We start from the raw sequence: 144,179 nt of genomic DNA, 5'->3' as shown, positions 1-144,179 counted from the left end.
GTTTCAGTCCATTAACCCGCTAAGTATTATCTGATATTCACGTTGGTTTGTACGCTTCTTCTTCATCATAAACTTAAACTTTGTTTATTTTGCGGGTTATTATTTTGACCTACAGAGCCGCTACAAAATTGGTTAAAATTTTGTTTTTGGTCCATTTCATCCCGTGAACATTTCACGATCATCACCAAAAACTAATCATTTCTGTTCTGGCCCGAACCCAATCTCATTAAAAAAATTGTTACAATCGGTTCATAATTGCGGCCTTAAAAGCTTGTTTACAATTTTTAATGGACGGACACACATCACTAAATCGCTTTATCTCGTCGAGATATGAATTTTGGCATACCAAATAAGGGGTCTAGGACGAATATTTCGTGGTGTTACATAAACTTTTGGAGAGACAATATGTAGCATGGTATAAAAATGTGGTTCTCTACACAGAACCCATTATATATTAGGCAGTAGGCCCGTTATTTAGCAAACATTTTATTGCAATTTACATCAGAGGATAGGTCAGTAGTTTTTTCCCATATGTAGGCTATTTTGCGAAATATATATATCCTCAAGGAATTAAAATATCGACCAAAAAAAAAATTTATATTTTTCATACAAAAGTAATGGTCCATTTCACCCGCTAAAGAATATCAGATCATCATTCAAAATTGTAGGCATCTTTTTCGACCTATACTATTACCCGGTGCAAAATTTCGTGACTATTGATGTATAATTGCGACTTCTAGCGAGTTTATTATTACACTACAAACAAATAACGGGATATATTAGGCTGTAACTCTGTTATCTAATCATGCACACCAACATAATTGGCATCAATTGAAAGGTCAAGCGTTCCACTTTCAAGTATATCTCACTTGTCCGGAATGTCACTTCCAGGAATTAAGATATAAGCTGTATATTAAAATTTTTCACAATTTTCACACAAAAGTTTTGGTCCATTTAACCCTCTAAATATTATCCGATCGCCATCTCAAATTGCAAGCTTCTCCTTAGTGATATACTCTTACCTTATTTAAAATTACGCGTTGATCGGACTATTATTGAGACCTACAGAGCCGCAACAAAATTAGATAAATATTATGTTTTTGGTCCATTTCACCCGCTAAATATTTCACGATCATCACCAATAAGAATAGGGATCTATTCTGATCTGAACCCGACCTCCATACAAAATTTCGTGACGATCGGTCCATAATTGCGGCCTGGAGCGTGTTTACAATTTATAATGGACAGACGGACGGACGGACGGACGGACACACATCTCAAAATCGCTTTATCTCGTCGAGATATGAAGAATGGTATACCACATTGGGGGTCTCCGACGAATATTTCGCTGTGTTACATGAATTTTTACCAAAACAAACTTATAATACCCTTTTCCATATTGTGGTATAGGGTATAATAAATATTTTGTGTACCCTACACCACTATGTGGGGAAGGTATTAATTGAAAGATGCGTTTGGGTTAAACGTGTGAAACAAATAGAAATAATAAGGACGAAATAATACAGGGCCCGAAATACGGATAGGCTCACACACAAATTTCTAATTTTTTAATAATTCAGATCATTTTAATAAATATTTTTTTTTGACAACCTAAGGTTGGACACGCCAAAACTTTGAGATTTCCCGCACTGAGAACCAAAAATACATTATTACAGGTAATTCTGCAGAAAAATATTTGGTTAAAATCTGACGAAATATACCGAGATATAAGTTTTACCAATACGGAAACATTTTCGCGTGGAGGTTTATTATGCAATAAGAACTACTGGTACAGGGTTACAGCAAATTCGGTTGAACAATGTGTTGGTAACAGTAAAATACTTCAATTTAGGAGGATTCGTTACATGGGAACCGCGCGAAAACTTGGACCTAGGACTGCAATATTTTTCTTGGGGTGTTTATAGGTCACTAGGACCAGATAAGTGTCCCAAAAGTTTCTATATTTTTTCTGCAAAAGGCCACTTTGATTTTGTTACCGGTCACTGTCCATTATTGAAAGTGTGATATCATGGTTAAATGCATTAGTTTCGATTTAGCATTAGAGCATTAGAGTCGATTTACCAATATTAGTCCGCCGGACTATCTGGCTGTTATATGGGGCGCACAATAACTCTCGAACGTATGAACCGATTTAATCAAAAATTTGGCTTTGTCCAAAATTAGATCAAGTTCGAATTTGGGCTATATCGGACCCCTCCCTCAAGTATCTTCCCCAAAAAAGTTCAACAATTTTCGATAAAATTAAGCGCGCGATATCTTTCGAAGGGAGTAACAGATTAGACTCATACTTTGCACATCGTAATGTTTCTACCATGGTACAATTCAAAAAGGTAACATCATTTCAAAACAAGTAAAAAAGTGTCAGTCGGCTTTGCCGACAGATACGTACCCTCAGCCAATATGAAGTGAAACTTTCACCTACGGACAGATCGAATGTATTTAAGGACTCTTCAGAATTTTGTGACCTTTATTGGACATTTGAACTTGCCGACAAAAATGTGCATTAGGAATTAACTGCACTAAGACACAAATGTTGATCTTTTGTAGGACAGGTACACTTAGGGAGGACCGATATGGGCCATTTTAGAAGTTAAACTAAATTTTGATAAACTATTAGGAGATCCAAAGTTTGGACCAAATTGGTTGCCTCATTCAAGTGATATCGTCCTAGCATTTTAGTGACATTTTTTAAATATTTGGGAGAAGTACCGAATGTTGTGGATACAATATGACGAAGACCAAATGTTGGACCAAATCGGTTGAACATTTCGAGAGTTATCGTGCTCTCCGACCGCCACATATGGTGACATAGGGGTTTTTTACACCTTTCGGGCTGTTTTGCCAAGAAATATGGACTTGCCCCTGAAAAAACTTTTACCGTCGTAATGGAGGTAGCGAATGTAAATCGCTTCAACAAAAATCAAAGTGATTCGAGAGCAGGTCTTAAAGTGAACTTATTCGAAATTTTGTGTGAGAGGTACCACAAGGAGTAGACAAATATAGTTCATATTCGAACCTGATTTATATCTGGTAGATATATTAGGATGTGCAAAGAAGTTATCGTGCGCAAAATGTTTCCGAAAATTTTTGAAGTTTTGTGGGGGAGGTACCGGAAGGAGTGGACCGATATAGCTCATCTTTAAACTTAAACTAAGTTTGGACAAAGTATTACGAAAGCCAACATTTGAACCGAATCGGTTCATCCGTTAGAGAGTTATCGTGCGCACCAGCCAGCCAGACACACGGACAGACAGACAGACAGACAGACAGACGGACGGACATTGCTAAATCAACTCTAAAACCATTATTTCGATGAGGCACATTTTGTCCGTATGAAAGTGTATATACCCTTTCTAGCCTAAAGGCTGAGGGTATAAAAAACGAAGATACATCTCTGTATTCCTCTGTAATTGAAACTATCCAACCAGCGGACATTAGGATGTCTATGCCGTCTGGATGGTGTGGAATTTCAGAAAGGTAGAGGTTAAACAGTTCCAGAGATATTACCCCTCCCTGCTTCCCACTACGGGTTTAGGACTTTTTGTTTTTGAATTCCACAAACGACTGTCGTCTGCACATATACATAGTTTATTAACCAACGTTTCGTCCTGACCAAACAAAATGTAAAGTTCTTTGGGGGGAAGTCCAAACTTCTCAAAATTAGGCTTTTGAAGTTCCGAAATTTCCATTGTTTATAACTTTGCCATTTGTGAACGGATAACGATAATATAGATACCATTCTAAAGCTTACGGAGTACAATATCAAATATAATCCAATGTATCTCTAAATAGACGGCCTTCGGCGGGGAAATTAAAAACATTTATTAAGAATTTGTCATCATATATGTGTGTTTACATACACAAAACACATACATACTAGGTGTGTCAAAATCGTTTTGACAACGAAGTTACGTCAAGGCGAATACAATGCTGTGTGCTGTGAGCGTAACTGCTACGTACACCAATATTTCACCAACCTACCAAAATAACGCTCTCTGAGCGTCCGTATTACCCAAATACGTTGAGTCCCAAATCACATTTAAAACGCAAAATCCGCGACCAAAACTTACTTAAATGTTTTCATTCGTAAAACATTTCCTTTTCAATTAATTAGATAATAATTTTCCTTTTCAATTAATTGGATTTCATGTTTTGTCGGGCTTTTGTTTTTAAAATACAAAACACACACACACACATACAAACAATAACGTTCTGTCAAAGTTAATCTTTTTTAACTTACAAAAAGTATACGCTCGACGTAGTTCTCATAAGAATACATTTGTTCTACTTTTTTCACCACACACGCCCTGGGTATACGTCCGTATATAGGTATGGGCCTCAGGTAACCTTTTATTATTCTACCATGTGTTTCTACCAGGTACCATGTGTTTCTACCAGGTAAAGTTTTGGAGGAAAAGAATTTTGGTTGTGTGGCCGGTATTCGATCTGCCCGTGGATGGAAGTTTCAATTTACTCAGAATGAGGGTGTATCTCCGTCGGCAAAGCTGAATGGTACTTTATCTAATTGTTTAGTGTTATTTGCCATTTCCATTTGGCTTTTAACATGGTGATGTCAAAAAGTTATTTCAATAAAAACAAGTGAAAACGTGTTAAGTTCGGCCGGGCCGAACTTTTCATACCCTCCACCATAAAATACTCTGAAGTAAAACGGAATAATTATTTTCTTTTCTGTCCACAATTTTAGGAGGAGATATTCAGTGACCACTTATACCTAAATAAGGTAAAAATAGCATAAAAAGTGCATTCAATCGGTTGGGAACCTTATATGGGGCTTAATCAAAGTATGGGCCTATGTTTTTGGTGGAGAAGTTTTGTGACCACTCGGAAACTCAAATGTCGAATTACAGATACTTGGATCCGAAATTTGTAGCTAAATCCAAAAAAAACCGAAAATCGGGAGATATCGTTAAAAATCTACCAACACATGTATGTATCTATCTGGACAGTTTTTTGAATTACAGATAGTTGGGTCAACAATACTGAAAATGGGGAGGCACCGTTATATACAAAATCATGGACCTATGCTGACAGTTTTAGGCTAAGATGTTGTGTGACCACTGGGAACCTCAAATGCCGACTTACAAATAGCTAGGTCGAAACTTGTAGCTAAAATCTTCAAAATACCGAAAATCGGGAGGTACCGTTCCATGGGGACTATACCAAAACATGGACCTATATTGACAGTTTTTGGTTGGGAACCTCAAACGGCAAATTACAGGTAGTTCGATCGCAAAATGTAGCTACAATCCTCAAAATACCGAAAATCGGGAGGTAACGTTATATGGGGGCTATTTAAAAAAACGTATACCTCTGTTCACAGTTTTTGAAGGTGATATTTTGTTATCACTAGGCACCTCAACTGTCAAATTACAGGTAGTTCGGTGAAAAATTTTAGCTAAAATCCTCAAAATACCAAAAATCTGCAGATACCGTTATATAGGGGCTATACCAAAACATGGATCTATGTTGACAGTTTTAGGTGGAAATGTTTTGTGATTACTAGGATTCTCAACTCTCAAATTACAGGTAGTTCGGTCAAAAATTGTAGCTAAAATCCTCAAAATACCGAAAATCGAGAGATACCAAAACATGGACCTATGTTGACGGTTTTTAGTGGAGATATTTTGTGACCACTGGGAACCCCAAACGTGAAATTTCAGGTAGTTCGGTCATAAAATGTAGCTAAAATCCTCAAAATACCGAAAATCCTGAGGTACCGTTATATGGGGGCTATACCAAAACATGGACCTATGTTGACGGTTTTTAGTGGAGATATTTTGTGATTACTAGGAACTTAAACTGTCAAATTACAGGTAGTTTGTTCAAAAATTGTAGTTAAAATCTTCAAAATACCGAAAATCGGTAGGTACCGTTGTATGGGGCTATACCAAAACATAGACCAATGTTGACGGTGTTTAGTGGAGATATTTTGTGACCACTGGAAACCCCAAACGTAAAATTACAGGTAGTTTGGTCAAAAAATGTAGCTGAAATTCGCAAAATACCGAAAATCGGGAGGTACCGTTATATGGGGGTTATACCAAAAAGTGGTCCAATATAGTACATCTTCGAACTTGACCTGCTTACAGAAAAAATACACTCGTGTGCAAAAATGTAGTGCTCTAGCACAATTAATGCGAACGCTAGAGTGATAATAACAGACGGACAGACGGACATAGCTAGATCGTCTTAGAATTTTATACTGATCAAGAATATATGTATATACTTTATATGGTCGTAAATGATTAGTTCGATGTGTTGCAAACAGAAAAACAAACTTAATATACCATCCATACTATGGTGGAGGGTATAAAAAAAGTTTTTTTAATTAATTTAATTAATCGAGCGATATGACCTAGGGAGATTCTATTGAAAAAAAAGTAAAAAAGTATCAGTCGTAAAGTAAAAAAGTCTTTCCAGAAATGTGTGGCCCTTTTTGGACATTTGAACTTGACGACAAACATTAGGGTTAAAGTTAAAAACTGGTTAGGTTTACATCAGCGGGCAAATTAGATGTTGTTGCTAGACAATCATATTACAAACGATAGCTTTTATCCATAGTAGATTGGAATATGTCCTTCACATCGAAAGATTTTTTAAGTGGATTGTGGCTTAGAACGCTAAGACGTCAGCAACTTATTCTGCTGGTCTCAAATCCCAGCCGGGTTCCAGTTTTTGCCTTTTAGTTTTTTTTTTGCACAAATTAGATAATAAGATATATGCCTTAAGTTCAATGTTTTGCTCCTTGGGTTGTTAGGCTCTAAAAAATTTTAGCGGTAATTATTGAAAGCCTAACGACCTAACTTATTACAAAACCCACCACTAACCCATTATTTTATAAGTGGTTATTTTTTGACCACCAGAATAAGCAGTCAAACAAGAATTCACGACTTTTAGTAACTACTTATTTAAGTGGCCAGAAAATAACCACTTACCACACGCGAAACGCTCTGTTAAAATAATGGGTTAATAGAGGGTTTTGTAATGAGTATTTTTGCTGGGAGAGAATCCATACAAGTGAAGATTAAACGTAGAACATAAAGAAAAATGTTCAACGGATTGCAGAATCAAGGTCGATCAAGAAACGTCTGACAACAAAGAATAACCCAAAAACTAAGGGTAAAGAATCTTCAACGAACGAATAATTTTAGATCTTGCCCCCAAAGAATTTTTATCCATAAAAACGTAAGTCATCTGCAATATAAGCCATACAATTTAGAGTCGATTTAGCAATGTCCATTCTCCTTAGCTAGTCAGATGGATCGACTATCCAATGACGATATCTCTTAATGAACGTTCATCCGATTACGTTAAAACGTTACACATCGTAATATTTTTCCCGAACTTAGATCGCGTTCTTTTGACACCTTTCACGCAAACTCTCAATATTTTTGGCTTAGATTTTGTTTAAGTAAGTTTAATTCCTTAAAGTAGCTTCGATTGCCTGCTTACCATTTCGTACTCGTACTCCTTCGCGGGTATCACCCAATATTGCTGAAACACTAAATTTTAAAATCGGTTTACTGTTGTTATCCTTTAACAGGGTTGTTGTATTCGGAATTGGAGAAATATTCTCAACTTTAGGTATACGTGGTGTCAACAGCTCGTCATCTTCATCCTCATGGACTAAATCGACGTCATCATCTTCTTCGTCGTCATGATCCATGTCATCCATTTCAATGTCATCATCGATGCCAATATCAGCATCTTCATCTAAATCATCATTTTCATTGTCCAAGTCATTGTCTTCATGATTCTTTATATCCGCAGCACAAAATTCATCATTATCCTCGTCATTATTATCATGGTTGTTGCCTTTATCGCGATCACTATTCCCGTTTATATTTTCACTATTTACACTTTGACTTTTATTTGATTTCATAATTGATTTTCGAGCTTTGCGATTCGAACTTTTACACTTTTCACATTTTATGTTAACGATTTTTAAGTTGTTGTATTTGTTTTGTTTTAAATTTGTCATTTGAATGAAATTTCCACACTCGTGACAACACACTTGAGATTGGTGATGCTGCTGCTGTTGTTGTTGTTGGCGTGCCGCTAAAGTCAAGTGGTGATGATGATTTAAATGATGATGCTGTTGCTGCTGCATTTGTTGCGAGGGATTATTACTGTAGGTCAGTTGCTGATCATTTTCATTGGCGGCATTTGCAGCCATTTGGGTTGCCGATGCAAAAGCACTGCCAGCATCTTCATGTGAAGATACCGAGGATGAATTACGACTCACAAGCATTTTTTATTCATAGATTTATGCGGTTTATTTTTGTTTTAATTTATTTGGGAGTTTAAAAAAATCACAGTTTTGAGATTTGCGTTTTTTATTATTATCAATTTTTTGTTTGTTTATTAATTAATAACTATTATTTATTAGGGTTTCCGTTGCACGCAGTTCGCAATATATCCTTATGTCATCAAGTCTGCGTAGTGCGAGACTTGTAAACGCGTTTCGTTCAAAAATCGAACTGAACCTTGTAAACCCCGTGAGCCAACAGACGACGATGTCCTGTGCGAATATTATTTTTCTCGCACATTGCTTGTGTGTTTGTGTGTAACAACATTTCAGTATTGGAGGATTGCGCATTTGTCGTTGTGTGTGCCCGTGTGTGTGCGGCTGTGTTTGGGATTTTAAGGGTTGCTTGGCGGTGGTTGGTCTGTTTCTCCTGCCCACATTTCACAGGGATATGTTGGCGGCCATGGTTTTCCACTAACTTCAATGGTATTGGTGTGAGTAGAAATCACCGTATATGTGTATTTGTGTGAATATACATGTATACACGGCACGTGATGCTCCTTTTTCCCCATATAGCAGTGCCAATATTATTATCCTGCCGCCACAACCCATCCTCACCATCTGTGCCAGTATTAATTTAAGTATGTTGGTAATGCATTCATTGTTTTCTATTATTTCCTTTATCGTATTTTCCTTTCGTTTTTTTGACAACATAATATTTTTCTTCGTCGTTTTGTTTTTGTTGTTGTTCTTTGGCGGCCATGAACCCCTCATTTCGTTTTTCTCAATTATTTTATTTGATTTTATTTACATATTTTTCTTTGTTGGCTGCTTTTGTGTGTTGAAACAATAAAATTTTAATTTTCGTGTTCCTTTCACCGGTCTGGATTTTATCATTTTTTTTTGTTTGGAGTTTTTTTTTTCATTTTACTGCCAGAAATTGCTAACATGCCACCATACAAACTGAATTTATTTGTGAATATCCTTGACTTGATTAAATTGTTAGTAGCTGTGTGTGTGTTTATTTGTATGTATGACTTGGTGCTATCTTTGTTAAGTGAAGCGTTGATGGTTGAATAACACACAGACTGTTTTTATTCTTATTGGATTAAAAATAAATCTTTCACATACAGTGGGATGAAAATTTAAAAGCAAAAAAAAAAAAAAAATCTTATCGGAATAAAAATTTAAAATAAAAGAGTCACCCTGTGTGCTAATGATTTATGAACATGCAAGTACGAGTAAATTTCCATTCATCGGGTGTCGACTTTTTGCATCGGATTTATTGGATACACATGAGGATCAAAAAACACCAAATGTTATGATTGTTTTTCCGTTGGAAATTTATGAAAAATCGTATATCAATCGTTAACCTTCATTTTCCACATCACATTACACCCATTTTAATGACACTAACTGATTGGTTTGCTAGTTATATACAATAATCTCGATAAATTTCCAATATTACAATCACAAACTACTATCGCATATTATTAATATAATTATCGATAATGAAAATGACCACAGCAATTACAATTGTAAATACTTACTTACTTAGCTGGCCCATTACAGAACATTTGTTCCATAGGCCGAACTAAGAAAAGATCTCCATTTCTCTCTACGTATTTGTTGCTTCGCACTCTGGAATACCGCGCCTTTTCATCTCATCATCCACTTGTTTGCGCCAAGCACTGCCATGTCTGCTTGCGCAAGTACCCAGGCTTCGGAACCATACATCAGCACGGGTAGTATCAGTGTTTTGTAGAGCGTTATTTTTGTTTGACGAGATGTGGCTTTGTTTTTAAACTGCTTACTTAAACCAAAGTAGCATCTGTTGGCCAATTCAATTCTTCTTTTTATTTCAAAACTGATGTCGTTTGTTGTGTTTACGGAGGTGCCGAGGTAGACGAAGTCTTTTACTACCTCAATATTATAGGAACCAACCTCTACAGTCGGTCCGAGCTCAATGGACGCATTGCGCGTCGACACCATCAACTTGGTCTTCTCACCGTTTACCGCCAGACCCACTTTAGCAGATTCTCCTTCGACCTTCATAAAGGTATCGGTTACTTCTTTTACTGATCGGCCCATGATGTCTATATCATCAGCATAAGCCAGTAACATGTGGCTATTGGTGTAGATTGTGCCACTTCTTTTCACGTTTGCCTCTCGTATAACCTTTTCCAGCAGGATGTTGAAAAGATCACATGAAAGGCTGTCTCCTTGTCTGAAACCTCTTTTGGTACTAAACTCATCGGAGAGGTTCTTTCCTATTTTAACTGAAGATCTTGTGTCAGTTAAAGTCATTTTACAAAGCCGGATGAGCTTTGCGGGGATACCAAATTCAGACATGGCTTGGAATACCTTTGAACGCAGCGGACTGTCGAAGGCTGCTTTATAATCGACAAAAAGGTGGTAGGTTTCGATCTGCATCTCTTGGGTCTTCTCCAGGATTTGCCGCAGGGTAAATATCTGGTCAATGGTGAACTTGTCAGGTCTAAAGCCGCATTGGTATGGTCCAATTATCTCGTTGACCATAGGCTTTAGTCGTTCGCACAATATCCCTGACACGATCTTGTAGGCAATAGGGAGTAGACTTATGCCCCTATAGTTAGAGCATACAGTCTTATCTCCCTTCTTGTGGACTGGGCACAGATTCAATACCATCTTCTGGGATGGGATCTGTGGTATCTTCGTCGTCTTCGCTACTATTGGATACCAACAGTTTTGAAAAATGTTCTTTCCATATCCTGAGCACACTATCTGTGTCATTTACCAAATTACCTTGCTGGTCTCTACAGGAGAATGTTCCTGTACCAAAGCCATCAGTTTGATACTTCACTCTTTGGTAGAATTTTCGGACTTCATTCTGGTTTCTGTACATCTCGTTTTTCTCACCTCCCGCTTTACCATCTCTCTCTTTTTCCTGCGGAAAAGACGTTTCTCCTCTCTCCTTTTCTCCCGATATCTCTCTCGTGCGCTACGCGTTGCTACGGATTGTAAAGTAGCCCTATATGCCGCATTTTTCTCTTCGGTGGCAGCACGACACTCCTCATCATACCATGGATTCCTTGGTGGAGGTCTCTGGTATCCAAGTATGGATTTTGCGGCTGTTTGCATGAAATGGGCAATGTTTTGCCATTGCGCTGATATGTTATCGGGATGAGGAGTGCTTTGATTAAGCAATTGGGCTAGTTGAGTGGAATATGCTGTGGCTATCTGTTGTGATTGCAGCTAGCCGATGTCTAACTTTCGTGTTGTGTCTGTTCGTACTTTGTTTGCTACGTTTAAGCGGGTGCGTACCTTTGCTGCAACAAGGTAGTGGTCCGAATCAATGTTTGCGCCTCGGAACGATCGTACATCCAACACGGTCGATTTTAATGTCATGGGCAGGGCAACGGTCATATATTTCCTCTAAGCGCTCGTAAAATATATCTTTGGTCTGTTCGTCCTTTTCTTCTGTGGGTGTATGAGCGCAAATAAAGCTGATGTTGAAGAATTTAGCTTTTATTCGAATTGCAGCAAGTCTTTCATTCGCTGGGGTGAAGCTGGATACCAGATGTTTTAGTCTCCGACTAACTACGAATCCGCAACTAAACTCATGCTTTACGTCATGGCAGCTATAATACAGTGCGTCACCCCTAGGTGTTGTTGTGACGCCTTTCCCAATCCATCGTATTTCCTGTATGGCAGTAATATCGGCCTTGTACTTTTCAAGTACGTCTGCCAATGCGAAGACTGCACCTTCTCTATAAAGAGTGCGAACATTCCAGGTGCAGATTCGCAGATCATGGTCCTTAAAACGTTTGCAGGATTCGTCAACTTTAGAGGGGTTTGTTTTTCTTTTCTATCGTTTTTTCATTGTAGGCTGTTTTTTTCTAGGGGAGGGTTACTAACCCGACGACCAAACCCAAGTTTTTAACGTTCTTATGGGTGAACGCGCGGCACATGTTAGCTCACTACCTTTAACGGGTGTTAAAGGCTGTTCCCACAATTGTAAATACTCTTTTTAATTATAAATTAAATCCTAAATATTGCAAAGGCACTGTAAAACATGGAGTCAGAAGATAATGATCTGGAATTTTTTCTTAGGTCGAAGGATTGGGCAAATTCATAAAATTAACGGAATTATGGATCGTTTCAAGTATCGTAACGTTACAAAAGACGTGATGTTGCCTTATGTTGAAGAAGAGATGTCATTTAAATGGGCATTCCAGGATGATAACGAGCCAAAAAATTTACGGAAAGTGATTAAGGAGTGATTCTAAAATAATTCGACAGAAATTCTCCATTGTTCTGCCAAATCCCCTGATCTTAGCTATCGATTAGGACTTGTCGTAGATCGTTAACTCAAAATCAACTGAAATAAGTAAAAAAGTATACCCTCAGACTGTGTATATTGAAACACTTAAAAAAAAAATTATGTACTTAGGGGGTTTAAATGTTGGGCGTATGAACCGACAAAAATGAAGAAATACATTTCAACGGCCAAAAATCCGTTAATCTATAAAAACACATTTGCATTTGAAAAACGAAAAGTTCTACGACAGAGAAGCCATTCCACAGTCGATTCGTCTGAAGAGCTGCTCAACTAACAGCGAAACCAGGTCACGTAATTTGGTGGCTGTGTGGGTTCGTTGTTGTTACTCTCTTTGACAGAAATCCTCTCCACCAATAAAAAACATATAAAAACAAGTAAGCAAAGGCTATAGTCGGACGGGGCCGACCATGTGATACCCTTCACCACAACCTGTAGGAATTAGCTATGTGCAACCGCCTTGCACACTGAATGTCCGGGTTCGATTCCCATCAAATTGTCAACGGTGGCAAAATACCCCTTAGTAATGCTGGCGATATTTCCTGAGTATTTAAGCCATGAAAAACGTCTCTACAAGTGGCAACTTAAGACACGCCGTTCGGACTCGGCGATAAAAACTAGTTGACATATCAATAACTTAATATGAATCCATTGATATAAGAAAAGCCTCCCTTGTCCTTACTGGGATGTTTGTGGAAAATATATAAATTATACATTTCTAAAAAATATTCGAAAATTGGAAAATTCACATTGATTAGCCCCTCATGTTCAATTACACACCAAAGAAGATAGTAGAAGTCAGCTGCGCTAACGGTGATATACCTTCAGCCTCTAAAAAAATATTTATTTTGTAACACGAGTTTGTTTCAAAATACGTGGAATCTGTAGGTATCGTAATATGGGGCTATATCAAATCAATTTTAGTAAGTTAACTTCTGAGTTTTAGAAATATTTGAGAACTATTTTTTCAGATTTGTAATTTTAGTTGGAGCCGGCAGGGGTTTTTGGAACTTCTGGACTATTATCTCAGGAAGTATGACTTACCCCGGGAAAGGGACGAGAATACGGACCGTAAAAAGAACCTTCTTCAAAAAAAAAGAAAAGAAAATAATATTCAAATAGATCCGATACGGGTCCTCAAACTGCACTTTTCCCAAATTTTGTGTTGGAGGTACTCGAAGGACGGACCGATATAGTCCATATTCCGACCTGGCACATGACTGGATGAAATAATACGATGTGTAAAGTTTCGACCAATCAGAAAATCCCCTTGAGAGTTAACTTGCGGATTTGCAGCGCAAGTACAATTTGCAGAAAAAAATCAAAACGATTCTAGAGGACTCCTAAGGACCGATATAGTCTTATCCGATATCTGGAAGGAATAATAATATATGGAAAGTTTGGAGCAAATCGATTGCTCTCTTCGCCAGTTATCGTTCACACAATTTTTCGAAAACAATTTTGAACTTTTTTGGGGGAGGTGTGGACCGACATAGCCTACATTTGAACTTAAACAAAGTTTAGTCAAAATGTTACGTTGTATAAAATTTGTTTCTAATCGTGCGCACCAACCAGCTAGACATTAAGAGAGACAGATGAACGGACAGCGCTAAATAGACTCCAAATTGTCTGAAACGAATTTCGATAAAATATCTGTGGTCTAAAACCAATATTGCGATGAGACACATCTTTGGTCGTATTTTGTTTGTATCCCCTTTACACTAAATCCTGAGGCATAAAATAGGTGGCGAGGCGATCCCATGTTGCAATATTTGTATAAAAATCCAATTTGACAACTGAACTCAAAATTTCTCTGTCATGATAGAGACAATTTGTAGCATGGGAGGAAATTGTGGTTCTCTACAGAAAGCACATTATATATCAGGCAGTAGGTGCGTTATCTAGCAGACACATTATTGCAATTTGCATCAGGGGAATGATCAGTAGTTATTTTTCCATATGTAGGCTACTTTGCCGGTATATGCCCTCCAGGACCAAATATAAAATTTGTATATTTTTCATACAAAAGTAATGGCCTTAGTCAACTGCTAAATAATATCAGATAATCATGTAAAATTATAGGCATTTTCTTCAACCTAAACTCTTACTTCGTGCAAAATTTCGTGACTATTGAGCTAAAATTGCTACCTCAAGCGGGTTTATAATTACACTACAAACAAAAACTCTGTTATCTGATCACGTACATCAACATAATTGACATCAATTAAAAGGTCAAGAGATAGTCTTCAAAATATAACTCACGAGTGGGGAATGTGTCTTTCAGGAACAAAGATATAAGCTGTTTATTAAAAAATTTCACAATTTTTACACAAAAGTTATGGTCCATTTAACCCTTTAAATATTATCTGATCGCCATCTCAAATTGCAAGATTCCTCTTTGTCATATACTCTTACCTTATTTAAAATTTCGAGGCGATCGGAATATTATTGCGACCTACAGAGCAGCTGCAAAATCGGATAAAAATTATGTTTTTGGTCCATTTAATCCGCTAAATATTTCACGATCATCACCAATTAAAATAGCGATCTATTCTGATGTGAAACCGACCTCCATACCAAATTTCGTGACGATCGGTCCATAATTGCGGCCTGGAGTTTGATTACAATTTATAATGGACAGACGGACACACGGACGGACGGACACACATCACAAAATCGCTTTATCTCGCCGAGATATGAAGTTTGGTATACCACATTGGGGGTCTCCGACGAATATTTCGCGGTATTACATGAATTTTCCCAAACAAACTTATAATACCCTTTTAGTGGATATGTTACAAAATGTTGCAAACATACAGTGGTGGCCAATACATTTGCAACAAAATTGCATGTTTTAGAAAATTTGCTGTAAAATACATATGTTTTTGAAAAATAATTTAGGTATTTTTTGCATTTATTTACAGTTCAATGCTTGAAGTATAAGAAAATAAAAAGTTTTGACACGGTACCCAACAAAAATTTAAAATACATAAAACACCTTAAAATTGGATGGTCAAAACATATGCTATATGTAAAATATCATTTTTAATATTTGTTTTTGTGTGTTTTAGAAGTTTAAAAATGAGTAAACTTTTAAAACTAATATCAGTCATACGACGTTCATCGGGGGAGTGGCGGGTCTAGGGGAGGGGCATGAGCATAGGTGCAAGAGTCAGAAACTTAGGAAATAATGGAAATTTCTTGGCATTTAAGTTTTGAGTTTACTAAAATTCAGAGTCCAGAGTGCAATTATATCGTTTATTAGTGAAAGTCAGAAGTCTGGGTCTTGAAAAACATATGAGCGTAGGGATCGGGCCCGTATCAGAGTTAGTTAGGTCAGTAGTACTAACTCTGATATGGGCCCGATCCCTACGCTCAAATGTTTTGCGTTATAACGGGCGATATCATTTGAAATTTGGGATTATATAAAGGCAAAAAGTTTTAGAAAGTCCGTCAGATGATAATTTACGGCACACATTTTGTGTATAGACATTTCCGGAAGAGCACAGGCTTCCCAAAAAAGAAAAGGTTTCAACACATTTAGTGCTCGCTAGAATGCTTAAAGCATATCCCAAAAATTTACTAAAAAAATGCGTTTATTATGGATTTACATGTCAAAAAAGATTATTTATTGTTGAAAAAACAGGAATAGTATCAAAAATTCACTCAGAGGACTAAAAAGACGGTAGTTATAATATAATGTAATGGGCTTTAGCGAGTACTTAATGTGTTGCAAGCTTTTTCTTTTCTTGGAAGTCCTGTGTTCTTCGCGGAAATGTTTATACACAAAATGTGTGCGGTCAATTATAATCTGATGGGCTTTCTAAAACTTTTTACCTTTATAGAATCCCGAATTTCCAATGATGTCGCCTGATATAACGTCAATAGGTCAGTAGTACTCACTCTGATAAGGGTACGGTCCCTACGTTCATATTTTTTTCGAGACCCAGACTTCTGACATTTGCTAATAAACGATATAACTGCACTCTGGACTCTGAATTTTATTAAATCCAAAACTTAAATGTCAAGAAATGATCATTATTTTCTACGTTTCTGATTCTTGCACGCATGCTCAAGCCTCTCCTCTAGACCCGCCACTCCCCCAATGAACTGCGTATGATATTATTGTTATTAGTTTTAAAATTTTACCCACTTTTAAACTTCCCAAAATATAAAAAGAAATAATTTAAATCATATTAAAAACGATATTTTGCAAAATATTGAAGATTTTTGCATGCGATTTGGTTCAGTTGCATATGCTTTGACCATTAAAATTTAAGGCGTTTTATGTATTTTCAAATTTTTTCATGATTCTTGTTTGGATATAGTGTCAAAACTTTTTATTTTCTTATACTTGACACGGTGTGCCTTAACCAAATTTAAATGGACGGTGCTTACACCTGGGAAGTTTTTGCAAATTCTGAAACTACATTGCTCATAGATGAGAAATATCAAAAAATAAAACAATCGCCGGAGGGATTTTCAAATAAATCGCGATTTAAGTTCACATTTTTAGGGGTTCTTTAGGTTCTCACGGTTTTGCTTGGAAACCGCGAATCCTATGTAAATGGGCCTAAAGAAAATGTTATAGCTGTGAAAATTCTCAACAAGATTGCCTTTCACGATATTTTCGTAAGTTTTACCGTTTTTGAGATATAGAAGTTCAAATTGAGACAATGCACTGACTGTATCGCCTCCTTAAAAAATCATATCATGCTCAGTGCGCCTTAACTAAGTTTTGATGAAAACCGCTTACACATGGGAAGATTTCGCGGATTCTGAAACAGCAATATTCATAGATAAGAAAAATAAAAAAACAGAAAAAATAGCCGGAGGGATTTTTAAATAAATTCACAATTTTATGGTTTTTTTAGGTTTTCACGATTTTGCTTGGAAACCGCAAGTTGTATCGAAATGAGTCTAAAAAAAAGTTGTAGCTGTGAAAATTCTCTACAAGACTGACGTTTAGGTTTTTTCGTAGGTTTTTTTGAGATATAAAGGTTCAGTTCAAATGTTTAGGTTTTTATCTTAAGTCTTCAAGATTTTGCTTGGAAACCGCAAGTCATATCAAAATTGGACGTAAGAAAATGTTGAAGCTGTGAAAATTCTCTACAAGATAGGGTGATTTATTTTCTCCTAGGTTGTACCATTTTCAAGATATATAAGTTTAATTTGGGAAATTACAGTAATGGCATTGTTTTATAAGGAGGCGATACAGTCAGTGCATTGTCTCAATTTGAACTTCTATATCTCAAAAAGGGCAAAACTTACGAAAATATCATAAAGGTCAATCTTGTTGAGAATTTTACAGCTACAACATTTTCTTTACGCCCATTTACATAGTGTTCGCGGTTTCCAAGCAACATCGTGAAAACCTAAAGAACCTCTAAAGATGCGAAATTAAATAGCGATTTATTTGAAAATCCCTCCGGCGATTTTTTTGTTTCTTGATATTTCTCATCTATGAGCATTGTAGTTTCAGTATCTGCAAAAATTTCCCAGGTGTAAGCACCTTCCATTTAAAATTAGTTAAGGCTCACCGTGTTGAAGCATTGAACTATAAATAATTGCAAAGAAATACCTAAATTATCTTTCAACAAAATATTTTACAGAAAATTTTCTAAAACGTGCAATTTTGTTGCAAATGTATTGGGTACCACTGCATATTTTAGGCACCACTGTATATTTGTTTGGATCCAAACATATTTCTAACATATATTTTTCTGCGTGTACACATGGTGCCATAGTTGTTATTAAACATTTCGGACTATTATCTCGGGAAGTATGGACTTGCCCCTGATGAAACTTATACCGTCGTATGGGGGCAGTGAATACAAGTTGTTACAATAAAAATCAAAGCGATTCGAGAGCAGGTCCCAAATCGGTCACCCCCTCAAAAGTTATCCATTAGTCCATAATTTGGTATACTCCCATGTGATTTATAAGATTTAAGTACCTTTTCTGCAGAATTATTTGTAATAATGTATTTTTGATTCCCAGTGCGGGGAAAATGTCTACGTTTTGGAGTGTTGCTACATTAGGGTATTACAAAAAATATTTATTTAAGTGTATACCCTCAAAAGCTTTAATTTTTTTTTCACGAGTTACCATGATAAAAGAAATCACTAATAGCACAAAAACATTATATTGAACATAAATGTAAAAAAAGATAATAAAATTACTTAAAAATATTCCAAAAAAATTTAAATTCATCACATAAAAGCCGGGCTAAATGTTTGGTCATAACTGCTAAAACCGCAAATGTCCGCAAAAAGTCTAAACAGTTTTGAAATCTACAGACCCTTGGCTTTATTTTGGTACTAGTGGCTATTCTTGCATATGCTAGGAAATTATCTAAAACTTTAAAGAAATCAATACATCTATTTTTAATATTTTCATTTTGACCATTATTATAACTAAAATATTTGGTAACCCTTGCAAATTAGAGGAATTGTTATAAGTGGGAAAACGAAGCTTAGGAGATCTAGTAAATCATTCAACTTTAGTTAAAATATACCCATTTTTTCTCATTTTAAAATATTTTTTCTTCGAAATTAGTCATGTTTGTAAGCCTTTTTCTTCTTAAGAACCGCGATATGTTTACAAGCTGTTGATCCTTAAGTTTTTAGAATGGTAGCATGAATTTGTTGATTTTTGTCGTTGGGTGCATCCACTGTGAGACGGACGGACATGGCTAAATGAACTCCAAATTGTTTGAAACGGATTTCGTCCAAACATACTTTGGGGTCTAAAACCATTATTTCGATGAGGCACATTTTGCCCGTATGAAAGTGTATATACCCTCCTTAGCATAAATGCTAAGAGTATAAACAAAGTATATATATTATTTCAAAACTGGCCCACTGTGCCCGTCACACTTAAACAAATAATTGAAATAATTTCTATGAGAAGAAATCTCAAACAATAAACATATTATGACAATACTCGTATTATTAACTTTTATTATGACCACAAATTAGTTGTAGTTACTGTCATCATGATGCTTTGTTGAATCTCTAAGGTCCCGCCTACTTCCCATTCTATGGTTGTTGTCATCATCACCATTAGCAGTGGCAGCATCCAAATCAGCAGTAGCAGTGATGAAAGTATACTATCACAAATATTTACTCAGAAGTTTCAATTACACGATGACGTACTTAAAGCCAACAATAAAACGTTGCCATGTTAGTAAATATTATGTTGTAGGTATATAGAAAAGTCAAGTATATAAGATGAACAAATAAACGGATGATGATACACACATTCACATTGGCATTTAATTTGATTGAATGTGTAATAAAAAACAGAAATACACCAACACACACAAGTTTCAGACCCCAAATGACTTTTTATTACACCATCAAATAGTACTCCACTCAACTTGTAAGGATGACGAAAAGAGAAAAAATCAGGTCCTTTGAAAGAAAACAAACGTATAAATGACTAGAGAACAGTTATCACATCACTCTCGCATACATTTGCAGATAGTGTATCACATGTTAAGTGAAGGATATGTTCTCATAATAGGCATGTCCTTTTGACTTTTGGTATGTTTTTTTATGTTTTGGTTTTCGTTTTCATTTGTTCGTAGTTGAGAAAAATAGAAAATTCTTGTTATTCACAAGTGTTGCATAGTTGGGGTTCAAACCTAGTAACAGATTCCATCTATTAGTGACCGCCTGTATTAGTTTTACTATTGGAGAGTCAATTCAACTTTCGGTTTAAAGTAACTACCCTTGTATGCTTTGTGTGTGAGTGCGGCAAGGCAAGAACAGTCAACACAAAGGATAAGTGGATGAAACTCTTATTTGCCTGTTATTGTGCGTGTGTTAGTTTGTTTGTGTGGCTGCATTTTATAGAAGGCGTGGTTTATGAGCAAAAACAGGACAAGTATAATACTCTCAGCCATTGTATGTGGCTAAGAATAAGGAAGGATAATAACATTTCGCACACACACAATACCATTACAAATGCTCCGATATGTTCCGTAGTTCACATTGAATTGTCATGGAATTGACTCTATCCATTGTTATTACCACTTACTGTTAATAGGACATTCTCTCACATGCTCGTTAGATTTATTGAGACAGAAACCATAAGACTTCTAACATAGTGCAGAGTTTGTTTAGGGATAAAATAGATAAAAATTGCTGTAATCAGATCAAAAACTAAGAAACTAAATTCAACTCTGGCGGATAGGGAAGGTGAATGGTCATACTACTCTGTTCATAACGAAGAAAATCACTTTGTGATACGACCTGCCTGCAGTAGAGTTCGATCACCGGACAAAATATTGACTACGGGTTGCTCCTCTAAAACAAAAAAACAAAGACTGAAGAAGAAAATAAATAAGTACCTAATAACACGGTACCGGCGGGAACAGTGATCTGCCTGCGAGCCAAACCTCGTCGGTATGAAGCGATCGTGAGCAGCCATTTCCCACAGATGTGGGTGCCTACACATCTGTGGTCCAACGTACTGCTACAGGCACACAACTTAAAACGAAAAGAAGGGGACAGGGAAGCTTGGGGGAGAGATTCAACTTTAGCCTGCCGTAGAGTGACCCCGACTGTAAATTCGACAACAAAATATATACCACCGTTGTGGTATGTCACAAATCGAACAAAGAAAAGTGTGCAGTTGTTAGCCGCTCAAAGACGTAGGTTTTAGAAGAACCAGACACGACTAAATAGAGATCAGCGGGATGCTTCCTCCGCGGCGAATGTGATAAGATCTCCTGAAGAAGGGGAAGCATCCCGCTGATCTCTATTTAGTCGTGTCTGGTTAAGCGGCTAAGCTTTCAAGAAGAATAAGAACTTCTCACATTTAAAAGTTTCGATTAAACCTCGTCAAGACCCACGTAGAGGATACTGACCCGAGTATCCTTTGGCAGAGGGCGACAAAGTTAGCCACAGAATCCCGGACTTTCCAGAACAGAAAAATGGTCGCGAAAACAGGAACGGATTCGCTTTCCACTTATCCCAAGTTAACCAAAAAACATACCGGCAAGAGCTAGTTTATGCGGTAATTGACACTAAAAGAGGGTATAGTTTAGTCTAGTCTAGATTATCAGGAATCAGTAATTTAGTAGTAAACTTAAAGAGGACCACCTTATGTACCCATTGGGCTCGAACGCGAACTCTGGAGCTCTCGGGGAAGTTTGTCAGCAGTGTAGCGGACGCGGGTTCTTTGTTGACCCGGAACCACACAACACCCGTGTTCCTCCCAGCGGCTGCTACATCAGTGTACACGTGTTTGTATTTGTTTCGTTTTTCTGTGTTGGGAGCAGCATATGGTCGAGCCAGGACGGAGGACCAATATATTTGTGCTCGGTTTGCCACATCCGCATCTTCACCCATATCTAAACTTGGGTGAGATGCAATAGATGTTAGGAGTGGGTGCATCTAAGGGGTTGCTCTGGATTTGTCCATGCGAGGGACTACGACAGAGACTATGTTGCTGCATGCTGCGCGAACACAGCCCCCAGTGAGTCGTCGTCAGATTACGAAACTCCTCCGCAGTCCCCTCAACAGCAACCGCACTAGCAATATTTAACATCATGTTGTTGTTCCAATCCCAAAAAAATGCATCCTTTTTGCAATGGACTCCGAGGTAAGATCGAAGAAATAGTGGAATTTATGAATCGGAAGAAGATCAAGGTGGCGGCGGTGCAGGAAACTAAGCTCAACAACAACTGCAGCTTACAGCGTTGTGATGGTTACAAAGTATTAAGGAAGGATCGCACCAGAAGTGGAGGTGGGACTAGCTTTCCTTTTGCACCAGTCTGTACAATACAGACCTATCTCGTTTGAGCCTGACTCTAATGACCCGTACATGGAATGTATGGGGGTAGCAGTCAGGTGTGGAACTGCCCAGATAGAGTTGCTGAACGTATACCTTCCACCCAGAAATAGCTGTATCTCAGATTACAAGCCTAACATTAGCAAGGTTTTGGAAGGTCATTATCGTATGGTCTTGGAGGACTTTAATGCGCATCATGAGATGTGGCATTCGGCCATCGGAAACGACCAGAGGGGTACAGCGCTGGTATGTTTGTATTTCAGTGTTGGGACCAGCATATCCCGTAATTCGTGCTCCGTACTCTTTTGGTCCTTGGCGGGACAGAGGAAACCCCAGGACCAATATGGATGTGTTCAGTTTGTCAAGTTTTTAGCCGGCAGCACTTGGGTGCAGATAAAAACCTTGTTAATCACATATAACGCGATCAGTCAGTCTGCGGTAAAATATACGGCGCACAGTGGTTCAGAATCCTTTTTTCCTGATCAAAACTCTGTAACTTTTAAACGGATATTTTTATAAGTTTTTTGTTCGACAGATAACACAATCAGTTTTCCGCATATATTTTTTAATTTATTTTTTGAGGGTTTGTTTGTACGGTCTCTGGGACAGAATAATTTGGATTTACTGCAAAATTTTTTTATTATTTGTTGATTTTTCGCGAAAATAATAATAAAGTTAATAAGTATTTAAGCATATATGAATAGATATGGAATGCTGTTAACGATTTATGCATAAATTTTCTCATAACAACAAATAAGATATTTTTAAATATATAAACTGCAATAACTTTTGTGCGCATCGTGCAATCTTGCGAACGCGAACAGATTTGAAACCAGAATTTGTTCCTTAATCTATATATCAAAAATCGAAGATGTGCTAGCAAAAATTTGTTAAATTTTTCAATTGGAATTGCAAAGGGATTTTGGTTTTTACCATATGTATATAGTCCATCACATATTGCGGACGCTAGAGTGATTACAACAGACAGACATGGCTAGATCGTTTTAGAATTTTATCTTGATCAAGAAGTATTTATAGGGTCGCAAATGATTAGTTCGATGTGTTACAAACAGAAAAACAAACATAATATACCCTCCACACTATGGTGGAGGGTATAAAGATGGTACGGCAAATTACTTTGCATCTTTGTAAAGGTGAACTTTTCTTCTTCCATTCACAGGCTTTGCTTTTGGAATAGCTCTACTAGAAAAACGGATATATTTTCATATTTTCCCATTCCGACGCCTGCACGCAGAGAAAAAATATTTTTCGCTTTTGTTGGAACAAAAATATCTGTTTTGGTTCCAAAAATGTATTTGTTTTGTTCAAACATTGTAATGCAAATCCAAAAATACCATCTTTTGTTCCAAACATAGAAAACAAAAACAACTTTCGAATTTCCGCAATATTGTAAAAATCGTTAACAATACCAATTGTAGGAACTATCATAATCTAATTTTGTTTACAAAAAGTATTGTCAACCCAGAAAACCAGCCCAGAACTTTTTGATTTGAGTGTATATACTTCTCATATACACTTTTCACATAACTTGGATATAAATGTCGCGTATAATATTGCAATCATTGATGAACACAATACATGGTTTGCTGCATTTGCTGACAACAAAGACAAACAAAAGCCACAAGCACCCACCACAACATAAGGAATAATTAAACACCATAACAAACTCCGGTATAACACCAAACCTCAAGCACAATGAAGATAGAAGAATGAAACAAAACAGAAACAAATAAAAACAAGAGTCTCATTGTTGGTATACATACACACAAAAACAAAGATAAAGGCATCATGTCATACAAACAAAACTCACCATAATTGTTTTTTCTATTGTCCAGTTGACAAAAACAATTTTTTGAATTTAACAAAACCCAATTGTTGGAATCACAATACTACATTTGGAATTTAACAATATCTTTACAATACATATTTTACTCTTCGAATATTGTTGGATCAATCATATTTTTTTCTCTGCGTGTGTATATTATCTGACCATCACCAAAATCAATAGCCTTCTTCCTGTATGGGACCTCATCTTGTAGCGTGACTACAAAAATTTTGCATCTTTGAAAAGGTGAACGTTTCTTCCTCTATTGACAGGCTTAGCTTGGAAAAGCGGAGATTTTTTGCATAGAACAAAATGTTGAAATAGTGGTGAAAGGCATAAAATGGAAAAGTGGGATGTACACCAACCTATCATCCATTACTGTACAGGTGAATTTTTTTCCTTTCATTGGCATGCTTTCCTTTTGGAATACCGCTACTAGCAGCGAAGACAATAAATGGGAAAATGTGATGTATTAGCGGCTATTGCGATATCTCCGTTGTTCGGCCACCTACGTCAACCTATTCATTCATTGTCAGGATTTGCTTTTGGAAGGTCCCCAACCAAAGCTATGATATTCGTCATTAATTAAAATCACAAAAAATGAAAAATTGGGTTAGATTAGCGACTACTCCTATATCTCCATTTTTTCACGTCTTACGCGAACCTACTTTACATCGTTGTAAAGGTGATCTTTTCTTTGAAGTACTCGTAATAGAAGCAGAGATATTCGCACTAGAATAAAACCTTGTATTTTTCTGCATATAAGTGTTTTGCCCATTCCGAACCCTGAATATGATCCGACCATTACCAAAATAGCCTATTAATAGGCTTCTTCCCCTCCAGGACCCCCATAAATCCCCAAAATTTCGAAACAATCCGATCAAAATTGCGACCTGTAGCGTGATTACATGGTTTGGATGAACAGACGGATAGACGGACGGACAATTATAGCAGATCGATTCAGATCGTCGAGACATGAATTTTGGTATATATAAGTATAGGTCCACGACCATTATTTCGATGCGTTAAAAACTTTTTGACCAAAGCCAACTTATAATACCCTCCCCACACCACTAACAATAACAATTTTGAATTTTCCTCATACATATATCCTTCGATGAGCCAAAGAATGAGTTTCATTGAAGCAATGGATTTAAAACCCACATACACTGACGCTCAGTTTTTTCGTGTACATCTGACACTGATATTCCTGTGCTGTTCCCAAGAGTCGGTTCCAGCGTATGTTGTTAGGACATATGGTCTTCAAATTTCGTCTATTCTTTCTTATTTTTACTAATCCGAATAACATACAGTAAAGAAGTACCTAGACAAATGCCCTACATTGTAAACACGTATTTTGCTGAGAAGTTACTACTTTCTGTCCACGCTTTGTTTCTACATTGCTGAGTAAATATTTTCCTATGTAGAATTGAATACTTTTAGTTAGCTTGACAAATCATTTGTGGTTATATTATGCTCCCATTTTTTTTGGTAGGACTCTTTGTTGGCATTGTCTTAATGTGATTTTATTTGTTTTCTTGTTTTTTGCTCCAAACGAAGGAGCGAGAATAATGTAATGATATCTACTCTCTTTGTCCTTCTCGTCTCTGTGTATTGGTTAACAACAGTTGTATGGCGTTTATGATTTTTCATATTCTTTTGAGGACTTTTATAAAGGGTGGGCTGGGCTGTGTGGGGCCGTAAGGCCTAAAGGACACACATGGAACATTTCATGAGAATAAAATCAAAGTTGACGATTATTATTCCTGCAATGATGTTGCGGATGATAATGACGACAATGCCATTGTGGATAACTTTGAGTACATAAAACATGCTCATATAAGCGTATAAATATGTGATAATAATGATTCAAATTTATCCACCCACAAGTTGTGTTATTGCAGGCAGCAGTAATGAAAATCATTTTTTCGTGTGCGTTTGTGGTTGGTTGAGTTGTGGGTGGGAGTTGTTCTCTTTGTGTGATCTGTGTGTTATAAACATTATTAAGTTATTCAAAAGGTATTAATTAAAGCCATGCTGTGCCAACAACTTTCTTCGTCATTTGTTTTGTGGGTTATATTAAATGCATCTTTATTGGTGACGACAGTTTTTGATTATTATTTCATATTCACACCAAAACATTGTTGTTGTTATTTATAGTACAACTACAACTCCAGAAAGGAGATGCAACGTTTTCCAGATATTTATATTACATTTCATATTCATATTTATATTACATTTTAAAAATGATAAGAACATGGGCTCAGGTCTTTCGGATTAGTATCTCACAATTGGAACAGTACATACTTTACTATGAAACGAATAAACAACCATGTCTAAACATGGCAATATCTCTGAAACCAATTCTAATCATGTTTAAACCTCTGAAGAAAACTTGTAGATAAGAGAATGACAAAAATATATAGAGAAATAAAATAAGCTCGAAAAACTACAAAAGTCCTAAAGGTGCTAAATATGGTACCATTTGTATTTGGCGAACCGGTAGAGTTAGAATTCTGAAATTTTGAACGGTTTTCAAAAATTCGAACTACAATTGTACGAAATGCACTAAAATGTACAAAATTTGGTACCATTTGGTATGATCCGAACGAATAGAGCTAGAAGCTTGAATGGAGCTGGAATCCTGAAATTTGGAGTTAAGATTACTGTTGGAGTGGAGGATTGAGGTAGGTTTCGAAATTCGTACTTATGAGTATGAAGATTACTAAATGGTACTAAATTTGGTAGAAATTTTATTTGGCGAACGGATAGCGCTAAAATCCTGAAATTTGGAATGAAGATTACTGTTGTAGTTTAGGAATAAGGTAGTTTCGGAAGTTCGTACTTATGGGTACGAAAAGGTAATAAACTTGGTACAATTTCGATTTGGGTGAACGGATAAATTTGGAATCCTGAAACTTGTTATTAAGATTACTGTTGGGGTTTAGGATTGAGGTAGCTTCCGAAATTTGTAGTTATGGGTACGAAAAGTATTTAATGGTACTAAATTTTGTATACTTTGGATTGCACAGAGGGGAAATGTGCGTTAAAAGTTGATCAAAAGCCCTAGAAAGCTCATTTACAGTCGGATTGATGTAAAATTTTGCACAAAGCATATCTTCTGTACCAGGATTAATTCTAAAGAAAATAATGAAAATCGGTCCAGATTTGGATGCAGCTTCCATATATATTCGCATCTGATATGAGATAAAAATTCACCAAAATCACTGAAATTTGACACATGCAACCTGAACTAGCCTAAAAAAACATTGAGCCAATTTTCAAACAAATCGGTACAGATGTATATATAGTCCCATATACATATATTTCATTCAAATTTTATTTTTTGAAACTTACTTAAATTAAATTTTTCTCAATTCACATGAGAAAAGCCGCAAATGTTTCTGAATAATGCAAACATATTTGATAGGTGTTGGTTTAGTCAGATAAGTAAGAGCCCCGGTTATAAGGCGGAACAAAATTTAGTGTGAGTAAACCTTGCAATTCCATAAAAAAATATTTCCTATTTTAGTTAAGAAAAATTAAATTTTTTCGGAATGGCGCAAATATGCGCAATTTTTTATGATTGAATCTGATATTTGAGAATCAAGCGCATAAAACATTAGAAGAAACTATGGTCGGGAAACGACGGGGAAATAGACTTTTTCACTATTGAAATTGTAGTAATCTTAAAAATTATCATAAAAAATTTTCATAAAGAGGATATGTATCACCATTATTAAAGAACAAAGATGTAAAATCAATCTGAAAATTTTAAATGCTAATCTTGTTCGGAGACTGTACAAAGACAATAAATCTTGAAAAATGTAAATTTTCGCGAAAATAATGTAATTTTAATGTTCACCTAATTTCTTAGTTTTCGGAAATTTACTTTTTGTTTTCAGTATGGCTGAGTTCAATCGACTGCTGCATTGGATTGGTTAATCTTACAAAGTCGAGGATGGTTATAGCAAATGTAGAAAAGAGTCTGGTTGCCGTTTATCAACATTTTTTTCATAAAAAACGATTTTCATATTTTGAGTTTTGAGCAACTTTAGGCCTATGTTTCCCCTCTGTGGATTGGGGCGAACGGATAGAGTTTAAATTTGGAATAAGGATCAATGTAGGGATGTAGGATACAGACATGGAAGTCGTTTTGGAATATCGTAGTTTTGTGTACGAAACATACTACAAGGTACTAAATTTGGTACAATGTGGATTTGGGTGAACGGATTGAGCTGAAATCTTGAAATTTGGAATAAGGAGTGTAGGATTGAGATATGGAGATAGTATTGGAAATTCGAACTTATGGGTTCGAAAAGTATTAAATGGTACTACATTTCGTATAATATGGGTTTGGGTGTATGCACAACAAGACAAATTCCCTATAAATAGACATCGGATTTTGCATATTTGCATATTTTTTAATATTAAAGATACGAAGATTCTGATTGGACCAAAATTCGTTTCAAAGAAATCTAAATTCAATGGCAGGGTCATATTTCGTATTTATTTTGCATATTTGCATATTTTGCATATGCACAAAATATGCAAAAAATATGCAAAATATGCAAAAAATATGCAAAATATGCAAAAAATATGCAAAATATGCAAAAAATATGCAAAATATGCAAAAAATATGCAAAATATGCAAAAAATATGCAGAATATGCAAAAAATATGCAAAATATGCAAACAGATTTTGACCGAAAATCGTCATAAAAGTCGTGAAATTGTCATTTAAAGTTGGAAGAACCATAAAAAAGTACATAATAGTGTTCTAAACTAAGACTGTTGACCGTTTAACGTCGATTTTTTCGGCAGATTATTATGTTATTGTGACCATTTAAGACAGTGTGGAGTAGGGTATAAAAATATGGTATCGTAATACCAATTTTTATTATTAAACTATGTAAAAATATAAAATTTAAAAAATATCAAACGTTTTATGTAAAATTCAATATTTTCTTTGTCCTAATTTGTAGCATTGGGCTGGTTTTAACCCAAAGAACCAAATCGACCTCGGATTTTTTAGCCGGAGAGTCGCCTACACCTTTTAGTATTGTTAGATTTTAAGATTGCTAAATTTTGAGCACAATTCGAATATATTAACACGTGGGGCCTCGAAGTTATGAAAATCTAGATATTTTGCTATTTGGCGACTTCGACGACCCATATATGTGGAACGGTTAAAGCTATTTGCCTGTATTATGCATTAAATTAAAGACCATTCTGTTCTTAACATTTCTTGCTGAACAACAAAGTACGTAAGTGTAACTGAATTCGAGATAATAAAGCCAATGTCTTTTTCGGGACACCTTAGGGAAAAAATGGAGTCTATTTAAAAAAAAGCTTTTTTCTTCCTATATTATCAATTTTTGGGAATGAACACGAATATATTTTACTTTATTTGAAAATGTTGCCTATTAGGGCGAAGATCTATTTTAATATTAATTTTAATTAATTTCTCGTTGGAGTCGAGCTTAATGGCCGATGATGTTTTCAAGTGAAAAAGGAAAGCCGAAGATTCGAACCCACACAACCACCATTATGTGACATGTTTCGCCTTTTGCAGAGACTCATCAGACATATCGGCCGTGGAATCGCTTCGCTATCCATCAAACATATCCTTTTTCAAATGTAATTTTGTTTTTACAAAGATGGACATTTGTACATTCATTGTATGGCTTCAATGGCAAACGCTTACATTTAGTTAATACATATTTAAATTTACATAAGGGACTGACAAAATGTGGTTTTGGAGCCATCCGGGTACAGATGACAACTTGTTGATGAACTCGACTCCTTGCTATGTCGCTAACAATTTTCAAATTGTTTACCATCCTTTACCCCTCCTGGTAATTGATGATCAATTGCAGGATCTTTTTCAAGAAATTCGGAGTTAACGTTTAATCTCTTGAACAACAATTAAGTCTCACTTGTAATTATGCCTGGTAAAACTTTTTCTAGGAATTTTGGCAGTTGATTTTTGTAAGTCTGGATCGAATATTTCTGGAGAAATTTTTATTTTTGCTTTGTTAAGATTTTTGTCGTCTTTTGGATCTTTACGGTGTTTTGCACTATTAGATCAAACAATGCGTGATTTATCATTTTATTATTTCCTATATCTGATATTTGTTTGTGAATGCCTTTCGTATTAAGTAAATCTTCAATCCGGTTTAGGTCTTGTTTTGGAGCTAAAAAATATTTCTGATTATCGTTTTCAATATTTTTTCTATTAAACTCAATCTATTGTCTCTATTTCTTTTCAACCTATTGATAGTGTTTACCAAATATATCCTATATTATATCTATATAAACATTATCTTGTTCATTATACGTTTTGTAAAATCAATAACCCAAACTCTCACTTATAACACTCAGTTGTTGTGGTGTGGGATACCAAATAAATAAATAAAATAGAAAAAAAATTCTGGGGACGTTAAACCAGTCTCGAACGATTTAAACGCAAGGTGCTTCTACGGACTCTTGTTCTTGGAAAGTGAGCTGGGCAGTAGTTTTAAAACACTCTCGCCTACTTGGATTTGAACTTGGATTTGTCAATCGCAGACTATTCTTATAGAAATCGCTTGAATATGTTTGGTTGATGTCCGGATGTGCTTCCAAACTTGCAGTCAAAAATCCCTTTCAACAATTTTTCTAACAAGTTTGTACAGTGGTACAGAAGCTCTCGACCTAATATCTGCTTGAGCTGTTGAGACCCTATTATTCTAGGCATCTGTACAATGCTAGTTCTTGTTTCTCCCATGATCTACTGTCAGTTTCAGGAACGCCTAGGAGTTGCTCTTTACCTCCATGTGATACCAGAACAGCAACCCGTTTTTTTCTATTTTTTTTAAACATCTGGTAATAGATTTCCATGCCAGTGCACGCAAATAGCCTCGTTCCTTGAAGCTGTTGTGTGTATTTTTCACGGTTTATTCTTCGCTGTTCACGGATAAAGCTTCTAGAGATCTTATATTTGTAGGGATCCTCTCCGATAGCTTCTACTGTAGCCAAAATGATACTAGTAACGTTCCTATACACCTTACAGGGGTCCAGCACCATGACAATTTTATAGTTACGATTTTCTTGAAGCCACGCTTCATTGTTTTCTGGCAGATGGTTCTTCAGATTCTACCATACGTTTAGAATCAAAACAAGACCTAGATCTCATTGAAAATGTATTGAAATATGAAAACATTGACGCACAAACTTCAGAAAAAGGAAATAACAACATGATTAATAATGTGTGGTATCCTACTCCTGAACTTGCTGACCTGGCATTGTTTGATCCAACGGTGCAAAACGCAGTAAAGAGCCAAAAGGCGACAAAAATCTTAACAAAGCAAAGATTTCTAATTTCTTCTGAAATATTCGATCCAAACTTCCAAAAGAGCAACTACCGAAATTCCTAGAAAAAGGTGTGGCATAATTCTTGTTGTTCAAGAGATTAAACATGAAGTCCGAATTTTCAGGAGGCGCAAAGGATGGTAAACTACTTGAAAGTTGCAAACTACATAGCAGAGCGTTCTACAAGTAGTCAGCTGTACCCAGATAGCTCCAAAACCACATGATGTCTGACTCTTGAATAAATTTAAATTATAACAAAATGTAAAAGACATTTGCTTTCATTCCAAAAATTTATAAAAAGGAAGATGTTTTTTTAAAAAGACTCCATTTTCTCGCAAAGGCGTACATAGTCACGTTTTTCGGGACATTGGCTTTATTATATCGAATTCAGTAACACTTACCTAGTTTGTTGTTCAGCAAGAAATGCTAAGAACAGAATGGCCTTAAATTGAATGCATAATACGGGCAAATAGCATTAACCGTTCCACATATATGGGTCGTCGAAGTCGCCAAATAGCAAAAAAATCTAGATTTTCATAACTTCGAGGCCCCAGTGGCACGTGTTAACATATTCCAATTGTGCTCAAACTGTGAGTCTTAAAATCTGACCAAATTAAAAACTTTATGCGGGTGCCGCCTTAAAAAATCCGACATCGATTTGTTCCTTTTGAACAATTACCAGCGCAATGCTACAAATTATGACAAAGAAAATATTGAATTTTACATAGAACGTTTGATATTTTATCAAATATGCCACTTTTACATAGTTTAATAATAAAAAAATGGTATTACGATACCATATTTTTATACCCTACACCACACTGTCGTAAATGGTCTCAATAACGTAATAATCTTCTGAAAAAATCGACATTAAACGGTCAACAGTCTTAGTTTAGAACACTGTTATGTATTTTTTGATGGTTTTTCCAACTTTAAATGATAATTTTACGACATTTATGACGATTTTCGGCCAAAATCTGTTTGCATATTTTGCATATTTTTTGCATATTCTGCATATTTTTTTGCATATTTTGCATATTTTTTGCATATTTTGCATATTTTTTGCATATTTTGCATATTTTGCATATTTTTTTGCATATTTTTTGCATGTTTTTGATATGACCCCATATATCGAAAAATTGACCCTTAAAACGCCTAGATCCAAAATTTGAGTCCAATCGGATGAGAAATAAAAAACATGCAAAAATCCGATGTCTACCTATAAATATACCGACAAGTCTGGTAGACATTTCACGATTTGCAAGGTATGGACCAAATCGGTTACTCCCTTCAAGAGTTATCGTACGCACAAATTTTTCGAATATTTTCGAACTCCTGTGGGGGAGGTACCGGAAGGACTGGACCTATATAACCCATCTATGAACTTAAACTAAGTTTGGACAAAATATAACGAAAGCCAAATTTTGAACCAAATCGGCTCATGCCTTCGAGAGTTATCGTGCGCACCACCCAGCCAGACAGATAGCCAGCCAGACACAAATTTTGGGGCAGAGATAATTCCTTTCGGAGGTGAAAGCCCTTGGTGAGTATATTAAGAATCCAAAGGACAGATCCGCCGTGAGTCGAAATTCCGCGTTATGGCGTGATGAAGTTTTTGCTAGAGACCCTGTAAGGCATCAGGAATTAGCGTTATATCTTTGTTAACTGTTGTTTTAGCTTATTTGTGAACAAAAACAGGGTAGATGCATAAAACGACAACGAAAACGCGACAAAATCGATTAGTTGTCAATGAGAGCCGTTCCTAAAATTTTCTGAGCGACATGTTTGCAGAACATTTCGAAGCTGAAAAACGCCATCTTGTGGTTCTTTTATAGCGGCTCTTAAAATAAAGGACGAAAAGGACATTGAAGGAAGCGAGTTAGAAGGTGGAAGAGCTCAACGAAAATAATCCTCATTCGATTCGACTGAAGACATGTCATCTCAGAAATAAGCTAAAGCAACAGTGAACAAAGATATACCGCTAATTCCTGACGGCTTACAGGGTCTCTAGCAAAAATTTCATCACGCCATTACGCGGAAGTTCGACTCACGGCGGATCTGTTCTTCGGGGTTTTTAATATACTCACCAAGGCCTTTCTTCCCCAAGAGGAATTTTCCGTGCCCCAGACTTTCACCTCCATTTTGTTGCACAGTGTAGACGTGCGGACATTGCTAAATCGACTCCAAATTGTCTGATACACATTTCGTCCAAACATACTTGGGGTATAAAACCGTTATTTCAATGAGGAACATTTTGCCCGTATGAAAGTGTATATACCCCCGTTAGCATAAATGCTGAGGGTATAAAAAAATTAAACTTTTGTGGGTATAAAAAATTGGAGTTTTGTGTGTTATGGGCAATTTTGAAACAAAATTTGGACCAAATATTAGGCGATCGAGAGCAGCATTGCACCATTTCGAAACGTTGGTTGGGAGGAATCCGAAGAAGTTGACATATATGATCCATATTCGAAACTGATCTACATATCGTCGGTGTCATGCTTAAGTGTTCCATACGCCATTTGTCCGTTTTGATGTTTTGCTTCGCAACAGCTTAGAGCTGACTAAAGAAAATATTTATATTTTTGAATAGAAATATTATTAATAGTATATAGAACATATTTGCAAAAATATGGAGGAATATGCATTGGAATATAAAAGGTATAGCGATTTTTTAAAAAAGAATTTTTGTCGATTTGTTCCATATCCACACGTATGACACAAATGTGAAATATTGTAAATCACATGGAACAAATTGACAAAATAATTTTCCTTCTTTGCCTCAATAAATAAAATACTTCTAAATCGAAAATTAAAGTTCTGATTTTTCAAATGTGTTTTTAACGTTGCAGGTTTTTAAAAAAATTAATTTCATAACTGAAAAAAGTTCAAGCTTTCGTGTAGATGCGTGGATATCTCGGAAACTAGAGCAGATAGGAGAAAGCCGACTAGACATTCAGAAAGAACATACCCAAAAACCCTAGAAACCACCCGTACCTCAAAAAGTCAAAAATGGCGTATGGAACACTTAAGCATGCCACCGACGATATGTTTCGTAGAAAAGTTGCGATGTGTAAAGTATGGACTAAATCGGTTACTGCCGTCGAGAGTTATGGTGCGCAGCATTTTAGCGAAAAGTTTTAAACTTTTGTGGGGAAGGTTCCTGAAGAAAAGGACCGATTGGGCCTTCTTTGAACTTAAACTAAGTTTGGATAAACTATTACGAATGCCAAATTTTGGATCGAATACGTTTATCCGTTCGATGGTTTTTGTGGGAGTATCGACTTGCCCCTGAAAAAAACCATGTACCGTCGTGTAAGGGGCAGCGAATTCAAGTTGTGGCAAAGAAATCAAAGCGATTCGAGAGCAGGTGTTAAACTGCAATTTTCCGAATTTTTGTGTGTTAGGTACCCTAAGGAATGGACCGATATAGTCCATATTCGAACTTGATTTATGTCAGGTAGAAATATTAGTCCTTTCGAAAGTTGTCGTGAGCGTAATTATTGCGAAAAAAATTAACTTTTGTGGGGCAGGTACCCGAGGCAGTGTGCTGATATGGCCCATCTTCGAACTTAAACTAAGTTTGGACAAAATATTACAAATTCCACGGAATTTTTTTTATCGAATTGGTTGATCCGTTCGAGAGATATCGTGTGCTTCAGCCAGCCAGACGGACGGACAGTGCTAAGTCGATTACAAATTCTCTGAAACGGATTTCGTCCAAACAGGTATTCCAATTTGTGGAATTTTCCATGACGGGTATCTCTACTTTTGTTGGGCATATTCCAAGTGGAGAGCTTGATAATGAAACTTGACCATATGACCCTTAAATTAATGCTAAATGTGTTGGTATTCAGGGGGAAATAACAGAGTTATTGCAAAAATCTCTCTCTAACATATCCCAACTTTAACATTTCGAAGTTTTTAATCAGTACCAAGTAGTTATTAATTATTTTGGTTCAGGCATAACTTTAGTATCTCCTAGTTTATTAAATTCTGGAATTTAGAAATTATTCCAGCGAATGAGCTATTACAGGCTGAAGTTTTAAGAAAAGCTATTATTGAGCTGACATTTGTTAAGTAAATGATCGATAGCGAACAAATGTTCTATTTCAATCCGCCTATGGAAGCCGTAATAAACATTGTGAACACACTGACATCAGTTGACGACATAAACTCCTTCAAAATTCCTGCTAGTCACTGTGTGTCTTGTGCAAACATTCTTTTTTTTTTAAGCAGAATGTTACAACAAATACAACATTCAATAGGAAATAAATGTACAGTGTATATTGTACATAGAGATGGACAGTGGGTAAATACCCAATGGGTAAATACCCGGTAAATTGGGTAAATACCGGGAAATACCCATTTGTGGGTATTTATTTGGGTATTTACTATATTGAATCGCTAATACAACATCTTAGACCCTATTTCTGGGTTTAGGTTATGAAATCGATTCAAAATGGATAGTTTTACAATACTTTAAACAAGTGGGTAAATACTTGGGTAAATACCCGAGTATTTACCCAAGTGTTGGGTAAAAACTCATTAACTGCCGAACCACTTGACGTAGGCTGACAAAATTTGGCTCAAATCTTACTTATGTCAAGAGAATATCTAGCATTGAAAATGGGGTCTCTGGGTCCATGTTTTGATATAGCCCCCATATAACCGTACTTCCCGATTTAAGGTATTTTTTGTCTATTTGCCTCATTGTACAATCATAGTGGCTGAAATTTGGCACAGAGAGTTCTCAATATGTAGAAAATATTCTTGCAAAAATTTGTCAACATAGATCCACGTTTTCTAATAGCCCCCATATAAAGTACCCCGATTTCGAGTATTTACCCAAATGTTGGGTAAAAACTCTTTAACTACCGAACCACTTGACGTAGGCTGACAAAACTATACATAAATCTTACTTATGTCAAAAGAACTTTTGGTACTGAACATGGGGTCTCTGTGTCCATGTTTTGATATAGCACCCATATATCCGTACCTCCCGATTTAAGATATTTTTTACCTATTAGCCTCATTGTACAATCATATTGGCTGAAATTTGGCATAGTGAGTTCTCAATATGTAGAAAATACCCTTGCAAAAACTTGTCAACATAGGTCCACGTTTTCTAATAGCCCCCATATAAGGGTACCCCGATTTCGAGTAAATTTTGGGTAAAAACTCTTTAACTGCCGAACCACTTGACGTAGGCTGACAAAACTTGGCACAAATCTTACTTATGTCAAAAGAATTTTGGTACTGAACGTGGGGTCTATGGGTCCATGTTTTGATATAGCTCCCATATATCCGTACCTCCCGATTTAAGATATTTTTTAACTATTAGCCTCATTGTACAATCATATTGGCTGAAATTTGGCATAGTGAGTTCTCAATATGTAGAAAATACCCTTGCAAAAGCTTGTCAACATAGGTCCACGTTTTCTAATAGCCCCCATATAAGGGTACCCGATTTCGAGTATTTACCCAAATTTTGGGTAAAAACTCTTTAACTGCCGAACCACTTGACGTAGGCTGACAAAACATGGCATAAATCTTACTTATGTCAAAAGAACTGCTGGTACTGAACATGGGGTCTCTGGGTCCATGTTTTGATATAGCCCCCATATAGCCGTACCTCCCGATTTAAGGTATTTTTCATTTATTAGCCACATTTTACAACCAAATTGACTGTAATTTGGCACCGTGAGTCCACAATGAGTATAAAATAACCTTGCAAACATTTGTCAACGTAGGTCCACGCTTTCTTGTAGCCGCCATATAAGGGTACCCCGATTTCGAGTATTTACCAAAAAGTGGGTAAAAACTCTTTAACTGTCGAACCACTTGACGTTGGCTGCCAAACTTTGGCTCAAAACTTTCTTATATTAATAGTATTAATGGTATACCTCCCGATTTCAGAAACCCATATTGGGGCTACAAGAAAACGTGGACCTACGTCGACAATTTTTTGCAAGGATATTTTATACATATTGGGAACTCACTGTACCAAATTACAGTCAGTATGATTGTAAAATGTGGCTAATAGGTATAAATACCTTAAATCGGGAGGTACGGCTATATGGGGGCTATATCAAAACATGAACCCAGGGACTCCATTTTTAATACCTTTATTACTATTGATATAAGAAAGTTTTGAGCCAAATTTTGTCAGCCAACGTCAAGTGGTTCGACAGTTAATGAGTTTTTACTCGAAATACCCTTATATGGGGGCTACAGGAAAACGTGGACCTACGTTGACAAATATGTGCAAGGATATATTATACTCCTTGAGGACTCACTGTGCCAAATTACAGTCAATTTGGTTGTAAAATGTGGCTAATATATGAAAAAACCTTAAATCGGGAGGTACGGCTATATGGGGGCTATATCAAAACATGGACCCAGGGACTCCATTTTCAATACCTTAATTACTATTGATATAAGAAAGTTTTGGGCCAAATTTTGTCAGCCAACGTCAAGTGGTTCGACAGTTAATGAGTTTTTACCCACTTTTGGGTAAATACTCGAAATCGGGGTACCCTTATATGGGGGCTACAGGAAAACGTGGACCTACGTTGACAAATATGTGCAAGGATATATTATACTCCTTGAGGACTCACTGTGCCAAATTACAGGCAATTTGGTTGTAAAATGTGGCTAATAGATGAAAAATACCTTAAATCGGGATGTACGGCTATATGGGGGCTATATCAAAACATGGACCCAGAGACCCCATGTTCAGTACCAGCAGTTCTTTTGACATAAGAAAGATTTATGCCAAGTTTTGTCAGCCTACGTCAAGTGGTTCGGCAGTTAAAGAGTTTTTACCCAAAATTTCTGTAAATACTCGAAATCGGGGTACCCTTATATGGGGGCTATTAGAAAACGTGGACCTATGTTGACAAGTTTTTGCAAGGGTATTTTCTACATATAGAGAACTCACTGTGCCAAGCTACAGCCAATATTATTGTAAAATGTGGCTAATAGACAAAAATACCTTAAATCGGGAGGTACGGTTATATGGGGGCTATATCAAAACATGGACCCAGAGACCCCATGTTCAGTACCAGAAGTTCTGTTGACATAAGAAAGATGAAAGCGAAATTTTGTCAGCCTACGTCAAGTGGTTCGGCAGTTAATGAGTTTTTACCCAACACTTGGGTAAATACTCGGGTATTTACCCAAGTATTTACCCACTAGTTTCAAGTATTGTAAAACTATCCATTTTGAAACGAATTTACAACCTAAACCCTGGAATAGGGTGTAAAATGTTGTATTTGCCATTCAATATAGTAAATACCCAAATAAATACCCACAAATGGGTATTTACCCGGTATTTACCCACCGTTTGGGTATTTACCGGGTAAATACCCGGTAAATACCATCTCTAATTGTACACTCATCTCTATCGTTTGACGAAATTGCTAAGCACTGCCAGTGACAGTTAATCATATCGATATGTTATGATTTTGAATGATTTGTTCTTCCAGATGACGCAGTTGTTGATATTCGAAATCACATAAAATTGGTATTTATTTCCACATATGTACAACACCATAGGTAGTAGTAACATTTTCCAGGTTAAGATTATAATGGGATATGTCGTTTTATTTGTAGATAAATATGTATGTATATAAAAATTATATTCAATTGTAAACGTGGATTTTGACTTATTCATATTTTCTTATTTCACTCATACATACATATCGTCGGTGTCATGCTTAAGTGTTCCATACGCCATTTTTGACGTTTTGAGATAAAGGTACCTTACAAGGTTTTGAACCATGCTCTTTCAGATTTTTTGGTCGGTTTTTCTTTATCTCTTATAGTTTCTGAGATATTCAGATACCAGTATGTTCCATATCCGCTTTGTGACACAAAAAATCTTGTCGTTTTGTTCTATATCCATAAAGCCTGGCGTATGGAACAAAACAACTTTGAACTTTTTAGTTCCATATCCATGTCGTTTGGCGTATGGAACAAAAAGAGACAAAAACTAATTGTTCCGCACCAAAAATGATGGCGTTTGGAACAAAAAATTGCCCATTTTTGCCAAGTTACGAATAATGTGGCGTATGGAACAAATTGTTTTAAAGGATATGGTTTAAAAACTGAAGAATAATAATTTCTAAATCCAAATATGTTTGAATATTGTATTGTTATATGAAAACGAAAATGTATCAATCGTTTAAACAAAAAATCCCTAGTTTAAAAACAACATTTTGATGTAAGTCCACAAAAATATACTTAAAAACGTCCATTCGGCCTGAAGCTAGTATGGACACCGACTATAAAAATGGTATTATAAGAAAAACGCGTTTAAATGTTTTATGTTACCTTAGAATTGCAAAATATCAATCCGTTTTGTCCGATCGTAATTTTTACCACAAAAAAATAGTGATAAGTGGAGGCAATCCCTTAAATAAACGTTAAGGAAACCTATAATAATGGTCCTATTGTATTTATATGAGAAAAATAAATATTTCATTTAAAGTCCTGATTTTTTAACTCCACAGTAGCACTTCATATAAGGGAGGTGGAACACGATTAATAAAAAGTGTTTTGGTTCAAATGTGACAAAACGTGTTCCATGTGACACAAACTGCCAAAAACATGAAAAAAGATTCCATGGAACAATTCAGCAACCTTTTACAATTATAAAAATTGGCCATAACTACTAGACTATCACAGATATCTGACTAAAATAAACTACTGATATATTCTATGAGTTTAGTTAAGTAGAACTGAGATTTTAAAGTATTGGATTATTACACCATTTTTATCCTGTATGACCTTAAACATTAACTTGAGTTTTTCTCGAATCAGGCAAATGGCGTATGGAACACTTAAGCATGACATCGACGATATGTAGGCGATAATTAAACATTTTTAGGATATTCACCAAGCTCCATACCACGCCGGCCGATGAGTCTAGTATTGTAAAATTAGTCTTATTGTCTGTCCTGAAATAGACCTTAAATTCGGTTTTAAGCCTTTCATACTTGGCTCGGCTTCATCCGCCGGCTCGGCTTCATGCTTTTAATAACAATTTCCTTTTGAGAAAAATATTTTTTTATGAATCGCCCGATTTTGTTTCAACCCAATGTCTGCTACATGGAACTGAATGAAGTAATCTAATAACACCAAATTCTTTTGCCAGATTGACTTTAATATTTCCCTTCATGATACACACAGGTTGAGAAAAGTAAACGTTCTACCCCACAAGCTGTCGATTCTGCAATACAATACCAATAAACGAATAAAAGTTAAAAATATATATTTTGCCATGTTGATACATATGAACTAAGGGTATAGAATTTTGCATTTATGTATATTATGTATATCCCTGTAGGAAATGTCAATAGTGAATCTATACTGACTTACTACTGACATTGTCAACCGTACTACTGACAAACTGTAGACAACTCATGTAATTTCATATAGGCATTTTGTATGAACGTGTCATTCGAAAGTCAATAGTGACATTGGAACTATGTAATATGTCAGTAGTAAGTCAGTAGTTGCTGATGGACCATGTGTTGACATTGGAGGTAGTGAGTCAATAGAGACATTGGAAGTAGTGAGTCGATAGAGACATTGGCGGTAGTGAGTCAATAGTTCGTAAAGGGTCATATGGAGACATCGGTACCAGATTTTCACTACTAAGTTTTTTGGCCTATTGGGAACTTTTTATAGATTAAAAAGTTATATAGTACGTTTAATATGACGATGAACATACACTTTTGTTTAAATAGTACATATATTTTATTAAACAAAATAAGTAAAAACGTGTTAAGTTTGGCCGGCCGAACTTTTTATACCCTCCACCATAAAATATTCTGAAGTTAAACGGAATAATTATTTTCTTTCCTGTCCACAATATTAGGAGGAGATATTCCGTGACCACTTATATCTAAATAAGGTAAAAAAATCATAAAAAATGTATTCAATCGGTCGGGAACATTATGTGGGGCTAAATCAAAGTATGGACCTATGTTTTTGGTGGAGAAGTTTTGTGACCACTGGGAAATTCAAATGTCGAATTGTAGATACTTGGATCAAAAATTGTAGCTAAAATCCAAAAAACCGAAAATCGGGAGATACCGTTATAGGTATCTATGTGGACAGTTTTTCGAATTACAGATAGTTGGGTCAAAAATACCGAAAATGGGGAGGCACCGTTATATCGGGTCTATACCAAAACATGGACCTATGCTGACAGTTTTAGGTGGAGATGTTGTGTGACCACTGGGAACCTCAAACGTCGACTTACAAATACTTCAAATTTTCAAAATACCGAAAATCGGGAGGTACCGTTTCATGGGGGCTATACCAAAACATGGACCTATATTGACTGTTTTTATACCCTACACCACAATGTGGGGAGGGTATTATAAGTTGGTTTTGGCCAAAAAGTTTGTAACGCATCGAAATAATGGTCGTAGACCCATACTTATATATACCAAAATGAATGTCTCGACGAGCTGAGCCGATCTGCCTATGTGTGTATCTACTTATGTGGATAAAAAGACAACGTTTTTTCCAAAGCGAATATCTCAGCTGACAATGAAAGTTGAAAACATAACCTTTGTAATGATGTAAAGTAGGTTCTCGTAGGTGATCGAACAACGAAGATATCACAATAGTCGCAAATAAAACCCAAATATTCATTTTTGCGATTTTAATTATAATGACGAACATCACAGCTTTGGTTGGGGACTTTCCAAAAGCAGAGCCTGCCTATGAAAATAGAAGATTCTACCTTTACAATGATGCAAACTTGGTCGGCGTAGGTGACCAAATAACGGAGATATCGCAATAGTCGGTAGTACATCCCATTTATCCATTTTTTTGGAAATTTTTTGGAAATCACGCTAAGGTCGCAATTTGGATCAGATCGTCACGAAATTTTGAGGGTTAATGGAGGTCTCACAGAGGAAGAAGCCTATTGATTTTGGTCCTATTGATTTAGGGGTCGGAATGAGGAAAAAAAAATATTTGGAGAGAAAGTCTAAATTTTTTTCCAAAGCAAATATCTCAGCGTCTATAAGGGGTATATAAAAAGCAAAACCTGGCAAGGAAAGTAGAAAATATCACCTATACAACGATGTAATGTAGGTTGTCGTAGGTGGTCAAACAACGAAGATATAGCAATAGTCGCTAATAGAACCCAAGTTTTCATTTTTGCGATTTTAATAATAATGACGAATATCACACCTTTGGTTGGGGACCATCTAAAAGCAAAGCCTGACTAAGAAAGTGGAAAATCCCACCCTTGAAATTATGCGAAGTAGGTTGGCGTAGGTGGTCAAATAATAGAGATATCGCAATAGTCGGTAATACATCCCTTTTTTCCACTTTTTCTGCAATCACACTACAGGTCGGAATTTTGATCGGATCATCACGAAATTTTCTCACAGAGATGAGAAATGATAATTTTTTTATGAAAACTAAATTATAAATTTATTTTTTATTTTTCTTTTTATTTATTTATATCTTTATAATTGAAAAATACAAAAATAAGGAGATCAGAATCTAATAAACAAAAGTTAAAATTCAAAAAACATTTTAGGTCGCAAATATAAGCGGACAAAACTAAAGCACCCCCCCCCCCCCCCATTTGACGTACAGCAAAAACTATTGAAATCAATATTTCGTTGCTTATCCTCTATTCTGGATGACACAATCACATCTTTTAGGCATAAAGGACACTAAATTATTAACTACTTCAGGCAAAATAATTAATTTTCGGAAAATTTTGCTTAAATCTTCAAAATACTGAAAATCGGAAGGTACCGTTATATGGAGGGTATACCCAAACGTGGACCCAGGTCCACGATTTTTGGTGGATATGTTTTGTGACCACTAAGAACCCTAAGTACCAAATTACAGCTAATTTAGTAGGAAAATGTGGCTTAAATATCCGAAATACCGAAGATCGGAAGGTACCGCTATAAAGGGGCTATACCAAAACATTAGCCGATATTGTTCATATTCATCCAAAAATGATGCTACATCCACTAGTCAAGCACAATACGCTAACGTTTAAAAATTAGCAAAAAATAACGAATTGCAGAAGAACGATAGACGCCGGCTTATTCAGTCGACGACCAGCAAAAAAACCCTTTCATATCGACTAAAAATGAAGTACCCAGACTGGCATTCGCCAATACCCATTTGAACTGTTTTCCGATGAATCTATGTTTAATTTAAAGTATTCAGATGGTAAAAGGCTTGGACCAAATGGGCAACCGTTAAATCCAGCAGGTCGTCGACTGAATAAGCCGGCGTCTACCGTTCTTTTGCAATTCGTTCTTTTGCTAATTTTTAAACCTAAGGGATTTAGTATTTGATCAGAGAATGCTGTAGCATCATTTTTTGATAAATATAAACAATATCGGCTAATGTTTTGGGATAGCCCCCTTATAGCGGTACCTTCCGATCTTCGGTATTTCGGATATTTAAGCCACATTTTCCTACTAAATTAGCTGTAATTTGGTACTTAGGGTTCTTAGTGGTCACAAAACATATCCACCAAAAATCGTGGACCTGGGTCCACGTTTGGGTATAGCCTCCATATAACGGTACCTTCCGATTTTCAGTATTTTGAGGATTTAAGCTAAAATTTCCGAAAATTAATTATTTTGCCTGAAGTAGTTAATAATTTAGTATCTTCTATACCAAAAAGATGTGATTGTGTCATTCAGAATAGAGGATACGCAACGAAATATTGATTTCAATAGTTTTTGTTGTACCTCAAATTGGGGGGTGCTTTAGTTTTGTCCACTTATATTTGCGACTTAAAATATTTTTTTAATTTTAACTTTTGTTTATTAAATTCTGAATTCCTTATTTTTGTATTTTCCAATTATAAAGATATAAATAAATAAAAAGAAAAATAAAATATAAATTTATAATTTAGTTTTCATAAAAAATTATCATTTCAAAAAAATTTACTGAGGGGGTGCTTTAGTTTTGGCCGATACTGTATATAAAATTAAATATTAATTATTTTGGTTCAGTTCGCCTTAAGTAAATTGGTATAAAAGCCAGATAGGTGAAAACTTTCGTATCTCCCTAAAATATATGTTTTCGAGTGAAAAGATTATACACAGAGGTAGTGGTGTAGGGTATCACATAGTCGGCCCCGTACCGACTATAGCCTTTTCTCACTTGTTTCACTTGTCACTTGTCCTTTATAATTTATTTTGCTCATACTTGTTGTTATTAAAATTATTTACCTTAAGTTTAATCACTCGTTAACTTCACGACATTTTATTGATTTTTCACAAAAAAAATTTTTTCACGAACTGCCAAAATTATTTTATACCAAACAATTAGGAATATCAAGAAAAAATAAGAAGATGCTTAGTTGGGCTATCAGCTGTCAGTATAAACAATGCTTCTTCTTATTAAAGTAAAAGTATCAATTGTTGACAACATGTAGACAAAGTGTTGTGTTTGTCAGTAGACAAAGTGGTGACATGTCGACACATGACCCCATGCTTCCTACAGGGATGTTACACATATCCTTGTATATTATATTTAATATAGTCTTGATGAGTAACTTTTTAACATAAATATAACTTACTTAGTTATCTGTAAAAACTTATAGGGTTAATGTTATATAGAATTTAAAATAGATTTCGAACCAAGTCAATAATTTAGTAATTTTTAATTCCAAGGCGATTATGATATCTCAAAACATATATTATCTTCGACGTGGTATTTCCCTTAGATTTTGTAGGTCTCAGATTAGAGAAATGACTTTTTTCCACTACTGTGAACCCCAATTTGATCAGAATATGTATCTTAATATGAATGTCTATAAAGCAAAATCCGTGTATTTTATTGGGAGATTTGAGCGAAATGAAGGAATTATTCCTATAGATTTTTCCAATATTTTCTACTACACCGTAATATTTTTTGGATATGGGATATCATAAATCTCGAAAATGGCAAAGCAAATATGGAGTATATTCATTACGGAACTCCGTGTTCGTTTATTATTTGATATTGGGACGGTAATTCCGATTTTACTTGCAATTTTCTAAAAAACAAACATTTTTTTTAAATTTCAAACAATAAAGTTGAAAATTTGAAAAAAAAAAATTAAAATATTTCTTACAAAACTTGTAAATGAAGCAGATAAACTTCACAACAATATGCAACTTAAAATCTTCAAAAATAAAATATTATTTATGGGCTACAAAAAGTAATATTTTTTTTTAAAGTAGCTCAACAAATCTTGTTCGACCAAACCAATTCGTACGTTCCTGGCTATACCCAAACGTGGAACAATATGGACGATTTTTTGCGTTTTGTATGGATTTTCTAATAATGCTTGTAAGCTCCTTATGTCTTATCTAACGAACAGAAAGCAGGTTGTATGTGCTGGTGGGAGGTATAGTGGCATTCTTCCGGTTAAAAGTGGAGTACCCCAAGGATCGGTGTTGGGTCCACTTTTGTTTATACTGTTCATTAATGACCTATTTCCCAAGCTGCAGAGTTGGTGCATGCCGTTTGCATATGCGGACGATATTAACTTGCTTTTTGTTGGTGAGGTCAGATTTTTACCAGTTCTTCAATCAAAAATTGATCTGGTTATGTCAGTTTTGTACTCTTGGATGTCAGATAACAATTTGAACATCAATCCGTCAAAGACTAAAGCCCTGTGTTTCTCCACTGTTCCGGTTCATGATCTGACATTGAAATATAGCAACACAATTATTGAGTTTGTACATGAAGTGAGCATTCTAGGCATCTTGTTGGATGATAAACTTAGCTTTAACCGTCATGTTGATATGGTAGTCTCAAGAATAAATTTTTCTTTAAGATGTCTTTATGCCGCAGATCTATATTTGCCCATGAGTGTTAGATATCGTCTGGCTCATAGTCTAGTTCTGCCTACTGTTTTGTACTGCTTGGAGGTTTACACTGGTGCAGGTCAGGGAATTACTGACTTGATTACGCTCGCAATTAATAGAGTAGTTCGCTATGTTTACGGCGTTAATAGGCGTGATCACATTACGCCATATACCATTAAATTACTAGGGACCTCTTTTCCAAATTTTATAAAACTTCGATTACTGGTGTTTTTCTATAAGTTGGTTCGTAACCAATGTCCTACTTTTTTAATGTCTTTGTTCAACTTCTCCACTTTTACAAGAAGGAGCCAATTGAATATTTCTAGTGCTATTTTTTTAATGGATAGTTCATTCGAAGTAAGAGTAGCGCGGCTATATAATATTTTGCCCAACAATTTAAAAGTATTTAATATTTCACCAGCTTCTTTCTCAAGACATCTTCTGCAACACCTACTCTGACGCTCAGATACTTTCTCTTTCCATCGTTTGATGAACGCCAAATTGTTTTTTTTATTATTTTAGTGATCTCACTTATTTTTAACTGTCAGTTCAAATATGAAGGGTTATAACCTTATTATTATCTATAGTTTATTTTTTTTACATTTTTTTTTAATCTTTTCTTACGTTTGAGTAGTGGGAATATAAATATTTGTATTTTTTTTTAGCCTTATGGCTTGGAGTATTTGTAATTATAGGATTATATCATATACCTAGTTTTATATGCACTCTGAGTAGTGATAACATACACATATGTAATATAATGTAATTCATTTAAATTGGCCCGATGGCTTAGAATTATTGTAAAGTTGATAGATAAATAAATAAATAAATAAATAAATAAATGGTTTCTATTTACAAAGAACTCAAAATACCAACATTTGTTAGAAAAGAGGATAAAACGTAAAAAATACTCAAAATTGGGGTATACCTTTACATGGGGGCAAAAAGTGGACCGACACACCCCACTTTTTACCGATTACTCTATATGTAATTCGAAGGTCTCTATCAAATTTCAAAGCTTTATATTTAATCAGGCAAATTATAGCACTTCATATTTGGGACCCAATGCCTTTGTTAAAACAAGTTAAAAAGTATCAGTCGGCTTTGCCGACACCTGTGCAAATTGAAACACTTTTTTCACAAAAAAAACTTATGTATTTAGGGGGTTTCAAAATTTTGGTCGTATGAACTAGGGATAAACAACTCGATTTTTGATTAATCGACTAATCGATTTTTTGAAGTCAAAAGTCTAAAAATCGAAGTCGACTTTTGACTGCGCAGAAAATCGAAAGATCGATTTTTCGTTTTGAGTTGTAGATCTTTAGTACATTAGATTTCAGTATGTACAGCGAAAAAGCAAAGAAACTTAAAAGATTCCATTGGTAAGAGCAAGACAGCACTATTAAAACTATTGTACATACTTATAAAGATAAAATAACGGTATTATTAAGACATTTCTTTTCATTTTTCACAAGTCAATCCAAAGGTACGTAAAATGCAGATTCTATTGTTGATTTGTTACTACTTTTTACATAAATTTTTATAAAATAGGATATTGTTGAGATACAGAAAATTTACATAAATCGCAGTCTGTTTGAATAAATTATAATTGCAACAACTAATACTTTTGAAGAAGCTGGAATCTATTTTGAAAACAACTGACCTAACAGTTTGAGTGCTGGGAACACAGATTAAAAGGTCATAATTACACTGCTGAGGATATATCTAGCCTATTAGGTAAGTTGGTTTTTAATATCACCGTGCTGCAATTGCAATCACAGACCCCTGAATGCCTGAAATCGATTCCCAGCCGAGACAACATAAAATGCTGAACGTTAAAAAAATGGCCTCTGCGTAATGTTGGTGACATTTCCTGAGTATTTCAGTCATGTAAAACTGCTCTACAAGTCTGTCTTGAGACACAATGTTCGGAATCGGGGTGCACTTAATGAAATGAGTGATATGTATGTAAAGATGGGGATGAGAAATATGAGGCGCTCAGCGCCAAAACGGCCTAACCCACATAGAGATGGTTTTGAGAAAAACGAAGTTCAAAGAAAACAAGTTTTTAAAATATTTTTATAATTTTTTTATTAATCATAAATACATATTAGTTGTAATATTTGTTTAAGGTTAATCATTAGATATTAGTTTACATAGATAAAGACTGTTTTAATCAGTTAATAAAAAAATTAAAGTGGCTTAGGCCGTTTTGGCATCCATTTAAAAAAAATATATTGATAGGAACTGAGGGTTAGGCCATTTTGTCTCCATTTATTAAAACAAAAGTTATGCAGATGAATAATAAAAATAACTGTGAGCATTTTAATTGATACATATTAATAAAAATTATTGGTCTTCTTCCTGAATATCGTCATCTTCGGCTCTTGAATTTGTTTTTAAATTATTATAAAATGCATGATTTACCCTTTGAGTTTCTGTAAATCCTTAAACTTTGCAACTTTAATGAATCTTCCTCCCGGATAAAGCGGTTCCAATTCAAAATTTACGTACTTGCTGGAGTTCCATTTTGAAATATTAACTTCTTGAAATAAAACATTTATGTTATTTGAATATTTGTATTGAATTATAAATGACTTCTCATTTTGGAATCAAAGGTAATGAATCTTAAGCCATTCAAATTTGAAGTCTTGTCTTCGGAGATTTTTCTGTTTGATACTAGTTTCTCAATTGAGGATATGCTTTTTATTTTATCTGTCGTCATCTTTACCAAATGACATGGTTCCCTTTTTGCCGTGAGGATTACACGATCCCAATCATCAGGCGTAAAAATGCCCTTATAATATTTTTTTCCTTTTCAATGAGACCAAAATCTTGATCGCATGGTAGGCATGAATGGCCAAATTTGTGGTCTATCCGTTCCACTGAGAAGGTCGAATTATTGACTATGAATGTGCAAATAGTGTTCATTCTTATGTTACGGTTTTGGCCACCACATTGATCGCGATACATTATTAACTTCTTACATTCTACATTGACGCCAGGGCGTAAGTCAACTTTATTACATAACCTTTTGTTTTTACTTACAAAATCTTCTCGAAAATTTATTTTTATATTATTTTTCAAATATACTCCTGACTAAAACGTAACATGCCTAACCCACACGTATTTTTCCAGTATTCGATTTTGTCTATGTGGCTTAGGCCATTTTGGCGTCCACATTTTTTCATACTTTCAGTAAAGGAAAAACGGTTTTCGGCATGTAGAATAACATAGGGTTAATCTATGCAATTGGGGATTTTTTAGTATGTATTACAAAAGGTTCCGGTTCGTCCAGCATAGTCAGTTTGATTTTTTTGAAAATGTGGGTTAGGCCGTTTTGGCGCTGAGCGCCTCATATGTACATATGTATATAATTTTTACAAAATGCAATTCATTAACATTTATAAAAATCATATATATCTATCATTAATTGTAATGATTAATATCGACCCATTAAATTTACACTTTCCCGTTGATTTAGGTAAAATAATAATGCCCAGTTTCGTTTGGCTTTATTTTGAAAAAATTGATGGAGGATTGCATGTTAAGTGCTCAATTTGCAAAAATGTGTTCAAATATAACAAAAACACTTCAACTATGGCTAATCACTTGAGAGCTATTCACAAAATCGAAAACAAAAAACAAGACAAAAACGATCCTGTTGAAACAGTTGCCAAGCAACCTGAAGTTTTTGCTGGACCCTTAGACAAAAGTTTTAGATCGATTAATGCATTTGCAGGTAAATACTGTTCGATTTCCTATGTTTCAAAAATGTCAAATAAATTCTTTGTGACAGCCGATGGCCATAAGCAAAAAACAATGCTCAATGCTCTGCTATATATGATAGTGAAAGATAATATGCCGTTTCAAACCCCTCATAAAGAAGGATTCAAATATTTTTGCAAGAAGTTACAACCTCTTTACCAACCCCCAAGTGTAACAACTGTAGTAAAACACCTAGAGATAAAATATGAAGAGCTTTGTCAAAAAGTAAAGCGCGAAATGGCTCAATCGGACTATATTTGTCTTACTACAGATCTGTGGACCCACAAGTTTACCATGCAAAGTTACCTAGGAGTAACAGCACACTATTTACAAGGTATTTCATTGTTCGTTAATAATATTATTTAATTTATTTAAAAATATATACATGTAATCTTTTAATAGACATTAATATGAAAACAGTGGAGTTGGGCGCTTTCCCTATAAATGAGAGGAAAACCATTACAAATTTGAAAGCTCTTCTCAGACAAATTTGCATCCAGTGGGAAATTCCAGATGCAAAAATATCGGCAATACTTTCCGATGGAGGATCCAATATCAAAGGGGCCATAAGAGAGGGGTTTGGCATATATAAGCATGTCTCATGTTTTGCACACGCATTAAACAACATTGCTCAACGGGTTATTGAAATTAATGTGCCAGAAAACCTGCTTGAAGATGAGGCTGCTGGCGTAAGCAATATCCCCGAAGTTCCAAGCGACGAAGAAAATATTGATGACTCCTTTGAACTGAATGAAACTCCTCTAAGCCCCTTAAGAGACATCATAAAAAAAGTGAAAACCATTGTAAAGTTTTTTAAAAAGAGCGAAATAGCAACAAAAGAGCTAGAAAAACTTCAATCGGAAAGTGGACAAAATGCTTTAAAACTTGTTCAGGAAGTTAAAACAAGATGGAACTCCTGCTATGAGATGTTAGATCGGTTTATTTTACTAGAAAACCAAGTGGGAAGGGTACTGATGCAAATGCACACTGAGCGAAATAGTCGATCTAAACCTCCGACAATGCTAACAGGGGCCGAATTAGACGCTGTGGAAGATGTCAGAAATGTGTTGAAGCCGCTTTACCTTATAACTAAGGAAATAAGCGCAGAAAAATATGTCACAATAAGCAAATGTATTCCTCTTATTTCTGGGTTAAAAACAGTACGTTTTAGTAATATCATGTTTTACAAATAATCTTATGTATATATATTTCTTAGAAAATAGCTTCGTCAAATGCTTCCACTCTTGTGGGAAAAAGAGTAAACGAGACATTGTCAAGTGAAATAAACATAAAATTTCACAGTATTGAAAAGGTGGAGGCATTTTCATTGGCAACACTCTTAGATCCACGTTTTAAGAAATTCGCTTTTACCGACCCAAAAGACGTCGCAGTTGCGTTAAAAGCACTAGGTAAATATATTTGTTTTATTATCTTTTGTATACAATTATTAATACCTTTTTTTCAGGAGACCTCGTCAAGGAAGAAATACATAAATCCCGAGAAGCTGTTCAAGTGGAAATTGAAAGTGTTGAAGAGCCTGAAACAGTGCAGTTAAACCCGGAAGATATATGGCATTTTTTGGACACCAATGTTGGAAATTTAAAGCCTTCTAGTATAGATGATTCGGGATTCCCGCCTCAATTACGGCACTATATTAATGCTCCACCCGTTAGCCGCAAAGCTAATCCAAACCCATTCGCCACTTGGAAAGCCTTAGAAAATGAGTACCCATTTGTTGCCAAAGTTGCAAAAAAATACCTTTCCGTTGTCGCAACATCAGTTCCATCCGAGCGCCTATTTTCACATGCAGGACTTATTGCAAGCCAAATAAGATCACGGCTAACCCCCGAGCATGTAAACATGCTAGTATTATTAAGATCATTAGGAGAGGAAATGTGGAATTAAATTCTATTTTTTGGTAAATTTGCCAAAATATATAATATTAGTACATACATATATAATAATATTGCTTATTTCATAATCATCTTTTTAATTTCGTTTCAGATTTTAAAAATGTTCGGCTCTATAAACACCATAACAATGTTTTGCGACCATTCCGATTAACATTCTAATTGTTTTGACTTTGCTGAACCACAATTCTACACTCGGAATCCTGACATGAATATTTTCTTTTTATGTACTGTAGTTTTTTCATAATTAACAACTCAATATTTGTTTGAAACACAATTAAATATTCTTATGTATTGCGCATAAAAATCTATTTTCCTGGATGAAAATGATATGCTTCTTAAAAAAATTGTTATATTCTATTTTTTTTCTGTTTAAAGATAACTTTTTTACTTATCACTATAAATTATTTGTTATATATACATATATAAAAATGTAAACACACCTTAAACATAAATCTGAAAGAATGTACATATATATAAAATTACATTTACACCTAACTTAAAACATAAATCTGAAAAAAATTACATGAAATCATTTAAAATATAATATTAATTTTGAATCAATGTTAGCTAGTAAATCTAAAAATGATACACCATAATTATTAATATATATATATATATATATATATATATATACCAATTTATTTAAAAAACTAATTTGATGTCATAAATGTAAAACTATATGTTTATATATAAATATGAGTATATAACTATATTGAAAATATATTTCTTTTCATTGTACAATTATTAAAAGTTAAATTAAAACTGAAACAATCACATATCGACGCCTCCAAACAATAGTATGCAAAGTCGACTTAGGATGTTTTCAAGTTCTTTACATTTTTATATTTAACGTCCTTTAATTTAAATTCTGTCAAATTTTGGTAATAATCGGACAATCCGAACAGAAGTTATAAACAAATATTTACTTAGCATAGTACTGAAGGTCAAAGAAATTTCCAAACTTTTAGAGCTTGTTCTGCAAAACTCACTGTTCAGAAATAGCAAACTATTATTTGGAGGTAACGAAAGTCCTTTAGCTTAAATTCTGTCAAATTTTGGTAATGATCGGTCAATCCGAACAGAAGTTATAAACAAATATTGACTTAGCATAGTACTGAAGTTCAACAAAATTTCCACACTTTGAGAGCTTCTCCTGCAAAACTCACTTTTTAGACTTAGCATACTATTATTTGGAGGTGTCGATATGTACGTACATATTTATTACTGCTGTTGACAATAAATTGTTTTAACTCAAAAATAAATATTCTAACATTTGATTAAATGTATCGAAAAAACATGAAGGAAAATGTCTGGTATTGGTATGTTTATTTCTAATGATTCCATATTAGTCCTCTAAATGGATAGTCCCGGTCCACACTAGAGCGATTTCATTAAAAATTTTTCATAAAGTATGGCTGACTTCCATATAGCCATTTGCCTTGCGTTGGATAACTTTATCAAAATATTTCGAACAATTCGACGCCTCCAAACAATAGTATGCTAAGTCCACTTTGCATGTTTTCAAGTTCTTTACATTTTTATATTTAACGTCCTTTAACTTAAATTCTGTAAAATTTTGGTAATGATCGGACAATCCGAACATAAGTTATAAACAAATATTTACTTAGCATAGTACTGAAGGTCAAAGAAATTTCCAAACTTTTAGAGCTTCTCCTGCAAAACTCACTTTTTAGACTTAGCATACTATTATTTGGAGGTGTCGAATTCATGAGTGTGCAACTGAAATATTTTGACGAAGTTTAACCAACGTAAGGCACTGCCCGCCAAACCTACTTAACTAACTCTAGTGTATCTGTGGCTATATCCCATCGAAGCAACCACTTTCCTGGAGCTGGAGATAGATTGAACAGAAATACGGGGATAACAAATATAATAATAAACACTGTTGCAAAGGTCTCTTCCAAAACTGCAAGAATCTACATCTACTACGATAACAATTTTTCCTTTATAATGCCGAAAAGAAAGTAAAAATTAATAGGTTTTTGCAGTTCTGGGTCAGACCATATATCACATGGTAATTTTCTAAAACATGTACATGCTGCGGCTAAGGGGTTTCCGCAAAAATCTTATTTAAAAAATTGACAGATTATAGGAGATTTCAAACTCCATACAGTGGCCGACTTCCGTATTGTCAGTTGCTTTGTATTCGTGCATGAAACTAGGGGTTCTTAAATAGATTTCCCCACTACTGCAATTTCATAAAATTACACCATGTATGACATTGTTTTATTAAGAAGCGATACAGTCAATGCATTGTCCCCATTTGAACTTTTATACCTCATAAACGGTAAAACCTACGAAAATATCGTAAAGGTCAACCTTGTATAGAATTTTCATAGCTACAACATTTTCTTTTGTCCCGTTTCTAAGCAAAATCGTGAAAAACCTAAAAATTCCGACTTGAATAGCGATTTATTTAAAAAGCGTTCTGGCGATTTACTGATTGAACGCTTCGCTGGTCTTTTTGATTAGAATTTTACACGTCTTTAATACACGAAATATAATCAGTGTTACTTATTTGTCATTAAAGTAAAAACTTCATTATATTAAAATTGTGATATATTAGGGCCTTTTGCGATAACTCTGATATTTTACCATAAATAGCCATTTTGTACTAATTTAAAGCTTAAGGTAAGGTCACATTAGGCAAATATTTGCTCCAGCGACCGGCATTGTGCGCTTACTGAGGTTAAGTGAGTGTTAATAGTACATTGAATTTATGCTAACTTGCTCTCAGTAAGCGCACACTGAAGGTCCTGGAGCAAATATTTGCCTAATGTAACTCTACCTTTAGTTTCATTATCAACCTCTCTCCTTGAAATATGTATGCCCAACAGAATCAATATGTGTGTTCGTTTACTCATTTTTTTTTTTACAAATTGTTACTGGATGTTGTTCGTTTATTCTACAGTACAATGTCAGTGACCTTACTCGCTTACAAGAAGTTACTGGACTTGTACAAATTATTGAGTAAACGAACACACCTAATATCTGACATGGAAACAAAATTCCGTAAACTGCAATAACCCAGCTTCTCAAAATCACAAACATTTAAACAATGCTGGTAACGCAATTGGGAACATTTTAAAGCTCAGAATGTCTTCATTGTTGAAACGCATCCAACCAGCTGAGAAATGGGAAGTGAGATGTGCTCCAACCTATTTTGCATCATAATAAAGGTGATATTTTCCTCATTCATTGACGGGCTTTCTTTTGGAATACGACTGATAAAAAACTTGAGACTTTTTCTCCAAGTAATCCGATCATAACCAAAATTAATAGGCTTCTTCGCCTTATGGACTCCCATTAACCGCCAAAATTTCGTGACGATCCGTGATTACAAGGTTTAGATGGACAGACGGACGGAGGAAAGACACATATAGCCAGGCCTGATAGGACATTCATTTTGGTATATATAAGTATTTTGCATTGTTTCGATGTGTTACAAACTTGTTGGCCAAAACCCACTTATGTATATATGTTGCAATCAAAAGAACAAAATATTTCAATAACAGAAATGTCAGCTCTGTGTGGGAATTCCGAGTCAACTTGTTTTTATAAACGTTTTTGGATCCTTTTATTCCTTAGTTATGGTGGAAGCTCTTTTTGTACATACATGCGAAAGTCCATGAACATCCTATGAGACAAAGAATGAAATTATTGGTTTGCCATTTCTTGCTTTCAATCAACTTACCAGATGTAATTGTCTTCAGCAATGTGTCCTTTAATTATCGTGTGTTCCAGTTCGAAAAAAAATGCAATGAATGGATAAGGAAAATAAACAAAATGCGTCAGCTGTTAAGAAGCTTGTTGAAAACAATAGGAGAATAGTTGTCAAAAGATCGAAAGATCGATCGAAAAGTCGAGTTTTCAGTTCCGAGTAAAAATCGAAAATCGAGCTTTCAGTTCCGAGTAAAAATCGAAAGATCGAAAAGTCGAGTTTTCAGTTGTAAGTGAAAATCGAAAAATCGAAAAGTCGACTTTTGCTTTCCGTTATGTATCCCTAGTATGAACCGACAAAAATGTTGATTAGGATTAAAGCTCAAAAATTTTGCGGAAAAGGTACTGAAAGGAATGGACCGACATAGACCATGGGGGTGCCATAGGGGGTTTTTACACCCTTCGGTCTGTTTTCTCAAGAAGTATGGACTTGCCCCTGAAACAACTTTTACAATCGTAATTGAGGCAGCGAATGTAAGTTGCTTCAACAAAAATCAAAGTTATTCAATAGCAGGTCTTAAAGTGAACTTATCCAAAATTTTGTGTGGGAGGACGGGATGGAGTGGACAAATATAGTCCATATTCGAACCTGATCTATATCTGGTAGATATTATGAGAATGTGTAAAGTATGGACCAAATCGGTCACTCCCATCAAGAGTTATCGTACGCACAATTTTTCCGAATATTTTTGAACTTTTGTGGGGTAGGTACCTGAAGGAGTGGACCGATATGGCTTATCTACGAACTTAAACTAAGTTTGGAAACAATATTACGAAGGCCAAATTTTGGCCGGAATCGGCATTTTCGTTCGAGAATTATCTTGCGTTTCCACCCATAAACATGGTGTCATAGGGTTTGTTTTCAACTTTCAGGCTATTTTTTCAGGAAGTATGGACTTGCCCCTGAGAAAACTTGTACTTTCGTATAGGGGACAGTGAATACAAAATGTTACAACAAAAACCAAGGCGATTCGAGAGCAGGTCCTAAACTGAACTTTTCCGAAATTTTGTGTGGGAGGTACTCTAAGGAGTTTACCGATTGAGTCCATATTGGAACCTCATCTAAGTCTGGTAGAAATTTCATAATGTGCAATGTATGGACCAAATCGGTTACTTCCTTCAAGAGTTATCGCACGCACAAATTTTCCGAACATTTTCGAACTTTTGTGGTACCGGAAGGAGTGGACCGATATAATCCATTTTTGAACTTGAACTAAGTTTGGACAAAATATTACGAAAGCCAAATTTTGGACCGAATCGGCAGGTCCGTTCGAGAGTTATCATGCGCTCCAACCACTACACACGGTGTCATAGGGTTTTTTGTAACTTTCAGGCTATTTTCTGAGGAAGTGTGGACTTGCCCCTAATGAAATTTACAGCGTCGTATAGAGGACAGCGAATACAACTTGAGTAAACAAAAATCAAAGCGATTTGAGAGCAGGTCCTAAACTGAACTTTTCCGAAATTTTGTGTGGGAGGTACCCGAAGGAGTGGACCGATTGAGTCCATATTGGAACCTCATCTAAGTTTGGTAGAAATTACACGATGTGCAAAGTATGGACCAAATCGGTTATTCCCTACAAGAGTTATCGTGCGCACAAGTTTTGCGACGATTTTTGAACATTTGTGGGGGAGGTACGTGTAGGAAAGGACCTATATGGCCCATCTTCGAACTTAAGTCGAATCTGGACAAAATATTTCGATACCCAAAATTTGAACCGAATCGATTGATCCGTTCGAGAGTTATTGTGCGCACCAGCCAGACAGACAGACGGACAGACGGACGGACATTGCTAGATCTACTCAAAATTGTCTGAAACGGATATCGTACAAACATACTTGGGGTCTAAAACCGTTATTTCGATGAGGCACATTTTTGGTCGTATCAAAGTGTAAATACCCTTTTTAGCCTAAAGGCTGAGGGTATAAAAACTGGTCTGAGAACTCAAAGATCTACTACTACAGACCATGACCTGAAATTTGTTGCTCAATGTATTCGACGAAAAGGTGGCATCTGTTGATTAGTTTTTCCTATATCTTCTCTAGGATTTGACGCGGAGTGAAGATTGGTCTATTATAGATTTGCACGCATTGTTATGATCCGATTTTTATACCCTCAGCCTTTAGGCTAAAGAGGGTATTTACACTTTGATACGACCAAAAATGTGCCTCATCGAAATAATGGTTTTAGACCCCAAGTATGTTTGTACGATATCCGTTTCAGACAATTTTGAGTAGATCTAGCAATGTCCGTCCGTCTGTCTGTCTGTCTGTCGGTCTGTCTGGCTGGTGCGCACGATAACTCTCGAACGGATCAATCGATTCGGTTCAAATTTTGGGTATCGAAATATTTTGTCCAGATTCGATTTAAGTTCGAAGATGGGCCATATAGGTCCACTCCTTGAGGTACCGCCCCTTTAGGACCTGGTCTCGAATCGCTTTGATTTTTGTTTACGCAAGTTGTATTCGCTGTCCTCTATACGACGCTGTAAGTTTCATTAGGGGCAAGTCCATACTTCCTGAGAAAATAGCCTGAAAGTTACAAAAAACCCTATGACACCGTGGGTTGCAGCGCAAGATAACTCTCGAACGGATCTGCCGATTCGGTCCAAAATTTGGCTTTCGTAATATATTGTCCAAACTTAGTTCAAGTTCAAAGATGGATTATATCGGTCCACTCCTTCCGGTACCTCCCCCACAGAAGTTCGAAAATGTTCGGAAAATTTGTGCGTACGATAACTCTTGAAGGGAGTAACCGATTTGGTCCATACTTTGCACATTATGAAATTTCTACCACACTTAGATGAGGTTTCAATATGGACTCAATCGGTAAACTCCTTCGAGTACCTCCTACACAAAATTTCGGAAAAGTTCAGTTTAGGACCTGCTCTCGAATCGTCTTGGTTTTTGTTGTACCATCTTGTATTCACTGTCCCCTATACGAAGGTACAAGTTTCCTCAGGGGGAAGTCCATACTTTCAATTTGCACAGGCCAGGGTATATCTCTGTCGGCAAATCCGATTGATACTTTTTTACTTGTTCCGTTGATCATAGGTCCTATCCGTTCACACAATACGCTCGACAACACACTATACGCGATGGGAAGGTGACTTAGGCCTCTGTAGTTGGCACAACCTCATTTCTTGTGCACGGGACATAATTATATTACAAATTATATTATACTTATCAATATGTCGCAACCAGTCTTGATCAATTCGGCAGACAGCCCGTCAATTGGCCGTCGTTTGGGATTGGTTCTAAGGTTTGATATGAAAACCTTGATGAAATGCTCCTTCAGAAACTCAGTACACTATTTATGTCAGTTCCTATATTCCCTTCATCATTTTTGCAGACAAATGTGTCTGCACTATGACCTTCAGCCTGGTGTTGTATATTCTAGTAAAATTTTGAGACTTCATTTTGAAACAGTTTTTCTGCTCTTTATTTTTTTTTCTGAAAATACACATCTCCTCTCTTCTCTTCTATCGATATTTTTCCTTTGGCACTTCGTGTTGCTACCGACTGCGGGGTTGTTCAGTATGCCGCGATCTTCTCTTTAGTAACCTTTCGGAACTCCAGATCGTACTATGGATTTTTATGATAGATTTTGCGGCAGCTTGAAGAGAGTGGGCTATTCCTTGCCACGGGACAAAGAGTGTCATTATTAAGCATGAGTTTAAGTTGAATATTTTTCCATCGCGTTGCACTTATATTTGCAGATCACACTGGCGAGGCATAGCTTATTAGTCGGCTACTTAAGTGATCTTGGAGGACCTTGTTTATTATACACGGACGAAGTGAGCACACTGTCAAATGTTACTTCGAAAATCTTCGAAATTCTTTTGCCAATGACCAGGACTTTTAAATCTGCACTCATCTTTGCAGTTCATGTAGCGAACAAAGAGACCGTAGATATAGTAGAGGATATTTGCATATTCCTCGAGGGGAAAAGATGGTGAGTTCAGTCAAATAGGAATTCAGCTTTTCAGAAATGACATCAGTGAAGATACTTGAAGCCAAGATCGTACAATCAACCGCATACGTTACGATCTCAGTGCCGTCTAAAGGTGGTGAAATACAGTAGAGGTATAGGTTAGACAGTTCTGGAGATGTCACCCGACCCTGTTTCAATATAAGCGGCTTGGACTTTTTGTTCCTCAATTACACTTACATCTGGATTCCACATATCCACTATCCAACGTTTCAAACTGGCCGGAGGGTTGTCTTCTCGATGTCCTTAAACAGCGTGGAGTGCTTGACAGTATCAAAGGCTTTTAATAAGTCGAGCTCCACCAACACTGTCCTATCGCATGGATTGCTCTGGTTGAGCATGTGAAGGTGGTATGCAGTCGTTTTCTTGTCGTGCTGCTTACGGAACCCGTGCTGATGATCGGCAAATGTATAACTATTTCTAACATATTTTATTGTTGTAAAATAATTCAGCTAAATCTCTAATTCAGCTAAATTTCTAACATAGGGAAGGAGCAAAGCCTCAAGAGTCTTTGTTTGCTGTGGGTTCAAAAGAGAAATTGGTCTGTACTTTTTACTTTGGTGTTTGCGGACCATACTGCTCATTTTGCAGACTTTGTTCACCAAAATATGCAGTGTTAGCTTTCTGACTCTGATGTCACTGCGGTTTGCACGACACAGCTCATCACACTCATATGCTAATCCCTTCGCCTCTGATGAAAAATTCGATTTCACTTGGCGTATTCGACTAGCAGATAAGACGAGCGGATAGGCTGAAGGGTTGGACAGATCTCTGACTGGTGAAAGTGCGGCGTTCAAAGCAGAGGAAATCGGGCGGTCTTCTTATGGATAATTATGGAGAGATGGTCATTCCATATACGGATAAAAAAAATGCACATTTTCTGAGAGGTAGGGTATTTTTCTTTTGGCAAACCAAAAAATCGCGAAGATTTGAGAGATATGAGAAGTCATTGGAATATTCATATATCTATATTTTTGAAAATTTGATTTAAGAACCGGCATTAGACATCATTGTTGGTTTCGTTTATGCTAAAATGGGTTCACCAATACTAAGAAATGTTGTTTTTATGGTTTGAAGACTATTCCCTGTAGGGACTGTGGCCGATTTAAAGCTCACATAAAGCTAGCTTTTTTTTAAACATAAGTGGCATTTTATCGATAATTTTGCCTTATGCCAACTGACTAATTTTACAAGGCGATGAGCGCCTGAGTGGTCAGTATTGTCCAACGCCAGATAACTTTTCGACTGATAATAAACTAACTTTTTTTTTGCCTATTTTTAGTCAGTTTAAAACATAATGTGAAAAAAACAATTTTTGTTTCTGTGTGTTTTTTTTTATTTTTGACTTTTCATATTCTGTCTCTCCCTCTCTTTGTCTCTCTCTCTTTTTTGTTAGAGAGAAGAAGGGGCAAATTTGTATATTTCCTTTATGTTCCTTTTTAATTCCAGAATAATATGAGTAATATGTACGAATATGTTCAGTCCATCAACACTGTATTCTATAACTGGATGCTGCATTTATACGAAGAATATTAAGAAAAAGCATATGTAATAAGATATACATATCCTCAATCGAAACGTTAAATTTGTAAAATGTATGTTATATCAGTGACACTATACCAAAAACAAGTAAAAAACTTTAAGTCGGCCGGGCCGAACTTTTTATACCCTCCACCATAAAATAATCTAAAATGGAATTATTAGTTTCCTTTCACAATTTAAGGTGGAAACATTTTTCGACCATGTATACCCCAAATGCCTAAATTATCTAATCTAAACAAGTGAGCCAAGGCTATAGTCGGGTCGGGGACGACTATGTGATACCCTACAACACTACCCCTGTTCATAAGCTTTTGACTAATAAAATTCAAAATATTAAAATTGGGGTAGCTTAGCGCCTTTGCTCTGAATGTCTTCATTAAAACAGTTAAATTTTTTCGAAACGCATTTAAGTGCATCGTCAGTACAACCCAAATAAACAAATGAAAAAGTGGGATGTACGCCAACCATCAATAGGCTTCTTTCTCTGTTAGACTTCCATCAACCCCAAAAATTTCGTGAGGATCCGATCAAAATTTCGTAGTGTGATTGCACAAAAATGAAAAAAGGGAGCATTACCGACTATTGCGATATCTCTGTTGTTTGACCACTCATGACAACCTACTTCACATTGTTGTAAAGGTGATATTTTCTACTTTCCTTGCCAGGTTTTGCTTTTGATATACTTCCTACAGAAGAGAGATATTAGCTTTGAAATAAAACTTTGGCCTTTTCTCCAAATAATTTTTTTTCACATTCCGACCCCTGGATAATATCCGACCATTATCAAAAATCAAAAGGTTTTTTCCTCTGTGGAACCCCCATTAACACCCAAAATTTCGTGACGATAAAATTAAAATTGCGACTTGTAGCGTGATTATAAAAAAATTAAAAAAAAATGGGATGTTTTACCGACTATTGCAAAATCTCCGTTATTTGGTCACCTACGCCAACCTGCTTTACATCATTGTAATGAAGGGATTTTTTAATTTCATTGTCAGACTTTGCTTTTGGAAGATCCCGAACCAAAGCTGTGATATTCGTCATTATTAATAAAATCGCAAAAATGAAAAGTTGTGTTCTATTAGCGGCTATTGCGATATCTTGTTTGACCACCTACGACATCCTACGTTACATCGTTGCAAAGGCGATATTTTCTACTTTCATTAGCAGGTTTTGCTTTTGATATACCCCTTTTAGAAGCGGAGATATTCGCTTTGAAATAAAACGTTGACTTTTTCTCCAAATAAGTTGTTTGGCCATTTCGACCCCTGAGTATTATCAATAGGCCTCTTCCTCTGTAGCACCCCCATTAACGATCCGATCAAGATTGCGACCTGTAGGGTGATTACAAGGTTTAGATGGACAGACGGACGGACACACATAGCCAGATCGACTCAGCTCGTCGAGACATTCATTTTGGTATATATAAGTATGGGTCTACGACCATTATTTCGTAGATACCACCTACAGAGCTATATCAAAGTGTCTACCTACCTTTACAATTTTTGATGGAAAAGTTTTATTACTGCTGGGAACCTCAAAAGTCTAATTACGTGTAGTTCCGTCAAAAAATGCAAATAAGACCCTCAAAATACCGAAAATAGGGAGCTATACCAAAACATGGACCTATGTTGACGGTTTTTAGTAAAGAAGTTTCGTGGCCACTGAAAACCTCAAATGTCAAATTACAACTAGTTCGGTTAAAAAATTTAACTAAAATCCTCAAAATATCGAAAATCGGGAGGTAACGTTATATATGGGCCATACCAAAACATGGGCCTATGTTGACGATTTTTGGTGGAGAAGTTTCGTGAACTCTGAGAACCTCAAATGTCAAATTACAACTAATTCGGTTAAAAATTGTGGCTAAAATTCGCAAAATGCCGAAAATCGGGAGGTACCGTTACATGGGGGCTATACCAAAACATGGACCTATGCCTATAGTTTTTGGAATATAAGTTTTTTGATCACTAGGAACCCTAAATGTCAAATTAAAGCTAATAAAAAAAATGTCACTAAAAACGTCAAAATACCTAAAATCGGGTAATATGGGGGCTATACCAAAACGTGGACCTCGAAATTGACTTGCCTGCAAACAAAAGACACATCTTTCCCAAAATTTCAGCGTCCTATCTCCATTTTTTGTGGATGCTAGATTGATAACCACAGACGGACGGGCGGACAAGCACAGATCGACTCAGAATTTTACCCTGATCAAAAATATATATACTTTATAGGGTCGTAAATGATTATTTTAATACGTTACAAACGGAAAAACAAACTTAATATACCCTCCATACTATGGTGGAGGGTATAATAAGAAATTTCAAAAATATTTATTTATACCCTACACAACACTGTGGTAACGGGTATTATGTCTTTGTGAATTTGTATGTAACATGCATAGTTCCTTCTAGGCATATACATAGAATCACTTTCTGAGTCGATTTATGCATGTCCGTCCGTCCGCCCGTTCGCAACGTACAGGTCACATTTATTGTCCGATTCAGCTGAAAAGTGGGGAATATTATTCATTTAGCCATAGGAAGAACGCTATTGCTTTTGGTGAAAATCGGTTCAAATTTGGATATAGCTCCCATATATACATATGTATATTCAGCCGATTTAACGTACACGCAGAGAAAAAATATTTTTCGCTTTTGTTGGAACAAAAATATCTGTTTTGGTTCCAAAAATGTATTTGTTTTGTTCAAACATTGTAATCCAAATCCAAAAATACCATCTTTTGTTCCAAACATAGAAAACAAAAACAACTTTCGAATTTCCGCAATATTGTAAAAATCTTTAACAATACCGATTGTAGGAACTATCATAATCTAATTTTGTTTACAAAAAGTATTGTCAACCCAGAAAACCAGCCCAGAAATTTTTGATTTGAGTGTATATACTTCTCATATACACTTTTCGCATAACTTGGATATAAATGTCGCGTATAATATTGCGATCATTGATGAACACAATACATGGTTTGCTGCATTGGTTGACAACAAAGACAAACAAAAAGCCACAAGCACCCACCACAACATAAGGAATAATTAAACACCATAACAAACTCCGGTATAACACCAAACCTCAAAGCACAATGAAGATAGAAGAATGAAACAAAACAGAAACAAATAAAAACAAGAGTCTCCATGTTGGTATACATACACACAAAAACAAAGATAAGAGCATCATGTCATAAAAACAAAACTCACCATAATTGTTTTTTTCAACACGGCATCGAATAGCGAGAGAAGAGAAATAATTGTCGAAGAAAAGAGAGAACTATTGTCCAGTTGACAAAAACAATTTTTGGATTTAACAAAACCCAATTGTTGGAATCACAATACTACATTTGGAATTTAACAATATCTTTACAATACATATTTTGCTCTTCGAATATTTTTGGATCAATCATATTTTTTTCTCTGCGTGTATTTGCTACATCAAAAACGCCATATTTTGGAATGTGCAACTGAATTCTGTCTAGAAATAAATGATCCAAATTATATCGAAATCGGTTAAGATTGGGATATAGCTTCCATATATATTTTCGGCCGATTTCACGTATATACGTCCGATTTTGATGAAATTTGGAATGTGTGACTACATTTGCACTAGAAATCAATGTGCCAAATTATATCGACATCGGTTCAGATTTGGATATAACTCATATATATATTAGAGTGGTTTTAAAAAATTGATGTTGGATTTTTTATGCGGCACCCTTCTAAAATATTTAGTCATGTAAAAAATTAAGATTGCCAGAGTTTGAGTTCAATCAGAATATGTTAACACGTGCCACTGGGGTCTCAAAGTTTGCAAGGGCCCTTTTGTATGTCGCCTTTTGCGAATTTCAAAGAAATCGCTCTATACACCACATTTACTGTCCAATCGATGCAAACAGTTTACCAGTTCTTTGTAGTGGCTAAGTAAGTAATCCTACAAAAAATTTTGAAAATCGGATCAGATTTTAATTTTGGCTATATAAAGAAAGGACCCTTGAAAACTTTGAGGCCCCAGTGGCACGTGTTAAGATATTCTGATTGAGCTCAAATTGTGGCATTCTTAATTTTGAACATGACTAAACATTTTAGGTGGGTGCCGCATAAAAAATCCGACATCGATTTTTTCCCTTTGAGTTAAAACCAGTCTAATAAATATTCTTGGCCGATTTCACGTATGTGCTGCACCAAAAACCCTATATCTGTCTAATTTTTGATGGTCTAGTAATTAGTGTGCCACATTATATCGAAATCAGTTCAGATTTATGTATATATATCTCCCATATATATTTTACATATTTACAGTGGTGTAGGGTACCATACAGTCGGCCTTGCCCGACTTTGATCCTTTCCTTACTGGTTTTGATTTTCATTTGTTAATGTTTGTGGATCTTGTAAATTGTTTTATTACAACATTTTCTATTCAACAAATACAAATTTTCAAGTAAACTAAACTCGGTTGGCAATAATTAGCTAACAGCTTCAAAATATCTCAATTGGGAGACCCCTCATATAGGAGCTATAGTAAAACTAGAACCTACGTTGCTAATATTTCGCAAAGCGGTTTTCTACCTACAAAGAACAAAAAATGCCAAACAAATAGATTGGTAAATGGTGTCATATCGGTCGGTACCGCTTAATGGGAGTTATACCAAAACGCGAACAGATATTGACAATATTTTGTACCGATGTTCTCCATCCATAGAAACCCCAGTATACCAATTTGCAGTAAAATCTGTTGAAAAATTAATCTAATACTTATAAACTGTCGCCACCGCTACGGTGGGGCTATAGGAAACCGCGGGTCTAGGAGGCCCATATTTATCCACAAACGACCCACAAATATAAGAAACGTTTTTGAAAATTTTAGTAACCTACGTCCTTTACATTAAAAGTTATGAGTAAAGTTCCACTAAAGTGCCTATATTTCGCAATGTGCACCGCCGCGACCGTAATATTCTACCAATTCATAAAATCCACTATTTCCTTGATCTTACCTCTGAGTCAATTTCAATTTAATTGCACGTTCACCTGTAGTTAAATCCCACGACGTAATGTGGATTACATTTCAACCATGTAAAGTCTCTTCAAGTGGTGTCGAAAATAGTTTTTGGATTCCGGTGGTATGAACGAAGCACTATGTTATTGAATTTCAAATAGAGTAAAACTTTAATCAGAATCGTGGTGTGCCTTCTGTTGTTCGTAGAAAATTGGGCTTTCGTAATGATACATGAGAGAATGCTAGCCTTGTCCGACAATATAACATAGTATTTTTTAGAAAGATTTTCCGAGTATTTCGCCAATGAAAAACTTCCCTGTAAACGTTTTGTTAATCGTTGGCATTCTTCAATAGAAAATTAAACGATATATGGACTTGCACCCAGAATATCAACTGTACTACCATTTTTACATTCCTCTCAAAATAAAAGGTAAATTAAGAAATTATGACCTTTTTATTATGTGATCTAAATATAAACAACAGAAATACTACCATACAAACACACGCATTATTCCGATTAATATTTGTTTCTCTGTGTGAAGCAGAAAAGATGAAAAATAAACAATATTGGTCACATTTTGCTAGACGGTTTTTTAGGGTTTCTTTAGAGTGGGTAAATTTCATATAAAAACTGTGATAAAAGATTATAAAAAAGTAATTCATGCGAATAGCAAAAAGAAAACAAGCAAAATAAACTCTGCACAGAACCAGAGTGGATGGAATCAACATTGACTTCGACAAAGCCATCATAAACGTCATTATTGTAGTATCGGTATCCTTATCAACAAGCTTTACATTCGTTGTTAGCTTGGTAAATGGTGGGTGGCACAGTGTGATGAAACAAAAAATTAAAAGTAATAAAATATTAATTTATTCCATCAAAAAATATAAAGGACACCCAAAAGTTGGTAAGAAACGGAAAGCTTCTTTAAAATAGAACATCATATCTCATTTATCCCCCCACTGTGCCCTGTGTATCACATAAAATATAATTATATGACAGTAAATGATTTAGTCGCCAAAATGTGAGCAAAAGGAAGTCGAAAGGAAAAAGACCTCGCCTCGCCGACGAATGAGTGTGCACAACATCTGTTTTAGACATCTTTTAATAAAAATTTCATCTTTATTACAAAACAATTGTTTTATGTTTGTGTGTGCGACCAAGGCTGTGATGGTGGTTGTAAATGTTCGTTTAGAAAGGAGGAAAAAAAAGAAATTCATCCAATGGCAGCTAAACCATTCAGGGACATATAACAACTTTTTATGACTAACTTTGATTTGAAATTCTATCCATGCAAACACAAACACACACAAATCTACGCTTACGCATACATACACTACACCCACATTTATTTGAGAACAAATCTAAGGGGGTGGATAATTTTATCGTGTGCCATAAGTTAAGCTCTAAGTTGCCTTTTAAGTGTTAACAATAATTTGGCCAAGAACGATAGCCAGCCAGACTGTCAGCAGCAGTCTATCGTTGGCGGGTGGTCACAAGGAAGTAATTAAAATGTTACATTATTATAATTTAATACGTATCATCGTCATCATCACGATGTGGTATTATGAATGAATTATGAAGTGAGAGGAAATTTATTTTGTTTTATTTGAATTATTTTGGGTGGATAGAAATTATTAAAAAGAATTAATTTGATTGAATTGGTTATTAGAAATCTGTTATGTAAATGCAACAATGGGAGCTATAACGTAACACATTATTTTATTATGTTATCAATGGATTTTCTTAGACGTACTTTGACCTAACAATTGTCTACAATACTAGCATAGAATAAATATGAAACCGCGCTAATCCTTGTTTGTCGATAGTGGAATGTTTTTGAGAACTTTTTTCTCTTTAGCGTAATGTTTTTCTTTCAGATTTCGTTTTGCTACCAGGGTTTAGGAATTGGAGTCTGGAGCCAGAGTTTAGCAAATTTTGCTGGAGTCGGAGTCGTGAAAAAAAGCTCGACTCCGGCTCCGGGCAAACATTTCTTCTACATTTATCAAAAATTTTTTAAATCAAAAATTCTTTAAATCTGTTAAAGGGCCATAATTAAAATACAACCCTTTTACTCTCTATGTTGATTACAAAATGCATGTCGGAAATCTGTTTGGGTTAATTGGTTGTTATTTGGAATAATGGTTTCATATTCCACATATTCTTGGGGAAGATCTACCAGAAGATTTACTGGTCATCTCATAAAACGCTCATTGGTCTTCTCCCCTTGTTATACCCTACACCACTATGTGGGGAGGGTATTATAAGTTAGTTTTGGCCAAAAAGTTTGTAACGCATCGAAAAAATGAATGTCTCGACGAGCTAAGTCGATCTGGCTATGTGTGCCCGTCCGTCCGTCTGTCCATCTAAACCTTGTAATCATTTTGATTGGATCGTCACGAAATTTTGGGCGTTGATGGGGGCCCCGGAGGGGAAGAAGCCTATTGATTTTGGTGATGGTCGGATAATAGTTAGGGGTCGGAATGGGCAAAAAACTTATGTGGATAAAAAGACAACGTTTTTTTCCAGAGCGAATATCTCAGCTTCTATATGGGGTATGCCAAAAGCAAAACCTGAGAATGGAAGTAGAAAATATCACCTTTCTAATGATGTAAAGTAGGTTCTCGTAGGTGATCAAACAACGAAGATATCACAATAGTCGAAAATAAAACCCAAATTTTTAGTTTTGCGATTTTAGTTATAATGACGAATATCACACCTTTGGTTGTGGACCTTCTAAAAACATAGCCTGACTAAGAAAGTAGAAAATCCCATCTTTAAAATTATGCAAAGTAGGTTGGCGTAGGTAGTCAAATAATAGAGATATCGCAATAGTCGTTAATGCATCCCTTTTTCCACTTTTTCTGCAATCACACTACAGGTCGGAATTTTGATCGGATCATCACGAAATTTTCTCACAGAGATAGAAGCCTATTGATGTTAGTGATGTTGATAGTAGTCAAATATAAAATTAAATATTAATAATTAATTTGGTTCAGTTCGCCTTTAGTTATTTGGTATAAAAGCCAGATAGGTGAAAACTTGTGTATCTCCATAAAAGAAATGTTTTCGAGTGAAAAGATTATGCACAGAGGTAGTGGTGTAGGGTATCACATAGTCGGCCCCGTACCGACTATAGCCTTTTCTCATTTGTTTTCTATTAGAAATCATTAATGTCTTCTGTAACAAGTAAAAAAGTATCAGTCGGCTTTGCCGACAGAGATATACCCTCAGCCTGTGTGGATTGAAATACTTTTTTTCCCAAAAAAAAAAACGTATGAATCAACATTTTGGGCGTATGAACCGACAAAAGTATGGATAGGATTGAAGCTCAAAAATTTGCGGGGATAACGTTAGATGGGCTTTTTATCGCACTAGCTTACGAAAAACATAATATGGCTGTAAACAGGGCCACTAGGAAAACCTTCGGTAAAAATGTCCAAAGGATCCTCGAACAGGCCCTTAACCATACAAAAATGTTGAACATTTGTGTGGGTGGTACCACAAGGATTGGACAGATAGGGCCCAAATTTTAACATAAACTAAGTTTCGACAATATTTAGAGATCCAAAGTTTGCACCAAATCGGTTGCAACGTCTATGAGAAATCGTGCGTACAATTTTAGCGAATATTTTTGAACTTTTGTGGGGGAGGTACCGGAAGGAGTGGACCTATAAGCACCACCTTCGAATTTCATCTAATATTAGAAGAAACATTATGATATCCAAAGTGTGGACGAACGCAGTATTCGGTTCCAGCTCTCCAGCCAATCCATATGGTGCCATAGGGGGTTTTAACGACTTTCGGGATGTTTTCTCAAGAAGTATGGACTTGCCCCTGAAAAAACTTTTACTGTCGTAATTGAGGCAGCGAATACAAGTTGCTTCAACAAAAATCAAAGTGATTACGGAGCAGGTCTTAAAGTGAACTTATCCAACATTTTGTGTAGGAGGTACCCGAAGGAGTGGACAAATATTGTCCATATTCGAACATAATCTATATCTGGAAGATATACTAGGATGTGTAAAGTATGGACCAAATCGGTCACTCCCATCAAGAGTTATCGTGCGCCCAAATTTTCCGAACGTTTTTGAGCTTTTGTGAGGGAGGTACCTGAAGGAGTGGACTGATATGGCTTATCTTCGAACTTAAACTAAGTAATATTTTACGAAGGCCACATTTTGGACCGAATCGGCAGATCCGTTCGAGAGTTATCTTGCGCTCCACCCACTACTCACGGTGTCATAGGGGTTTTTGGTCCTTTCAGGCTATTTTCTCAGGAAGTATGGACTTGTCCCTGATGAAACTTATAGCGTCGTATGGGGGGCAGTGAATACAAGCTGCTACAACAAAAATCAAATCGATTCGAGAACAGGTCCTAAAATAAACTTTTCCGAAATTTTGTGTGGGAGGTAATCGAAGGAGTTGACCGATTCAGTCCATACGAAACCTCAACTAAGTCTGGTAGAAATTTCACGATGTGCAAAGTATGACCATATCGGTTACTTCCTTTAAGAGTTATCGTGCGCACAAATTGTCCGAATGTTTCCGAACCTTTGTGGGGGAGGTACCGGAAGGAGTGGGCCGATATAACATATCATCGAACTTAAACTAAGTTTGGACAAAATATTACGAAAGCCAAATATTGGACGGAATCGGTTGATCCGTTAGAGAGTTATCGTGCGCACCAGCCGGCCAGACAGACAGACGGACGGACATGGCTAAATCAACTCCAAATTGTCTGAAACACATTTGGTCCAAACATACTTGGGGTCTAAAACCATTATTTCGATGAGGCACATTTTGCCCGTATGAACAAATTTAATGTCTTCTTTAAGATGATCTTCTTGCCACTTTTTTAAAAACACGCTATTCGTATGTTATGATCTTTCGAAGAACCAAGCGTCTTTTATGAGGAAGTCTGTTTTATAACAGAAAAGCATGTGGTCATCTTAAGAAAACCGATTTGACCTTTTGTCTTTCTATGAAAGGACCTACTCGTATGCAATGAGAAATCCTGTTGTTCTTAGATGAGAAGAGATCAAAAGAATTTTCGATTTAATGTAATGGCCACATCAGGCGTGTGGGGTAAATTAGTTATGCTAAGGAAGTCGCAAACGTATGTTTCATAGTAGAATTATAATTGGACGTTAAATTATGGGCATTTCCTCTATATCCTCTAGGATAGTGGATATATTATTTTCTATGTCTATTTAATCACTTCCGATTATCAGTTCGACCTAGCTGAACATAACATTGGTTTCAATTGTATTTTTTTTTTAGGTGGAAGACAATAGACACTCTCCACCATAAGATACTAACATTGTCATTTCGTTTATAACACATCGAAATATTCGTCGGAAACTCTATAAATTATAAAGATGTCTGTCTAATAGTGAGTTATTTTGTACATGGTTGTGCATTCACTTGTTATACTTTTTATTTCTAGTGACGTCACACGTGCTTTTGCATTGTTGGTTTAGTCTGTTTAATGAATGTGCTTCGTATGGGGGGGTTGTTTGGACGTTCGGAAGAGGTCGTTCGGGTATTCGGAGGTTCAGAGGAGGTCGTTCGAAGATTCAGAAGAGGTTGTTCCGAAGTTCCACGGAGGGTGGTCGGAGGTTGTTCCGAAGTTCGGAGGAGGTTGGTCGGAGGTTCAAAGGAGGTTGTTCCGAAGTTCGGAGGAGGGTGGTCGGAGGTTCAAAGGAGGTTGTTCCGAAGTTCTGATTAACCTCCGACCACCCTCCTCCGAACTTCGGAACAACCTCCTCCGAACCTCCGATCACCCTCCTCCCAACTTCGGAACAACCTCCTTTGAACCTCTGACCACCCTCCTATGAATTTCGGAACAACCTCCTCTGATCCTCCCGCCACCCTCCTCCGAACTTTCGGAAAAACTTCCTTTGAACCTTCGACAACCCTCCTCCGAACTTCGGAACAACCTCATTTGAACCTCCGACGACCCTCTTCGGGGTCCGAATAACCTCTTCCGAACCTCCTCTGAACCCTCGAACAACGTCCACCGAACCACCACCTCTGAACCATTTCTACCATCAGTCCAAGCAACACCAAAACCTGTTCGCTACTAGTAGTAGTAATTTTATATCGAATAACTTGGATAACTCGAATAATATTCTACTCATTCTGAGTAACTAATGAATGAATACGAATAATGTTAAAATTTTAAAAACGGACTTGTTTCATTCATACCTCTTTTAGTGAATTAGACCAGCGTCAGGCACCATACTTTTCTATTGCATACTTTACGGGGTGTCAATGTGTGAGAGCAACCCCTGTCGGACTTTTATCAACCAGTTGAAAAAATGTTTGGTAATATATTGATTATTTGTAGGTTGACTATAAAGTGGTTGAAAAGTTATCTGGAGATCAACCACTTTGAACACAAACAAATTTCGACAATTGTCCATGTCTGCACTACTTTTCGACTAACTTTATATTGGTTGAAAAGTTATCCAGAGATCAACCACTCTGAAAACAAAAACATGTATCTACCTTCTGCAAAGTATTTGAGTTTGTCAAAAAAATAAGGCACAAATGTATAAATAATTCACACTTGCTTTTTCTTAATATTCTTCGTATAAATGCAGCATCCAATTATAGAATACAGTGTTGATGGACTGAACATATACTTATATTATTCTGGAATTAAAAAGGAACACAAAGGAAATATAAAAATTTGCCTCTTCTTCTCTCTAACAAAAAAGAGAGAGAGAGACAAAGAGAGGGAGAGAGAGTCAGAAAAGTCAAAGATAAAAAACACACAGAAACAAAAATTGTTTTTTCCACATTATGTTTTAAACTGACTACAAATAGGCAAAAAAAGTAAGTTTATAATCAGTCCAAAAGTTATCTGGCGTTGGACAATACTGACTACTTAGGCGCTCATCGCCTTGTAAAATTAGTCAGTTGGCATAAGGGAAAATAATCGATAAAAAGCCACTTATGTTTACAAAAAAAGCTAGCTTTATGTGTGCTTTAAATCGGCTACAGTCCCTACAGGACGTTAAATGAGCGCACGTGGGCGCCTAATCGCCTGACGCTGAATTAGACGATTACCGAGTTGTGGCGAGTATGAATGTTGGTGAGTACGAATATTACATCTATTCTCTCTTTTTTGTACTCACTCACTGTTACTCGCTGCTGGTGAATTGAATGAATAAGGGTTGCTTTTATGTGTGAGTGTCTCATGAGTGGCTTTTTTTCGCATTCATGCAGATGTTTATTTTTGACGTTGTTTTACTACTTTGATCTTGAGAGCCGTTCCTAGAAAGTTCAAAAATTCCAGAATATTACTTACTGAGACCATGGGACCATTTTTACTGTTGATTGTTTTTTTGAACTTTGAACAGTTCGGAATATATGGACTGACCAGAACCTGAGAAAAAAGGATAAAAGTAGTATTTGTTTAATGCTATTTTGCTATTTTGAGTTTTAAGAACCGTTTCTACAGACCAAAACCCCAGAAAAATTGAAAAAAGGAATTCGATCTCGGTGATTTTGACGTTGAGGATAAAGAGGTTAAACTTTGGCTCCAGGAGTAAAACAAATTTCTTAACGGTTTGGACAAAATTAACCCTTTTGACATCTATGCCTCAAGTCATTGGAACGTTGTACGTATTATTGATTATTATACCCTCCACCATAATAAGGAGGGTGTAATTAAATTTGTCATTCCGTTTGTAACACATCGAAATATTCATCGGAGACCCTATAGAGCATATATATTCTTGATCAGGGTAAAATTCTAAGTCGATATAACCATGTACGTCTGTTGAAATCAAGATACAGCTCGCAATTTTTATGATAAACCTTTGTAATTTGGTATAGAAGTTTCTATTACTCCTAGGTGTTGCAAATGGGCTATATCGGTCCACGTTTTGATATAGCCCCCATATAACGGTACCACACGATTTTCGGTATTTGTAAGATTTTAGCTTCATTATCACAGCGAAATGACTGAAACTTGGTACTTAGTCTTCGTTGGAGGTATACAACCCGCCAGAGTTTTGTCGGTATAGGTCAACGCCTTCACATAGCCCCCATAGAACGGTACCTCCCGATTGTCGGTATTTTGATGGTTGTGGCCTCAATATTCCTCCGAAATGGCTAACATTTGGTATTTAGTCTTCGCTGTGGTTATAAAACTTCCCCCAGAGTTTTATCGGTATAGGCCCACACCTTCATATAGCCCCCATAGAACGGTACCTTCCGATTGTCGGTGATGTGAAGGTTGTGGCCTCAATATTCCGCCGAAATGTCTAATATTTAGTACTTAGTCTTCGCTGGGGGTATAAAACTTTCTTCTAGAATTTTATCGGTGTAGGTCCACGCCTTCATATAGCCCCTATAGAAAGGTACCTTCCGATTTTCGGTATTTTGAAGGTTGTTGCCTCAATATTCCTCCAAAATGGCTAAAATTTGGTATTTGGTCTTCGCTGGGGGTATAAAACTTTCTCTCAGAATCGGTATAGGTCCACGCCTTCATATAGCCCCTATAGAACGGTACCACCCGATTGTCTGTATTTTGAGGGTTATGGCTTCAATATACCGACGAAATGGCTAAAATTTCGAATTTAGTCTTCGTTGGGGGTATAAAACTTTCCCCCAGAATTTTATCGGTATAGGCCCACACCTTCCTATAGCCGCTATAGAACGGTACCTCCCGATTTTCGGTATTTTGAAGGTTTGGGCCTCAATATTTCTCTGAAATGGCTGAAGTTTGGTATTTAGTGTTTGCTGGGGGTATAAAACTTTCCCCTGGAATTTTTTCGGTATAGGTCCACGCCTTTTTATAGCCCCCATAGAACGGTACCTCCCGATTTTTGGTATTTCGGAGGTTGTGGCCTCAATATTACACCGAAATGTCTGAAATTTGGTATTTAGTCTTCATTTGGAGTATAAAACTTTCCCGCTGAATTTTGTTGGTTTAGGCCCACACCTTCATATAGCCCCCATAGAACGGTACCTCCCGATTTTCGGTATTGTGAAGGTTGTGGCCTCAATATTCCGCCGAAATGGCTAAAATTTGGTATTTAGTCTTCGCTGGGGTATAAAACTTTCCCCCGGAATTTTGTCGGTATAGAGCGGCGAAATTTGCTGAAATTTGGTAATTAGTAACTAATTGTTCCATTTTACTTAGATATAACTCGTGGTGGAGGGTATAACAAGTTCGGCCAGGGCGGACTTAACGCCGTTCTTACTTGTTTTTAATATCACATTGGAACGATATAGTTCTATTTAATAAAGTAGTTACAATAGGTTGAAATTTAAAAAAAATATGCAAAAATCGATGTCTACTGGTTAGTAAATAATTAAAAAACATTTTGAGTGGTCGAGTTTATTTTCGGAGTCGACTCCGGAGTTGGAGTCGTGAAAAAATTTGGACTGTAGTCGGAGTCTGACCAAAAATGGCTCGACTCCGAAGCCCTGGTTGCTACTGATTGCCGGAGTGTATTGTTCACACTACCTACATCTCTTCAAACTTTTAAACTTATATTCATTATTGTTTTAGTAACAATACATTTATATTAAATTTTACTGTAGTATCTGGGCGATAAGTTTTGAAAAAGTTATTTTAAAATGTCTTTTATATGTATATGGTATAACGATATTTGTTCTTACCAATATATACAAACATTTAAAAAAATAAACCCATCAATATCAGCATCGACAACATCATTAATACTAAATAACAAGGATAATAATATTAACTTTTTTACCACTCCAATAGTTAATAAAAAAGAACGAAAACAAAAACAATCATAATTGATTACATTACAATTTATTACAAAAAAAAAGTGCGGAAGGAGGTGGTGGTCATTGTTCGTATTAACCAAATACTCGTACACAAGTTGTCAGCATGTTTTAAACTACATTAAAATCATGTTTTATGACATTGCCCAGTAGACGATGAATTCCAGTTCAGTCAACATCTTTATTGTAAAATAATTTTCGCTGTGCATTTATACATATGTACGTGCATACATACATATGTATATTTGCAATGCTTGTTCCTGTCATTAATTAATTATTAATGAATTGTGATTTTTCTCATTATTGCAATTAATGAATCAATTATTAGCTGTTAAAAGTCGTAGAAACACAAGTGGTTGGGTTAAATTACACTGCGGCAGTAATAATTGGTGGACGATACAAGTCTGGCAAGTAGTGAAGATGGTCATAATTGTCGTTGGGAAGAAATATCAAATTCGTAATGTATACAGATTACATATATCATATTGGCTTCATGAAATTATTATTTGAAGGTCATTGACCTATTGTCACATTTTTTTTAGTGTGGAAGTGTTGAGACCATTAGGAACATCAAATTACAGCTAGTGCGGTTAAAAAGCCAAAATCATCAAAATACTGAAAATCGGGAAGTGCATTTATATGGGGGCTATATACGGAGGAAAAAAGGGCTCTATAACAGACGTCCCAAACCTTTTTTGCAGCAAACATATATATGTTTGCTACAGTCCCCAAGGAAACAAAAATTTGTTTGGGTGCAAACCAATATATGTTTGGGAGCAACAAATATTTTTTGGATGAAATATACCCAGCTAACAATTTTTCCAAGGGTTCTGATTTCCGAATTTTTCCGAATATTTTTTTTTTGAAATTTGCCGATTTATCTAATATTTTACTAGAAAATTGTACCGATATTCTAAAAGTTTTTTTTAAGATTCTCTGCACATTTTCTGAAGAATCTTCGTTCTGAATTCATTCCGATTTCTACTCGATTTTCTAAGGGATTTTTTGTTCGGCTGTTGTCGAAAAACAAAGTGATTGGTAACAAAACACGTATAGCACATTGTTCTGCTATTAATCACAAAATGATAACAGGGTAAATCATTAGCACATTTGAAATTGAAATCTTCATTAAATAGCGCATTAAAAGAAAATTTTTTCCGATTTCATTCAGAAAATCCAAATTTTTCTTTGGATTTTTTCCAGACTTTCTTCTCGAGTTCAAAGCGATTTTCTTCACAAAATCTAAAATTTCCACCGAATTTTCCAGATTTTTATACCCTCTACCATAGGATGGGGGTATATTAAGTTTGTCACTACGTTTGTAACTACTCGAAATAATCATTGTAGACCCCAAGTATACAATGTATATATATATTCTTGATCAGCGTGCAATTCTACATCGATATAGCCATGTCCGTCTGTCCGTCTGTGGAAATCACTCTAGCGTCCGAACGGATTGACGTAGGTTGATGAAATTTTGGGAAAATATGTTATATTTACGTAGGACTTTTGGTATTGAAAGCGGGCTATGTAGGTCCACGGTTTCGTATAGCCCCCATACAAAATGACGCGTGACGGTCTCACTTGTATGGATATAGTTCTAATAGAGCTACCGCCTCCAAATTTTAAACGTACGTTTATAATAAGGTAACAAGTAAAAAAGTATCAGTCGGCTTTGCCGACAGAGATATACCCTCAGCCTGTGTATATTGAAACAATTTTTTCCCAAAAATATGTATGTATTTAGGGGGTTTAAAAATTTTGGGCGTTTGAACCGACAAAAATGTTGATTAGGATTAAAGATCAAAAGTTATGCGGAGGAGATACCAAGAGGAATGCCAGGCACAACATGTGGTGCCATAGGGGGGTTTTACACTCTTCGGGCTGTTTGATCAAGAAGTACGGACTTGCCCCTAAAAAAACCTTTTACCATCGTAATTGAGGCAGCGAATGCAAGTTGCTTCAACAAAAATCTTAAAGTGAACTTATCCGAAATTGTGTGTGGGAGGTACCGGATGGAGTGGACAAATATAGTCCATATTTGAACCTGGTCTATATCTGGTAGATATATTAGGATGTGTAAAGTATAGACCAATTCGGCCACTCCCTTCAAGAGCTACCGTACGAACAATTTTTGCGAACATTTTTGAACTTTTTTGGGGGAGGTACTTGAAGGAGTGGACCGATATGGCTTATCTTCAAACTTAAACTATGTTTGGACAAAATATTACTAAGGCCATATTTTGGACCAAATCGGCAGATCCGTTCGAGAGTTATCTTGCGCTCCAACCACCTCACACGGTGTCAGGAAGTATGGACGTGCGCCAGATGAAACTTGTACCGTCGTATGGAGGGCAGTGAATACAAGTTGATAAAACAAAAATCAACGCGATTCGAGAGATGGCCCTAAACTGAACTTTTCCGAAGTTTTGTGTGGGAGGTACCCGAAATAGTGGACCTATTTAGACCATATTGGAGCCTCATATTACTCTGGTAAAAAGTTCAAGCTATACACAGTATGGACCAAATCGGTCACTCCCTTCAAGAGTTATCGTGCGCACAAACTTTCCGAACATTTTCGAAATTTTGTGGGGGAGGTACCGGAAGGAGTGGACCGATGTAGCTCATCTTCGAACTTAGACTAAGTTTGGGCAAAATATTTCGAATGCCAAAATTTGAACCGAATCGGTTCATCCGTTCGATAGTTATCGTGCGCTCCAGCCAGCAGGACAGACAGACGGACGGACATGGCTAGATCGACTCCAAATTGACTGAAACACATTTCGTCCAAACATACTTGGGGTATAAACCATTATTTCGATGAGGCACATTTTCATCGTATCAAAGTGTATATACCCTCCTTAGCCTAAAGGCTGAGGGTATAAAAAGATAGAAAATTATTTTTAGTTAATGTACGTCCATATTTGGGTATAGTTCCCTTAGAAAGGTACCGCCCGATTTTTGTTATTTTTACGATTTCGGCTAAATTTACCAACTGATTTGGATGATATTTTGCATTTTGAGTTCTGAGTGAATAAACTCCCTCCTTGCAAAAAATATTCAATATAGGACCACGTTAAGGTATAGCCCCCATATAAATATACCTTCAGATTTTCGGTATTTTGAAATTTTTAGCGACATTTTCCAACTGATTTGGCTGTAATATGGCATTTTGAGTTCTGAGTAAACCAAATATCTCCATGCAAAAAATGGTCAGTTGATCTACGTTTAGGTATAGCTCCCATATAAACCTACCTCCCAATTTTCGAAAATTTGACGATTTTACCAACATTTTCCTACCGATTTGGCTTTAATTTTGAATTTTGAGTTCTGAGTGAGCAAAATACATCCTTGCAAAGAAATTTTAGGATAGGTCTTAGCGGGTGGCAGATGGGGCCAGCCTCGTTTAAGCGCAAGACACATTTTTATGTATATTTGTATATACACCCGAATTAATTAAATTTAGAAACATTTTGTGTTACAAAACGATTAGATTTATTAAAATTTAACAAAATAAGAGAAAAATAAGGTCAATAATAACATAGATGCGATTAATGGTGGAAAATGTTTATAAAATCCCTAAAAACTTGTGCTACACTCGTTTAAGCGCACTCTAGTTAGGGGTCAAAATATAAGCTTAACGTAAATTTATTTCGAATTGTTGTTATATGACTTCGACTGGCTTTGTACAAACACACTTTACCCGCAATCATTTACCACTGAACCCAGCAAAAAAAGTCATTACTAAGTAATGACTTTATTCAGTAAAATTTGGCAGTAGTAACTACTTACAAATATACCGTAAAAGTCATTATTTTTACATGGGGATGTCATAGGGCGGAAGTACTTCCTTAAATATGTTTTTTAAGTACATACTTAACCACATACCGGCAGTCGAAAAGAAGCTAAAAAGCATAGTTCTATTTTTAGAAAAAATTGAGGTGAAATTATATTCAAATTCAACACTACACATTTTTTGTTTTTTTCTTTTTCATTCGATACATGCTAGTTTTGAACACACGAACTTCTGATTTGTAGTCAAACACACTACACACTAGGCCACTCGCTCGAACAGCAAGGGTTGGTTAAACTCATCCATGTACATCAGCATGTTTTTGTAATTTTGTAAACAAAAAACACACATGCCGACGCTGAGCTTTGAACACACAACTCTAGAATTTGTAGTCGGACACACTAGCTCTGTGCCAACATACTCATTACTTAGTAAGTAAGTAGTAAGTAAGGATGTAACTAGTTATGTATTAACTGTTATATATGTACTGTGTGATAATGCGGAGGGTAATGAGTACTCATTACCTGGTAATGCAGAAAGTAATGACATGTACCTACCAAATTTTTGCTGGGAATGTTGGAAATTGTCTTTCAGCTGTGTGCATCGTAGCGGCGAGAGCGCCCCATATGATCTATCTTCAATACAGAGCAGGACTTTAAATTGGTTAAAAGGTTAGAGGACAATTTCGTAAGGAATATTCCGAAATTCAGTGAACCTAAACTAATTTTTCACATAACCGCGACTTGCATGAAGTAGGGATAGGTAAGTCGACTTTCGATTAATCGATTAGTCGACTTTTTGCAGTTAAAAGTCTAAAAATCGTGGTCGACTTTTGGCTGGAGGGAAAATCGCATAATCGATTATCTTGTGATCGATTTTCGAGTTTGCCCATTGATTGCTGACTTAGCGGTTTCACAGTTTTGGCGGTTTTACATTTTCAAAAGAAAACTCGAAAATCGACGAATAATCGATCATAATCGATTTTCTGCGGTTATGAAAAAGTCGAAAGTCGAGTTTTATGACAAGTGAAATAATCGCCAGACCTAAAAATCGCATTTTTAGTTTTAGACCAAAATCGAAAAGTCGAAAAATCGATTATTGCTTTCCATTACCTATCCCTAGCATGAAGTTTTGCTGGGTTTGTAAGGATAACAACATCCATTATGTGGTCAAAATTTTAATGCAATACATGTTTTTAAAATACAGAAAACCTGAAAATAATTGAATTATCAAAATTGATATGACTTGGATAAATAAATGTAAAGATTTTATATTAACGACCATAAAAGATTGAATTAAGCTGGCTTAGAATCTTAAAAGTAATACTTCCGCGACTTCAGTAAAAATAATTTATTTACATCCTAGTATTATTGTGTTGACAAACGAACTATAGTGCGGGCCTCTTTTCTGTGGAAATACCCAGCAAAAAAAGTCATTACCAAATAATGACTTTATTCAGTAAATTTTTGCAGTTGTAACTACTTACTAAATGACCGTAAAAGTCATTATTTTAACATGGGGATGTCATAGGGAGGAAGTACTTCCTTAAATGTGTTTTTTAAGTACATATTTAACCACTTACCAGTAGTCAAAAAAAAGCTAAAAAACATATGTTTTATTTTTAGAACAAATGTGGTGAAATTATATTCAAATTCAACATTCCAATTATTTTTTATTTTTATTTCTCCTTTTTCTTTTATTCCGCTTCCTGCCGGTGTCGAACACATGAACTTCTGATTTCTAGCCAAACACACTACACACTAGGCCACTCGTACAAATAGTAAGGGTTGTTTAAAAACATCCATGTACATCAACATTTCTTCGTAATTTTGTCAACAAAAAACTCCCATGCTGACGGTGAGCTTTGAACACACAAACCTAGGATTTGTAGTCAGACACACTAGCCCTGTGCCACCGTACTTATTCCTTTGTAGGTAAGTAGTAAGTAAGGATGTAACTAGTTATATGTTACCTGTTATATATGTACTGTCTGATAATGCGGAGGGTAATGAGTACGCATTACCTGGTAATGCAGAAAGTAATGACATGTGCCTACCAAATTTTTGCTGGGTACGTGGCCGATTGGTTTCGTATAAACAAAAGTGTAGTCGGATAATGTCCAAGGACATGGAGATTTTCCATCTTAAATAAACAAATTATGAATACGTAGTTTTCAGCGAGATAATGCCTCCTCGTCATAGGAATGGATGCATTATCTCGCTGAAAACTACCAATAAATAATGACAGATAATCAGTGTATTATCGCGAAAAGATTGAACTTTTGAACTTCCGCCATTAATTGTTATGGAGTAAATTTTGTGCCTAATTCGTTAAATTGCAATAAGACTGACTGTTTTATAAAGAAAACGCTAAATAATTGTCGTTTAATTCGTGAATAAAGACAAAAGATGTCTTGCGCTTAAACGAATGTCGACCACTGTAAATTATGGTGGTTTTTCTTTAATGAAATGCATAGAAATACCAAACACAAAAGCAACAACAGACGCATAGGTACATACAAAATTTCAAATACAAGAAAAATTGCCACACTTTTAGAAACAAAAACAAATAAAAATTATTAATTATAAAATATAAAATATAACAGCGATATTTCAACGCTTCTCGCTGGTTGTGAAATAAAACACATTCTCCTCAAATCTGAAATCATCAACCGGAAATGGGAATCTGAAATCAAAAGATTATTTAATATAATAATAGGTACATCCATATTTCAAATATATACATGTATTTGAAAAATGTATTACTATTATTACCAATATTAAATGCGATTTCTTCTTTATCCAATAAAATATTTCCATTTACCTTTTTGATTCAATTATAAAATTTCAATTTATTGTGGTCTTATTAGGACGAAGGTCATTATTTATGAAAGTTTTGAATTAATTGAATTAATCGAGCTAACATAACCTAAGGAGTTTTGTTTTGAAAAATTGAATTTCTACACATCAACCCAATATACTACGATCGTTACGCTGGTGGTTTAATTCAGCTCATCATGGAATATCGGATGTGAATGGCTATAAGACAAAGGCTGTGTTTGATAATTTCTATTTGTACAAACATTATTGCAAATTTATGATATGAAGTATTTTGAAGCCTTTTTATTATTAAGCCAACCTAGTGTCCTGTCTAAAATCATTTCTCAATACATACACATGTACAAATCGAAGGTGGTTTTCCTTCATGAATTGTAATGCCTTCCATTTCGGAAGTTTGATATGATAGATTGGCAGTGGCTTAGAGCGCTGACACCTCGACAACATTATCGGTTTGTTGGACAGGACCCAGGTTCAATCCTCAGCCGGGGCAGCTGAGCTCTGCTGTGAATTTTTACTTATTGCTGTCTTATCAAATTATAAAATGTATTGGACATTTAATTTACTAAAACCACCATTACTTTACGAAAACTCAAAACACTGATGTATTCACTCACTTTCCAGTCTTTACTCAACGATTGTGTTGAAGTAACTGAAGAAAAAATGCTCTCTGCCTTTCTCGCAAAATGAACAAAAATAATTCATACCTTTTTTTCTTTTCCTCTTCGCTTGCTAGGTTGGTTAACTATGAGTTACACAAAAAAATGCCTGCTTATGGGAGCATAAATCGCAACAACAACAAAGAACGAAAGCCAAACGCTTGGGCCGCATTCCGCATACACTAAATACATACACATACTACCAAAGCAAAATTAAAGTTGTTCACCCTCCCGTCGCCGGTTTAGCGTCTTCTATTGCACCATACACACAGCTTTATTATAAAATAAGCGAGAACCCTGATTTTACGCCCTTTGACAAAAATCCTCTCTCTACTCATAAAAAATATGTTCTATAAAAAATATGTTGGACAAATAAAACTAAGATATGTTACAAAATGTTGCAAACATATATTTGATTGGACACAAACAAATTATGTTTGGATCCAAACATATATTTGTTTGCAATCAGTCCCAAACAAATATTTGTTTGGATCCAAACATATTTCTAACATATATTTCTCTCCGTGCACACGATTACAGACCACTTCCATCAAATGATTTGGATGCTATTAGACCTATATAGAACGATCTAAGTAAAGAGTCTTTACTCGAAAGATGCGTCGGCGGCTTCAATCAAAATAGCAACGAAAGCTTCAATCAACTTTTTTGGAAAATTTGCCCCAAAACGATTTCAAGTGGAGAACTCGTTGTAAAACAAATTCATTGTTATTTTATTTGAGCTCGATCGGAGTGAGCTGTGGACAAAACGCACACGAATATGCTAAAAAAACGAAAATTTTTGCCCTTGAAAAAACTTTTACTGTCGTAGTTGAGGCAGCGAATTCAAGTTACTTCAACAAAAATCAAAGTGATCCGAGAGCAGGTCTTAAAGTGAATTTATCCAAAAATGTGTGTGGGAGGTACCCGACGGGGTGGACAAATATAGTCCATATTCGAACCTGACCTATACCTGGTAGCTATATTAGGATGTGTAAAGTATGGACCAAATCTGTCACTCCCATCAAGAGTTATCGTACGCACAATTTTTCCGAATATTTTTGAGCTTCTGTGGGGGAGGTACCTGAAGGAGTAGACCGATATGACTTATCTTCGAATTTAAACTAAGTTTGCACAAAACATTACGAATGCCATATTTTGGACCGAAGCGGCAGATCCGTTCGAGAGTTATCTTACGCTCCAACCACTACACAGGTGTCGTAGGGGTTTTTGCACCTTTCAGGCTATTTTCTCAGGAAGTATGGACTTGCTCCTGATGAAATTTGTACCATCGTATGGGGGCAGTGAATATATGTTGCTGCAACAAAAATCAAAGCGATTCGAGAGCAGGCCCTAAACTGAACTTTTCCGAAATTGTGTGTGGGAGGTACCCGAAGGAGTGGACCGATTTAGTCCATATTGAAACCTTATCTAAGTCTGGTAGAAATTTTACGATGTGTAATGTATGGACCAAATCGTTTACTCCCTTCAAGAGTTATCGTGTGCACAAATTTTCCGAACATTTTCGAAGTTTTATGGTGGATGTACCGGATGGAGTGGACCGATATAACCCACCTTCGAACTTAAACTAAGTTTGGACAAATCCGTTCGAGAGTTATCGTGTGCTCCAGCGAGCCGGACAGACAGACATGCGGACATTTCAAACTCGACTCCAAATGGTCTTAAACGGATTTCGGGCAAACATACTTGTGATCTAAAACCTTTATTTCGATAAGGCACATTTTGGCCGTATGAAAGTTTATATACCCTCGTTAGCATGAATGCTGAGGTTATAAATATAGTGCCACAGATCACATAAGTATTTCAGTATTGGATGCTGGAAGGCAGCTTGCTATCCGTCATGGTAGTCCAGGGAGAGGTGTTGTGTTAACAATTTTTGGAAAGAGTACTCATTGTGGCGGCTATATCAATACATTGCCACAAGGACTTCCCTCTTCTGTTCCACAAAGAAGCTTGGACGTTCTGTCCCACACAGAGACGGTATTCTATCCCTCACAGGAACGTCGTAGATGTACATAGTAGTTTGCATGAGATCGTACGCAGTAGTTACTCGTATAGTAATAATAGCAAGTCATTACATTCGTCATACTCGATCATTATCAGCCGTTGTTGTTGTAACAGTGTTTTTTTGTACGGGTCTATTTCCAGTTCTAGGAATGTGGTTGTTTGGATGGTATGTAAGCACGGATCTACTGGAGTTAGTTAAGTAGGTTTGGCAGGGCAGTTGAAAAGGTGCAGTGTGTCGTGCGGGCCTGTGCCGCATGCTGGGCATATGTTTTGCAGGGTTTCATCGATCGTTGCCCTATAGGAATTCAGACGGCTGCACCATATCGAGTCTAATTGAACCAAAAATACTCTGGTTTGTCGTGGAAGCTGATACTCCTCAGCTGCGATAGATGGGGGACTTTCTCCGAGGAACGCATTCACACGATAGTTGTATATGGCATCATCTGTATAAATGCTATTAAAACCTGCTTAATAGGCTTTTTGATCTAGGGATCCTCTCTTTCTAAATCATGAAGATCCCTCCTGACATGCCTGTGTGGGGTCCTATGCATATCCTATGCACCATATGGTGATTGTGATGGCTCTCACCCGGTAGCACCCGAGCAAGTACTGCAACGAAAGCAAGCCATTATCTTGCTGTACTAGAATAATCTTTGTCTCCTCATGCAGTGGGTGTACTGAAGACATGTGGAGGGAGGGACCTTGTTGCAGTTCTCACGGCGGCATTCTGACAGGTTTGAATATTTTCCCATCGCGTTGCACTTATATTCGCGGACCAAACTGGCGTCGCATAGCTTACCACAGACCGGCCTATCGCGTAACATTTTGTCAACAAGGTTTAAGAGGTTAAAACATTTCCGGAGATATCACCACACCGTGGGCTTCTTGTTCATGTATTCCACGTACGACTGCCGTCCACACATATAATTCATTCCGGAGGGTTGTCTGCTCGATGTCCTCAAACAGCGTGGAACACTTGACAGTATCAAAGGCTTTTGATAAGTCTAGCGCTCACCATTGTTTACATCCTTGTCTCGCGTCAGTAGTGGGACCATCCTGCCTGGATGATTTAGCAACATCATCTCTTGTAAATTGTGGTGGTTCATCCTCGGCAGAAAGAGATCTAATGCGACGAAATACTCTTCGTCGATTGAAATACCTTGCGCACCTCTTCGGATCAGTCATAGTAACGTCGCCAAACGTGACTGAGGTACAACTTCTTATGCTTATGCTTATGCTCACATATCAACCTGTTAACTTCCAGTATTAGCTAATTGACTTTGAGGCCTCTGGGTTTGGCACGTCGAAGCTTATCATGCTCAATTGGTAGGGTATACGACCAGCATGTATACTGCTGCACTCACATATCAACCTGTTAACTTCCAGTATTAGCTAATTGACTTTGAGGCCTCTGGGTTTGGCACGTCGAAGCTTATCATGCTCAATTGGTAGGGTATACGACCAGCATGTATACTGCTGCAGCAGTGATGATGTCTCAGAACATCCTTTCTAATATCCGAACATCAGAAGTTATTATCTTTTATGAAAGTGTGGCGTTCAGAGGATGATGGTGATGTCTACTGATGGAGACAGTTATGGGAAGATGGTCTGATCCAAGAGAAAAGAGTTTTAGATACTAAATTGACAAGGATGACTTCTCTAAGGACCTGTTCTACGCCTGGTGGTGTAAAATTCCCTTTGGGAACCAAAGCCCCCTATTGAGTATATTAAGAACCCAAAGGATCCCATAGCTGATGGTTCTGAGTTATGACGTAATGAATTTTAGATATCTTTGTTTGGCGATATTGTTTCATCTTTTTAAGATGGCATGTTTTCTGTTTAATAGAATGAGGAATCTTTTTATAGAAAATTTTGTCATTCTAGCTCAGTTCCTTCCATGTCCTTTTTTTCTTGAATTGAAAAAGTAACACAAAATCAGATTTACTACATGAAAAAAATTCTACAAAAATGTTCCTCTGAAAATTTTGTGTAGGTTCCCCATATCTAAGATATCGATATTGCCACGTTTTTATTGTCCTTTCTCCGGCAAAAGGTCATTCATTCGTTCAATAGGAAATTATTTGTTGAGAATGAAAGTTTTTCCCATTTCATTGTATTTTTTCAAAAAAAAAATTTTTTCATATTGGTTTGTGCTTGACCCTTTTTAATAACGTTATTTTAGGCATTAACATGCAAGAGTTTATTCATTCTTGCTACAGGAAATTATTTTTGAGAAAAAAGGTAAAAAATGCATAACCCTAATGTACATATGTATGTACAAAATAGTAAATGAGTTTCATCATTAAAATGGCAAAAATCAACTCGTCATTTGTAAATTGTTTCTGTTCTGTTTTGCGAAAACATCAGTTTATGAAATGCCTTAAGGTTTGAAAGTCATTTTTAATTAAACTAAAAATTCGAATATCTGTTTTTGGCAGTAGCATGCTAAGTCATGAACTCAAATACGAAATATGGTTCAATTTCTCTTTGTTTTTTTGTAATGCAGCTAAAAGGGCCAACCCAACAAGCCGTAATGTTTGAAATTGTGATGTTGTTGCTGCTGTTGATTGGTAGATGAAAATGAAAAGACCACCAACTACAGTGATGGAGTGATGGGCAGTTGGTAGAAAAAAAGTTTTAATTATGTGATCTATAAGTAGAAAGACAAGTTAAGTATACGTATGTATAGATGAACAATAATGGACGAGGACATAAAGAGGAAAATGAGTCCAGGCTAAAAGGATCCCAAACATTAAATGACCCATGGTATACTTGATAATTCGTGCTTAAGTCAATCTTACCCGTTCTTTTATCAATATATTGAAACATGTTCGCTTACCTAAAATTCGTTTGCAATTTTGTCGTTAACTAACTATAGATTTGCACTACTGATACCACTATGTAACCATGCCTGTTTATATTTTGCTTCCCATTTCCAATGAATTCGAAATCTGGAAAAAACAAAAACAATACAATGTTGTTTGCACTATAAAAACAATACTCATGCAATTAAAATAAACCACCAACTTTCAGATCAATTCATTTTCAATATGTGATAAAACAAACATAATTAAAATAATAAAAACATTCATATTTTTACGTGAGTGTGTGTGTTCTTTGCGAATCTCACCAATATTTGTTTATGCAAAAGAGAGCATTATGAAAATATGTCGAGTTTTTTTTTTTTTTAAATAAAAACAAACATATCAAACCGCACAATGCAAATACAATAAAAACATTAAATGATTTCCATGACAACATACCGCCACAACCCTTTTACAATCAGTTTTTTTGTTCAACATGCAGCTACAGATCATTTTGCCACAATGTATGAACCGAACCGAACGAACAACTGAGAAAACAAGAAAATGTCAATCACGCCTTTTGCATAAAAAGGCCGTTAAAAAATCCTGAACAATTTTATAAGCCATCACTCAACGGTAATTGCAAACAAAATATGAATGTCAAATTACTGGAAACATAAATGGATGAGAGCCAATTAAACAACCACCTTTCGTGGTGGCACAATAAAGGTAAAAAAAAACATACCATACAAATGTAAAACGGTAGTTCAAATTTCCATACATTATTACAAATATCAATTTATGTGTACATAAGTCAAATGCAATAATTATATTAAATCTGCAATATGAAAATTTATTTGGGGGCACACATATATGTATGTACATACTTATTTACATGTGTATTTTCCAAAAAATAATAATAAAAAAGTCTACAAGTCCCTATACCACCGCGATTTCAATATAATTTGGCGAAATTATTTCTAGACCAAATTCGGTTACACATTTGAAATTTCATCAAAATTGAGTAGATCACAGAGTAATTGATGCACCCAACACGCTATGGGTGCAACAAATAGATGAAATTAGGCGAAAATACACTCTGTCGCAAAAGTTAGTATGCAACATTGAAACCAAAATGTATTAGGGATAACAAAAACACTATAACTTATTGAAAACAACAAACAAACAATTAGTTTTTTTTTGATAGACACGAAGGTAATCTTCGGTAATAACAATGAAAAATGTGTAATATTTGCATACATAAAGAAAAATCCCAAAAAGCCCAAAATTTATATCCCAAAAGTAAGTATGCAGCGGAGAACCATTGTGGAACTGTGTAAAAAATTCTTGATATTTTTGAACAAAATATAACTAATCTGAATTTAAGATCCATAAGAGGATATTAATTAGTATTAATGACAGTTATAGTACTTATAGTTATCACCGTACACTGCATCGTAAAAATAAGGAATCCCTTATTTTTGGGGCCATAGTCCTTTGAAAACATGCAATAATCCCTAATCCTTACACTTTAGGACTTTTCTTTTGAGTTTATTTTCGCACAAATTGTACCCCATTTCATATTCCAACCAAAAATAAATAGTAGGAGAACCTCAGTTTCCGTTTTGTGTCCTACAGTTATACTGACCTTCCGGCCTTTTAGAAGTATCGGTCATGCTTCTTGTGTCCCTTGTGTCTAATGTACTACTAATGTCTAATGAACTACTTTTAACTTATCCATTCAGTTGTGTTTTGGTCCTAAGTGAAGCGAACTCAGCTTTTCAGAAGATTTTTTGCACAATAAAAGCATTGAAAGCTCTGTATTAAAATTTTTCAAAGAGCTATCATATCCTACTGTGGTGGTTGAGTAACACTGTAGTACCTTCAGCAGATCTTGAGGTTCTTCTACTATTTATTTTTGGTTTTTTTAACTCAAAAGGAACGTCCTTAATTGTAAGAATTAAGGATTATTACATGTTTCAGAAAAACAGTGCCCCCAAAAATATGGGATTCCTTCAAGAAATTCCCGTCTTATCAAACAGGAAAATTTCAAACTCGATCAAGATCACTTCGTATTAAAACTTTAGAACTTTTATGAGTATTTCACGGCTTCAGAATTCAGAAACAGGATAAAACAACCGGAATACGGTAGTTGTATTTATAGATGACCAATTACTCTGGGTTTTACGACGCACAGTGGTTCAGAATTTTTTTTCCTGGTCAAAATTCTGTCACGGATAGAGATTTTTTCAAAATTAATTTTTTATACCCTCAGCATTTATTCTAACAAGGGTACATACACTTTCATATGGGCAAAATGTGACTCATCGAAATAATGGTTTTAGACCCCAAGTATGTTTGGACGAAATCCGTTTCAGACAATTTGGATTCGATTTAGCAATTTCCATCTGTCTGTTTGGCTGGAGCGCACGATACCTCTCGAACGGATCAACCGATTATGTCCAAAATTTGGCTTTCGTAATATTTTGTCCAAACTTAGTTTAAATTCGAAGATGGGTTATATCGGTCCACTCTTTCAGGTACCTCCCCCACAAAAGTTCAAAAATGTTTGGAAAATTTGTGCGCACGATAACTCTTGAAGAGAGCGACCGATTTGGTCCATACTTTACACATCCTAATATCCCTACCAGATATAGATAAGGTTAGAATATGAACTATATTTGTCCACTCCTTCGGGTATCTCCCACAGAAAAAATCGGATAAATTCACTTTAAAGCCCGCTCTCGAATCACTTTGATTTCTGTTGAAGCAACTTGCATACGCTCCACAGTGGATCCACTTGTATGGAGAAAGTGGTCAAAAATATTTCGAGTGTAAACATCAGGCCAATGCGGCGGTTACAGCTTTGTGCTGCTGCGGAGAGTGTTTTAAGAAACCACGAGCGTAACATTAACCCCCTTTCCCCTCTGGAGGGGGTATACGGTAAGAATTTTTGTATGCTGTTAATACAAAATGACATGAACAAAGGTCCCGATTATCTTATGATTCAAAAATAGGCTTGGGGACACAAAACAATGTCCAAAACAACAACCAATTTAGCGGATTAAGAAAAAATCAACATTTTTGTCTGAAAATTGGTAAAATTTTTAATATAGATCTTATAGCGTTCTTCCTGGAAGGCATGTACCGCTAACGTAAGACAAATTTGGAAGAAGATTTCTTCATCTTGCCACTGATGCCAATTATGTTAATGTACGTGGTCACATAACAAAGTTATACGCTAATATACCCATAGAAACCCTATTCTAGGGCAGCTTGAGTCAGCGACCCACCATTTATAGTCTGGCACTGGATGGCAGCTGATTTTGATGCTGAATAATCTTAAACCCATGACCTACTTTGTAAAATTATTCCCGAGGTGGGCACTGGTGGGCATCATGACCAAAACCTTAGGTCAAATTTAAGTACATGATCGAATTGGCATTACAAAATGCACTAAGAAAATATGCAGCTAAGTAGAATTCCACAACACGCTAAAACACTATTTTTAATGCAAATTAAGCTATTACCTCCTCCTTCAAAATCCACTATAATACTTTTCTATACGTATTAGTTTCGCCATATTTTGAACATATTTACTTGCACTTAAGGTATAGGTTGCACTCACAACAAAAAATTAGTCAAACAAAAACTAATATATTTTTAAAAAGGTCCATGTCATAGCTGTCAGAATTGCCAGATGTTGTACCAAAATTATGACATTATTTTTTATTTTTGGCCAATGGGTTGATCCTCTGTGCGCTGCCTCCTTTACGTCGGCAAGAGTTTTTTCAGAGGCAAGTCCATACTTCTTGAGAAAATAGCCTGAAAGGTGCAAAAAAAACCCTATGACACCGTGTGCAGTTGTTGGAGCGCAAGATAACTCTCGAACGGATCTTCCCATTCGGTCCAAAATTTTGTCTTCATAATATTTTGTCTAAACTTAGTTAAAATAAGCCTTAAGATAAGCCATATCAGCCCACCCCTTCAGGTACCTACCCCACAAAAGTTCGAAAATGTTCGGAAAAATTTTGCGCACGATAACTCTTGAAGCGAGTAATCGATTTGGTCCGTACTTAGCACATCGTGAAATTTCTACCAGACATATTGAGCTTCCAATATAGGGGTCCACTCCTCATGTGGGGTTCTCCCACACAAAATTTCGGAAAAGTTCAGTTTAGGACCTACTTTCGGATCGTTTTGATTTTTGTTGTAGCAACTTGTATTCGGTGCCCCCATTACGAAGGTACACATTTTATCTGGGGCAGATCCACACTTCCTGTGAAAATAGCCAGAAAGTTGTAAAAATATCCTATTTCACAAGTGTAGTGGTTGGAACCAGGGTTTCGGAGTCGGAGTCGGAGTCTACGAGTCGGAGTCCAGCAATTTTGCTGGAGTCGGAGTCTGAGTCGAAAAAAATAACTCGACTCCGGGCAAAATTTTTTCCACGTTGTAGAAAAATAACATTAAATAAATTTGAAAAAAGAACATTTTTTAAAAATCATTATTTATTTTAAAAGAAAGATATAAGAAAACATATATGCAAATGGTATATTAAGTAAGTAAGTTAAAGGACAATTCACAGGATTATTATTATCCTCTAAAGTGTAGTCTATTCATCCCATTGATCCAATTACATTTTTGCAAGCAAAAGTAAAGTTCTATGACAATCGAATTAAGATTGGACCTTTAACCTCTTTCGTCAGAAGTCTTACTGGTCTTCTCACAAAGGTCTATTGGTATTCTCATCTTCTTTTTTATGAGAAGTCATCTTTGTCTTATATTAAAGACATCGTGGTCTCTATGGGAAATCTTACTGAATACCCTGTGACACCAAATGGAAGTTAAGATCTGGGGGAGGAAAATTCCTTTTGGGAATGAAAGCCCCAATTGAGAACCCCAAAGGATCCCATAGCTGAAATTTCTGAGTTATGACATAATGATTTTTTTGATTGACCCCCATCAATCATTGAGAAAATAGTTTTATATCTCTGTTTGGAGATATTGTTTCATCATTTTTAGATGACATGTTTTCAGTTAAATAGAATGAGGAACCTTTCTGTCAAATATGCTGTCCTTCTACCTCAGTTTCTGCCATGTTCTTTTTGTGCTTGAACTCAAAAGCAAAACAAAATTAAATTATCTACAAAAATGTTCCACCGAAAATTATATGTAGGTTTCCCATATCCAAGAAATCGACATTATCACGTTTTAATTATCCTTTATCAGTTTTACTCGTTGATTTCTCAAAAAAAAAAAAAAAAAAAAAACAAGTAAAAAAGCGTTCATACCCTCCACCATAAAATATTCTGAATGGAATAATTAGTTTTCATTCCTGTCCCCAACTTTAAGTGGGTACGTTAAATTGTCAGATAATGTACATAAAATGCTTCATTCGGGAGGCCCTTTTTTATGGTGCCTATGTATGTTGACAATGTTTGGTGGGCTAGAAATTGGCAGGTACCGTTATATAGGGGATATAATAAAACATGGACCTATGTTGACAGTTTTTGATGGGAGCCTTTAATGTCAAATAACTCCTAATTTGGTTAAAAATTGTAGCTTAAATCCTCAAAATGCCGAAAATCGGTACATAACGTGGGAACTACAAATGTCATTAACAGCAAGTTCGGATGTACCCCTATATGTGGGCTATACGAAAATATGAACTTAAATGAACAATTTTTGTTGGATCTTAAATTTCAAATTACAGAAAGTTCGTCCAACAAATAAAGCTAAGGTACGAAAAATCGGGAGGTTTGTTTTGAGGCTATACCAAAACATGGACCTACGTTCGGTTAAACATTTTAAGTAAAATCCTCAAAGTACCGAAAATAGGAAGATATCGTTATATTGGGGCTATGTTGAAAATTGTTGATGCAGATGTGTGGTGACCACTACAACCTTCAAATGTCAAATTACAGTTAGTTCGGTTTAATATTGTAGCTAAAATCATCAAATTACTGAAAATCGGGAGGTACCGATATATGGGGGCTTTATCCATACATGGACCTTTCTTGACAATTTTTGGTGGAGAGGTGTGGTGACCACTAAGAACTACAAATGTCAAATGTTCAAATTACAGCTAATTCGGTTAAAACTTGTAGGTAAAGTTCTCAAAATACCGAAAATCGGAAGGTACCGTTATATGGGGCTATACCATATAATCCTAAATATCAAATTATAGCTAATTCGGTCTAGAAATGTGACATAAAACGTCAAAATACCTGAAATCGGGCGGTACCGTTATATGGGGCCTATACCAAAACGTGGACCTATGTCCACAAGTTTTATTATATAAGTTTATTGACACTTAAGAACCCTAAATGTCATAAAAACCTCAAAATACCGTAAATCGGGGGGTACCGTTATATGGGGGCTATACCAAAACGTGGACCTATGTCCACAAGTTTTGTTATATAAGTTGACTGACACTTAAGAACCCTAAATGTCAAATTATAGCTAAATCGGTCTGAAAATGTAGCTAAAAACGTCAAAATACCGTAAATCGGGGGGTACCGTTATATGGGGGCTATACCAAAACGTGGACCTATGTCCACAGGTTTTGTTATGTAAGTTTATTGACACTTAAGAACCCTAAATGTCAAATAATAGCTAAATCGGTCTGAAAATGTAGCTAAAAACCTCAAAATACCGTAAATCGGGGGGTACCGTTATATGGGGGCTATACCAAAACGTGGACCTATGTCCACAAGTTTTGTTATGTAAGTTTATTGACACTTAAGAACCCTAAATGCCAAATTATAGCTAAATCGGTCTGAAAATGTAGTTAAAAACGTCAAAATACCGTAAATCGGGGGGTACCGTTATATGGGGGCTATACCAAAACGTGGACCTATGTCCACAGGTTTTGTTATGTAAGTTTATTGACACTTAAGAACCATAAATGTCAAATTATAGCTAAATCGGTCTGAAAATGTAGCTAAAAACGTCAAAATACCGTAAATCGGGGGGTACCGTTATATGGGGGCTATACCAAAACGTGAACCTATGTCCACAAGTTTTGTTATATAAGTTGACTGACACTTAAGAACCCTAAATGTCAAATTATAGCTAAATCGGTCAGAAAATTTAGCTAAAAACGTCAAAATACCGTAAATCGGGGGGTACCGCTATATGGGGGCTATACCATAACGTGAACCTATGTCCACAAGTTTTGTTATATAAGTTGACTGACACTTAAGAACCCTAAATGTCAAATTATAGCTAAATCGGTCTGAAAATGTAGCTAAAAACGTCAAAATACCATAAATCGGGGGGTACCGTTATATGGGGGCTATACCAAAACGTGGACCTATGTCCACAAGTTTTGTTATGTAAGTTTATTGACACTTAAGAACCCTAAATGCCAAATTATAGCTAAATCGGTCTGAAAATGTAGTTAAAAACGTCAAAATACCGTAAATCGGGGGGTACCGTTATATGGGGGCTATACCAAAACGTGGACCTATGTCCACAGGTTTTGTTATGTAAGTTTATTGACACTTAAGAACCCTAAATGTCAAATTATACCTAAATCGGTCTGAAAATGTAGCTAAAAACGTCAAAATACCGTAAATCGGGGGGTACCGTTATATGGGGGCTATACCAAAACGTGAACCGATATAGCCCATCATCGAACTTGACCTGCCTGCAAACAAAAGACGCATTTTCCCAAAATTTCAGCGTCCTATCTCAATTTTTGTGGATGCTAGAGTGATTTCCACAGACGGACGGACGAGCACAGATCGACTCAGAATTTTACCCTGATCAAGAATATATATACTTTATAGGGTCGCAAATGAGTATTTCAATGCGTTACAAACGGAAAAACAAACTTAATATACCCTCCATACTATGGTGGAGGGTATAAAAAATGAAAAAAATTATTTTCTGTTGCACGAATGAAGGACGAGGTGCTCTTGAACCAACTTTAAATGGAAGGTGCTTATATCTGGGAAGTTTTTGTGGATTCTGAAACTACAATGTTCATAGATGAGAAAAATCAAAAAATCGCCGGAGCGCTTTTTAAATAAATCGCGATTCAAGTTGACATTTTTATTGGTTAGGTTTTTACGATTTTGCTTGGATACAGAAAGTCCCATCAAAATGGGACTAACAAAAATGTTGTACCTATGAAAATTTTTTACAAGGTTTACCTTTATGATAATTTCGTAGGTTTTACCGTTATTGAGATATAGAAGTTCAAATTGGGACAATGCATTAAATGTATCGCTACCTTATAAAACAATTTCATACATGGAGCGCCTTAACTAACTTTAAGTTAAAACCGCTTCCACCTGTGAAGTTTTTGCGGATACTAAAGCAGCAATGTTCATAGGTGAGAAAAATCCAAAAAAGCAGTAAAAATCGATGAAGGGATTTTTAAATAAATCACGATCAAAGTTCACATTTTTAGGGTTTTTTAGGTTTTCACGATTTTGCTTGGAAACAGCAAGTCCTGTCGAAATGGGACAAAAGAAAATGTTGTAGAGGATTTTCACTGCTAACTCATTTTCTTTAGTCACATTTAGATAGGACTTTCCGGTTCCAGGCAAGAGCCTGAAATCCTAAAATAAACCAAAATATGTGAACTTTGACCGCGATTAATTTAAAATTCACTCAAACGATATTTTCTTGTTTTTGGATTTTTCGCATCTATGAACATTGCTGTTTCAAAATCCACAAAAACTTTACGGCATTACGGTTGGATTTGTGTGTTTAGGGTCCAAGGCGGTATTTGCCCTAACGCAAACGTGGTTCATCCGGCTCAAACAGGTTAAATTTGCATGATTAACATCTAATTTTCTTTCGGCAAATGTTGTATGGCGTCCCTGTAGCAATATTATGCTTGGAATCTCAACTCTTAATTGTTATAAAATTGTAAGTATTACCAAGTGTATACTTTTCACTGTGAGGTAAACAAATATGTTGTCTAACAATTATTACTTTTTATCTGAATTTTCTAGAGTATTTTTATTTTTATTTTATTAATTTTAATTTACGGCACTAATGTAAAAATATAAAAAATAATAAAATCACTTTCATTAATTAACTCTTAGCAATCGCAGTTTACGAGTGTTACTAGAAAAGTTTCTGACTTAAAAATGAAATCGCGAATATTTGGCATCAAAATGCCTATACCGCTACAAGGGCTCAAATGTATTCGCGAAACACTTTTTTCCACTCCGATTGGGACACCCTTAAATCATGGTTTTGGAACGCTTCAACAGCATCTTCTGGCGACGAAAATCATTGACCACGCATTTTTTTCTTGATGTGCGGGAATAAAATGAAATCATTGGGTTCCAAGTGGGAGGTCCGGTCAAAACGGTGCTGGTTTGAATCGATGTGTTGTGAGAGCTCACATTGTCATGGTGCACAATGAATGATTCGTCTTCTCTTGTTTGTTTTTCGAGTTTGTCCGAAAACTTCAAGCAAACAAATTTGGTGTATTTTTGGTGACACTTGTCCACCACGAAACCACGACAACGCAACACTAAATTATTAGCAAAAACCTTACTTTAGCCTATATTGTCACATAATATGTTTTTGTGGCCCCTGCCACACTGAAGGCATAATAATTTTTTCTTATTTTCTAAGCAAGCAACAGTGAGTGATATCAACATGACAATAATTTTATATCAAAATCGGATTGAAGACAAAAATAACTGTGACACATTGTCAAATTGCGATAAATTAATTAAACTTGCAACAAATGGCTAAACACAATAAATATAAAAAGGCATAGAGTATTCATAATGCGTATGACGACTCACACATACATATACACAGCCAGCAAAGATAATGTTAACATGTAATATTTGTTGAATTGTTAGAGGCAATTGAGTTCTACAGCAGGAGAAATGTGTCCTCAACAAAAAAGGGAGTGCGAAATTGAGGGAAATACTTTGCAACCCTCTTTAAAGGTTAGATATTGTTATTATTCCCAAGCCAAGTGATGGTGGTGGTAACATGTTTTGTGTCACTGTAACAGATTGTTTGCCTTTCCGAGAGATCAACAACAGTCAACCAAACCAACTAAATGACAACAACGACAACAACAACAAACCCTTGAAGATCCCTAAATGTGACAGTGCGAATAAAAAAATTTAGTTTGCCATAATACATCATTTCGTTGAGTAGCCTTTTATTGTTTTTACAGTCCTAATTTGTTATAACTTTGTTCTTCCTGTTTTCTTTAAGGATTTTTTTGTTCTCTTACCCCCTTCGTGATCCTTTGTATAATTGATTCCGCTGCCAATAGTGAGTGGTCCATCAGAGAAATGCTTTATTACCGTTTTGATTTATCCCCTAAGCTGAAGATTTATTAGATACAAAACCCTTTTTCCATTCTTGTACACAGTCTTTTTCGTTGTTGTTTTGCCCGAATGTCAAAACATGTGTACATTTGGAATTCACTTAAATTGCCTAATTACATATTATGGATGAAGTAAATATTGCTACAATTTCTGATATCTACAATTGAGACTAAACATGTCAGATACCGAACAATAATTCTTATAAATGACTGTCATTAATGAAATTTGTTATTCAGGTATAATTGTATTAACTTTTTTATATTGACAACAGCTTTGACATCTGATTTATAGTCAACAGTTCATTTTGCTAATTAGAAAGATGTTTTAAATGTGACTTCAGTTGGGAATTTGATATATGGGTGAATATTGCGAAAAGACTGGTTTCTGTGTCCCGAGGCATTTAGGGTTAAAAATATTGAAAAAAATTTAATTTTTAGAAACGGAATAAGTAAAACAAAAAGTTCTTTAACGAGGTCCGAAAATCAAAATAATATACTTTACATATTTATATGCAAAAAAATGGTAGAAAGGTGCAAAACGTCATTACCGTGCCGTGTCCAAAAAACACTGATATTCATTAATTTATCAAAATATACCATGTGCCCGCTACTTCATTAGCAAAATGTTGTCATTTATAGAATAGACGATGCAAACAGACCCCCTTTTTATTTATTCCAGAATTAATAAAATTAAATTTGATAAATTTATTCAGATTACCAAATTCGATTCCCAACCTTCCCAATAACAACGGTACAACGTCACTACTTTCCGCACCACTATAATCGGTTTCTGTAACACGATTCGAATTCAAATTCGTTCGAATTACTACCTGTTATGTAGAATTTTTTGTTTGTTTGAAAACAAAAATGAGTTTAAAATTGTTTCTAAAAAAAGAAACAGTCGTCTTACCTCCCGTTTACACATGCAAGTGACAGTTCGAAAACTACCAATACACTTACACATATTCACTGCACACCAACTATCAACCTCACTGTCTACAAAATTTCCTTGTCAGTAACCAATGTACGTGCTTTGAAAGTAATTTCAATTTTTTCCGAACGTTTACAGGTGCAAGTGTCGGTTCGAAAAAAATCAAGTTTCGACTATAATATGTAGACATCGGATTTTTGCATGTTTTTATTTCTCATCCTATTGGACTCAAATTTTGGATCTAGGCGTTTTAAGGGTCAATTTTTCGATATTTGGGGTCATATCAAAAACATGCACAAAAGATGCAAAATATATGCAAAAAAATATGCAAAATATGCAGAATATTCAAAAAATATGCAAAATATGCAAACAATTTTTGGCCGAAAATCAAAAAGTCAATTAATGTTAGAAAAATCGTCAAAAATCTTCAAAGTGCTCTAAATTAAGATAGTTGGCCGTTTAACGTCGATTTTTAAGCAGATTATTGTGTTATCGAGACCTCTTACGACAGTGTGGTGTAGGGTATAAAAGTATGGTATTGTAATACAATTTTTTATTATTAAACTATGCAAAAATATAACATTTGACAAAATATCAAACGTTCTATGTAAAATTCAATATTTTCTTTGTTATAATTTGTAGCGTTGGGCTGGTTATTGTTCAAAGGGAACAAATCGATGTCGGATTTTTTAAGGCGACAATCGCATAAAGTTTTTAATTTGGTCAGATTTTAAGACTGTCAAAGTTTGAGCACAATTGGAATATGTTAACATGTGCCACTGGGGCCTCGACATTATGAAAACCTCGACTTTTTGGCTATTTAGCGATTTCGGCGACCCATTTCTCTGGAATGTCCATTTTAAGCATTAAATTAAAGGTCATTCTGTTCTGTAAATTTCTTGCTGAACAACAAAATATAAGTATATATAATAAATCTACGTGTAATACTAAATAGGTATTACAGAATTCGAGATAATAAATGTCCCGAAAAACGTGACTAGGTACGCCTTTGTTCGAAAATGGAGACTATTAAAAAAACATTTTCTTAATTTTTATCAATTTTTGGAATGAAAACAAATGTCTTTTACATTTTGTTCTAAATTAAATTTATTCGAGAGTCAGACATCATGTGGTTTGGAGCTATCTGGCAGCTGTACCCAGATAGCTCCAAAACCACTTGAAGAACGCTCTGCTATGTAGTTCGCAACTTTCAAGTGGTTTACCATCCTTTGTGCCTCCTGGAAATTCGGAGTTAATGTTTAATCTCTTGAACAACAAGAATTATGCCAGACCTTTTGGAAGCTTGGATCGAATATATCTGAAGAAATTTTAATCTTTGCTTTGTTAAGATTTTTGCCGCCTTTTGGCTTTTTAGGGCGTTTTGCACCGTTGGATCAAACAATGCCAGGTCAGCAAGTTCAGGACTAAGATACCACAGATTATTAATTATGTTGTTATTTCCTTTTTCTGAAATTATTGTGTGAATGTTTTTTATATTTCAATACATTTTCAATGAGGTCTTGTTTTGATGCTAAACGTATCGTAGAATCTGAAGAACAATCTGTACCGAAAACAATCAAGCGTGGCTTCAAGAAAATCGTAACTATGCAATTGTCATTGGTGCTGGACCCCTGTAAGGTGTATAGGAACGTTACTGGTATCATTATGGCTACAGTAGAAGCTATCGGAGAGGATCTCTACAAATTTAAGATCTCTAGAAGCTTTATCCGTGAACAGCGGAGAATAAACCGTGAAAAATAAACGCAACAGCTTCAAGGAACGAGGCTATTTGTGTGCACTGGCATGGAAAACTATTACCAGATATTCTCAAAACAGGGAAGAAGAAACGGGTTGCTGTTCTGGTATCACATGGGGGTAAAGAACAACTCCTAGGTGTTCCTGAAACTGACAGTAGCTCATGGGAGAAACAAGAACTAGCAGTGTACAAATGCCTAGAAAAATGGGGTCTCACCAGCTCGAGCAGATATTAGGTCGAGAGCTTCTGTACCACGGTACAGACTTATTAGAAAAATTGTTGAGAGGGATTTTTGACTGCGTATTCAAGCGATTTCTATAAGAATAGTCTGCGATCGACAAATCCAAGTTCGAAGTAGGCGAGAGTGTTTTAAAACTACTGCCCAGCCCACTTCCCAAGAACAAGAGGCCGTAGAAGCACCTTGCGTTTAAATCGTTCGAGACTGGACGCCCCCAGAATGTTTTTTCTATTTTATTTATTTATTTGGTATCCCACACGACAACAACTGAGTGTTATAAGTGAGAGTTTGGGTTATTGATTTTACAAAACGTATAAGGAACAAGATAATGTTTATATAGATATAATATAGGATATATTGGGTAAACATTATCAATAGGTTAAAAAGAAATAGAGACAATAGATTGAGTTTAATACAAACAAGTAAAAAAGTATCAGTCGGCTTTGCCGACAGAGATATACCCTCAGCCTGTGTATATTGAACCAATTTTTTCCCCCAAAAAACGTATGTATTTAGGGGGTTTTAAAAATTTTGGCCGTTTGAATCGACATAAATGTTGATTACGATTAAAGATAAAAAGTTTTGCGGAGGGGATACTAATAGGAATGGATCGGCATTGACCATTATGGAAGTGGATTGCACGCCACTACATATGGTGCCTATGGGGTTTTTACACCCTTCGGGCTGTTTGCTCAAGAAGTATAGACTTGTCCCTGAAAAAACTTTTACCATCGTAATTGAGGCAGCGAATGCAAGTTGCTTAAGCAATCAAAATGATTCGAGAGAAGGTCTTAAAGTGAACTTATCCGAAATTTTGTGTGGGAGGTACCGCATGGACTGGACAAATATAGTCCATATTTGAACCTGATCTTTATCCGATATGGCTTATCTTCGAACTTAAACTATGTTTGGACAAAATATTACTAAGGCCAAATGTTGGACCGAATCGGCAGATCCGTTCTAGAGTTATCTTGCGCTCCAACCACCTCACTCGGTGTCATAGGGGTTTTTTTGCAACTTTCATGCTATTTGCTCAGGAAGTATGGACTTGCCCCTAATGAAACTTGTACCGTCGTAAGGGGGGCAGTGAATACAAGTTGCTAAGACAAAAATCAAAGCGATTCGAGAGATGGCCCTAAACTGAACTTTTCCGAAATTTTGTGTGGGAGTTACCCGAAGGAGTGAGCCGATTGAGTCCGTATTGAAACCTTATCTAAGTCTGGTACACATTTCAGGATGTGCAAAGTATGGACCAAATCGGTTACTCCCTTCAAGAGTTATCTTGCTCACAAATTTTCCGAACATTTTCGAACTTTTGTGTGGGAGGTACCGGAAGGAGTTGACCGATATAGCCCATCTTCGAACTTAAACTAAGTTTGGGCAAAATATTACGAAGGCCAAAATTTGAACCGAATCGGTTCATCCGTTCGAGAGTTATCGTGCGCTCCAGCTAGACAGACGGACGGACATTGCTCAATCGACTCCAAATTGTCTAAAACACATTTCGTCCAAACATACTTGGGGTCTAAAACCATTATTTCGATGAGGCACATTTTGCCCGTATGAAAGTGTATATATGTACCCTCGTTAGCACAAATGCTGAGGGTAAAAAAATAGTGAAAACGATATTCAGAAATATTTTTAGGTCCAAAACAAGACCTAAAACGCATTGAAGATTTACTTAATACGAAAGGCATTCACAAACAAATATCAGATGAAGGAAATAACAAAATGATAAATCATATGTGTTACCTTAGTCCTGAACTTATTGGCCTGGCATTGTTTGATCCGATAGTGCAAAACACCGTAAAGAACCAAAAGACGACAAAAATCTTAACAAAGCAAAGATAGAAATTTCTCCAGAAATATTCGATCCAAACTTACAAAAAATCAACTACCGAATTTCCTAGAAAAACGTTTACAAGGCATAATTACAAGTGAGACTTAATTGTTGTTCAAGAGATTAAACATTAACTCCTGCAACTTGAGCACAGAACATCAATTACCAGGAAGAGTAAATGGTGGTAAACAACTTGAAAATTGTGAGCGACATAGCAAGGAGTCGAGTTCATCGCCAAGTTGTCATCTGTACCCAGATGGCTCCAAAACCACATTATGTCAGTCCCTTAAGTAAATTTAAATATGTATGAACAAAATGTAATCGTTTGTCATTGAATCCATACAATGAATGTATAAATGTCCTTCTTTGTAAAAACAAAATTGCATTTGAAAAAGGAAATGTTTGATGATAGCGAAGTCATTCCACGGCCGATATGTCTGATGAGCCTCTACAAAAGGCGAAACATGCCATTCGGCTTTCCTTTTTCACTTGCAAAAATCACCAGTCATTAAGCTTGACTCCAACGAGAAATTAATTAAAACAAGTAAAAAAGTGTCAGTCGGCTTTGCCGACAGATATATACCCTCAGCCAATGTGAAGTGAAACTTTCACCTACGGACAGATCGAATGTATTTAAGGTCTCTTCAGAATTTTGTGGCCCTTTTTGGACATTTGAACTTGCCGACAAAATGTGGATTTATAATTAACTGCACTAATGTTGAACTTTTGTGGGGGAGGTACCCTTAGAGAGGACCGATGTGGGCCATTTTAGAAGTTAAACTAAATTTTGACAAAATATTAGGAGATCCAAAGTTTGGACCAAATTGTTTGCCTCATTCAGGTGATATCCTAGCATTTTAGTAAAATTTTTTAAAGAAGAAGTACCGGAAGTTGTGGACCGGTATTGCCTATAAAACTAAGGTTGGATATAATATGACGAAGACCAAATGTTGGACCAAATCGGTTGAACAGTTCGATAGTTATCGTGCTCTCCAAAAGCTACTAATGGTGACATAGGGATTTTTTTACACCTTTCGGGCTGTTTTCCTAAGAAGTATGGACTTGCCCGTGAAAAAAACTTTTACCGTCATACTGGAGGTAGTGAATACAAATCGCTTCAACAAAAATTAAAGTGATTCGGGAGCAGGTCTTAAAGTGAACTTATGCAAAATTGTGTGTGAGAGGTACCAGAAGGAGTAGACAAATATAGTCTATATTCGAATCTGATCTATATCAGGTATATATATTATTATGTGCAAAGTATGGATTACATCGGTCACTCCCTTCAAGAGTTATCTTGCGCACAACTTTTCCGAACATTTTTGAACTTTTGTGGGGGAGGTACCTGAAGGAGTGGACCGATATGGCTTATTTTCGAATCTAAATTATGTTTGGACAAAATATTACGAAGGCCAAATTTTGGACCGAATCGGCGGGTCCGTTCGATAGTTATCCTGCGCTCCATCCACTACACATGGTGTTATAGGGGCTTTTTGCATCTTTGAGGCTATTTTCTCAGGAAGTATGGACTTGCCCCTGATGAAACTTGTACCGTCGTATGGAGGGCAGTGAATACAAGTTGTTGCAACAAAAATCAAAGCGATTCGAGAGCAGGTCCTAATCTCAACTTATCCGAAGAAAAGGATCGATTGAGTCCATATTGGAACCTCATCTAAGACTGGTAGAAATTTTACGATGTGCAAAGTATGGACCAAATCGGCTACTTCCTTCAAGAGTAATCGTGCGCACAAATTTTCCGAACATTTTCGAAATTTTGTGGGGGAGGTACCGGAAGGAGTAGACCGATATAATCCATCTTTGAACTTGAACTAAGTTTGGACAAAATATTACGAAAGCCAAATTTTGGACCAAATCGAAAGATTCGTTCGAGAGTTATATTGCGCTCCAACCACTACACACGGTGTCATAGGGTTTTTTGTAACTTTCAGGCTATTTTCTCAAGAAGTATGGACTTGCCCCTAATGAAACTTACAGCGTCGTATAGAGGACAGCGAATACAACTTGCGTAAACAAAAATCAAAGCGATTCGGGACCAGGTCCTAAACTGAACTTATCCGAAATTTTGTGTGGGAGGTACCCGAAGGAGTGGACCGATTGAGTCCGTATTGGAACCTCATCTAAGTTTGGTAGAAATTACACGATGGGCAAAGTATGGACCAAATCGGTTATTCCCTACAAGAGTTATCGTGAGCACAAGTTTTGCGACAATTTTTGAACATTTGTGGGGGAGGTACCTGAAGGAGTGGACCTATATGGCCCATCTTCGAACTTAAATCGAATCTGGACAAAATATTTCGATACCCAAAATTTAAACCGAATCGATTGATCCGTTCGAGAGTTATCGTGCGCACCAGCCAGCCAGACAGACGGACAGACAGACAGACGGACGGACATTGCTAGATCTACTCAAAATTGTCTGAAACGGATATCGTACAAACATACTTGGGGTCTAAAACCATTATTTCGATGAGGCACATTTTTGGTCGTATCAAAGTGTAAATACCCTCTTTAGCCTAAAGGCTGAGGGTATAATTAATATTAACATAGATCTTCGCCCTAATAAGCAACATTTTCAAATAAAGTAAAATATATTAGTTTTTGTTTTTGATGGTTTTTTCAACTTTAATTGACAATTTTACGACTTTTATGACGATTTTCGGCCAAAATCTGTTTGCATATTCTGCATATTTTTTGCATATTCTGCATATGTTTTGAATATTCTGCATATTTTGTGCATATGCAAAATAAATACAAAATATGACCCTGTTATTGAAATCAGTTTTCTTTGAAACGAATTTTGGTCCAATCAGCATCCTCGTATCTTTATTATTAAAAAATATGCAAATATGTAAAATCCGATGTCTAATTATTAGGATTATCTTTTATCGCGTGTGCAGACACTTCTAAGTGACGCCTGAGTCAGTTTAAAGGCGATTGTTTACATTTTTTAAGAGTTCAACACATTTGAACACACATGGGACATTTTTCTAACTGATGATTATATGACTCGGTGGTGCAGTGGTAAGCATGCTCGCTTTGCTCTCTGAAGTTCAGGGTTCTATTCTCAAGCCAGACAACAAACAAAATCACATTTTTATTGTTTTTATTGTCCGATTCAGCTGAAATCGGTTAAGATTTGGATATAGCTCCCATATATATTTTCTGCCGATTTCAAGTATTTGCTGCACCAATCACGCTATATATGTCCGATTTCGATAAAATTTGGAATGTTTGACTGCATTCGGCCTAGAAATAAATGTGCCAAATTATATTGAAATCGGTTCAGATTTGGATATAGCTCCCATATATATTTTCGTGAATGAGTCTTATACTCCGACGTAGATGATGAGGACGCATTGGAGTCTATAATCCGGACTAACCCGGAACCGCCCTTAAACTACATCCTATCCATGAGTCTGTTGCATTGCACCGATACTGACTGGCCTGTGGTGGATGCGGTTGTGACAGACGTAACATAATAATTGTACGTGATTATTTTCAGTCCCTGCACGGACTAATAGAATTCAGACATTCATTCCGGAATGTATTGCTCCCAAAATTAAAAAAAAAAAACAACAAACAGAAGATATATTTGCTGAGTTCACAGTCGCTGGCCGAAATATTTTCGGTTCAATCCGCTTTCCACGGGATTGGTTCTCATAAGTCATTTTAAATTGGTGACATCAAAGGATTTTTAAATCTCTTAGGTCATTATATCACAAACTATATGCAGTCGAAATCGCTCATAACTCCGGTCAAGGAAATGGGTGGTTAAAACGGTGGTTATGTCGTTATAAGCGATAATAATTTTGTTTGAGCTATAAAGGACCCCCGAGATTTGGGATGTCGTCGTTATAACTTATATGCCGTTATAAACGATTTCGACTGTACTGGCTAGATCGGCTCCAAACTGTCTGTGCTATTTTAATGTCAAAATTAGAGAGGAATATATCATTCATTGGCTCACCGTGAAATATTCGACTACGAAATATATTTGATATAAACATTAGGGATATAACTTTTTGCACTTTTTTGCATATATCGAAAATACCACCACATAGCCGTGTAGAGCATGAAAAACTATTATGAAATAAGGTGTAATTGCATTGAAGTTCAGTAATGCATTTTTTAATTTTATCTGTTATAACAACATGTTTGCTTTTCATTAAAATTTTTATTTTTTTGTAATCTAATTTAAAATCATTATCAAAGCGTTCTGGACCAATTTGTTCTCAAATCGCGCCATTTCGGAGCATATTAGGAACTTTTGACACTATTGCAATTTTTGGTTTTTCTTTATAAACTCGTGAATTTTATGTTTATATTTATTGTACCTATCGGACAAGAGAATATGGTGTCATTTGCAACAAATTCGCGAAAGTTACAGACCGTTTTTAATGACTTTGCCTGTGAGAAATGTATTTTTGTCTATAAATATTTATTCAAGCAAAGCAAATTTAAAATTATAAGTAGAAAAAATACCAAAAGGGTTTTAGTAATTGCGGTCGGTGCTGAAACTTTTTTCATCGAATCGATCTTAGAAACGCGTTTTAATTATTAGGACAAAATTCCCCACATGGTACTGGTGTTGTATTTGTGTAGAAAACAAATACAATTCTCACAGGCAAGGTCAAAAAAAACAGCCTGTAACTTTCGCGAATTCGTTGCAAATGACCCCAAATTCTCTTGTCCGATGGGTACAAAAAATATAAACATAAAATTCACGAGTTTAGAAAGAAAAACCAAAAATTGCAATAGTGTCAAAAGTTCCTAATATGCTCCGAAATGGCGCGATTTGAGAACAAATTGGTCCAGAACGCTTTGATAATGATTTTAAATTAGATTACAAAAAAATAAAAATTTTAATGAAAAGCAAACATGTTGTTATAACAGATAAAATTAAAAAATGCATTTCTGAACTTCCATGCATTTGGTGCGGAAACTTTTTTCGCCATAGAGAAAAATTGACACCGTATTTCATAATAGTTTTCCATGCTCTACACGGCTATGTGGTGGTATTTTTTTGGTTATAGCCCTAATAAACATACAATATCAATTCTGGAAAAATTGGAAAACTTAATGATTTCGAAAAAAATCAAAGCAAAATGTAATTTTCAACAAATCGCAATGCTTTATAATAATTGTTTTCCATACAAATTACTTTATAACGGCTATTGCGTTAAATTGGCTCAGAGGATTGCATGGATGTGAAATACCCTTTTTCTGACGGAGGGAAATGATGACTGACTTCCTGCATATGTCGTAACTGCCTGTGTGTCACACTTGATTAACAAGGATGTCATTGAAAACTGTGTCACGACAAAAAGCTCAAAAGTTTTGGACGGCCGTACACACCCCTTAAATGAGATGACAAACGCACATGATGCCCTCATTTCCAGTTGACGATTGTTGGCAGTGCATTGTTCTATGACTCTGTGATGCTCTGTTGATGTTCCACATTGTTAGCGAAATCCATAAAATTACATTCAATAAAATTCAAATCTGTTCTGGTCACGTGTTTAAGATTCCGTCGTATTTATTTGAAAGTAAATTTGTATGCGTGTGAGGTAAACAAAATAATCGCTTTTATTTAGTGCTATACAGATAAGCAGAAAGGAAATTAGTCCAATCAAAGAGGCGAGAAATTATTGTTTTATGTTTATTTAAAGGAGTTCAGACGCTTTATAAACTGAAAACAAAAATGAGAAAAACCAGAAGAAAATTTTATAGAAGCATTAGATGCAGTATTTGTAGAAGACGACAAAGGCGGGATTCTGTAAGAGGACACGGTGGTCTTCTATAAGAAGACCTGGTGGTCTTCTTTAAGAAGGCCTGGTGGTCTTCTATAAGAAGACCTGGTGGTATTCTATAAAAAGACCTGGTGGTCTTCTTTAAGAAGGCCTGGTGGTCTTCTTTAAGAAGACATGGTGTTCTTCTATGAGAAAACCTGGTGGACTTCTATAAGAAGACCTGACGGGTTTCCTGGTGGTCGTTTTTAAGAAGACCCTGTGGTCTTCTCTGAGAAGACCTGGTGATCATCCATAAGAAGAGCCGGTCTTCTGTAAGAAGACAGGGTGGTCTTCTGTTAGAAGACCTGGTGGTCTTCTATAAAAAGACCTGGTGTCCTGGTGGTCTTACACATAAAGTATAGTGGTCCTCGAAGAGAAGAACTTGTGGTCATGGGTAACAAGATGTGGCGGCCTTCCGTAAGAAGGTCTGGTGATCTTCCGTGAAAAGGCCTGCTGGTCTGCCGTAGATAAGCCTTTTCGTCTCCTGTAAGAAGACTTTTGGTTTTATATAACAAGGTATTGTGGTCTTCTAAAGAAAGGTAGGCAGTCCTCTATAAGGAGACAGTAAGTCTTCTGTATTAACGCAGGTCGGTCTTTTATATGAAGATAGGACGGTCGTATATATGAAGAAAGGCCGATCTTCTATATGAAGACAGGGCCGTCTTCTGTAAAAACGCAGGTACGATCTTCTATAAGAAGACCTGTTGGTGTTATATAAGGCCAGTAGGCCTTCTGTACGAAGATCTGTTTGTCTTCTATAAGAAAGCCTGGTGGTCTTTTTAAGAAGACGTGGTGATCTTCTTTTGGAAGACCTGGGGGTTTTCTATAAGAAGACCTGGGGTTCTTTTGTAGGAAGACCTGGTGGTCTCCTGTAAAAAGACCTGGTGGTCTTCTATAAGAAGTCCTGGTGGTCTTCTATAAGAAGACACGGTGGTCGTCTTTATGAAGATCTTGTGGTCATCTATGAGAAGACCTGGCGACCTTCTATAAGAAGACCTGGTGTTCTTCTATAAAAGGACCTGGCGGTCTTCGATAAGAAGACCTGGCGACCTTCTATGAGCAGACTTGGTGTTCTTCAATAAGAAGACCTGGTAATCTTCCACAAGAAGACCTGGTGGTCTTTTATAAGAAGACCTGGTGGTCTTCCACAAGAAGACCTGGCGACCTTCTATAAGCAGACCTGGTGTTCTTCTATAAAAGGACCTGGTGGTCTTCTATAAGATGTCCTGGTGGTCTTCCACAAGAAGACCTGGCGACCTTCTATAAGCAGACCTGGCGGTCTTCTATAAGAAGACCTGGTGGTCTTTTATACGCAGACCTGGTGGTCTTCAACAAGAAGACCTGGCGACCTTCTATAAGAAGACCTGATGGTCTTCTATAAGCAGACCTGGAGGTCTTTTATAAGAAGACCTGGTGGTCTTCCACAAGAAGACCTGGCGACCTTCTATAAGAAGACCTGGTGTTCTTCTATAAAAGGACCTGGCGGTCTTCGATAAGAAAACCTGGTGGTCTTCTATAAGAAGACCTGGTGTTCTTTTATAAGAAGACCTGGTGGTCTTCCACAAGAAGACCTGGCGACCTTCTATAAAAGGGCCTGGCGGTCTTCGATAAAAAGACCTGGTGGTCTTCTATAAGATGTCGTGGTGGTCTTCCACAAGAAGACCTGGCGACCTTCTATAAGCAGACTTTGTGGTCTTCCACAAGAAGACCTGGCAGTCTTCCATAAGAAGACCTGTCGGTCTTTCATAAGAGTAACTGGTAGTCTTCCACAAGAAGACATGGTGAACTTCTATAAGAAGACCTTGTGGTCTTCTTTAAGAAGACCTGGTGGTCTCATATGAGAAGACACGGTGCTCGTCTTTATGAAGACCTTGTGGTCTTCTATGAGAAGACCTGTTGGACTTCTTTAAGAAAACCTGGTGGTCTTCTATAAGAAGACCTGGTGGTCTTCTATAAGAAGACCTGGTAGTCTTCTATAAGAAGACCTGGTGGTCTTCCACAAGAAGACCTGGCGACCTTCTATAAGAAGACCTGGCGGTCTTCCATAAGAAGACCTGGTGGTCTTCTATAAGAGGTCCTGGTGGTCTTACACAAGAAGACCTAGTGACCTTCTATAAGCAGACCTGGTAGTCTTCTACAAGAAGACCTGGCAGTCTTCCATAAGAAGACCTGGCGGTCTTTCATAAGAGTAACTGGTGGTCTTCCACAAGAAGACATGGTGAACTTCTATAAGAAGACCTTGTTGTCTTCTTTAAGAAGACCTGGTGGTCTTATATGCTCGTCTTTATGAAGACCTTGTGGTCTTCTATGCGAAGACCTGTTGGACTTCTTTAAGAAAACCTGGTGGTCTTCTATAAGTCTTTTATAAGAAGACATGGTGGTCTTCTATATGAAGACCTGGTGGTCTACTATTTGAAGACCTGGTGGTCTTCTTTATGAAGTCCTGGTGGTCTTCTATTTGAAGACCTGGTGGTCTTCTTTATGAAGTCCTGGTGGTCTTCTATAAGAAGACCTGGTGGTCTTCTATAAGAAGACCTGGTGGTCTTCTATAAGAAGACCTGGTGGTCTTCTTTAAGAAGACCTGGTGGACTTCTGTAAGAAAACCTGGTGGTCTTCCACGTGAAGTATAGTAGTCCTCGGAGAGAAGACCTTGCGGTCATCGATAACAAGACGTGGTGGCCTTCCTTAAGAAGACCTGGTGATCTTCCGTAAAAAGGCCTGCTGGTCTGCCGTAGGTAAACCTTTAAGAAGACCTATAGTCTTATATAATAAGCTACTGCGGTCTTCTTCTATAAGGAGACAGGACGGTCTTCTGTATTAACGAAGGACGGTCATAAATATGAAGACAGGTCGGTCGTTTATATGAAAACAGTCGATCTTCTATATGACGACCTGTTGATCTTATATAAGAAGGCCTACTGGCCTTCTGTATGACTGATCTTGTCTTCTATAAGAAAGATATTGTCTTCTATAAGAAAACTGGATGGCCTTCTGTATAAATACCTGGTAGTCTTATATAAGAAGACCTGTTGGTATTCTATAAGGTGGCCTGGTGGTCTTCTTTAAGAACACCTGGTGTTCTTCATTCTTGGTGGTTTTCTAAAAGAAGACTTTTGGTCTTCTATATGCCTTTGTTGCCTTATACAAGCGTTTAATGGAGTTTTAATTGTGGACAATAAGATAATTTTGATAGACTTCCTCGGGCAAGTCCTGGTAATTTACCTGAAGAAAGTTTTTGTAATGGAAGGACGTATTTATAGATAACAAAAATGATTCATTTTGAACTACCAGAAGGAAGTTTTTAAAAAACGACTAGGAGGGTATTTTGAAAGACAAGTCGGAGGGAGTCGGCGAACAAAAAAATTGTCATCCTTACAAAAAACAAGTCGGAGTCTGAAGAGGGAGTTTTTATATACGACTAGAAGAAAGTTTTTTAGACGAGTTGAGAGAAAACCGACCAGAAGGGAGTCTTTCCAGACGACGTGAATGCAGTCTTAATAGACGATCAGAAGGGAGTATCTATAGGCGATCAGAAGGGACTTTTTGCTTAAGGTAAAATAAGTATTGACTCTCGACGGCAGAAATGAACACTATTTTAATCGTTCCCATTATCTTCACGATTTTTAATCTTTAATTAAGCGTCGTAGAACAAACAACAATTTACATGTGTACGCTTTAATGTCAATGTGGAACTTGACATGTGAACACCGACCGAACTGGCTGGCTAATCTCGCCAAGTGGTGTTGTAAATAGCAGCTTAAACAATTGTTTACGGAATTCTTTGTAGTTGTTTGCATAAATTACAACAATTAATAATAATATCACACAACTTAGTGAACTATTGTTGTTGTTTAGTTTAGCGTAACGTAGTAGTTTGAGGCTGGCTGTCGAGTTGACTTAATTTAATTAAACATTTAGTTGTGCTACTCTTCACTATTTAGATTATAGACCTGATTTGCATTTTAAATGTTAATAGTTTTGTTGTTATTTATTACCTTTCGGCATCCACAAACAAGACACGTTCCAGATCCAGTGTGACAAGGGGCGTGTCAATGTATTCGAATATATATGAACTAAAATTAACACCTTTTATCAATTATATTCATTCATATTTGTTGAACGTTTCCGTTCCGTTTCACTACGACGGAGGTTTATTTGGATGAGATCTTGGAAGTTACTGATGTTTTCGGTTTGCTCTTGTGTGTTGCTTGGTGTTTTACCCTTCGATTCGATTCTTGTCCTTCCAATTTGACTGCATTAGTGACGTAGTTCGTCCTACTATATATGTATTTGTCAGAGTGGCTAGTGGAAGAACGTTAAGTCTCAGCAAACGGAGAGTGCCATCCTCTTTCTAATGCCTGTGAAAGATTTCCCATATCTTCACTTCCAAAGTCTAGTTTTGTTTGCATAGACCTGTATCATGTGTTTTGTCTCGTGTTTGTAGCCTTCGGAGGCTGGCAAACTGCAGCTGGTGAGGAAGGACGAGATCCCTCACTAGACCAATGCGGCGGTCAGGTGACCGCCAAAGCCAAGATTGGGAAAGGAGTAGTTATTTTGTACACTTTACAGATGAGTGAAATAAATACATACTAACCAAAATGAGATTCCCTGACACAGGGGTGTTAAGTGATCACCTGTCTATCGGTGTTTCATCGACTGCCTCCTTGACAAAGTTGTCGAGTCCATGACGTCCTCAGTTCCCCCATTTACAAATTATTTTATGGATACGGACATTAAAACTTATACAGTAAGAAAAGGATCAAAGCTACACCACTACGCTTTCTATAAACCTTAGGGAAGTTTTTTCAAGACCAAATTCCGTCACCCATTTCAAATGTCATTAAAATTGGACATATGTACTTTGATTGGTTGGAACTGATTTTAATATATTTTGGCAAACTTATATCCGTATTCGGTGACATTTTCCAAATTTCATAAAAATTGAACAGAATTTGCATATTTGTTGCCTCAAATACATGAAATCTGAACTGATTTTCGCCAAGAGCAATAGCGTTCTTTCTATGGCTAAAAAATGATATTCCCCAATATTCAGCTGAATCGGACAATAAATTCGACTTGTACGCTGCGAATAGATGGACGGACATGCATATGTATATAGACTCCGAAAGTGATTCTATGTATCTCCCTAAAAGGAACTATGGGCCTATCTCGTTTCCTTTTGGAAAGTGAAACTTTTACACTGAGTCATGGGAGTTCCCCCTGAGTAACTAAGAAGACATTCCACTGTCATGTGAAGAGATGGATACCACAATTATCCTATCTCAACCGTCTAGAGAGCTGTCTTCCTCAGCATGGGAGTATAAACTTATACCCTAGACAGACGGCAGAGTTAATTTGCATTAAAAATGTCCTAATTTGAATTAATTTTTCACCCTGACAGACCATAGTATCCGCATTTATGAAACAGCTGTTTGTGTTGTTTGTTTGTACCCAGCAGACCATTTCATAAAGCTTTACAAAAGTTCGCCGAAATATGCGAAACAAATACCCTTTCTACCTTTGATCTTTTCACCACGATGAAGCAAAAATTAATTTAATTTATTTGCGATATTTTTGAGTCTTTTTAATATTATAAAAATATTGCAAAACTTTAAAAAACACCAATTCGATAGAATTGGTATGGTGGGTAATGAAATTTTTTGTGAAAATAAAAATTTGATAAAGATATTTGTTAGAAGGCGTGGAAAGGGATTAGCTGCTATTTTGAAGAAAGACCACTACTTATTTTGAAATTTTTTTTTTTATTTTCTTAAACATGGAAATTTGACAAAAGACAATTGATTTTCAACAGCATTGCCATATTGAAATTGCTAAAATCAGTTTAAATTTCCTTTGATTTTGTGCATTAAGAATGTGGATAATGCACGAATTAATTTGAATTAAGGCAGTTAATGCAAATTAACGCTGCCGTCTGTCTAGGGTATTAGGCTGTGAGAGCTTAACTCCCTTGGGGCATAAGATGTCGGGAGTAAACGATGGATGAGGCTAAGAGCACTAAGGCCAAGGAGAGGAAATACAGACATTCCTACAAAAAGGCAGTGCAGTACTGCACAAATTTTTTTGGCAGCAACCCGAGTAATGTTACCTAAACGGCATTCCAGGAGATTGAGTTGAAAATTCGGTTCGTAAGTCGTTTCAAAACGAAATACCCTCCACTGAGAAGGGTGTCATCCCGACTGATCAGACTCTGACGTGGGTGACAATCCAGCCACCAGCTGTGATGACGGGGCCGGTTGCAGTTCAAAATAAAAATCCGAAGGTTTCAGCGTGCTCGAGTCCGTCAACGCCACTGCTGGAACCTATCAAGAAAAAGAAGAAGACAACGCCAGTGCTGGGCAAGACGCAGGTGGAATTGTTTCATCTGCGACTTTACATAAAACTGTAAGGGAAAGAAGACTGAGAAATGTTCAGGATCTTTGAACTTGCAGAACGCTCACCCACAGACCCCTGCAAGATCGACAGCTCCTAACAGTTCTAGCCATTCTGGGAAGTTCGTGCGAGAAGTCATGTGGCTAAACCGCTCGACAGACAGTAGGAAGTACTTAGCCTCCCCAAGAACGGTCGAGTACGCATGCCGATCCAAGTGGTATATTAAGAGGCTCCGGTAAGCTATACCAAAACCTGGACCTATGTCAACAATTTATAGTGGAGAAGTTTCAGTACTATTGCGGACTCCAAATGCCAAGTTACAGCAAAATCCTTATAACACCTGAAATCGGGTCGTACCGCTATATGGGGGCTATACCAAAACCTGGACCTATGTCCACAATTTTTGGTGGGGAAGTTTCAGTACCATTGGGAACCCCTATTTGGGTTAAAAATGAAAAAAAAAATCTTTAAAACACTTGCAATCGGGTGGTACCGCTATATGGGGGCTATACCAAACCCTGTACCTATGTCCATCATTTTAAGTGAGGAAGTTTCTGTACCGATGGGGGGTCCCATTGCCAAGTTACAGCCAATTCGGGCTAAAAATGAAGATAAAATCCTTATAATACTTGAAATCGGGTGGTACAGCTATATGGGGGCTGTACCAAAACCTGGACCTATGTTCACAATTTTTGGTGGGGAAATGTCTGTATCAATGGGAATCCCAAATGCCAAATGACAGCTAATTCGGGCTAAAAATGAAGATAAAATCCTCGAAATACCTGAAATCGGGTGGTACCGCTATATGGAGGCTATAGGAAAAATGGGTCCATATTCATGTATTGTCATACAAATCTAAAAGGTTTGCAAAGTTTCAGTTCGATTGGTCAACTGCAACTGCATTAAAAATGATTTACTAGATTTGAACTAAATGGGGTGGTACCGCTATATGGGGCTATAGGAAAAAATGGACCCATGTTGGATTTGGTTTCATATTCATGTATTGTCATCCAAATCTGAAAAGTGTGCAAAGTTTCAGTTCGATTGGTCAACTGCAACTGTGTTAAAAATGAGTTACTAGATTTGAACTAAACGGACACCAAAGCAAGTTAAGTAAAACACTGTAAAAACACAAAATTTTTAATTTTGACTTTGAATTCCTCTGCAATCGCTAGACCGAATTTAGTGGCTTTTAATGTGTCTGAAAAGCTGAATGTGTTTTCTGTCGAACAAAAAAGAATTATGAAAATATCTCTATCCGTTCAAAAGTTACAGAGTTTTGACCAGGAATAAACGATTCTGAACCACTGTGCGATATAATTATTGTGCTTGCTTCTTGTTTGTGTCGGAGGCTGAGGGTATATCACCGTCAGCACAGCTGACTGATACTTTCTTACTTGTTAATCTTTAGTTTGTATTAAATATGTGAATCTATGTGAATCGATAATTACACAGTACAACAAAATGCAATTTTTTTTCAAAATTACAAGAAACCCTGAAAACACGAAAAATAGAAAACACGTGTATCGGCGTTTTGAAAGATTACTTCGGAAAGTACCCTAAATTAACATTAAAAATTTTGAAAAATAATAGCTACCTTTAATATTTCAATTTCTGGTGTTATTTTCATAAAAAGTATTATACCTTTGTGTAGATTTTCTTTTGTCTAAAACAAAGTTTCATATTAGTTTCACGCATCACTTCGAAAAATGAACGAAACCAATTTCATTAAAAAATATTTAGGTGTTTTGTTGGCAAAATTGATATAGATATTTCATTGTTATTTAATGTAAATGAATATTTCATTTCTTCGGTGACTTCTAGTAAAATTAAATAGAGAATATTTTTGTCTTTGACGTCATCCATTTAGATTCTAGAATGGTGTTTGGTGAGACAATGTGGCATAAACATAGATAAAATAAAGCATTAACCCTAAAACGTGTTTTTGATTTTTAAAAATTCTGAGCTTTTAGGTAAGATTTAGAGTTCTGAGGTATTGAAGGGTCCATACTCAAATTTTATGGCGAAAAGTTTTGTAGAATATACAGATCCGATTCGATCACATATTAAAGGGGATTTAAAACGATTTTGGAAAAAGGTGCCAAAAAGACTATAAGATTCATCACATGGCTGGCAGTAATATTGCCAAAGACACTATATGCTTTAAATGCAAGGATTCCAAGGAATCTTAACTCGAATATTTCCAAAAATGCACAAATACACAGAAAAAAACTGTAGCCATTTGATAAAGAAATTCAAAGATTCAACCAAAAATTTATCAATTTTCCGGCAATAAAAGAAATTGTCATATTGACAAAATTCGATAAAATTATTTGATCACAAAGTAAAAATACAGTTTGATAAAATAAATTTGTAATATTGACTAAAATATTTATCGAATTTGTTTATCTTGAACTGATAAAATATTTCACATATTGACAAAAATATTTATCAAAATATTCCACATTTTGCTTGATAAAAACAAAATATTTTCTTGATTAAAAAATTGTTGAATGCAGTTTTTCAATCGATAAGAAAATATTCGTATTTACAATTATTTCGTTGTTTTTTATTAAATACAAACGCAAAAGCCACAAAAAGATACATACACACATTTATAAATGGAAGAAAAAACACAGTACATTGTTGTAGCGCTCTCTCTCTCTATGCCGTAAAAAAGTTTTTTCTCCCGCTCTTGAGAGCGAGAATATGCGACAAACGTTGAAATCCATTTTACCAAAAGAAATTCATTAATAACCATAACCAAATTTCAATAAATTATTTGCTTGAATTCGTTTATCGATCGCTTTCTAGTAACATTTTCGTAATATTTTACCGCCATTCGACAAAAATATGGTGATAAAGCTTTTAATCAAAATTTTCGGGGTGGCTTTCTTTGTGTAGGAGAAACTTCCCCCGCGCATTTTAGGTACTTCACGACGTAAACTTTCAAAACGCGGATACACTTCTATTTTTCGGCCCTCTTTCATAACCTGCCCGATTTTACCTGTAATTATTTTTTGTGTTGCACAGTGTTATTTATTGTACGGTGCCAGGGCAATAAAAGAAACTGTGCGTTTAGACTCATTTCTGAACGCATCAACATGGTAAAGTAAAGTTCCCAATTGGAAATTGCGTGTCTAAGGTCAGGAGAGTTCAATTGATGTGATTTAATTTGTATTGTGGGGCAAATCAGAAGCGTACTCAAAAAATAACTACAATAAGATACGAAAATAAAGAAAGCACACATTGAATTGACGCTTCTGATTCCACAACGTTCAAACAAATCAATGCTCCATTATCGTTCAAAAATTAATTCAACATTTTCATTCCCTATTCAAACTCTTAGTTACGCACAGAAATCCATTGTCAGTGCACCCACTTAACATTTAGCGCGAATAATGTGAATTGTAACAAAACGGGCACGGGTTCGCGAGATAAAAAGCAAAGCTAGGCGCCAAACATCACAATAAAATGAACAATAAACAAGTGTTAAATTCCTCCATCCGCCCGTCCAATCAGAGCATTTGTTTTCTCGATCAGATAATCCCAATTATTGGTGTTCACATTGAATACCAAATGAAGTAATTAACTTATCTGTTGCAGTGCGGGTGCATATGTGTGTTGTACACACGGTCATCATAGAATATCAATGAGTCTTAATGTAAACCTGATATGTCAGCGTCGGTAAAACTAGTTCTATTGTTTAGTTGAGCCGGCGTAATTTAATACCCATCAATTGAATTATAAATTCTAAACAATTAAAGTGATTTAATTAAACAAAATATGAAAAAATATATCAAAACCGAATAAATCTGCCACATTGGCAGTCGATCAATCAATTGAGAGTCTTCGGTAACATCATGGAGAACAGGTAAATTATTGGGGGAAAAATTATATGCGTGTGATTTCTATAAAAAGTTTGAAGCGTGCTCAATTAAAATAATAAACATTCTTTACCACCCTTTAAATTAGGTTTGTGTGTTCAGAGGTGGTGGAGATAGATGTCAATGGGAGTCCAGTTTGTCGGGGATTTTTATTTAGATTTTATTGTAATTGTTGTCAAGATTAGTTTACAAGCACTTACATATCACAGATCAGTGAGGTGATGCAAATAGTCAACAATTTACTAGATTTAGTTGTAAATAAAGTTATATTTCCGTATCGTTTGTGTCTGGTAAATTATTTGTATTTGTTTTTCTTTTGTTTTATTTAGCTACTGGGGAATTCCACTATTTTCATTAATTCTTGTTCTGTATTTTAAGCGATATAGATACATACATATATATGTATGTTGTAATAAACCACAAGATCAAGTAAGAAAGGTCTATATACTGCAAATTTTATTTTTCAGAATTTCAACTTTTTGTAATGGTCCCGTCATACATATTTGCAACCTGGACTGGCTGAGTCCATAATGAATCGGGTGACAGGTGAGTAAGTTTTGGTGGGCATTTCAAGAGATGTCATGCTATGCCTTCTGGAGGCGTCTACACTAGAGTGGGGCGATTTGAACACCATCACGGGCGCCTGGAGTTTCTGATTCTTGGGATTGTAATATAATATATAATTGTTCCACAAACATCCCGTACGGGACAAGGGAGACTTCTCTCATATCAATGAGTGCACCCCTATTCATATTAGCTCAATTATATGTTTATCGCCGAGTCCGAACGGCGTGTCTTAAGACACCACTTTTTAGAGAAGTTTTACATGGCTGAAATACTCAGGAAATGTCGCCAACATTACTGAGGGGTATTTTGCCACCGTTGAAGATTTTGATGTTGACTGGCCGGGGAAACGAACCCACGACCTTCAGCGTGCAAGGCGGGTATGCATACCATTGCACCACGGTTGCACCATTCTTTGGATTGTACTGAGCAAAAAAGTCAACTAGACCATATGTCTACGGTGAAAATCGAGCCCCCGGATTTTGACTTGAAGTTTTTTTCAAGGATTTTTGGATATTTAGGCATATAACAACCAAACCACTGTGATTTTCGATCCAACACAAAGACAACAATTGTAGCCAAGACAATAATAAAGAACTCTCTGGTACATCGAAAAAGCATTGGAACGCTCCTTCAGTTATGGCAGTTATGGCCTCGAGAAGGTGCACATTTTTCGGAAAATATCGATAAATGACACTGTGCTACAAAATGGGACTCAAATTCAGTGGGTGGAAAATTCCTTTTGGAGATGAAAGCCCTTGGTGAGTGTACTAAGAACCCAAAAGGAAATGTTCACCATAGGTCAAGTTTCCGAGATATTGCGTGATGAAGTTTTTTAATTTTTCCCTATAATACTTGGGAAAATATCTCTATATCTCTGTTTGGCGATGTTGTAGCTTCCTTTTGAGATGACATGTCTTTAGTCAAATCGATTGCCGAATCTTTTTGTAGATGAACCCGGAAGGACTGTTCTGCCATAGGCCAAACATTTGAAAACGGCACAAATTCGATTAGTTGTCAATGAGAACCGTACCTAAAATCTTCTGAGCAACATTTTTGTAGAATATTTGGATGCTGAAAAAACTCAGCTTATGGTACTTTCACTGCGTTTCAAGAAATGAAGGACGAAAAGGACATGAATGTTCCACAAAAAGATTCGCAAATCCATTTGACTGAAGACATGTCATCTCAAAAGGAAGCAACAACATCGCCAAACAGAGATATAGAGCTATTTTCCCAAGTATTATAGGAAAAAAAATCAAAAACTTCATCTCTGAAAATTTCCTTTTGGGTTCTTAGTATACTCATAAAGGGCCTTCATCTTCAAAATAAATTTTCTACCCCCCAAAAATTCTGCTTCACAGTGTTTGACCGCCTACACCAACATACTTTGCATTATAGTAAAGGTGGGATTCTCTACTTTCATAGTCAGTCTTTGCTTTTGAAAGCTGTGATATTCGTCATCACAATTATAACCGCACCTACGACAACCTACTTTACATCGTTGTAAAGATGACATTTTCTACTTTCATTGTCATGTTTTGCTTTTGGTATACCACTTATAGCTGCGGAGATGTTCGATCTTTTTCAAAAAAAACTTTTTGCCCATTCCGACCGCTGAATATTATCCGACGATCACAAAATCATCCTATTGACATCCCCGTCAACACTCAACATTTAATGACGATCCGACCTGTAGCGTGATTACAAGATTTAGATGAACAGACGTACAAGCGGACGGACGGACATACATAGCCAGATCGAATCAGTAGGGTATTCTGTTACTTTATTCGATTGAAAAATTGTTAAAATTTCTTTTGTTTTTCTAACAACTACAAAACAACAAATGAAATTGTTGAAAAATAAACAATGAATAAAGTTGTTAAAAACTTACAGAATATGGGGGCAGGTCGTCGAGATATTCATTTTGGTATATATAAGTATAGGTCTACGACAATTATTTCGATTTGTTACAAACTTTTGGACCAAAACCAATTTATACGCGTCTGTTCTGAGACACACCTTAACTCTCACTTAACGCCGTAAGCATTTTGTTCACCCCATTTCCGGTTATTTTTCGAGTATTTTATGGACGGACAAGGGTATACTCTACTTTTTAACATCCTAATGAATCTAAGCCCAAAGAAATTCGGTAAAAATAGGAGTAAATGAGATAAACAAAATGCTTGAGGCGTGAAGTGAGAGGTGAAGTGTGTCTCAGAACATTCCCGATAATATCCTCCCAACTAGTGGTCAACACGACGTAGTAAGAGCCGTCGCACAGTGGTTCCGAATGGTTTTTTCCTGGTCAAAACTCCGTAACTTTTGAACGGGTAGAGGATATTTTCAATTATTATACCCTATAAACTGAAAATATCCTCTACCCGTTCAAAAGTTTCGGAGTTTTGACCAGGAAAAAACCATTCATTCCAAAAATTGATAGATTTTGTTAATTTTTTTTCAACAACTGTTTGTTGATTACTTGGGAAATAAACAAAATTCATTAGATTGAAAGGTGTTCATTTACAAAATCAAAACTATTTTGATTTCAATCCTGCTTAAAATACTCATACATACAGGGTGTTTTTTTAAGCTAGATAGAACTTTAAATTGTAAAAAGTAACACAAAAAATTAAATTTTGATGAAACTTTGTTTTTATTTGTTTTAGTATACTCTGACAAATCATCATGAATAGACTCACGCTTGAACAACGCTACAAAATTATCCAAATTTACTTTGAAAATCAGTCGTCGATTCGCGCAACTTATAGACCCGTTGACCCGTTGTTTTATCGCAAAATTGTGTTCAGCGATGAGGCGCATTTTTGGCTTAACGGGTTTGTTAATAAGCAAAATTGCCGCATGTGGAGTGAGACCAATCCACATGAGACCCTACAGACTCCATTACATCCAGAAAAATGCACCGTATGGTGCGGTTTTCACGCTGGTGGCATCATCGGACCTTATTTCTTCAAAAATGAGGCCGGAGCTCGCGTTACGGTCAATGGAGATCGTTAACGCACCATGATCAACGATTTTTTGTTTGAAAATATGGATGACATTGATCCGGAGGAGATGTGGTTTCAACAGGATGGCGCTACGTGTCATACGGCGAACGCAACCATCGACTTATTGAAATCAAAATTTGGCGATAAGTTGATTTCGAGAAGTGGACCTGTCAATTGGCCTCCAAGGTCGTGCGATTTGACACCTCTCGATTATTTCCTGTGGGGCTACGTGAAGTCAGTGGTTTATGCTGATAAACCAGCAACAATTGATGCCTTGGAGGCCAGCATTGTTCGTGTTATTCGTGACATACGGCCAACAGTGCTCGAAAAAGTGGCCAAAAATTGGACGTCCAGAATGCACTTCGTCAAGAACAGCCGCGGTGCCCATATGCCGGAAATCATTTTCAAATGTTAATGTCACGTATTGATCTTTCGAATAAAAAAAATTTTGATTACAATTTAATTTTTTGTGTTATTTTTTACAATTTCAAGTTCTATCGGGCTTAAAAAACACCCTTTACATTGACAAAACCTTCAAAATTGACTAATACTATTACAAATGCTGTCCTGCATGCCCACAGTGTATGGGCCGCATAATACTCGAAACTCGGCAACTGTCAATTTGTCCGAAATATCGTACACAGAAAAAAAATTTAGCCATTTGATAAAAAAATTCAAAGATTCGATCAAAAGTTTATCGATTTTCCGGCGATAAAAAAAATTTTCATATTGACAAAATTCGATAAAATTATTTGATCACAAAGTAAAAATACAACTGATGAAATTTTTCACATATTTACAAAAATATTTATCAAAATATTCCACATTGTGCTTGATAAAAAGAAAATATTTTCTTGATGAACAAAATTGTTTAATACATTTTTTTTTTCAATCGATAAAAAATGTTCATATTTACAATTATTTTGTTGTTTTTGTTAAATACAAACCCAAAAGCCAAATTGGTCGAGAATGGTCTTGTTTTGATTTTAAATTAGATTAAAACTACTAATAAGTTATTATGGAAAGCGTATGTCATTTTAACAAATAAAATTAAATAATGCATTACTGAACTTCAATACATTTGGTGCGGAAAGTTTTTTCGCGATAAAGAAACAATGACACCGTATTTCATAGTAGTTTTTCGTGCTCTACGCGGCTATGCGGTGGTATTTTTGATATTTGCAAAAATTGAAAAAAAGTTATAACCCTAATGTTTATTGGTAGCTATTCTAACAACCACTGAATGCAGATACAAAATTTGGAATATTTTGATACATATTTTTGTCAATATGTGAAACGTTTTATCAGTTCAATGTAAAAAAATCGATAAGTATTTTAGTCAATACGAGTATATGAAATATATTATCAGTTGTATTTTTACTTTGAGATCAAATATTTTTATCGAATTTCGTCAATATCAAAATTTTTTATCGCCGGAAAAAATAAAATTGTTTTGCTAAAAATTCTTGTAACACCGCAAAATATTCTTCGGAGACCCCCAATGTGGTATACCGATCTTCATATCTCGACGGGATAAAGCGATTTTGAGATGTGTGTCCGTCCGTCCATCTGTCCATTATAAATTGCAATCAAACTCCAGGCCGCAATTATGGACCGATCGTCACGAAATTTTGTATGAAGGTCGGGTTCAGACCAGAATAGATCCCTATTTTTATTGGTGATGATCCTGAAATATTTAGCGGGTGAAAAGGACCAAAAACATAATATTTATTCAATTTTGTAGCGGTTCTGTAGGTCGCAATAATAGCCCGATCAACATCGGGTGTTCGGTACATCGGAACAATTTCGGAAGCAAAATCGTTCAGATTTCTATACGATTTTTCGTAGGGGAATTCGTTCAGATTTCGTTCCAATTTCGGAGAGAATGTCGGATGTAAATTTCCCTTCGAATATGCTAATGTTTTTTTTTTCGATTTCGGTACAAATTCGGATCGATATGTCGGTAACAAATTTCCCTTCGCACAACAACCACCATTTGTATATATCTAACAAGCAACATTTTAGTTTGTTGTTTATAAAGAAAATTGTGGGTCATAAAATTCGCATATACACTTTTAAAATTTTTTAAATATAAATCCAACATATAATAATTGAAGCTAGTGGTGATAGACTCAACATATTCGTACACAAACCCAGCAAACCAAATGTCGGATGTCCGACACTTCTGAAAAATGTCGGAATCAAAATCGTTCAGATTTTGTTCCCGATTTCTATACGATTTTTCGTAGGGGAATTCGTTCAGATTTTGTTCCAATTTCGGAGAGAATGTCGGAAATAAATTTCCTTTTGAAAATACCAATGTTTTTCTTCCGATTTCGGTACGAATTAGTATCGCTATGTCGGAAACAAATGTCCTTCCCTTCGCACAACAACCACCTTTTGTATATATCTAACACGTTGCTGTTAGATATATACAAAAGGTGGTTGGTTTAATTTTAGTTTGTTGTCAATTTTTAAATATTTTAAATATAAATGCAATATATAATAACTTAAGCTAGTGCTGATAGACTCAACATATTCGTACACAAAGTTTACATTGTTCTACTATAAATACAAAAATGATAACAACAGTCAAAATCGTTAGAGAAACAACGTCTAAAATTACAAATTAGAAAAATTTTTTTTTCCTTCGATATTCGTATGAATAATGTATATTATTCAAAAATCGTTCAGAAATCTTAACGAAGATTCGGAAGGTACCTCAGATTTTCATACGACATTATTCCGAAATCGTTCAGAAATCTGTACGAAAATTCGGAGGGAAAAATTCGCATTCCGAATTTCCCAAGGATTTTCTTCCGATTTCGTTCCGAATTCTGAACGAAATCGATTCGATTTCGCTCAAATATTTCGTTCCGAAATTATCTCAAACACTTCATACAACTTTCGTTAAGATATCGTTAAGATTTCGCATCCGACGGCGGACGTAACGTCCGAATTTTTTTCCGAGTTCGTTACGATGTCCGTACGATTTGTTCCCTTGGTAGTTATTTGTTTGTAATGTAATCATACACACGTTAAAGGTCGCAATTATAACTCAATAATCACGAAATTTTGCACGGGGTAAGAGATTAGGTAGAAGAAGAAGCCTAAAATTACTTTTGTATGAAAAATAAAAAAATATTTTTGGTCTACATATATTTTATTTCTTGGAGGGCATATACCGCCAAAGTATCCTCCATATAGAAAAAGAACTACTGACCTTTCCCCCTGATGCAAATTGCAATAACGTGTATGCTAGATAACGGGCCTACTGCCTAATTTATAATGGGTTTTGTGTAGAGAACCACATATACCTATCATTCTACAAATTGTCTCTATCATGCAAATTACGTGAAGTCCTAGCGTATTAAATGTCCAACTGGATTTTCTATAAATATATTGCAGCATGTGGTAGCTTCGTCACTTTTTTCAAATGTACTCGGTGTCCTTATGTCGGGCATATATATATATATATATATTTATTTATTTATTTTTATACCCTATACCACAATGTGGAAAAGGGTATTATAAGTTTGTTTTGGTAAAAATTCATGTAACACCGCGAAATATTCGTCGGAGACCCCCAATGTGGTATACCAATCTTCATATCTCGACGAGATAAAGCGATTTTGAGATGTGTGTCCGTCCGTCAGTCCGTCCGTCCGTCCGTCCGTCTGTCCATTATAAATTGTAAACACGCTCCAGGCCGCAATTATGGACCGATCGTCACGAAATTTTGTATGGAGGTCGGGTTCAGATCAGAATAGATCCCTATTCTTATTGGTGATGATCGTGAAATATTTAGCGGGTGAAATGGACCAAAAACATAATATTTATCCAATTTTCTAGCAGCTCTGTAGGTCTCAATAATAGTCCGATCAACGCGTAATTTTAAATAAGGTAAGAGTATATCACAAAGGAGAAGCTTGCAATTTGAGATGGCGATCGGATAATATTTAGAGGGTTAAATGGACCAAAACTTTTGTGTGAAAATGGTGAAAATTTTTAATATACAGCTTATATCTTAATTCCTGGAAGTGACATTCCGAACAAGTGAGTTATACTTGAAAGTGGAACGCTTGACCTTTCAATTGATGCCAATTATGTTGGTGTGCATGATCAGATAACAGAGTTACAGCCTAATATATTCCGTTATTTGTTTGTAGTGTAATAATAAACTCGCCAGAAGTCGCAATTATACATCAATAGTCACGAAATTTTGCACCGGGTAAGAGTATAGGTCGAAAAAGATGCCTACAATTTTGAACGATGATCTGATATTCTTTAGCGGGTGAAATGGACAATTCCTTTTGTATGAAAAATATAAAAATTTTATTTTTCGTCGATATTTTAATTCCTTGAGGACATATATATTTCGCAAAGTAGCCTACATATGGAAAAAAACTACTGACCTTTCCTCTGATGTAAATTGCAATAAAGTGTTTGCTAGATAGCGGGCCTACTGCCTAATATATAATGGGTTCTGTGTAGAGAACCACATTTTTATCCCATGCTACATATTGTCTCTCCAAAAGTTTATGTAACACCAATATTCATCCTAGACAAATTATTTGGTATGCCAAAATTCATATCTCGACGAGATAAAGCGATTTAGCGATGTGTGTCCGTCCATTAAAAATTGTAAACAAGCTTAAGGCCGCAATTATGGACCGATTTTTACGAATTTTTTAAGGAGGTTGGGTTCGGGCCAGAATAGAAATGATTAGTTTTTGCTGTTGGTCGTGAAATGTTCAGGGAATGAAATGGACCAAAAACAAAATTTTAACCAATTTTGTAGCGGCTTCGTAGGTCAAAATAATAACCCGCAAAATTTTAAACAAAGTTTGAGTTTATGATGAAGAAGAAGCGTACAAACCAACGTGAAGATCAGATAATACTTAGCGGGTTAAATGGACTGAAACTTTTGTGTGAAATTGGTAAAAATTTCAATAACGTAGCGGTTAAACAACGGAAGTAGTAGTACTACATAAGTGGGTTTCATTACATTTTAGTTTTGTGTGAACATTTTTAGTGTGAACTAAATTTTCCTTTCCTGCTACAAAAATGTCTTTGTCATGCTAGATAACTTTTTGGTTTTGGCCATATGGATTATACATTACATCTCTGATATTTGATAACTAAATTTTCACAATCATTGAAAAGAAGTTCCGTGGAGAGCGATTGTCCAGGGATAGTGGTATAGGGTATCCCATGGTCGGCTCCGTCCGACTATAGACTTTTCTTACTTGTTTTTTTTAGAAATGTATCATTTATATATTTTCCAGAAACATCCCAGTAAAGACAATGGAGGCTTCCCTTATATTAAGGGATTCATATAAAGTTATTGATATGTGACCTAGTTTTTATCGCCGAGTCCGAACGGTGTGTCCTAAGTTGCCACTTGTAGAGACGTTTTTCATGGCTGAAATACTCAGGAAATATCAGGAAATATAACATTACAAAGGGGTATTTTGCCACCCTAGACAATTCGATGGGAATCCGGACATTCAGCGTGCAAGGCTGTTGCAAACAGCTAATTCCTACAGTTTGTGGTGTAGGGTATAACATGGTCGGCCCCGTCCGACTATAGCCTTTGCTTACTTGTTTTTTTTAGTTTTTGTTGTTTTTTTCGACCTTTTTGATTTTAATAAAACAGTTGTATATTTCGTTGAGCTTTAGGCCATATTGTGTTTTATTTATTTTGCAAAATTTTTCGCAATTGGTTAAATTGCATATTCAGGGGATCTACAAAACATACTTAATATTAATATCACAGCTTTTTTATATCTAAAGACACCAACACATTACACAAAGAAATTGCTTACATGTAAAACTTAATTTAGCGTCAAGATTACTTAAAAACTATGACAGACTTCACCGTCATCGTCGACTGTAAATATTGCACTGGATTGCTTTACATATTGCACGATCTCTTCTGTGTTAAGTGTCGGTAGCAGAAGGCTGCGTTGTCGGTGTCGCTTTTAAAGTTGATTCGCTTTGTTGTCTCTAGGTTGTTTATATGTAGCATCTCCAACATCAATCTTTTATTGTAATTATTCTCTGTTTGAAGAATTTTAACTTTCTCAAAGTTCGGGACATGATTGTATGTCTTGCAATGTTCTGCAAGAGCTGTTTTTGGTGTTGTATGATTGTTTCTTAGTTTACTGTCTGATTTGTGGGCAGACATCCGAGTTTTTCACTTATTTTTGGTGGTACCCACATATAATTTGCCGCATTTCTCATCACTATTACCATCACATTCTATTTTATATATTACATTGTGTTTATCTGCATTATTTATCTTGGTTTTTGTATTAGTAAAGAATTTGTTAAGGGTATTACTCGTTTTTTGTGCTATTATATATTTGGTTTTATCGTACAAATTAGATTTTTGAAATCTTTCGGATATCTCCGGTACATACTCTTTCCGAGTATACCAGTCGATTTGGGAATAAGAATTGTAGAAGAAAGATGGAATGAAATCGAAGAATACACTAATATGACTAAGTGCCTATTTTTCCGTATTCTCAATTTTTGCATTAAAGAAAATCGGTACTTCAAATATAATGACAAGGTGTACAAACAAACGAAAGGACTGCCAATGGGTTCACCAGCTTCTCCCATAGTTGCTGATTTAGTGATGGAGAAACTACTTGACACCTGTATGGAACAATTGACGACGAAACCTCTGATACTGACAAAATATGTTGACGATCTATTTGTGATACTCAGGAATGATGCAATATTGGATACTTTGACAATACTTAATAGTTTCAATAAGAATATTCAATTCACGATGGAAGAGGAATGCAATGGATGCTTACCATATTTAGAAAAGAAAGAAAATTAGAGATAGACTGGTACCAAAAACCAACGGCTTCCGGGAGAATTATAAATTTCTATTCTAAACACCCAAAGCAGATGGTCATAAATACAGCGAGGAATTTGGTAACCCGAATTTTAAACATAAGCGACACCAAATTTCACAACGATAACAAAAATAAAATAAGAGATATATTATCGAAAAACAATTTCCCAAATAAGATTATAAATAATCTTATAAATAATTACAATAAGAATTCGAAACACATGAGAGGCGAAGAAACAATAACTGAAAAAGTATACAAATCTATGGTTTATGTACCGGAGATATCCGAAAGATTTCAAAAATCTAATTTGTACGATAAAACCAAATATATAATAGCACAAAAAACGAGTAATACCCTTAACAAATTCTTTACTAATACAAAAACCAAGATAAATAATGCAGATAAACACAATGTAATATATAAAATAGAATGTGATGGTAATAGTGATGAGAAATGCGGCAAATTATATGTGGGTACCACCAAAAATAAGTTAAAAACTCGGATGTCTGCCCACAAATCAGACAGTAAACTAAGAGACAATCATACAACACCAAAAACAGCTCTTGCAGAACATTGCAAGACATACAATCATGTCCCGAACTTTGAGAAAGTTAAAATTCTTCAAACAGAGAATAATTACAATAAAAGATTGATGTTGGAGATGCTACATATAAACAACCTAGAGACAACAAAGCGAATCAACTTTAAAAGCGACACCGACAACGCAGCCTACTGCTACCGACACTTAACACAGAAGAGATCGTGCAATATGTAAAGCAATCCAGTGCAATATTTACAGTCGACGATGACGGTGAAGTCTGTCATAGTTTTTAAGTAATCTTGACGCTAAATTAAGTTTTACATGTAAGCAATTTCTTTGTGTAATGTGTTGGTGTCTTTAGATATAAAAAAGCTGTGATATTAATATTAAGTATGTTTTGTAGATCCCCTGAAGATGCAATTTAACCAATTGCGAAATATTGGAAAATAAATAAAACACAATATGGTCTAAAGCTCAACGAAATATACAACTGTTTTATTATATTTATTTATATTATGTGTATTCCAAGAAACCAGTAGGCCTATTCTGTAACATTTATCGATTTAAAAGTTGTTAAAATTTCTTTTGTTTTTATAGCAACTACAACAAACAAACGAAATTGTTGTAAAATAAACAATGAGTAAAGTTTTTAACAAGTTACTGAATAGGGGCTGATATTCAAAAAATTTAAATATGTAGCAAAAGGGGCTAACAATGTCAATTTTCCAATTTGAAATATTCATTAGAAATGTATAAAATATAATTGTTCCATAAACATCCTTGTAGAGACAAGAGAGCCTCTCTCTTATCAATGAGTGCACCCCGATTCATTGGATCTACTGTTTATCACCGAGTCCGAACGGCGTGTTCTAAGACACCACCTTTAGAGAAGTATTACATGGCTGAAATACTCAGGAAATGTCCCCAACATTACTGAGGGTATTTTGCCACCGTTGACAATTTGATGTGGCATGACCTGGATTTTTTACACATCAAATTTACAACGGTGGCAAAATAGTTATAGCTCTTTAAATATGAAAAATATTTCCCAGGCAATCTAAAGCGATAATCATATAAAAATTAGACGACCACTAAAATAATTACAGTCGGACCTCGATTATCCGTGATAGTCGGGACCGGAGGCATAACGGATATTCGATTTTCCCGGTTAATGGAGGCAATGTTTTTGTTCAGTTTTTGAACATATTTTTAAGTAAAAATGGCAAAGTATTGTACAATAAAAATAAGCTCTGCAATTTTTAATATATTTCTTAAGTTAATCAACAAAATTTAGAAGGATACATATCATCTTCATCAGATTCATCCGAATTGATTTTGTCCCATGGTTTTTCTGATACAATAAATACAAAAATTGTGTAAAAGGGGAGAATTTTCCAGTTTTCTTTTGATTACCCTTTGTTTGCTTAATCAAATTAATTAGAACGTGTGCTTTTACTCCAGGATAATGAAGATTATAACAAAATATAGAGGAAATGGAAAAAATACCAACATTTTTTTTCCCGGATAATGGAGGTTCCCGGATAATCGATTCACGGATAATCGAGGTTCAACTTTATTCCTGAAAATTTTGTTCATAATATTAAAAGTTTTGGATGGGGATTTGATGGGTGGGCTATATATAATAAATTTTAGTACAATAAGTTGACATCAACTGGACAAGGGCAAAGTACCCTTATCAAGAATTTAAAATTTAAATTTAATAAAAAAAATATAAATTCTTAATATTTCGTAGATTGCCACCTATTAGCACCTTGGCTCTTGATTTCCGTTAATTGGACATCTCTTCCGAAGCGAAATGTGTAAAAACATTCTGCCCATCCCTGCAACTATCTGAGATATATCGGTTCAGATTTGGATATAGCCCCCATATATATCGTTTCCCGATTTAGCTACAACTTATTGATATACTTGTATCAACCGGTATAGATGGGAAAGAAATTCAATGTGTAAAAAATTTGTATTGGAACCTGACTGCATGAATTGATGTTAACGGCGAATTCACAATCCTTATAGGTACCAAAGTTGATATTTTTCATTTCTGTGCCCTCATAAATACTTTTTGCAAAATATCATCGACCTAGGTCAATGCCTTCTTTTTTGTCCACTTTTTTATGGAAGCGGCAACACTGTGCGCCGTTCAGACACGGCGATAAACAGTAGGTAACATATCATTGTGCTGATATGAATCGGTGTGCACTCCCTATACCTTCTCGGATGTTTGTGGAACAATTATTTTCACGGTGCTCTTGAAGCAACTTTCAATGAAAGATGCTTACACCTGGGAAGTTTTTGCGGATTCTGAAACTACATCGTTTATAGATGAGAAATATCCAAAAACAAAAAAAAAAAAACGCTGGAGGGATTTTTAAATAAATCGCGGTCAAAATTCTCATTTTTAGGTTTATTTTAGGTGTTCGCGAATTTGCTTGGAAATCGCAAGTCCTATCGAAATGGGACTAATGAAAATGTTGTAGCTATGAAAATTCTCTACAAGTTTGACATTCATGATAATTTCATAGGTTTTACCGTTATTGAGATATAGAAGTCCAAATTGGGACAATGCATTGACTGTATCGCTAACTTATAAAACAAGTTCATACATGGTGCGCTTTAACAAACTTTAAGTGAAAACCGCTTACACCTGGGAAGTTTTGGTGGATTTTGAAACAGCAATGTTCATAGGTGAGAAAAATCCAAAAACAAGAAAAAATCGCTGGAGAGATTTTTAAATAAATTGCGGTCAAAATTCTCATTTTTAGGTTTATTTTATATGTTCGCGAATTTGCTTGGAAACCGCAAGTTCTACCGAAATGGGGCTAAAGCAAATGTTGTTGCTGTGAACCGTTATGATTTTTTCCTAGGTTGTACCATTTTTCAGATATATAGATATTCAAGTCACACTTTTAGTTTTTTTGTTGGGTTTTCACGATTGGCTTGAAAACGGTAACTCTTAACGAAATGGGACTAGAGAGAATCTTTTAGGTATGGAAATTCTCTACAAGATTGGCTTTCGTAATCTTCTCCTAGGTTGTACCATTTTCGAGATATATGTTTAAGTTGGGAAATAGCAGTCATGACATTGTTTTATAAGGAGGCGATATAGTCAATGCATTGTCCAAATTTGAACTTCTATATCTCAATAACGTTAAAACCTACAAAATTATCATAAAGGTAAATCATGTAGAGAATTGTCATGGCTACAAAATTTTCATTAGTCCTATTTCGATAGGACTTGCGGTTTCCAAGCAAAATCGTGAAAACCTAAAAAACCCCTAAAAATGTCAACTTGAATCGCGATTTATTTAAAAAGCGCTCCTACGATTTTTTTTTGTTTTTTGATTTTTCTCATCTATGAACATTGTAGTTTCAGAATCCGCAAAAATTTCCCAGGTGTAAGCACCTTCAACTTAAAGTTGCTTCAAGAGCACCGTGTTTTATTAAGTTTATTAAGTTTATTTGTTCCAAAAAGGAATTTTTATTTGTTGAAAGCTAATTCTCAGGAGTAATGGTGTAGGGTATCACATGGTCGGTCCCGTCCCACTATAGCTTTTGTTTACTTGTTTTTGTAATATCTCTGTACAAAACAAAAAAGAAACATTGTAAATTTTCCACATATTGTAAATAAAACCGTTTTTTTAGATTTTATCTTTAAATTACTGTGTAGAATAGCTGAGACATTTACCACATGTTTCGTCCATGTGATATTGACATATTTTCCATTTAATTGATACAAATCTCAACACTAACTGACAAAAATAATTTTAATTTATAGATATCTCCCATTATGAGCAATTAAAATTTCATTTCATATGCCTGCCATAAATAATTCAAACGGCAAAAATACAACTAAATCTTGTTTTAACTTGCGAACCGTTAATTTTACTGCAACAAGTAGTTGTTTCTAACAAGTAATTGAATTCAAATATGCCAGGGATTATAAAGATAATCTCCGTTATGACAGTTTAGATTGATTGCTCTCCAATTAACTGTCATAAAATTTATGGGATTTTTTGAAGTGAAGAAAATTATGAACTTGTGTTAGTGCTTTTTATGGGGGGCTATCATGAACGGCAATTCCCCGTGAATTTTTTCACTTTCTCCCTTAAGTTGCAACGGCGGAAAAACAAAACTAACGGGGAAATTTTATTCATGATAACCCCCTATATGTTTCCAGGTACGTTTCCATTAAGTTTATTATTGTGAATTGTTATTATTTTTAATACTTCCGGTATGTAAATTTTGAAAGAAAGTTCATTGAATTTGAATTTCAAAGAACGCTAAGACTCCTCACAATTTTTTCAATGATAGAGACATAAAGGGTATACCAACTAGAACGCAATTTTTAAATTTGGCGCCATTCGAAATGTCATTGTTTGACACTTGAACAATTGTTATTGTTTGATAGACGCTCAAACTCCATCCACCTCAATTCAACACCGACCTCAGCAAATTGGTGTCTCCAAATCCACTATGCAGCGAATTTTGATTTGCATATTCATGCATACAAAGTTCAATTGACTCAGGAACTGAAGCCAGCTGACCATGGACTGTTAAGGGAGTTCGTTAATTGGTTATTGGAGAGACAACATGAAAATGCTGATTTTGCCGATAAAATCATATTCAGTGACGAGGACCATTTCCATCTTGATGGCTTCGTCAATAGGCAGAATTGTCGCATTTGGGGTGAGGAAAATCCTCGAGTGATTCACGAGAAGCAAATGCATCCTCAACGTGTCACTGTGTGGTGTGATTTTTGGGCTGGAGGAATCATTGGCCCTTTTTTATGAAAATGTGGCAGGTCAAGCGCAAAGGGTCAATGGTGTTCGGTATCGTGAAATGATAACCAGTTTTTTCTTGTCTAGAATTGAAGAAATAAATGAGAAGGGCATGTGGTTTCAACAAGACGGCGCCACATGTCATACAGCCAGAGAAACAATTCAATTGCTGCATCAGTCATTTCCCGGTCGTGTTATTTCGCGTTTTGGAGACCAGAATTGGCCGCCTAGATCGTGTGATTTTTTTGGTCGGTTTTCCTCTATCTCTAATAGTTTCTGAGATACTCAGATGCCAATATGTTCCATATCCGCCTTGCGACACCGAAAAATTTGTCGTTTTGTCCCATATCCATAAAGCCTGTCGTATGGAACAAAACAACTTTGAACTTTTTAGTTCCATATCCATGTCGTTTGGCGTATGGAACAAAAAGAGACAAAAATGAATTTTTCCGCACCAAAAATTATGGCGTTTGGAACAAAAAATTGCCCATTTTTGCCAAGTTACGAATAATATGGCGCATGGAACAAATTGTTGTAAAGGACTTGGTTTAAAAACTGAAGAATAATAGGTTCTAAATCCAACTATTTTTATACCCTCAGCCTTTAGGCTAAAGAGGGTACATACACTTTGATACCATGAAAATGTGCCTCATCGAAATAATAGTTTTAGACCCCAAGTATGTTTTGACGAAATGTGTTTCAGACAATTTGGAGTCGATCTAGCTATGTCCGTCCGTCTGTCTGTCTGTCCTGCTGGCTGAAGCGCACGATAACTCTCGAACGGATTAACCGATTCGGTCCAAAATTTGGCCTTCGTAATATTTTGTCCAAACTTAGTTTAAGTTCGAAGATGGGCGATATCGGTCCACTCCGTTTTGTCCTATCGAAATTTTTACCACAAAAAATAGTGATAAGTGGAGGCAATCCCTTAAATAAATGTTAAGGAAACCTATAATAATGGTCCTTATTGTATTTATATGAGAAAAATCAATTTTTCATTTAAAGTCCTGATTTTTAAACTCCACAGTAGCACTTCATAAAAGGGAGGTGGAACACGATTGATAAAAAGTGTTTTGGTTAAAATGAGACAAAACGTGTTCCATGTGACACAAACTGCCAAAAACATGAAAAAAATATTCCTTGGAATAATTCAGAAACTTTTTGCAATTATAAAAATTGGCCATAACTTCTAGACTATCACAGATATCTGACTTAAATAAACTACTGATATATTCTATGAGTTTAGTTAAGTAAAACTGAGCTCTTAAAGTATTGGATTATTGCACCATTTTTATCCTGTATGGCCTTAAACGATAGCTTGAGTTTTTTCTTGAATCAGGCAAATGGCGTATGGAACACTTAAGCATGACACCGACGATATGCCTACGGACCTGAGACATGCCTATTTCCACATTAAAGTTTATACATATGTATGTACTTGAGAGGAAAAGTAACGGTACCTTCCCACTTTCGGTATTTTGTAGGTTGTGGTTGAGGTTGTTTCACAGAAGACCTATACAGATGGCCATTTAAGGCGACGGGTTATTCCTGTAGAACAATTTGAAAACTACATATCAACTTGAATGCTTCCAAAAGTACATGAAACCGATAATAGTGCTTCATCAATACCTACAGAGTGCATATATATATATATATATATATATATATATATATATATATATATATATATATATATATATATATATATATATATATGTCCTTTATTTACATCGGTATATCTTACATAAAAAATTGCATTAATTACATAAAAAACAGATGTAAAAAGTTCAGGTAGAACATAGGGCATCGACAAGCTCTCTCCATCTCCTTCTATCATTGGCCAGATGTTTTGCCTGTCCCCAGGATATATGGGCTGATTCAAGCTCTCTTTTTGTACAACGGATCCATGTGTTTCTTGGGCGTCCTCTCTTACGTTGTCCTTGCGGATTCCAGTCTAGAACTGTTCTGGCGATGTCACTGTGTGGTCGCCGAAAGATGTGGCCTATCCAAGTCCATTTCCTCCTTCGAATTTCTACCTCGACAGGGCTACAATTGGTTCGGAGTAGTAGTTCCGAATTTGATATTTTATTACGCCAGAAGATTCTCAGAAGTTGGCGTAGGCACCGATTGATAAATACTTGGAGCTTTCTAGTGGTCGCTTGCGTAAAACTCCAAGTCGTACAACCATACAGTAGAATAGATTTGACACTGCAGATAAATATCCTAATTTTAGTTGTGATTGATATGGCACTACACCTCCAGACTTTATTGAGTGATCGGAACGCATTTCTAGCTTTGTTAATACGATCGCTGATATCTGCTTCTGATCCGCCGTCTTTGGTAATCTTGCTACCTAAGTAACAGAAGTGTTCTACGTCTTCGATAATTTGTCCGTTTATTGAGAGTGGCGTTTGACTTGTTGTGCCTAATCTCATAAGCTTTGTCTTTGCGGTGTTTATTTTTAGACCAACTTTCGGCATTTCGGGTAAGCGATTCCAATTTGGTTTTGATGTGGTCGAAATTGTGGGCGAAAAAGCAAATGTCATCTGCATAATCGATGTCGCCAAGGAAATCATTTACATTCCAACGAATACCATGGGGGGCCTCGATGTTTGTTGTCTCTAGAACAGAATCTAGAAGTACAAGGAAAAGTGTGGGGGATAAGAGACATCCTTGCTTTACACCCTTACTGGTTGCGAAGGGTAGACTTTCTTTGCCGTTGAAACGGACGGACGTTTTGGCGTCTCTACAGAGTTCCCTGATTAGGGATACAATTTTAGGAGGGAGGCCTTTATTTATAAGGGCGTTCCACATAGCATCTCGGTAAACGGTATCAAAAGCTCGCTCGAAATCCACGAATAAAAGATACAGAGGTGAGTTTAATTCAGCAGACTGTTCTATAATTATACGTAAGGAGTTGATGTGATCTGCACACGATCGACCAGGGCGAAAACCCGCCTGTTCCTTCCGTAAAATTGAATCGAGCACTGGAGATATGCGGTGTAGTATAAGTTGTGCCATTACCTTGCTAATTGCGTTTAACAATGTTATTCCTCGCCAATTTTTACACTGGGTCAAATCACCTTTTTTTGGGATTGTAACAATTGTGCCATTTTTCCATTCGTTGGGAATGACATTTGTCTTCCACACGTCTCTTATAATTGGGGTGATAGTTTGCGCAATGGGTTCCGCTCCATACTTGAGTAGTTCCGAGGGTATGTTATCCGGACCAGCTGCCTTGCCATTTTTGAGTGACTTTAGAGCTCTTAATACTTCTTCATACGTAGGTGGATCTGTATTTACATGTCTCCTCGGGTTGCGGCGTAATGTAGAAGTATATGGCTGTGTCTCATTATCTGAAGGGGTTTCAGTGCTGAAAAACCGACGCCAGCGATCTATTTGCTCATAAGGGCTGCTTAATTCCTGTTCGTTTTCATCCTTGATTGTTGAAATAGGCCTAATATTGTTGCCACTCCTTATCTTAATTGTTTCGTATACACCACGAATATTGCCAATATTAGAAGCTTGTTCTGCTTGTTCAGCTAGCTTATTGTAATATAAACGTTTGTCTCTACGAGCTAAACGCTTAACAGTATTTGCGGCGGTACGGTATTTAGCTTTGGCCTGTGTTTTTGCTTCGTTTGTTTTGGATTTTAGGAATATATTGCGTAGGCGCTTACGGTGTTTTATTGCCTCGAGAGTCTCGCTTGTTATCCATGACTTTAGAGTTTGCTTTGCAGTTCCAATGACGGTGGTCGCTGCTTCTCTGCACGTTTCTGCTATATTTTCCCATGTGATTGAGTTGCTACCTTGGAGCCTTTCAGTAAGCATTAGCTTATATCTGTGCGCGACTTCTGGGTTTTGCAGTTGCAGAAGATTTAGTTTATTGCGCTTTTGATGTTGACGATTTACAACGGCCGGGCGTAAACGTAGAGTAGCAACTAACAGCATGTGATCACTATCGACATTGGCACCGCGTCTTGTTTTTACATCCATCAGCGATCCCAGGAAAAGTTTGCTGATGAGAATATGGTCAATCTGATTTCGTGTGTGACCATCTGGGGATTGAAATGTGTATTTGTGAATATTTTTATGTGCAAACTTTGTGCCCCCAATAAATAAACGGTGTCTAGCACAGAAGTCAACCAGTCTATCGCCGTTTTCGTTTCTTATGTCCCCAAGGCCTTGTGTGCCCATGACAGTGCTTAAATTGCTGTTATTGCAACCCACTTTTGCGTTAAAATCACCGATAATAAGCTTGATGTGCCCCTTCGGTAGAGAGTTAATAACTGCATCAAGCTGAGAGTAGAATAGATCTTTTGATTCTTCATCGTCTGGTTCCGTTGGGGCATAGCACTGTACGATGGATATCTTGCGAAACTTTGAGTTAAGCCTTACCATTATTATGCGCTCGGATATGGTCTTATATCCAAGGAGGGCTTTGTTCGCCGTTGGTGATAATATTATCCCGACCCCATTTTTTCTGCTAATAGCATTCCCAGAGAAAATGAAATTGTATCCGTTTTTCAGTGATAATGTTCCGGAATTCGTCCAGCGGACTTCACTTAGTCCAAGGACATCTAAACGGTAGTTTGACATTTCGCTCTGGACTTGGTAGAGTCTCGATGTTTCAGAGAGAGTTCTTACATTCCATGTTCCAATCATAAACCGGGTTTTAAATCCATAGGTCGTCATCGAGGGGTTATCAGTTCTTATATTGCTTGTTGATGTTTCTGTAATCTGGTGTTTTAAGGATGGGTGGCTGATTGGGCCATCGCATCCGCACCTAGTGCTGGGGCTGCCAGCCATCCTCTAGGCAAGGGTATGTTGATAGTAAATCTTCTGAAGATCTTTCGGCGCCACCGTTGGCCATACCATTGGCTCATCCGCTGCCATCCCTATTGCTTGATCCCATCACAATCAAACAAGGAGTCGAGAGAAGTGCTCCAGTTGAAAAGTGCTGCAGGCATTTCTTCCGTGCTGCATTTGGGGTTATACCGCCCATGATCGGTCGCCAGAGCCTCGTTTGCGTGAACAGAGGACATCAAGTCTCAAGTGGACAGTGGGTGAGGTTGACGTTTGAAGAGGATTGGCTATGTGAACAGATATATTATTCGTCTTCGCTTCTCTCTCCCGTTAGTCCTCCAGAGTGTGGATAAACATAATTTCTGGATCCACCAAATCACGCCGTTCTCTTCAACGACAATGCAGTTTTACTCCAGGGGGAGGTTCCGTAGAAAGTCTATGGTTTCAGCGACCAACAAGACTAGTTCAACACAATCTTCCTACCATCATTGCCGTTTTAGCAGATTCAACAAACTGATACCTCAGCAAAATTCAAGAACCCATTATCCTAATACAGTTTACTTAGCAGATCCAACAATCAATTAGCCTACATGCAGTTTATTGTAATAGATTCAACAATCCAATTCCTGATACAGTTTGCCATAGCAGTTCCCATAATCATTTATTTCTGATGCTTCATCGGGACGCTTTCAGCATCAGAGGGGGAGACTGAAACAATCAACATTTTAATAATTACAGTTTAACGCCATCTACTTTTCAATAGTAACACTTTTAAGCTTTTATACTTTTGTCACTGTAATTTTATACATTTTTATATTTCCTATTGTGATTGATCTTTACATTTTTAAAGATAACATCTAAAAATACACCTCTGTAAATATATTTAATACTACTACTTTAAGAAACTATGTACTACTAAATTTTATCATACATGACTAAACGACTTTGTCGCTTCTCAAAAGTCGCTTCTCAGTGCTTCCTTAAGTAGTTGAAACTGATAGCAGAGCATCAACCGCAACATAGAGAGTGAACCAACCAAACAATCTACGAAAATAGTGTTTTCTTTAAACTTTTATTATGCTCCAATATTCTAATACTTAAAGCAATGGTCGTTCTAAGAGTAATTTTTACAGTTGCAATAAACTTGACTTTATTTTTGTTTGCAGATATACATATAATGATTTTACGGTTTTGTGAACTAAATTTTAAAATTAGTGGAGTGGGAAAAATTGTATATAAAAGTGTATATCGATATTATTTGCTGTTTGAGTTGTGAAAAGTGAATACTTCAAATGTATAAAGGAGCCAACTGCACATACAGTTAGGCAACAAATGTATTGCAAAAACCAAAATTGTAGATAAAGGCCATATTAATTGTTCGTTTATGGCAACAAATTATGTAAAAAATATATGGTTTTTTGTGCATATCCCTTGCTATAGGTCCTTACAACAATATTCCGTCAAAATATGCTAAGTTTATTTACGATTTATAAAAACACGGTCAAAAATAAGAATTAACTACTATTTGGGGGTGACAATAAAACTATCAAATCGATGGTTTCTTCGAGAACTACCAAAGGTGTGTTCCTTAATGAGTTGTCTATCCACTTTTGACATTCATTGGAGCATTAATGAGCTGAGTTAAACCAAAAATTAAGGCTCGGTATGTTCCACTCTAAGGATACTGGTTCCCCAATTTTTAGTAAGTCTTGATCCCTCGTTGGAGGATGTTTTTGGAGTTTTTTGTTTAATTGGACCCAACAATTTTATGAGGGTTGATATCAGGATGTTGGCCCGATGTATTTAAGAGTTTTGTGTTGTTATATTACATCAGCAATTTACACAAATAAGATTAACATTTCATGTTCTTTGGAATGGTGGTAGTTGGCTTTGTTTGAGCTTTCGGGATCGATTTTTCTGACTTTCAGACTAATGACTATAAAATATTTCTTAATGGTGTCAGTGGGGATGTCTTTCCAATAATTATTACATCCGTGAACCCAATTTCGCATACTATTTTCCATGATAAAAAAATATAGTACCCAAATATTCGGTATTCCAGCTTCTCCAGTTTTTATTATTAGATTTGGCGCAATTTTTTGGATTTATTATGATAGCAGAGGATAATATCCATCTACTTAGTAAAAATTAAATCATATCAATGCCATTGAGTGACGAAATAGTGCTCTGTCGTAGGTCGTTCCAAAATACTACACTGGTGTCAATTTTTTCCATATACTTTCCAGAAGTATTTCGATGTTCTCAAAGACAAAATCGGACTGTTTTGCATTGTTCCATTATCCTAAAATACATATTGAGTCAAATATTCATTCTTTGCCTACTTGCCTGTGGCCTATTCGTCATTGTTTATTGTTAATATGGTCCCATGCGATTTTTACCTATCTGAAGACCCTCCATGACGGCATTTTTTATCACTGAACTTTATTACATTCAACACTGTTAGTCTATTATTAGCCGCAAAAGTCATAAAAATGCATAATGACCGCAAAATTTTGCAAAAATTTTATAGTTTTATAGTACTGATTTTCCCGTTGCAATACTTTTATTGTCACCCCCAAGTATCGCAAATAACCTTTGCATATTTTGACGGAATATTGTTGTAAGGACCTATAGCAAGAGATTTGCAGAAAAAACCGTATAGTTTTTACATAATTTGTTGCCATAAACGAACAATTAATATGAAATTTTCTACAATTTTGGTTTTTGCAATACATTTGTTGCCTAACTGTATTTGCACACGAACATTTTGTTTATATTTTTCAGTGACCACCTCATTAAAGGGGTTATCCCCATTTTTATTCAAGTGTTTTGGGGTGTCCACTGAAGCTCGAAAACTGATGGGCCGATTTTCATATATTTTTGTGGGCTTATGAGGTACCTACAAATATTGTCTTTAGACGAGGGAATTCTAAAAATATCGATAAAGTGTGAACTGTCAATATCAAAATGACGATTTTTAGTAAAAAATTATCCATTTTTAAGGTAAATTCTCTTATATAAAGAAAAAATTGTGATGTATTCAAAAGTCCACAAAAAATATATGAAGTCTCAACACCAAATTTCAGTCATGAAGGGTGGATAATGGATAAAAAATACGGAAAATCTGGCGGTATCGTTACATGGGGGCTATACCAAAATGTGGACACATGATCATAATTTTTATCAAAAAGGTTTGTTGTCCACTAGGAACCCTCAATGCAAAAATTCAGCCAATTTGATCCAGAAACTTAGGTAAAATCTTCAAAATACCGAAAATCGGGAGGTACTATTATATGGGGGCTATACTAAAGCGTTGACCGACCTTCCCAATTTTTTGCCTTCGACATCAGCCAACAATAATTTGGGTGTAGATGGGGGTCCCGGAGGGAGAAGACTATTGATCTTGGTGATGCTCGGATACTATTTAGGGCTCGGGATGGGCAAAAAACTTATTTGGAGAAAAAGTCAACGTTTTTTCCAAAGCGAATATCTCAGCTTCTATAAGGGGTATACCAAATGCAAGACCTGAAAATAAAAGTAAAAAATATCATCTTTTTAACGATGTAAAGTAGGTTGTCGTAGTTTTCCAACTTTTCATTTTTGCGATTTTTATTATAGTGACGAATATCGCAGATTTGGTTGGGGACTTTCCAAAAGCAAAGCCTGTCTATGAAAGAGGAAAATCTCACCTTTATAACGGTCCAAAGTAGGTTGGCGTAGGTATAACGAAGATATAGCAATAATCAGTAATACATCCCATTTTTCAATTTTTTTTCCCAATCACGCTACAGGTAGCAATTTTGATCGGATGGTCACGAAATTGTGGTTGCTTATGGGGGTCCTAGAGAGAAAGAGGCGTATTGTGTTTGGTTGTAGTCAGATTATATTCCCTAAAAGAAATGTTTACCAGTGAAAAGGGTGGTGGTGTAGGGTATCACACATGGTCGGCCCCGCACCGACTATAGCCTTTGCTCACTTCTTTAAATATAATTTCATTACAAAAGGCTAGTCGAAAACATTTTGTAATCAATTTAGATTTAAAAGACCCTGCCCGACTTTGGTCCTTCCCTTACTGGTCGACAATATGATG

At 36.0% G+C, this 144,179-nt stretch overlaps 2 protein-coding genes across 2 annotated transcripts in view; one reads left to right on the top strand and one right to left on the bottom strand.

The window, feature by feature from the left end:
* Dbx (homeobox protein Dbx) overlaps positions 1–8,554 on the bottom strand; it is a 95,088-nt gene extending 86,534 nt beyond the window's left edge. The window contains exon 1 of the mRNA XM_073983957.1: positions 7,495–8,554. Within this exon, the coding sequence (XP_073840058.1) occupies positions 7,495–8,293 (799 nt within the window). The 5' untranslated portion in view covers positions 8,294–8,554. The remainder of the gene's footprint in view (positions 1–7,494) is intronic.
* A 41,419-nt stretch (positions 8,555–49,973) lies between these two features.
* On the top strand, positions 49,974–137,908 carry LOC141403018 (E3 SUMO-protein ligase ZBED1-like). The gene is made up of 6 exons (XM_073985150.1): positions 49,974–50,216; positions 50,274–50,576; positions 50,645–51,402; positions 51,459–51,651; positions 51,708–51,966; positions 137,749–137,908. The coding sequence occupies exons 1-6, from the start codon at positions 50,075–50,077 to the stop codon at positions 137,906–137,908; spliced, it is 1,815 nt and encodes a 604-aa protein (XP_073841251.1). The 5' UTR covers positions 49,974–50,074.
* Positions 137,909–144,179: the final 6,271 nt, after the last annotated feature.

The sequence above is a fragment of the Musca autumnalis genome, unplaced genomic scaffold (genome assembly GCF_047663935.1).
Source record: "Musca autumnalis isolate F117 unplaced genomic scaffold, ASM4766393v1 scaffold_4, whole genome shotgun sequence".
NCBI classification, from domain to species: Eukaryota; Metazoa; Arthropoda; class Insecta; order Diptera; family Muscidae; genus Musca; species Musca autumnalis.
Note: the sequence above shows the minus strand (reverse complement) of the source record. Positions and strands in the feature narration are given on the sequence as shown.

Coding starts and splice junctions, on each gene's coding strand:
- LOC141403018 (XM_073985150.1), top strand. CDS start 50,075: ATGGCTAATCACTTGAGAGCTATTCACAAAATCGAAAACAAAAAACAA. Junction 50,217..50,273: donor ATCGATTAATGCATTTGCAG/GTAAATACTGTT, acceptor TCTTTGTGACAG/CCGATGGCCATAAGCAAAAA. Junction 51,652..51,707: donor AGTTGCGTTAAAAGCACTAG/GTAAATATATTT, acceptor CCTTTTTTTCAG/GAGACCTCGTCAAGGAAGAA.